Raw genomic sequence first — 130,911 nt, 5'->3', positions numbered from 1 at the left:
TAATCCCATGACTCCACTTTCTCCTGACCAGAGGAAAAGGGGAATAAGCTAATGATGCAGTGGGGATTGAAAGAAGATAAAAAAGAGTCAGAGGGGCAAGACTGAGTACTACTTGTGGGAAAGAGTGTGCTGGGAGTAGAGAGGATGCACTGGTCATGATACTCATTTGCCACCTGAGTCAGCACTTTTCATCAATTTCTTGAATCATTATAGAAAATGAGGAAACTCCTGATGATGACTCACTCTCTGTATGGGAGGGTATTGTGCATTTCCTCCTCCTAAACCATATTCTAACTATTCATCTTATTATTATCTGGAGATAATTTGCCTTTGAAAGAGATAAGATCCATCCTATTTAACACCCTTATTTCTTGTAACATCGAATAAGCCTCATAAGCCCTCAACAAAAACAACAATAATAAAACAGAATGTTCTATACATCAGTGTCTCTTCTGCTGTCTCGTACACCGGGTTATTGTTACCATCTTTCTAAATTCCATATATATGCATTAGTATACTGTATTTATGTTTTTCCTTCTGGCTTACTTCACTCTGTATAATAGGCTCCAGTTTCATCCACCTCATTAGAACTGATTCAAATGTATTCTTTTTAATGGCTGAGTAATACTCCATTGTGTATATGTACCACTGCTTTCTTATCCATTCATCTGCTGATGGACATCTAGGTTGCTTCCATGTCCTGGCTATTATAAACAGTGTTGCGATGAACATTGGGGTACACGTGTCTCTTTCCCTTCTGGTTTCCTCAGTGTGTATGCCCAGCAGTGGGATTGCTGGATCATAAGGCAGTTCTATTTCCAGGTTTTTAAGGACTCTCCACACTGTTCTCCATAGTGGCTGTACTAGTTTGCATTCCCACCAACAGTGTAAGAGGGTTCCCTTTTCTCCACACCCTCTCCAGCATTTATTATTTGTAGACTTTTGGATCGCAGCCATTCTGACTGGTGTGAAATGGTACCTCATAGTGGTTTTGATTTGCATTTCTCTGATAATGAGTGATGTTGAGCATCTTTTCATGTGTTTGTTAGCCATCTGTATGTCTTCTTTGGGGAAATGTCTATTTAGTTCTTTGGCCCATTTTTTGATTGGGTCGTTTATTTTTCTGGAGTTGAGCTGTAGGAGTTGCTTGTATATTTTTGAGATTAGTTGTTTGTCAGTTGCTTCATTTGCTATTATTTTCTCCCATTCTGAAGGCTGTCTTTTCACCTTGCTAATAGTTTCCTTTGATGTGCAGAAGCTTTTAAGGTTAATTAGGTCTTATGGACTCTGTGGGAGAGGGAGAGGGTGGGAAGATTTGGGAGAATGACATTGAAACATGTAAAATATCATGTAAGAAACGAGTTGCCAGTCCAGGTTCGATACACGATACTGGATGCTTGGGGCTAGTGCATTGGGACGACCCAGAGGGATGGTATGGGGAGGGAAGATGGAGGAGGGTTCAGGATGGGGAACACATGTATACCTGTGGCGGATTCATTTTGATATTGGGCAAAACTAATACAATTATGTAAAGTTTAAAAAATAAAATAAAATTGAAAATATATTAAAAAAAAAAAAAAAAAAAAAAAACAGAATGGAACTCTCCTAATGGCCAATTAAAAAATACTTCAAACCTTGATTTTGCTATATTCCAAGATTCATCCTGGACTAGAAATGTAAAAAATACTTCTCCCTACTTTTATTTGCTAAGTTGCTAAGTCACTTTAGTCGTGTCTGACTCTGTGTGACCCATGAGATGGCAGCCCACCAGACTCCCCTGTCCCTGAGATTCTCCAGGCAAGAACACTGGAGTGGGTTGCCATTTCCTTCCCCAATGCATGAAAGTGAAAAGTGAAAGTGAAGTCACTCAGTCGTGTCTGACCCTCAGCGACCCCATGGACTGCAGCCTTCCAGGCTCCTCTGTCCATGGGATTTTCCAGGCAGGAATACTGGAGTGGGGTGCCATTGCCTTCTCTGCCCTACTTTTATACAGAAAGCTAATAAAAGTAGAAAAACCAGAATAATAATTAGTTTGCCCCAGGGGCAGGACCAGAGTAATGACAAATAGGGAAAAGAATTACTGACTTTCCTAATAAGCTCTTCTGTACTATGGAATTTTAAAGCATGTCTATGCTCTGCTTCTGCAAAATAATACACAAAAGCAAAAATTTAAGTCTCCAAGAAACAATTCATAACTTTAGGTTTCAAATGTTTTAAAAGATAGCACTTATTAATATATATCTATTATGTGTGCTTAATTACTCAGTCATGTCTGACTCTTTGTGACCCCATGGACTGTAGCCAGCCAGGCTCCTCCTTCCACAGGGATTCTCCAGGCAAGAATTCTGGAGTGCGATGTCATGCCCTCCTCCAGGGCATCTTCCCAACCCAGGGATCGAACCAAGGTCTCCCTCATTGCAGGCAGATTCTTTACTGTATGAGCCACCGGGGAAGCCTGCATCTATCATAGTATGACTTAAGTTTATTTCTTCTAATTCTCACTTTATTCAAGAGTAAAAATGGCTTTGGTGTGATAGTCACATTGTCTAACCAGAAATAAATGAAAAGGTTTCTTTACATTGGCATACTATATGATGAAATGGTAAAATTAAGTCATATACTCTCAACTGTGTTATTAGTGCTTGAAATATACAATTAGATACAACCTAAGAATATCAATAGAAAGGGAAAGACTAGAGATCTCTTCAAGAAAATCAGAGATACCAAGGGAACATTTCATGCAAAGATGGGCTCAATAAAGGAAAGAAATGGTATGGACCTAACAGAAGCAGAAGATATTTAAAAGAGGTGGTGGTTAAAATAAATAAATTTATATTTAAAAAATAAAAAAATAAAAAGAGGTGGCGGGAATACGCAGAAGAAGTGTACAAAAAAGATGTTCATGACCCAGATAATCACGATGGTGTGACTACTCACCCAGAACCAGACGTCCTGGAATGTGAAGACAAGTGGGCCTTGGGAAGCATCACTATGAACAAAGCTAGTGGAGGTGATGGAATTCCAGTTGAGCGATTTCAAATCCTAAGAGATGATGCTGTGAAAGTGCTGCACTCAATATGCCAGCAAATCTGGAAAACTCAGCAGTGGCCACAGGACTGGAAAAGGTCAGTTTTCATTCCAATCCCAAAGAAAGGCAATGCCAAAGAATGCTCAAACTACCGCATAATTGCACTCATCTCACACACTAGTAAAGTAATGCTCAAAATTCTCCAAGCCAGGCTTCAGCAATACATGAACTGTGAACTTCCTGATGTTCAAGCTGGTTTTAGAAAAGGCAGAGGAACCAGAGATCAAATTGCCAACATCTTCTGGATCATAGAAAAGGTAAGAGAGTTCCAGAAAAACATCGATTTCTGCTTTACTGACTATGCCAAAGCCTTTGACTGTGTGGATCACCATAAAGTGTGGAAAATTCTGAAAGAGATGGGAATACTAGACCACCTAATTTGCCTCTTGAGAAATCTGTATGGAGGTCAGGAAGCAACAGTTAGAATGGGACATGGAACAACAGACAGGTTCCAAACAGGAAAAGGAGTACGTCAAGACTGTATATTGTCACCCTGTTTATTTAACTTATATGCAGTGTACATCATGAAAAACACTGGGCTGGAAGAAGCACAAGCTGAAATCAAGATTGCCAGGAGAAACATCAATAACCTCACATATGCAAATGACACCACCGTTATGGCAGTAAGTGAAGAACTAAAGAGCCTCTTGGTAAAAGTGAAAGAGGAGAGTGAAAAAGTTGGCTTCAAGCTCAGCATTCAAAAAACTAAGATCATGGCATCCAGTCCCATCACTTCCTGGCAAATAGATGGGGAAACAGTGGAAACTGGCTGACTTTATTTTTTGGGCTCCAAAATCACTGCAGATGGTGACTAAAGCCCTGAAATTAAAAGACACTTACTCCTTGGAAGGAAAGTTATGACCAACCTAGACAGCATATTAGAAAACAGAGACATTACTTTGTCAACAAAGGTCCGTCTAGTCAAGGCTATGGTTTTTCCAGTAGTCATGTATGGATGTGAGAGTTGGACTATAAAGAAAGCTGAGAGCCAAAGAACTGATGCTTTTGAACTGTGGTGTTGGAGAAGACTCTTGAGAGTCCCTTGGACAGCAAGATTCAACCAGTCCATTCTAAAGGAAATCAGTCCTGGGTGTTCATTGGAAGGATTGATGTTGAAAATGAAACTCCAATACTTTGGCCACCTGATGCAAAGAGCTGACTCATTGGAAAAGACCCTAATGCTGGGAAATATTGAGGGCAGGAGGAGAAGGGGACAACAGAGGATAAGATGGTTGGATGGCATCACAGACTCAATGCACGTGAGTTTGGGTAAACTGCGGGAGTTTTTGATGGACAGGGAGGCCTGGCGTTCTGCAGTTCATCAGGTCACAAAGAGTCAGACACAACTGTGCGACTGAACTGAACTGAAGAATATCAATGCAGGTTTCAAAAGATACATGTGTAACATTATCACAAAAGTGAGTTTTACAGTATATGATATTTGATACTTAGGGAAATGGTTAAACGGAATGATCATGGGAAGAAAGAGATGTGAATGATTCCTCTATTGAGAAGGATGAACAAAAACACCCAAGAAAAACAAAAATTGCTGAATTTTAAGAGACCAGAACATAACTTATTTTTATTTCGAGAAAAATTGGGAGGCAATTACATGAACCAGGGCTTCAAAGCAGAAGACTCAAATTAAGTTTAACAAAACACAATAAAATTAGGAAATTTAAAAATAATTTTCTTAATCTTTATATTTTAAGTAGAAACATATACATTTTATCAACAACAATATAAGTGGTTTCAAATGTTTTTGTGTAGTATATATTGAAGCTTCCCTGATGGCTCAGATGCATATTCAGATCTGCCTGCAATGCAAGAGACCCAGGTTGTATCCCTGGGTCAGGAAGATCCCCTGCAGAAAGAAATGGCTACCACTCCAGTATTTTTGCATAGGAAATTCCATAGACAGAGCAGCCTGGGTTGGTGGGCTACAGTCATGGGGACACAAGAGTTTGACACAATTAGTGAATATTTATTAAAAGAGATAAAATAGACATGGATACATTTAGTAGTCTAGAGATAGAGAAATGAGCATGATTTATTAAAATAAAGGAGGTTCCATATTTAGTCAGATGAGATTTGGATTTTTTCTAAGAAAATAGCTAAATAAGCTGTTTGTTACAAATATGATAGTTTTGATTTTTTAAAATTTCCTTTTTCCTGCATTCTGGAAGTGATAAAAAAAAGATGGTGCGTGTGTGTGTGTATGTGTGTAACTTTGTTTATAATTTTCATTTTATATTTTATATTCAATTTTGAATTTAATTGAATTCAATTAAATTCAACTAAATTATTGTTATGAAAATCACATGGGCAGCAAAGGCAAAACATTTAAAGTATCTATAAAGTGCAAGGCATGTTTGCTTAGTCCATGTTAAGCATTTGAAGAATGCTATAGTCTATTTTGTATCTTTCATAATATAACAAGCGCAGTTTCCCTAAGTCAACCTTCATACAAAAATGTGCAGAGTTCAACTTGTAGTTCTATTATATTTTGAGAAATAAAACATAAGAGGTTCTTTCCTCATCTTGACTCAGTAATTTTAAAATCAACTTTGTGTTCTTAATCATTACCACTTAATTAAAATATAAAATCACAAAGCAAATAGAGATGTCAAAACAAATTTCTTAAGGTGTATAAAAGTGAAAGTGTTAGTTGCTCAGTCCTGTCTGACTCTTTGTGACCCTCCATGGACTGTAGTCCATCAGGCAAGAGCCTGATGTCCATGGAATTCTCCAAGCAAGAGTACTGCAGCAGGTAGCCATTCCCTTTTCCAAGGGGTCTTCCCAACCCAGGGTTTGAAACTGGGTCAATTATATGCAACAGTTATAAAAAAGGGGGAGACTTGGGTTTTGATATCTCTGAGTTTAGGAAAATCCCATTCAGGTCACAGGCATCAGAACTCATTATGATCTCAATCCTTCTTTGACCTATTCGAAAACCCCTCAATAAAACGAACTGCTCCCTGTACCCCTCAAAAGTGTAATTGTTCAGTATTTATTATATAATTTTTAGGAAAGGATTTTGGAGATTGATGAGAGATTAAAACCTTCAAAGCACATGTAAGAATGGCTTTTTTGGTTTTTTTTTTAACTGATAGATAAGTATGAGGCAAGAAAGATCTATGGAGTAAAATAAAATAAGACTGTATATTTATGCGATCAGGGCTTAGATTACCTTTCCTTTTCCAAAATATGAAAGTAATCTGTGAGACTACATACTTGGGCAAAGACTTGCAATTCTTATGTGGAACTCTGTAGCATCAAGAGAAGACACACAAATGTGAAACCCTCTGAACTCTGTGATGAACATGAAGAAAGTATTATATGGCACCTGCAGGTCTAAATTAGAAGATATAGATGCATAGGTATCCAGAAAGAATTTAAAAATAGCAATAAAGCTATTTTTGCTTCCAGAAAAAAGAGATCAGGATGGGAATTTTCAATCTAGTCCGGTTGAGCTATTTCAAATCCTGAAAGATGATGCTGTGAAAGTGCTGCACTCAATATGCCAGCACATTTGGAAAACTCAGCAGTGGCCACAGGACTGGAAAAGGTCAGTTTTCATTCCAATTCCAAAGAAAGGCAATGCCAAAGAATGCTCAAATTACTGCACAATTGCACTCATCTCACATACAGTAAAGTAATGCTCAAAATTCTCCAAGCCAGGCTTCAGCATACATGAACCGTGAACTTCCACATGTTCAAGCTGGTTTTATTTATTTATTTTTTTTACTTTTTTAAATTTTATTTTATTTTTAAACTTTACAATATTGTATTAGTTTTGCCAAATATCGAAATGAATCCGCCACAGGTATACCCTCGCTGGTTTTAGAAAAGGCAGAGGAACCAGAGAGCAAATGGCCAATATCCGGTGAATCATCGAAAAAGCAAGAGAGTTCCAGAAAAACATCTATTTCTGCTTTATTGACTATGCCAAAGCCTTTGACTGTGTGTATAACCATAAACTGTGGAAAATTCTGAAAGAGATAGGAATACCAGACCAGCTGACCTGCCTCTTGAGAAATCTGTATGCAGGTCAGGAAGCAACAGTTAGAACTGGACATGGAACAACAGACTGGTTCCAAATAGGAAAAGGAGTACCTCAAGGCTGTATATTATCACCCTGCTTATTTAACTTATATGCAGAGTACATCATGAGAAATGCAGGGCTGGAAGAAGCACAAGCTGGAATCAAGATTGCCAGGAGAAATATCAATAACCTCAGATATGCAGATGACACCACCCTTATGGCAGAAAGTGAAGAGGAACTCAAAAGCCTCTTGATGAAAGTGAAAGTGGAGAGTGAAAAAGTTGGCTTAAAGCTCAACATTCAGAAAACGAAGATCATGGCATCTGGAGTGTCAAACTTTATTTTTCTGGGCTCCAAAATCACTGCAGATGGTGACTGCAGCCATGAAATTAAAAGACGCTTACTCCTTGGAAGGAAATTTATGACCAACCTAGATAGCATATTCAAAAGCAGAGACTTTACTTTGCCAACAAAGGTACGTCTAGTCAAGGCTATGGTTTTTCCAGTGGTCATGTATGGATGTGAGAGTTGGACTGTGAAGAAAGCTGAGTGCCGAAGAATTGATGCTTTTTTTTTTTTATTAATTTTATTTTATTTTTAAACTTTACATAATTGTATTAGTTTTGCCAAATATCAAGATGAATCCACCACAGGTATACATGTGTTCCCCATCCTGAACCCTCCTCCCTCCTCCCTCCCCATACCATCGAACTGTGGTGTTGGAGAAGACTCTTGAGACTTGAAGACTCCTTGGACTGCAAGGAGAACCAACCAGTCCATCCTAAAGTAGATCAGTCCTGGGTGTTCATTGGAAGGACTAATGCTAAAGCTAAAACTCCAATACTTTGGCCACCTCATGCGAAGAGTTGACTCATTGGAAAAGACTCTGATGCTGGGAGGGATTGGGGGCAGGAGGAGAAGGGGATGACAGAGAATGAGATGGCTGGATGGCATCACTGGCTCGATGGACATGAGTTTGAGTGAACTCCAGGAGTTGGTGATGGACAGGGAGGCCTGGCATGCTGCAATTCATGGTGTCACAAAGAGTCAAACATGACTAAGTGACAGAGCTGAATTGAACTGATGCCATTCAAAGGACAGATATGATTTTGATATATATTATTTGGTAGGAACTAGGTTTTATTTAAATTTCAGCAGAGAGAATTTCTAAGAATAGATGTATAAATTATGAAATTCACTATTGACTGTATACATTAAATATTCATGAAATTATTTATCTTGACTCTAAAATTTCAGTGTAGGTATACAAGTTTCATCAATTTTAAATATCACAAAATTTAAAAATTATGTAATTTATGTAAAAAAATGTAACTATAACAATGATGAATGTTAATTAGACTTACTGTCTAGTTATTGCTATGTTGTATATCTAAAACCAATATAATTTATGTATCAATTATGTATTGATAAAAAATTTAAGCATGTGCTTTCAAATATATGAAAATTATATGGTTGATAAGACACAATTTGAAATATTTTACAGATCCCAGAAATAGATAGTAATAATACATTGGCATTCTAAGTAAGTCTAAATCTTCATTGCAGAATACTTCTGCCCCAAGAAACATCTAAATAAACTGTTGCTTACAGATGTAAGTATTTGTTCTTTCACAGTCTTCATTCAATGCACCGCTGCTTGGGTTATATATTATGCAGTTCTTTGGATTTACAGTGTGAAATAAAGGAAGTCTGTAATGAAGAAGAAATTATTAGTATATGGGAAAAGGAATGATCAAATCCAAGGATAAACAAAAAGAACAGAAAAAGTTTTGATGCCAGAAACTTACAGATCTTGGGAGAGAGTAGAATTGTCCTCCCACAACCAGGCATGATGTTCTTCACTGTAAGAAAGTCCAATCCAGTAAAAACTGGAACTGAACTTCATAAAATCCTGCTTGGAAACAGAGACCAACATATTAACCTATTTCAAATCTACTCTAGGAAACATGTACTTTTAAGAAGCCCAGTTTCCAGTATCAGATTCAGTTTTTCAATTCTATCAGATTGTTACAAAAAAGTAATTGTGGTTTCAGACCATAAATGTTAAATCGTTATAACTAAGCTCAAACACATCTTTCTTAACCAAAATAGGAACCATAACAATTAACACATTTTTGCCATCGATAATCAACTTTTTATTCCTGTAGTGTAAAAGTCCATACTTAGGGATTTGACAAACTCTTGGAAAGCATTTTCTGCCTCCTGTTGTTTGTGGAAGCATTTTCCCTGCAAAAATTCATGGAGATGCTTGAAGAAGTGGTAGTTGATTGGCAAGAAATCAAGTGAATATGGCAGATGAGGCAAAACTTTGTAGCCCAATTTGTTCAACTTTTGAAGTGTTTGTTTTGCAACCTGCAGCCAGGCATTTTCATGGAAAAGAATTGGGTCCTATCTGTTGATCTATGCCAGCTGCAGGCATTGCAGTTTTTTCTTATTAATTTGCTGAGCAGACTTCTCAGATGTAATGGTTTCACTGGGATTCAGAAAGCTGTAGTGGATCCAACCAGCAGCAAACCACCAAACAGTGACCATGACCTGTTTTTGGTCCAAGTTTGGCTTTGGGAAATGCTTTGGAGCTTCTTCTCAGTCCAGCCACTGAGCTGGTCATCGCCAGTTGTATAAAATCCACTTTTCATCACACATCACAATCCACTTGAGAAATGGTTTGCTGTTGAATAGAATAAGAGAAGAAGACACTTCAAAATAATGATTTTTTTTAATTTGCTGTCAGTTCCTGAGACACCCACTTTTAGAGCTTTTACACATTTCTAATTTGCTTCAAATGCCAAATGATCACAGAATGGTTAATGCTGAGTTCTTGGAAAACTCCTTGTGTAGTTGTAAGAGGATCAGCTTTGATGACCCGCTCAATTGGCCGTTGTCAACTTCTGATGGTCAGCCACGGCACTCTTCATCTTCAAGGTGCTTGTCTCCTTTACAAAACTTCTTGAATCACCACTGCACTGTACTTTTGTTAACAGTTCTGGGGCCAAATGCATTGTTGACATTGCAAGTTGTCTCCCCTGCTTTATAACCCATTTTGAACTTGAATTTAAAAATTGCTTAAATTTGCTTTTTGTCTAACATAGTTTCTGTAGCCTAAAATAAATATAAAATAAACAGCAAGTGATGTCATTAGCAAAAAAACATAAAGTGAGAAATGCATAATAAACGGTATATAACATAATCATATTTATTTAAGAATGTTTTCCAATATCCAACAGCAATTTTCAACCAAGCAAAACCACAATTACTTTTGCACCAAACTAATACAAACTAAAATCATTTTTAACTTCTAATTTAGGAGATGTAGTCAGTCACTTGCCTCTTGTTTCTCATTCATCAAGTCCATTTCTGGAGTAAAAAATACCACAAAGTCTCACTTCTTAAAGGAATGAAAAATGTCATAATGGATGTTAGAGTTTTTATGCAACATTTCCTTCATAGGGGACCATCAGTCAAATCTGATCCCAATAGCACACTGAGGGATAGATCTTAGCACAGGTTCTACAGGGAGCTAGAGAACTTTTACTAAAGAACTAATTGTTTTATAATATTTTACATATACATTTCACATTACACCCAAGAGTGATAACAAAAGCTATATAATTACAAAATAAATTAGAAATTCAATTAAAGAGCTAAAAATAGGTTATTTTTAGCTAAATTAGGTTATTTTTATTTCTACTTTGAATTATCTTTAAAACTTTATCTGTACTTTATCTGTCAACACTCCTATAATGTAAATCTTTGAGAAATTTTGGGTTGATTTTGTAATGGTTTCAAAGTATAGGATATTAGTTCAAATATAATCATCTACTTGTTATCTGATTAAAGACTTGAATCAAAGTATTCAGCTTACTTAGATAATATATTTCCTAAGCCAAAGAAAATGTAGAAAATCAAAATTAAATACTTGCCGGTTCATTTCTGTTTTGTATCTGAAGTAGACTGGAATTATGAGAAACACAAAAATCCCTACTGTCTTTCCATGTTTTTACTTCATTAGAGATGAAATAACAGTTGCATTGGTAGCCAATCCATTTTTCTTGGCAAGAATAGCAGCCAGATTCTAGAAGAAATGATAAAACACTACTGGATGACATTGGAGGTTCAATTTTTTTTTCAGTGTTATTTACTTTTTCCAAAATCATTTGTTATTCATGTATATTACCATATGTAAAATAGATCACCAGTCCAGGTTCAATGCATGAGACAAGGCCCTCAGGGCCAGTGCACTGGGAGGACCCTGAAGGATGGGATGGGGAGGGAGGTAGGAGGGGGGTTCAGGGTGGGGAACACATGTACACTCATGACTGATTTATGTGCATGTATGGCAAAAAAAACACTACAATATTGTAAAGTAATTAGCCTCCAGTTAAAATAAATAAATTTAAAAAAAAAATGATTCCTACATGTCTCTTATGGTGTGGCCAAAAAATATAAATAAATAAAAATTTTAAAATAAATCAGCAACCAAAAAAAATCATTTGTTACTTATTAATCTTTTCCACAAATATTCTTTGAGAATTTACTGCATACACCACAGTTCAAGGAATATTAATTTGAACAACTCAGACATGACCCTTTTTCCTCATAGAAATTATATTCTAGAGATAGGGGTAGAATTATATAAATTGCCTTCATTTATGAACTATATTTAGTGATAATTTGGGTAAGTATACAAAGAAAGTCAGTATGTTCAAATACAGTGTAGCAGGTGGTAGGATGGGGGGCAGTGATAAGAACCTTTTTTGAGAAAGCGACCCAAAGTTGATCTCTGCTGTGTAATTAAAAGTAGACTATGCTGGCATTCTGTTTTGTCATTTTCTTTGTCCATTTGTCTTTTGCATCTATGCTAAATTGTGACTGCTCTTATGCCTCAGGGTGAGTATTGCTTTTGATCAAAGGCAACATTTACATAAATCACAGCAAAATGAAAGCAAATTTTTGGTATAAAAAAAAAAGAGAGAGAGAAAGTAAATTAGATGAAAAAGATACGTAAAGAAGGAAACAATTTTAGCACATTTCCTGAGTCACAAAAGAATTCTGAGGACTTCTGTGGTGGTATAGTGTTTAAGACTTTGTGCTTTAAATGCAAAGTTTCTGATCACTGGATAGGAAACTACGATGCCATATGCCGCATGATGCAGTCAGAAGATTTTTAAAAAAATAATTCTGGATACTTTATTTTCAAAATGAAAATAAAAGAATAATTAGCTTGATATTGGACCATTCAGTTTACTAGTGATAATGTCTTCAACAACACTCAAATCCTTGTCAAATCAATGGTGCTGAAATTTTAGAGTAGAATGGTGATTACCAGGGGATGGGATGTGGGATAAATGGATTTGTTGAAAGGTTCATGGGAATTCCTTGGTGATCCAGTGGTTAAGATTCCAAACTTTCTCTGTCTGGACTCTGGTTCAATTCCTGGTCAAGAAACTATGATCCCACAAGCCACCTTTTGTGGCCAATACAAAAAAAAAAAAAAGGTGTATACTTCTCCAGTTAGAAAATGAATAAGTTCTGGGAATCTACTATGTACCATTGTAACTAAGGTTAACAATACCATATTACTTACTTGTGAGTTGCCACAGGAGTAGTTCTTGAATGTTCTCACCATGAATAGCAATGATAGTTGTGTGACATAATGGTGCTGTTAGTGAATGCTTTGGGATAATAATATTGTAATAATAAGCATACCAAATCAGCACATTGTACACAAAACTTGTTGCTAAGTTGTGTCTGACTCTTTTGTGACCCCATGGAGTGTAGTGGCCAGGTTCCTCTGACCACTGGATTTCCCAGGCAAGAATACTGGAGTGGGTTGCCATTTCCTTCTCCAGGACATCTTCCCCACCCAGGAATTGAACCCATGTCTCCAACATTGTAGGGGGAATTCTTTACTGCTGAGCCATCGGGGAATCCCCACACATTAAATTTATGCAGCATCCTTTATCAATTGTATCTCAATAAAGTTGGAAAAATGCTCAGGGGAAAAAAAATGATACAAGTGAAGAGATATATGAACACTGAAGACAACTTGGAGAGTATTTGAGTATAAAATTACATTTAGAAACTAGGACTTTTGTTGGGTGATAGAGTGAGAAACAAGAGTACAATGGGTTGAAGAGTAAATAAAAGATCTTCTAGTTCCAAAAACAAAAAAAAACTAGGACTTTGAGCTGACTTTCACTGATTAAGTAGGGTTTAGAATTGCATTAATCTCCATGTTACTTTCTAAATTATGGAAGAAGCAGAGGTAAAGGTAAAGAGATACAGAAGTATAGGTTATCAACAAACACAAGCAGGTAATTAGAATTAGCTAGAATATTTACTGCAACTTATTTTTTGCCATTTTTTATTTGCAATTTATTTTTGTTATAGTATTTACTGTAATTTTTGTGTTTATTTTTACATGATCACTCACATTGAAAAATATGTCATTTCAATATAATAATTTTCTTATATAATTATTTAATTACATAAATATGTAATTATTTAATTACATAAATAGTATATAATGTATTTAATACATTCTTATTAAATACATTTAATACATGTATTTAATACATTCTTAAATGAACAATGAAATGGGACTATCCTACAATTACTATATCAATCAATATGACTGTGTAATATTCCATCAAGCTTATGTGTGAGAAAACCAAGAAACCATTTATTTCCTTCTCTGCTGCCAAGTCACTTCAGTCGTGTCCGACTCTGTGCAATCCCGTAGATGGCAGCCCACCAGGCTCCCCCGTCCCTGGGATTCTCCAGGCAAGAACACTGGAGTGGGTTGCCATTTCCTTCTCCAATGCATGAAAGTGAAAAGTGAAAGTGAAGCCGCTCAGTCATGTCCGACTCTTAGCGACCCCATGGACTGCAGCCTACCAGGCTCCTCCGTCCATGGGATTTTCCAGGCAAGAGTACTGGAGTGGGGTGCCATTGCCTTCTCCATTTCCTTCTCTACCAACACAAAAATTTTCCAAAGTGTGAAACCAACCTTCACTGAGGTCTGTGGAGGGTCCAAGCTGAACACTTTGTATAGTAAGTGCTGTAAGAAATGATAAGAAATTTACTTTGTCAGATAAACATTTATGAAATAACAAAATATTTTTGTTCAGTACCAAATCAGCACACTGTCCCTGTCTGACTCTTTGCGACCCCATGGACTACAGCACACCAGGCTCCTTTGTCCTCCACTCTCTCTGGGACTCTGCTCAAATTCATGTCCACTGATTCAGTGATGCTCTCTAACCGTCTCATCCTCTGCCACCCCCTTCTCCTTTTGCCTTCAGTCTTTTCCAGCATCAGAATCGTTTACATGTTATCAAAATGAAACTTTTCTTATAAGATAGCTTCATCACAATTTTGATTTTTTTTATATAGCCTTGACTATAAAAACTTACAATTTTTCAACAAAACTCCCAAAGTTACCATCAACAAAAGGCATATTACTCCTAAAACCCCAGAAATCAACCTCCATGGAGTGGTCTGAAAACCTGTAAAGAAAGAAAGATAGGGTAATGATTTAAAGAACAAACACGGGAATTCTTAAAAGCAGAAAACAGTGAGAGGATCCAAAAAGTGCTTTGGCTTGATAATCCAATCATTTTGCCAGAAAAAACTGCTGGAAAATGAAGATATTCCATTCAGAACTCCACTTGTTACCAACATTTTTATATAATGTACTTTATTCTTCAGTGAGATTATCCATACATTTCCTCTTTATCCTATTTCAGTATTTACCTTTAATTTTTTAATTTGGCAAAGAAGCTTAAAGATCTGTAGTAACAAGAGATCAACAGGCACCAAGTTCTGGTTAATGGGCTGATATAACGAATTTATTTTCACAGAAACAACAGCAACAAAATCACAAGATAGAATGTATGACTCCCATTAAGTAGAGCAGAAAACTTACTGTCCATTAATAAGGTTATTTTTCTCAAGGTTCAAAGCTATTAAGTACCCAAGTCAGAATTCAGATGAAAGCTTTTCTCGACCCAGAGTCTTTCATTTAATATATTCTATCATTGTCACGAAACTATTACAATACTTGGGAGTGTTCAGTTCAGTTCAGTTCAGTCGCTTGGTTGTGTCTGAGTCTTTGAGACCCCATGGATTGCAGCATGCCAGGCTTCCCTTGGGAGCATGCCCTTCTGCTAATCTCAACATATTCACTGCTCTAAGAAATGTCAAGCTGCTGATAGCTTTGTAGAGGCTGTACTAGGAAGAGAAGACATGGGAGTACTCTGGACCTTGTGTGGTGAGAGGCTCCACAATCAATGTACAGGTAATACCTTGAGCGCTTGACTTTATTTCCACAATATGTTAATTTATGACACATAGCATTCATTTTTACGGGAACCATTTTTCACATATACTACATTTTCTCATGCCAAAAGTTGCTTGCTTACAAGACCTTCCCCCTAAAATAATCTAGCATCAGGATTCTGCATTAACATGAGTGCACCCCAAAGTACAGTGTCTTGAATAACAGTGCAATGTGTCAAAATGTTAATCTGGATGATTCTGGGGTGCCATAACACAAATGGTAAATTTTAAAAAGCACTTTCAAGCATTGAGTTGTTAACATTTAGCATTTTCTATTTAAGTCCAAGCTAGAATTATACGGTTTACATTTTTTCCTTGTAAATTCGGATCGCAATCAGAATTTAGAGCTATCCTTCTCAGAATCGACTCTTTAAATCTGTTGACAAAACTTCACAAAGTCATTGCTAAGTTACAGAATGAAGAATCAGAAAAGTGAAATTGAAGTAAAAAGTGCTGAAACATGGGAAGCCGAAAACTGCATCCTTTTTATTAAAGCCTTCCCTGAAATCAGCCATGCTCATGAGATATCTTTCCTGGCTGTTTTCATTTTTTTCATGTTATGACTTGGGATGCACATACCTGCCATGTGAGATGCTGTCCAATGTCAATGAAGGTAAGACACGATGGATGCTGATTCCGAGAAATGAGATTAGATCTAGAAGCTAAGCTGGAGGCTAAGGAACCCGAAAGTTATGAAGAAATCCTTTAAAATAAAAAAAAAAAACAACAACTGTGTATCAAAGTGTGTTCACATCTTCTGCCGATGAGACATGGATGTGTAATATGAAAAGAGGCAGTAAAATCATTGTCTTCTAAAATGCTTCAGGAACCACAATACAGGAAATTCTCACTGAAGTTGCATAATGCAGACCCTTTGACTATCACAAAATAAAGTGAGAGGAAAAAAATTTGTCTAATGTTTGAACATCAAAGTGATCTAAAAAATTACTTGGAAGATGGAATATATGGGCAAACCAAAGGTAAATTTACTTAGTGTAAAAAAACTGACACTGAATTTTCCTTTTTTAATAAGGAGAAATATTTATTATTTGCTTTGTGTCAAATATAGATTAAATCAAGAGGGATATATTAGCTTATTTTTATCCCTGGATATGACTTAATAATAAAGATAAATAAATATGCTTGTTTTACCAATGAGAAAAGTAAGGTACAGTAAAGCTAAAGTACTAAACCAAGTTTGCTTATGTTTGAAACCCTGGTAGTCTTTCTCTATAGCACACATGACCCGTATTTTAAATCAAGCCTATCTCTCTGGGTCTATAAGTTGTGTTGATTTTTATTTATTATTTTTAATACAGAGTGATTAGAACTTTTCATCTCTCACTTTGTGCTTTTGATCTCTGCCACTTTAACCTAAGTATGGAAGGCAAAGATATAAAAGGTAGAATCAGAAGACTTCCCTTGATACTAGCATTGAAAATTTCTTTTAATAATGGACTCTTTATTTTTACTAATATGTTAATTATTATAATCATTTATTGTGTATCTAATTCAGATAAGAGACTGATAATTCAAGTCCCATATTTTTGTACTCAGAAGCATAACCTTAATAGTCAGAATTTCAGATGGGGGCAGATAGGAAGATTAAGAGCCAATAACAGAGACCTTGATCTATGGTTAAGTGTCTGGAAATATAATCAACCATTCATCCACATAGAAAATAAATTTTCAAATTTTTTTGTTATTTATGTAGTTTATTTTTAAGCATTATAATGTTAGTATATTACATAAAATGAATCCCAGTCCCTGCAGCCCCATGACACAAAAATTCATATATTTATTTTTGTTTATGCAACTTTGGGCACCTTGCATTTTGAATACATGATGTCAGAGTCAGCATTCAACCTCAGGCTCCAAAACAATTTTATTTTATGGTAAGAGAATAATCACATGACTCCTCTGTTTTTTTGCCTATTCATTTATAGAGTTTGAATTACCATCAAACTGCATTCATCATAGAGCTTGAGCTGTCAGAACATAAATGCTTAAGGCAACGCTTCCTTCTCAAATTACTAGCAGTATCATCTCAAGATGTCTGAATTCAATGAAACTTTGTGGATAAAGCACTGAGTCCAATAGTGTAGAGTCAGTACAGGTTTTGAATGTACCCATAGAAAGATCTTTACTCTTAAAATTATTGACTCTAAGATAATTCTATATGTTATTTCAGAGATGTGAAAATAACTATATCATTTTTAAATGGACAATAGAAAAGAGTTAAAATTATTACAATTCAGCTTAAGTTGTTAAATCAGCAATGGACAAGATTGAAATTTTACCCTATATTAAAGCTAGATATGGGCTTCCCTTGTGGCTCAACTGATAAAGAATCTGCCTGCAATGTAGGAGACCTGAGTTCAATCCCGGGGTTGGGAAGATCCCCTGGGGAAGAGAAAGGATACCCACTCCAGTATTCTGGCCTAGAGAATTCCATGGACTGTATAGACATTAGAATTATGATTGCCTTTTTTTATCTGTATGATTGCCTCTTTTATCTTTAATCACCTAAAGTGCAAAACATGAACCCAATCTGTTTTTGACATATCACCAGGTAAAAATATTAAATACATGCATTTTAGTCATGATTATGATCATTTCATTTTCACAGATATATGGGTGTCTTTATTTTAATGTTTCATAGTGAGATAGTTTTATTCATTGTAAATTTTCCTAAGAGCTTTTTTCTTTAATTTTTGTTTGCAGAATAATTGTTTTACAATGTTGTCCTAAGAGTTTTATACACTTTTTCTGAAAACTTAGCTTTTATGTTATTTGTATAGTTTTTTAAGTCACCTTATTTCAGTTTTATGATGAGCATTTTAGTTATTTAAATATTTATCTATTAATTTGGCTGCAACTGATCTTAGTTGTAGTTTGTGAGATTGTAGTATGTGGGGTCTTCCATCTTCATTGGTGCATATGTGATCTAGTTCCCTGATTAAGTACTGAACCTGGGCACTCTGCATTGGAACTTGGAGTCTTTACTCACTGGACCACCAGGGAAATTCCTATAATGAATATTTGAGAGTATAAGCAATAACCAGATAATTCGCTTAAAATTCCATTCAATGTCTAACAATCAGATTAAGTGTTCAACTTAATTGTGTAGAATATCTCAATGTCTATCAAAGAAAGTGATGTGATACCTGCCTTGAGAAAATATTGATTCATATCTACTTTCTAACTGAAATACATGGGAATTCTGACGATCTGCAGATAAGATAACACCTGAATCTTCCCAACCCACTCTGGAACAGAACTATTTCACAGAGGAGGAATTGACAACGTCAGAAGGAAATGAAGAAAGAAATCATAATAAGATTAAAATTTGAGTAGTCTTGTAGGATAAATAGAATAGACTTGGAAATGTGGAAGTGTGGTTACTATAAAGTGAGAAATAGTTAATAGAACTGCTTCATATCAATAAGACAGAAAAGATTTCAACATATTTTCTCATCTTTTTAAAATAAAAGATAATATTCATACTGAAAAGTAATAAAATCATGTTTATTACATATTAGAGGTAATACCCTTGTAACTACCACATCAGTCAAGAAATAGAACATTTCCAGGATGTTTTGCTCATTTAGCTTTCTAATTCCTACCCCCTTTCTCCTTCCAAATATCTCTACCACCTTGACCTCTAACACTGTAATTTAGTTTTTCTTGTTTTTAAAATGTGTATAACCAGAATAATATAAAAATTTTGGTGTCTAGTTTATTTTGGTCACATTCTTGTGAGAGTGATCCAAGAATTCCTCTCCGTCTTATTGGCCCTAACTAAACTAGATGCTTGGGCTTCTTTGGATTGGAGGAAGAAATGGCAACCCACTCCAGTATTCTTGCCTGGAGAATCCCAAGGATGGGGGAGCCTGGTAGGCTGCCGTCTACGGGGTCGCACAGAGTCGGACACGACTGAAGCGACTTAGCAGCAGCAGCAGGAGGGCTTCTCTGGTAGCTATGCTGGTAAAGAATCTGCCTGCAATGCAGGAGACCCCAATTTTATTCCTGGGTTGGGAAGATCCTCTGGAGAAGGGATAGGCTACTCACTTCAGTATTCTCGGACTTCCCTGGTGGCTCAGAGGGTAAAGAATCTGCTTGCATGCAGGAGACCTGGTTTTGATTCCTGGGTTAGGAAGATCCCCTGGAGGAGGGCATGGCAACCCACTCCAGCATGCTTGCCTAGAGAATCCCCATGGACAGAGGAGCCTGGTGGGCTACAGCCCTTGGGGTCACAAAGAGTTAGACATGACTGAGTGATTAAACATAGCACAGCACAAGCTAGATGTTTCAGTTCAGTTCAGTTCAGCCACTCAGTTGTGTCCGACTCTTTGCAATCCCATGGACTGTAGCATGCCAGGCCTTCCTGTCCACCACCAACTCCCAGAGTTTACTCAAACTCATGTCCATTGAGTCAGTGATGCCATCCAACTATCTCATCCTCTGTCATCCCCTTCTCCTCCCACCTTGAATGTCAGTGAGGGCTTCCCAAGTGGTGCTTATGGTAAAGAACCTGTGTGCCAATGCAGGAGACTTAAGAGACACAGATTTGCTCCCTGGGTAGGGAAGATCCCCTGGAAAAGGGAATGGTAACACACTCCAGTATTCTTGCCTGGAGAATCCCATGGACAGAGGAGCCTGGCCGGCTACAGTCCATAGGGTCGCTAAGAGTCATCTGAAGTTCAGTTAACAGCTGAAGTTACTAAGCATTCATGCTTACAAGCTAGATGCAAATTACTACTGTGGCCCACAGATAAGACACATGGATTGACTGAAATCCATGGGGGCCCAGTTGTGATACTGTATCCACTTGGATGCTGAGGTGGAATCAACTCTACCCAAAACAAAATGGCTAGCAATGAGGATCTATAGGAAATTTTAAAATGCTGAACTTCTAGAATGACCTTTAGGAAAGTAGTGATGCCTATCAATAATGTTTCATGTTTGGCTTTGCTTTGTTTTGCTATTTTCTCAAGTTTACTCTTTCTGAATTAATCTTCCACTGATCTACATGTACAAATTTACTTTGAAGCACAATGAAAAGATGAGAATAATCTTTTTGTGTACCTATTATAATCAACTAAAGTACATATTTAGGGGGGTTGTGTTTAGAAATCTTCAAGTCTAAATTCAGCAAGAAAGAATGTTTATAATAGAGGCACAATGAGTTCCCTGAGCTTTGATCTGTAAACATTGAGCACATCCACCATCTCTGAATTTACTGTTTCTGATGTGGAATGAACCTCTTGTTAAGAATATAGCAGAATTTGCTTTAGTGAAAGAGTTATTAATAGTAGTGTAGCTGAGATATAAGGAGGACAGGAAAGTGAGAATAGTTAGTGTTAACACAAAGAGAATAAGCATACTGACTTCTGTTAACTCTCTTTTTTTTTCACTTTTTATTTTGAAATTAACATAAATTGACAGGAAAAATACACAGTACCAGGATCTCCCTTGTAATAACTTACATAACTAAAGCACAACATCAAAACCAAGATACTAACATTAGTTCAATCAATAGCTCTTATTTAGGTTTCACATGCATATGTGTGTGTGTGTGTATATATATATATATATATGTCCATATATATACAAATATATGTGTGTGCTCAGTCACTAAGTCATGTCCAACTCTTTGTAACCCTATGGATTGTAGCCCACCAGGATCCTCTGTCCATGGGATTTTTCTGGCAAGAATACTGGAGTGGGTTGCCATTTCCTTCTCCAGGGGATCTTCCCATCCAGGGATCAAACACACGTCTCCTGCATCTCCAGTAGGCAGATTCTTTACCACTGAGCCACCTGGGAAGCCCCATATGTGTATATAGTTTTATATGATTTTATCACATATGTAAATTCATGTAAGCACCATCACATAATCTGTTTTTGTATTCTATAAAATAATTATCACCAATTATTTTATTACTCTGAAGTGATATTATTAAAGGCAAGGTAAATAACTGAAACCTTGTTTATCAATTTTCATTTTAATGAACTGGTTTAGTAGGGGAGAATGTTAACACTTACTGAGCACACATAACATACTTATTGTAGTGTTGAGTATGTATGTTTTATATAGCTTAAGTAGACAGATTATATTTAATCCTAGGGAAGTATTTTGGTATTTCACAAGTTTACTGATGCAGAAATTTATCAATACACTAGAAAGTCTCTATGAAATACCTTCATTAGGGTGAAGATCACACAAATATACCTAGCAATAGGAAATCATTTAAACTTCTCCCACCTCTGAATCGGAAAAGGCAATGGCACCCCACTCCAGTACTCTTGCCTGGAAAATCCCATGGGCGTTGGAGCCTGGTGGGTTGCAGTCCATGGGGTCGCTAGGAGTAGGACACGACTGAGCGACTTCAGTTTCACTTTTCACTTTCATGCATTGGAGAAGGAAATGGCAACCCATTCCAGTGTTCTTTCCTGGAGAATCCCAGGGACTGGGGAGCCTGGTGGGCTGCCGTCTCTGGGGTCGCACAGAGTCGACACGACTGAAGCGACTTAGCAGCAGCACCTCTGAATAGGGCTTCCATGGTGGCTCAGAGGGTAAAGCATCTGCCTGCAATGCAGGAGACCCGGGTTCAATCCCTGGGTCAGGAAGATCCCCTGGAGAAGGAAATGGCAACCCACTCCAGTACTCTTGCCTGGAGAATCCCATGGATGGAGGAGGCTGATAGGATAGAGTCCAGGGGGTCGCAAAGAGTCAGACACGACCGAGCGACTTCATTACAGTTAAAGATCCTGACATCATTTAAAGTTGAGTAGCTGGCCTCTTACTGGTCATTCAGTTCCACTGAAGAAAGTTTTGTAAGAATTAATTGGGGTTGTTCTTTAACAGGTCTTACTCTGGCTTTCTCTAAGAAGTAGAGATGATCACCTCGGGGCTTCAATCAAGTGAGAAATATTTGATATTGGTGAGAACATGATTTTCAGATTTTATTCAACATATTATTTTAATTTGATCTCTGACATGTTACCCACTATCTTTATATTATTGGTTTTGGATACCGCATAGTTATTTTTACAAGTATGGTATCATTTTACATTTGCAATTTTACCTGACAGTTACAAATACAATCATAAATATTGACCAGACATATTACACAAGCAAATGTCCCTTTTTGCATGAAGTTAAAAGTAGCAGGGGTGCTGGTGGTGCTCAGCCCTGTTCAGTTCTTTGAGATTCCATAGACTGTGTCCCGCCACACTCCTCTGTCCATGGAATTTTCCATGAAGAATACTGCAGTGAGCTGCCGTTTCCTCCTCCAGGTGACCTTTGCAACCCAGGGATTGAACTCACATCCCTTGCATCTTCTGCATTGACAGGTGGCTTCTTTACCACTGTACCCACCAGGGAAGCCCTAGCAAGAGTACTGCTTCCCATCAAAAGACATAAAAAAGACAAACGAACAAGAAAACCACAGCAGCAACCAATTCTGCATCTGGTTCAGGTATAACTTAGACTCAAAAAAGAAATAAAACAATGTGAAAATTTTGGACATATCTAGATCTTTCTCAGCACTTGACTCTGCCTGATAGCCATTTTATAAAGTGAGATGTCAACAGAGAAAAAAAGCATTCAAATAATAATGATCTAACAGCTAACATATATTTTGGATAAAACATTGGCACTCTCTGATTGTGTGGAGTTAAGAGAGGTTTATAAAACCAGAATGATGAGAACATACAATTTGTTTCAAAATTTCTTAACATCAGCCCTTAAAGCAGGGATCCCCAGCCTCTGGGATCTAATGCCTGGTACAGCTGATTTAATAATAATAGATAAAGTGCACAATGAATGCAATGAGCTGGAATCATCCCCAAACCATCTCCCCCAACTCAGTCTGTGGAAAAGCTGTCTTCCATGAAACCAGTAACTGGTGCCAACAAGATTGGGGACCTCTGTCTTGATGTTCGTCTCTTCTAATTGATAAATTCCATCACCTGAGACTTAAGCAAAGTGTAAAAGCTTCACAAAAGAGCTGCAGAGAGCTTGCTTTTTGGCTGCAGCTGTGGCTTGTTGCCCCCCACGCAGCTGAAAACAGTGCCTCTGTGGTGAGATGTTGGAGAGCCTTTGGGTTCTCACTAAACAAACTGGTCACTTTTTGAGATGGAAAGCTCAAGTATTTTTTACTAAGTATCATGAAAATTGCACTGAACCTCTTTCTTGGCCTTTAGACCAAGCTTTTCTACACTGAAAAGCTCTACGGTCAGAATCTGTTGATGAAATGGGCATAAAGAAAAAGAAAGGGGAAATAAAAGGATTCTCTAAGAATAATAAGATGTATCAGTACCCAAACATGAGATGATTCATCAATAAAAATCTGTCAGTTTCAAGAATTCAACTTTTAACTTTTATGCAAAGCACTCAACCAGCAGTGATTATCAATTTATACATTACCAAGCTCCACTAGCCTGAAATGAATCTTGGGAAAAAAGGATTCACATAAAAGATTATTGTTAAAATTTTATAATTTATTCCTTAATTCTTTAGTTGACAGGTGGTCTATAATTTATTATAGTTAACATGCTTAATAATTATCTGTAAGATAGTAAGCTATTTTGGTGTTTATGCCAGCTTCATGCGAGATATTTTGCATAGTTTACCTTTATAATCTTCATTTACCCTGTTATTATTAGCATTATTTCTTAAATTTCATAGCTGAAGACATAGTATTATCAAAGAAATAAGCTCCAAGTCAACTAACTAACAATGGCTGAGCCGAGTCTCAGTAAGTTCTGTCGATCTGTAATAGATAAAACGTGGAGAGTCACTTTGCATACTAATAGGAGAATATATGCTATTTTGCTTCAGTTACCCTGGTAATTTTGAGCCTTTATTTGACTTTAGATAAATAAATAACCACAGATGTTTTGGATACTACTACATATGCAAGTATGTAAATACTTACATAGTAATTAATATTACATAGTAATTACATTGTAATTCTATATTTGCATACTTATACAGTATATACACTACATGCATCCTTGACTATGAAATATCTGATTGTTCTCATGGAGGTAAAACCCAGATTTGGACAAATAATTAAACCAGGCTATTATGATAATTTTTGTACAACCTAAGAGTAGTTTTTAAAGTCTCAGGAAGCTTTTAGTTATATGCTTTGTCTCCTGGTTTCTCTATTTTCATGCCTTCTGCCTAGGAAACACAATTCAATTTTTAGAAATATCTGTCTATATATGTGAATTTCATGATAATTTCATACATAAAATAAATTCACTTGAAGAGGATATTGGCACCAAGATGGATGTCCTTTTTAGAATTTATCTGTATTTCTTTGAAGTTAGATTTCATGGGGAGAAAAGAGATTTTATGTTGTTCCCTCCTTCTACTATTTGTGTGTTTGTGTGTTTATATGTGAGCATGGGTGTGGGTGTATATGTTGTAAGAGAGGTGAAAATCTTTGACCAAAATGGTGTAAATGCAAAGATAGAAGTAAGCTTTATAATTTGACTGTAGCAGTTACAGAATATTTCCTGTTCACTACATGTGGATGTCATGTTTACAGCATTTCAACAGGCACTAGGGGTAGAATGATGTGAATATATATTTTAAGATCTTTGTTTACTAGAAAGGTTAGAGAATTATAGCACATTTTATCAACAACATCAGAAAGGTAAATATAAGAATTAGGTACTATAAGTCTGCTTCACAACATAAAGTAGAAAATATGACTTATGACTTCGTTGAGAAAAACTTTATTATATTAAGGAATTTGTATCCTGTTCCCTTAGGATAGTCAAAAAATTTATATCATATATATAAATTTCTATAATGTACTTATTTAATATTATTTTTTCTTGGTTATAGACTCCTTCAGAGAATTTAAAACTAAAAAAAAAAGGAACAGAAATGGCCTGTATTCTATTTACACATATACCTCCTATAGTTTCATTTTGCTTCATTGCACTTCACAGATATTGTGAGATTTTTGGGTTTTTTGCTTTGTTTTGTTTTGTTACAGACCAACCACAATATTCCCTTAAGTCAAAGCCTAGTCCAGAGTAAGGCTCTAAATCTTTCAATTCCAAGAACACTGAAAAGGATGAGGAAGTTGCAGAAAAAAATTTTTAACTAGTAGAGATTAATTTAGGTTGAGGTTTGAGCAGTAGTCTCAAAAGTGGGCTTAAAATAAACCATGTTGTAAACAGATATGCTGTCATCCAGGCTTTGTTGTCCCACTTATAGAGGATTAATTGAGGTTTAAGGAAAGAAGCTCTCTCTATAACACATGAGTGCCAAGTGAAGGAGGGCTTCCCTAGTGGCTCAGACAGTAAAAAATCCATCTGCAATGAGGGAGACCTGGTTCAATCCCTAGGTTGGGAAGATCCCCTGGAGAAGAGAATGGCAACCCACTCCAGGATTCTTGCCTGGAGATTTCCATGGACAGAAGAGTCTGGCAGGCTACAGACCATGGGATTGCAAAGACCGAGCAACTTTCACTTTCCCTTTCTTCACAGCCAAGTGAAGCAACAAGTGCTGATGTAGAAACGAGGCAAGTTTTTCAGAAGATCTAGCTAAGATGATTAATAAGGTGACTACATTAAAAAACATATTTTCAAAGTAGATGAAGCAAACTTATATTGGAAAAGGTGCCATTTATAGCTGGAGAGAAGTCAATGCCTGGTTTCAAAGTTTCAAAGGATAGGCTCACTCTCTTGTTAGGGGCTAATGCAGCTGATGACTTGAAGTAGAAGCCAGTGCTAATCTATCATTCTGAAAATTCTAGGGCCCTTTAGAATTATGCTGATTCTACTCTGCCTGTGCTTTATAAGTGGGACAGCAAAGCCTGGATGACAGCATATCTGTTTACAACATGGTTTATTTTAAGCCCACTTTTGAGACTACTGCTCAAAAAACAAGAACCCTTTCACAATACTACTGCTCATTGTCAAGTCACCTGAGTCATGCAAGAGTCTGATGAAGATGTACAATGAGATTAATGTTTTCATGCCTGAAAACATACACAACATCCATTCTGCAGCCCAGAGTTCAAGAAATAATTTTGACTTTCAAGTAGGTATTTAAGAAATATATTTCATAAGGCTATGGCTGCCATAAATAGTGACTCCTCTTGATAGAGCTGAGCAAGGTAAATTAAAAACCTTCTGGAAAGGATTCACTATTTTAGATGCCATTAAGAACATTCATGATTAGCCAAAAGAGATAAAAATATCAACATTAATAGGAACTTAAAAGAAACTGGTTCCAATATTCATGGATGACTTTGGTTCAAGACTTCAGTGGAGGAAGTAATGGCAGATGTGGTGAAAATATCAAGAGACCTAGAATTAGAAGTAGAACATGGGGATGTAACTGAATGGCTGCAATCTCAGAATAAAACTTGAGTGGATGATTAGTTGCTTCTTATGGATGAGCAAAGAAAATATTTTCTTGAGATGACAGCTACTCCTGGTTAAGGTGCAGTGAAGATTGTTGAGATGACAACAAAGGATTTAGAACGCTATATAAGCTTCGTTTATAAAGCAGCTGAAGGTTTAGGGGAGATTGACTCCAATTTTGAAAGGAGTCCCACTATGAGTAAGAGGCTATCAAATACCATTGCATGCTACAGAGAAATTGTTTGTGAAAGGAAGAGTCAATTGATGTGGCAAATTTCACTGCTGTCTTATTTTAAGGAATAGCCACAGTCACTCCAACCTTCAGCAACCAAGACTGTTCTAACACTCAAAATTTATGACTTTCAATATTTACAATTTAGCAGATATATTTGAACTATCTTCTTATTCCAAGATTTTGCTTTTTTTCCTGAATCAAACCAATCTAGTGGGAAAAAAAGTCATTTTCAGTTTAATTAAATCTTACAGAGAATCAGAATTCATAACATTATGGACATCACGGTTGGGCTATGTTTTATTAGCTCTGCACCTCCCTCATTGAAGAGCAACAGCAGATGTTCATCTTCAGTTTTTACATTTATATGTTGTCTAAATATATACATAGAATCAGGCAATAATTAGATTTATAAAAAATTGAATGTCTCTTAACTAACAGGTCAGAATCGACACACCTGTCTTAGTAGCATGGAAACTGGATCAGTGAGAATATCTAATGAGAACAAGACATACAGAATATAGAAAAATAGCAGCACAGAGTTAAATTAGAGGATAATACAAATGTGGATTGTTTTGCCTTCAAAACTAATTTCTAACTGATACTCATCAGATGATTCTTCTCTGCCCTTCTTCAAGGTGCTAAATATGAGGTGTCAAAAGTCAGTAGCTTTGGAATTCTCTGGTGGGCCAATGGTGAAGATTCCACCTGCCAGTGAAGGCAACAAGGGTTTGATCCCTGGGTTGGGAAGAGTCCACATGCCTCAGGACAACTAACCCTTGAGCCACGACTACTAAGCCTGCCCATCCCAGAGCCCATACCCTGAAACATCAGAAGCCACCACAGTGAAAAGTCTATGAACTGCAACTGGAGAGAAGCCCACACTTGCTGCAACTTGAGAAAAGCCTGCACACAGCAATGAAAACCCAGGACGGCCATAAATAAACCAATGAATCAAAATAATCTCATTAAAATGTGAATTTTTTTAGAAGAATTTTTTTTTAAGTCAGTAGCCTCAAGTGTCTGATTCTGTTTCTTGTTAGATTTGTAAACTTGAGTAGGTTACAAAACCCCTTTAATATTCATTTCCATCATCTGAAAAGGTGAAACATAATTATAAGCAGTTTTTTAGAAATGCTGTCTGGATTCTGACATGACCCTGCCCTCTTGGTCAGACCTCAGTCATCAGCTCAGTGTGCTCCATGTGTATACAGGTGTCCTGGACAGTACAGAATATTTCCAAGCTCAGACTTGCTGATGCTCGACATTGCAATTAACACCTACAGTAGGCATGATATGATCATACAGTCCTGGTGATGAGACGAGTGGATGTGGAGCTTATCTGTTAAGAAAAAAATAAGAAGCTACTATTAAAAATAGTGGGAATTGAAGCAGTTCATCTGGTCAAGGAACAGACTATAAGGCATAAGGAGGAGAAGAGAACAAAAGTGAGGTTTACAAGCCTAGATGTGGTGATCGTTATCACTTGAACTGCGTCACTATCATTCAGACAAATATGACCACAGGAAATAGCACTGAGTTCAGAAGCATAACAGCATTTACCAAGAGAGGAGGAGGTAAGAGCCAAACACACACACACACACACACACACACACACAAACATGAGGACCATAAAGCATCAATTGATTAGAGTGTAAATACTAGACTTGTATTTTACATAAAAATTTTTAACCTGAATTTTCTTCTGATAGAGTGAATAAAAGTATTTTGTAGATGGAAATAATGAACAAGTGAAGACACAAAAGAGTAACTCTGAAGCTGCTTATGGGCAAAGGTGTTAATACCGTACAGACATAATTGGGGGTCCTGTTAATACACAACTTTGTAAAAGGAATTGTTTCTCCCTAACTTCCTCCAAGTGATGAAGAACTAAAGAGCCTTATGATGAATGTGAAAGAGGAGAGTGAAAAAGTTGGCTTAAAGCTCAACATTCAGAAAACTAAGATCATGGCATCCAGTCCCGTCACTTCATGGCAAATAGATGGGAAAACAGTGGAAACAGTGTCAGACTTTATTTTTAGGGGCTCCAAAATCACTGCAGATGGTGATCGCAGCCATGAAATTAAAAGACACTTACTCCTTGGAAGGAAAGTTATGACCAACCTAGACAGCATATTAAAAAGCAGAGACATTACTTTGTCAACAAAGGTCCGTCTAGTCAAGGCTATAGTTTTTCCAGTAGTCATGTATGGATGTGAGTTGGACTATAAAGAAAGCTGAGTGCTGAAGAATTGATGCTTTTGAACTGTGGTGTTGGAGAAGACTCCTGAGAGTCCCTTGGACTGCAAGGAGATCCAACCACTCAATCCTAAAGGAAATCAGTCCTGAATATTCATTGGAAGGACTGGATGCTGAAGCTGAAACTCCAATATTTTGGCCACCTGATGCGAAGAACTGACTCATTGGAAAAGACCCTGATTCTGGGAAAGATTGAAGGCAGGAGGAGAAGGGGTGACAGAGGATGAGATGGTTGGATGCCATCACCAACTCGATGGCCATGAGTTTGAGTAAGCTCCAGGAGTTGGTGATGGACAAAGAGGCCTGGCATGCTGCAGTCCACGGGGTCACAAAGAGTCAGACCCGACTAAGTGACCAAACTAAACTGAACTTCCTCCTGAACTAGTATTCTGACAGAACAGTGAGGAGAACAGAAAGTCTTCAAGACAGCCAATTCACATGAGAGGGAAAAAAAAGCAGGAATGTGGCAAAAATAATTCCAGAAGAAAATGTGAATCAAACAGTCATGATTTAAAAGCCACCTATTCTTAGCAAGACTATACTGTACTTAAATGTCAGTTTTAGCAGGAACACAATCTGAAGTGAAAACTTATTTTACAAATAACAGTAAGGTGCTTTTAAAAATAAAGAAATGTTATTCTAATCCAGGTTAACATTAAATATCACCAGTATGGTTAAGCAGGTGACACCAATAGAAACCAAAGAGAGAAAAAGATAGACAGAGACAGGAAAATCAAGCAGAACACATGAGAGATTGTTCTTTTATATGGTGTTTTCTTGCCATTTCTTTAAAGAGTTAAAATGGAAAATTAAATGCTGTTTAAGATATAAATATAGTCTCTAATTTTGTATCCAAAATCCTTGGGGAGAAGTATAATTTAAGATTCACAGTTTTGCACTTTAAAATATAGTATGTACATATACATATACAAATTAACAGTGCCAATGGAATTTGGTGGTTCACCTTATAACCAAGCACATCAATATTTCCTCAGAAAAATGCATCAAACAAAAAACATATTTAGTTCATATTTTGGCACCAAACTTATAAAAATATTTTGCTTTATAAATATGTTGGTTTTAAGCATTGCAGAGGGCTTCCCTGGTGGCTCAGTGGTAAAGAATCTGCCTGCAAAGCAGGAGACACAGGTTTGATCCCTGAGTCAGGAAGATCCTCTGGAGGAGGGCATGGCAGCCCACTCCAGTATTCTTGCCTGGAGAATCCCATGGACAGAGGAGCCTGGTGGGTTACAGTCCATAGGGTCACACAGAGTCAGACATGACTGAAGCAACTTAACATGCACACATTGTAGATAAGTGATTAGAGACTTGTATCTCTCATGTCAGTATACTGAATAAATTATTCCCAATTCTTTCTTTACAAGACATGTTTGCAAACCCACCTCCTAATTATTGAACCCTTCTACACATGGTTCCGTATTGATAATTAATCCGAGTGACCTTACCCACATTTACAGTAAAGAAGCTGACATATAGATTAGACAAGACAGGTTCAGTGAATCTCTGTTAAGTCATACTTCCATTTGGGTATAAGAAGCATCTCTTGCAAAACACTCTGGTCCTATGTCCTTGGAAGACCTGGTTTCTTTTATCCTGCATCAGTCACTATCCCTTTGATCCTCCTTAGCCTTCCCCATGCTTTGCTCCTAACTCAGGTGCTGATTCCTGCAACATACATTTCACGGTTTCCATGTGAACCAGCTTCCAGTTCAATCAATGGGAGGAATTGGCTTGATATTTGGAAGGTGAGAAGTGGGGGAGAAGCCTGGTGTTTTTGCTTTTCTCTCTTTGCTTCAGGCTACATCTCCTGCAGTGGCTACACCTGTCATGTGGCTTTAACTCCTGCAAACAGCAACAGCTTCCCACCAGATAGTGTCCACTGTGGTCCCAGGTCTCATCAAGTGGCTCTGGGGGCCCACCTGCTCCCTTGGCTCCTTCAGCCCTGGGAATGGTCCCATCTTTCTGTTTTACTCATCTCTGGACTGTCTTTCTCCTGTTTGTCTTTCAACCCTGCAACTGCTTTGTAACTATTTCTCTGCATTAAGTTCACTCTATTGAATGATCTGGCCTGGGCTTTGTTTATCTGCCTAGACCCTGACCAGTATTGCAAGGCACACAAAATCTTCCCCATGAAACTTCTAGTATTCTGCCACCAGAAGCTACGGTTCTAACATCTTTTTTCAGAACACCCCTTCCACATCCATTTCCAAGCATCTTTGCTGTACTCTGTGCCCCTGGAAGCTAAAGTCTAAAAATTACATCATTCAGGCTTTCTTGCCTTCTGGTTTCTGGCTGGTTTAAGCTCTTGGAAGATATTACCAAGAAATCAGAAGGTGAGAGGGAAAAAAACAGACAAATTATTTAATATTTTCCTTCTTGATGGATAAGTCCCAGCAATGCGTACAATCTGTCCCTTTAAATGCTTGGTATTTTCTGACCGTTAACAGTGGAACACAATGTGGATCATATCCTGCTACTCTACACAGTGTTACCTAGGATATAGATAGCTTAAAAAATTTATTCATTAAGACATAAAGGGACTTCCCTGGTGGCTCAGTAGGAAAGAATCTGCCGGCCAACGCAGGAGACACAAGTAAAACCCTAATCCAGGAAGATCCTACATGCCTAGAAACGACAAAGGCCATGCGCCAGAACTGCTGAGCCTGTGCTCTAGAACCCAGAGCCACAACTTCTGAAGCCCGCCTGCCCTAGAGCCTGTGCTCCGCAACAAGAGAAGCCACCGCGATGAGAAGCCTGAACGCTGCAACGAAGAGTAGTCCCCGCTCGCCGCCATTAGAGAAAAGCCCGCAGAGCAACAAACGCTCAGCGCCGCCAAAAATAAACAAATAAACATTTTAAATATAAATTTTTAAGACATAAAAACTGAGTTCTGATAAAGTGCTCTCTGGAAGTCTTTTTTTCTATTGACTGCTAAAAAAATTTGCTATGTAATTATTAAATAAATAAACCATCTGCATTCTGATATGACCCATGTATTTTTTTTTTTTTTTTCTGAAAGATTACTGGATTTTTTTCTGTGGTTATTTTTAATTTAAGTGTCACACATCTGGTCAACACACTCTAAATATATAAAGGTGTCGCTAACATGTTCACTCACTGTACACTCCTCTAAACAGAATTTTCCAACCACAGCGTGACCAGCACTTGCCAGGGCTTTTAACACCTCAACCACTCTTGATGTTACTGTATTGCTTCTTGGGTAGTCTAAAAGGGCTTTAGGGAAAGGAGAAAGAAATTTCTGGAAAAAAGTAAGATTCTACTGCAGAAGATATTGAAAGGAAAAGCTGTAAGGATCTATGAAATTGGCCAAGAAGCAGTGTATTTAGCTTAAAGGTAGAGAAGCAAATCAGAATGGAAATTTACAAACTTGGACATGGGGATAACTGTCACTTTAACTGTCACATTAGTACTGTTATTCATTGGACATGCATCATCACAGTTAGCAACAATGGCTTTAGAATTAAGACTACATTTTCTTTGGAAGAGGAAGCAGGGAGAAATGAAGTAACACAAATGCAAGTATGACTATGTAAATGTTACAGTCATGTTCTAAATGTGTACTTCTTGGAGATTTCTTCTCAATTAGGTATATTAAGGTAACATAGTTTGTAAAGAGAAATATTGGGCAACTAAATGCATATATAAAAACCTGTCATACTGTTTATGCAAAACAAAATATTTTGCAATTTTGAACTTCTGAAAAAAATAAAATGGGATGAGGTGAAAGAACATTTTAAGAAAACAAATTCAGGCATTCATATTATAGAAACAGAGAGCTAAACCATGATAAAATAATTCCTGAAATTATAAGTAAATTAAACAGCCATGATTTACAGAATGTATTGGAAAAAGTAATTTACTTTTGGCAATCAGTGGCAGAAACTGTACCCTTAAGTGGCAGTTTCAGGAAGAATATAGTTTAAAGCTAAGGAATTATTTTGTAAATATTACTAGGTGGGGTTTAAATTCATGGAATAGCCTATATGGGATACACAAGAGAGTAACTACAAGAAAATAAAAAGGAATCAAGACAGCACCAGTTCAGGAATTATTCTTAAGTACATGTTGAATGGAACAAGAGGAAGTGAGAAAGGTAGGGTCAAACATTTCTTTTGTGTATTTTTGAGGCAGTCATACCAAAGGCCAACAATACCAGGCACCTAGGTGTGGTTGGACGCGTGGAGATCCATCATATACTTTAAATATTAGCCACTTTGAATGGTTTTTCTTTCAATATAATGTGCACCAGCATCAGATTGCAAATGTTCTGGAAAGCTAAAAATTTGACAGGTTATTCTTGTGGAGACAAATTGGTATACTTAGAGATACTTGCTGTTGTATCTACCAAACTAAAGCCAATGATTTTAAAGGGACTACAAATATTTGAATATTAAGATTTTTAATACATGCAGGAATCCACAGCAAGTAGGTATTTGCTACAGTATTTGCTATACATAGACATGTGAGTTTTGTAATATTTCATTTACTTATTTTTTTCTAATTTTTATTTTTATTTGATTTTGGTTTTAGCATGAATACAAATTTACTTAATTAGTATTATAAATTGGGCAGAAAATGTTTAGATTTGCATTAATTATATAAAAAAAGAAGTTATGTAAGAGTAGGCCTGCCCTTCCCAGGTGTCTCAGTAATAAAGAATCTGCCTGCCAATGTAGGAGATGCCGGTTTGATCCCTGGGTCAGGAAGATCTCCTGAAAAAGTATGGCAACCCACTCCACTATGCTTGCTTGGAGAATCCCACAGACAGAGGAGCCAGGCAGGCTATGGTACATGGTGTTGCAAAAGAGTAGGCACAACTTAGAGGCTAAACAACAACAACAAACAACAATAGGCACAGAAATGGGAGCCTAAAGGCATAGAACTGAATAGTTTTGTAAAGCATATTTTGATAGTCGAATTACATTTCTATTAAAGCTAAAAGACTGTATGGTGGCTAAGAAGTGCTTGGTATGATTTCTTGTGATCTGGATTCAAATTACCATTGACAGAGCAAAGGAGGTGGTTAGAGAAATATGTTCTTGAGTACAAAAATATCCAATTAGTGTGAACTATGTAATTAGACTAGGATTATACAACATTTTCTCAATATATGTAAACCAAAGAACTGTGTATCACAGAGTCACCAACAAAGCAAGTTAACAATTTGTATTAAACTTTGGATGACCACTTTATCTTCATTCCAGTCTTTTTTAAAGAGTAATCAGTAAAACGCCCACCTCAATATCACCTACTATACTTGCTTCTACTCCAGATTCCTCAGTTTCAGCCCAGGTGTTGATTCACAGTTTCTCTAGTAGAACATGAGAATCTGAATTTTGGAAATTCTTAAGAATAATTAATACTGAAAAGCACTCTCTGCCTCCATAAACTTCTACCTGAGCTCCTTTAATTTAAATTTAAATTTTCTAACATAAGCCCGTTCAGGTTTACCAGAGAAGTACAAAGTCAGTTGCAAAAGAATCAACAAAATAGCCATGTCAACATCTTGCCTTTGCCACTCTGCTTGTATCTCTAGTTCTCTTTCTGTGGAATCCCTTATTGACTGAGGACCATTCACATAGTCCTTCACATATTCAGTTTATTGCTTTAATTCTCTTACTTTCCTCCACCTTTCTGCTCTATTTCCAGAGTCTCACTGTCAAATTCTGCTGATAAGATCTGGTTTTCTATGACTGTTTAACTTGTAAAGAGATCCAGAATGTTAAGATTTCCTCCTGTACCAAACCAGGGCAAATGCCACTGCAGTGGAAAAATCAATTGAAATCCATAAAGATGGCAGAGATGAAGTCATCACAGCTAGAAATATGGCCCTGGAAACAGAGCTGCCAGAGGAGGTCCTAAGTAACCAGAAACAAAACACTGACCAAAATCAATACCTTTTACAAGAATGACAGTGAGGTTCTGGACAAAATTTTTCATCACTGCCTTAAAAAGATTCCCAAGCGACTGAGCCAGCAGGGGAGCCCAATTCTAGAAACAGAAATGCTTTTTTAAAATCATTTTAGTAACATTACATTTAAAAAGGCAAGTTATGATTACATTATGAATTAGAAATTAAAACATTTATTTATATTTTCCCTTAAATCACAGATTTCTGTAGGGATAATTTATTTTAGTCTCTTAAAAACTGTGGAATTATATAGGCATCTTTAATAGAAATCTACTTCTATGTTGTTAATTTATAGTTAGGTTAGTTACACTAAAGTATCTATTAAATTAGAACATAAGATACTTCATGGAAAGACCATGTCTTATTCATATTTATATCTTCTATAACATAAATTTTTGGCCTTTTCATACTGTCCATGGAGTTTTCAGGCAAGAATACTGGAGTGGGTTGCCATTTACTTCTCCCGTGGACCATGTTTGGTCAAAACTCTTCACTATAACCCGTCTATCTAGGATGGCCCTGAATGACATGGATCAGAGTTTCATTGAGTGATGCAAGCCCCTTCACCACAATAAGTCTGTGATCCATGAAGGGGAAATGAAGATTGTATAGGGTAGTTGCTGTTTTTGTTGTTGTTTAGTCACTAAGACTTGTCCACCTCTTTTGAGACCTCATAGACAGTAGCTCTCCGGCTCCTCTGTCCATATAATTTCCTCGGCAAGAATACTGGAATAGGTTGCCATTTCCTTCTCCAGGGGATCTTCCTGACCCAGGGATCAAACTCATGTCTCCTGCATCTCCTGCATTGGCAGGCAGATTCTTTACCACTGAGCAACCTAATGGCAGAAAGTAAAGAGGACCTAAAGAGCCACTTGATGAGAGTGAAAAAGCTAGCTTAAAACTTAACACTAAAAAAACTAAGATCATGGAATCCAGTTCCATCATTTCATGGCAAATAGAGGGCAAAAAGTGAGAGCAGTAACAGATTTTATTTTCTTGGGCTCCAAACTTGCTCCTTAGAAGGAAAGCCATGACAAAGCTAGACATCATATTAAAAAGCAGATACATCACTTTGCTGACAAAGGTCTATATAGTCAAAGCTATGGCTTTTCTAGTAATCATGTACAGATGTGAGAGCTGGACCACAAAGAAGGCCAAGTGCTGAAGAATAGATACTTTTAAATTATGGCGCTGGAGAAGACTCTTGAGAGTTCCTTGGACTGCATGGAGATCAAACCAATCGATCCTAAAGGAAGTTAGTCCTTAATATTCATTGGAAGCTCTATTGAAGAAGCTGAAGTTCTAATATTTTGGCCACTGACTCATTAAAAAGACCATGATTCTGGGAAAGATTGAAGGCAGGAAGAAAAGGGGACGACAGAGGATGAGATGGTTGGATGGCATCACTGATTCAATGGACATGAATTTGAGCAAACTCAGAAGATAGTGGAAGACAGAGAAGCCTGATATCTACAGTCCATAGAGTCACAGATTTGGACTCAACAACATATGCTAGAGTACCTTTCCCATGGAAGACTTTATATTTGTAGAGTTGATATAAATAATGAAGGTCTTTGTATTTTAGGTATCAAGGTATAAAACCATTGCTTGCTTTTTGCAAAATTGTGAGAGAAGTTTATTTAGACTATGCTACAAAAATAGATATCATAATTAGATCATGTGAAAGTGTTAGTCGCTCAATCGTGTCTGACTCTGTGTGACCCCATGGAGCCATCACGCTCCTCTGTCCATGGGATTCTCCAGGCAAGAACTCTGGAGTAGTTTTCCATTCCCTTCTCCAGGGGATTTTCCCCACCCAGGGTGCATGCTTGCCTGCTAAGTTGCTTCAGTCTCATTCAACTCTATGTGACCCTATGGACTGTAGCTCCCCAAGCTCCTCTGTCCATGGGATTCTCCAGGCAAGAATACTGGAGTGGGTTCCCATACCCTCCTCCAGGGGATCTTCCCGACCCATGGATCAAGCCCAGGTCTGTTATGTCTCCTGCATTGGCAGGTGGGTTCTTTACTACTAGTGTCACCTGGGAAGCCCTGACTCAGGGTGAAAGTGAAGTCGCTCAGTCATGTCTGACTCTCTGCAACCCCATGGACTATAGCCTACCAGGTTCCTCCATCCATGGGATTTTCCAGGCAAGAATACCGGAGTGGGTTGCCATTTCCTTCTCCTGGAGATCTTCCCAACCCAGGGATTGAACCTGGGTCTCCCGCATTGTAGGTAGATGCTTTACCATCTGAGCCACCAGGGAAGTCTATTGACCTGACTCAGGGTACTTTAAGCTAAATAGCAGAATAAAATACTATGTTGTATGGGAGTAAATAATCAAAAAAGTAAAGAAGAGAAATTAAAAAAAATTTTTTTAATTGGAGTATAATTTCTTTATAATGTTGCTAGTTTCTGCTGTACAACGTGAATCAGCTATATGTATAAGCACATCCCCTCCTTCTTGAGCCCCTGTCCCACCCCTCCCCATACCACTCCTCTTGGTCATCACAGAGCACTGACATAGAGCTCCCTCCTTCCCCCCACCTCCATGTCCACAAGTTTATTCTCTACTTCTTTGCCTCTATTCCTGCCCTGTCAATAGATTCATCAGCACCATTTTTCTAGATTCTATGCATGCACACTTAGTCACTCACTCCTGTCCAACTCTTTGAGACCCCATGGACTTTAACCCACTAGACTCATCTGTCCATGAGTTTCTCAGTCAAGATTACTGGAGAGGGCTGCCATTTCCTTTTCCAAGGAATCTTCCCCACCCAGGGATGGATCTTGCATTGACTGTGTCTCCTGCATTGCAGGCAAATTCTTTCCATATATATGCATTAAAATACAATGTTTGCTTTTCTCTTTTTGACTTACTTCACTCTGTATGACAGATTCTAGGTTCATCCACATCACTATAAATGATCCAGTTTCTTTCCTTTTTTGGCTGAATAATATTTCATTGTATATATGTACTACATCTTCTTTATCCAAAAGACAACATTTTTGATAAGGTATCTAGTTACCACATTCTGTTAATTAAATAATGGTCTGAAGGGGAAGATAATTCATGTTACTCCAAATGGCTATGGACATCAGAAAAAGGCACCGGATGCTCAGTACCCCAGAAATAAGTCTCCACAGAAGAGGTGAGAACTCTCCTGAGAGGGAACCAAAAGCATAGGTAGAATCATAAGAGAGGCACCCCTACAAACAGAGACAGCTGTTCTTTGACCAAACAACAAAGGCCATTCAAAGGGGAAAGAGGCTTTTCAACAAATGGATCTGAAACAACTGGACATCCAAATGAAAAAACATAAATCTAAACACAGCCTTCAAACCTTTCCAAAAAATTGCCTCAAAATGAATCCTAGCCCTAAATGTATAACAGATTTGGCAATAATTTTTAGGTACACCACCAAAAGCACAATACACACACACACACACAAATCAATGAGCTGCACTTTATTAAAAACTAGACTGTGAAAGACGTAAGAGAATGAAAAAGATAAAGTACAGAATGGAAGAAAAATTTTTCAAAGTACATATTTAGTAAAGGAGCTGTGTTCAAAATATACAAAGAACTCTTAAAACCCAAGATAAGAAAATACATAATCCAATTTTTAAATGAGCAAAATATCTGAACTGACCTCTCGAGTAAAGATATACAACATGGCAAATATATATATAAAAAGTGTTCAACATCAGATGTCTTTGTTGTTGTTTAGTCCCTCAGTCGTGTCCAACTCTTTTGACCCCATGGACTACAGCACGCCAGACTTCCCTGTCCTTCACTATCTCCTGGAGCTTGCTCAAATTCATCTCCACTGAGTCTGTGATGCCATCCAACCATCTCATCCTCTGTCATCCCCTTATCCTCCCGCCCTTAATCTTTTCCAGCATCAGAGTCTTTTCCAATGGGTCCCCTCTTCACATCAGGTGGCCAAAGTACCGCAGATTCAGCCTTAGCCTCAGTTCTTCCAATGAATATTCTGGGTTGGAAATTCCAAATAACAGCAACAATGAACAGTCATTACACGATTATTAGAATGACTCAAATCCAAATTACTGACAGCATCCAGTGCTGATGAGGGTGTGGAAATACAGGCACTCTGGTTCATAGATGGTAGGAATGCAAAAAGGTACTTTAGAAGACAGTTAAACAGCTTTTTAAAATTTAAGCAACCTCAGCATATAATACAATGATTACACCCCTTGATTCACTCATCTAAATGACTTGATAACTTATGTCCATAAAAAACCCACTAATAAACGTTTATAGCAGCTTTATTCATAATTCCTGAAACTCAGAAGTCTAGATGAGATATATGGGAACTATCTGCACTTTCTGTTCAATTTTTCTATCACTTAAAGCTACTCTAAAAAGACAAAGTATATGAATTAAAAAAAAAGCAGAAGAAATAGAGCAAGATCATAGGACAAGTAATTAATACAACATTTATAGAACATTCTACAGTTAAATTATATTCAAATAATTTTAAAATATTTATTTGGCTGTGTTGGGTCTTAGTTTTGGCACAAGAGATCTTCTGTTGCAGCCCACAGGCTCAGTAGTTGTGGCAAAGAGGCTTAGTTGCTCTGTGGCATGTGGGATCTTAGTTCCCTGACCAGAATCAAACCCATGTCCCCTGCACTGCAAGGTGGATTCTTAATCACTGGACTACCAGGAAAGTCCCTCAAATACTTTTTAATTCTCACAGACAGCCCATAAAATATTTTAATCTAATTTTAGACAATAATTAAATGTGAAAAAAATATTATTTCTATATAGATTGTTGGTGAATATCAAATAATAAATTAATGGCAAATTGTGTTCATAATTTATGAATTAAAATTCAGCTTCCAATTCTTCCTGTCTTTCAGTCTTTTCTTACTGTCTTTTCATTTCATAAAGTTGAAAGATAATAATGAGATGAGTTAAAAATTAATTTTTAAACTGCACTAAGTCAAAATAGCAATTGATATAATGAACTCTTCCCTGCAATAAAAATAACAGTGAATATATTAATTAGGATATATAAAGACTTCTGCTTATTTTTCTCTCCTTCTTCCCTCCCTTCCCTAACCTAACTCAATGAACATATTTTAGAGTTCTCAATGTGCCATACAAGGATGAGAATTAAGAGTAAAAGTACAGAAAAATGTATCTCAGCCTCAGTTCAGTTCAGTTCAGTCACTCAGTCATGTCTGACTCTTTGCATCCCCATGTACTGCAGCACACCAGGTCTTCCTGTCCATCACCAACTCCTGGAGCTTAGTCAAACTCATGTTCATTGAGTCAGTGATACCATCCAACCTTCTCATCCTCTGTCATCCCCTTCTCCTCCCACCTTCAATCTTTCTCAACATCAGGGTCTTTACAAACGAATCAGTTCTCACATCAGGTGGCCAAAGTATTGGAGTTTCAGCTTCAGCATCAGTCCTTCCAATGAATATTCAGGACTGATTTCCTTTAGGATGGACTGGTTGGATCTCCGTGAAGTCCAAGGGACTCTCAAGAGCCTTCTCCAACACCACAGTTCAAAAGCATCAATTCTTCAGCCCTCAGCTTTCTTTATAGTCCAACTCTGGCATCCATACATGACTATTGGAAAAACCATAGCTTTGACTAGACGGGCCTTTTTTGGCAAAGTAATGTTTCTGCTTTTTAACACTCTGTCTAGGTTGGTCATAACTTTTTTTCCAAGGAGCAAGCAAGCGTCTTTTAATTTTATGACTGCAGTCAACATCTGCAGTGATTTTGGAGCCCAAGAAAATAAAGTCTGTCATTGTTTCCGTCATTTCCCCATCTATTTCCCATGAAGTGAAGGGACCAGATGCCATGATCTTAGTTTTCTGCATGTTGAGCTTTAAGCCAATCTTTTCACTCTTCTCTTTCACTTTCATCAAGAGGCTGTTTAGTTCTTCACTTTCTGCCATAAGGGGGGTGTTATCTGCCTATCTGAGGTTATTGATATTTCTCCCAGCAATCTTGATTCCAGCTTGTGCTTCATCCAGTCCAGCACTTTCATGATCTCAGTCTCAAGGGGTCTATAAATTTGAGACAGAAAATCAGAAGCAACTCCATTTTTGGAACGTTAAATATCAAAAAAATCTGTGAGGATAACATTATCTGTTCTATTAACTTTATTCATCCCACTGAATTTCTTCTGGAATATCATTAAGGCACTTATCTCTGGACCTTTACTTTTTTCCTTAGTCATCACTTCTGCCATGATTTAATCACACCTTATGGTGAATGATTTCATTGCCACTAACTTCTTATTTTTCCAGAGCATATACCTAATTAACTGTTCCATTCAACTGATTAAATTTCATCTTCTTTCTTTCTGCATTGAGTTGCATATATCTCATGTAGGGAGTCAAACTATCTGATGCTAATTTGCATCAGGATCTCTAATCTCACTTCAATTCTTAGTGTCTTTTAATAAATTTATATTACTTATTCTTTGTATTTTTAAATTATACTTGATTTACAATGTAATATTAATTTCAGGTGTACAATATAGTGATTCAGTATTTTTGCAGATTATATTCCATTGAGAGTTATTAAAGATAATGGCTACAATTCACTGTTTTATACAATATATCCTTACTCCTTATCTATTTTATAGAATAGCTTGTAACTCTTAATCCCATACACTGAATTTGACCCTCCCCCTTCCCTCTCCCCTTTGGTAACCACAGTTTGTTTTTTATATCTATGAGTGTTTCTGTATTGCATATACTTTCAGTTGTATTAATTTTAGATTCTACATATAATTAATATAATACATTATAGTGCTCTGATTTACTTTAGTAAGCATAATATTCTCTACATCCATCCATGTTGCTGCAAATGGCAGAATTTCATTATTTTATACAACTCAATATCCTCAAAAATCCAATCAATAAATAAGCAGAAGACCTGAATGGAAACTTTTCCAAAGAAGACATACAGATGTCTAACAGGTACATGAAAAGGTGCTCAATATCAGTAATTATTAGAGAAATGCAAATTAAAACAACAAAGATATCACCTCACACCTGGTCAGAATGGCCATCAAGAGCAAGTCTACAAGTCACAAATATTGGAGAGGATGTGGAGAAAAGGGAACACTTGTACATTGGTGCTGGGAAAATAAATTGATGCAACCACTGTGGAAAACAGTATGGAGATTCCTCAAAATAAAAATAGGACTATTATATGCTATTGATTTTTATATGCTAATTTTGTATTCTGCAGCTTTACTAAATTCATTAATTAGGCCTAGTAGGTTTTTGGTTGAGTCTTAAGGATTTTCTTTTTGTAAAATTATGTCATTTTACTTTCGCTTTCCAATTCTGACATCTTTTTAAAAATAAATTAATTTGTTTTAATTGGAGGCTACTATACAATATTGTGGTGGGTTTTGCCATACATCAACATGAAGCAGCCATGGGTGTACATGTGTCCCACCATCCTGAACCTCCTCCCACCTCCTTCCCCACCCCATCCCTCTGGGTTGTCCCAGAGCACCAGCTTTGAGTGCTGTGCTTCATGCATTGAACTTGCACTAGTCATCTATTTTACATATGGTAATCGTCCTGGGTGTTCTTTGGAAGGGCTGATGCTAAAGCTGAATCTCCACTTGGCCACCTCATATGAAGAGTTGACTCATTGGAAAAGACCCTGGTGCTGGGAGAGATTGGGGGCAGGAGGAGAAGGGGATGACAGAGGATGAGATGGCTGGATGGCATCACCAACTGGATGGACGTGAGTTTGAGTAAACTCAGGGGGTTGGTGATGGACAGGGAGGCCTGGCGTGCTACGATTCATGGGGTTGCAAAGAGTTGGACACAACTGAGTGACTGAACTGAACTGAACTGAATATACATGTTTCAATGCCATTCTCTCATATCGTCCCACCCTCGCCTTCTCCCCCATAGTCCAAAAGTCTGTTCTTTAAATCTGTGTCTCTTTGGCTGTCTTGCATATAGGGTCATTGTTACCATCTTTCTAAATTCCATATATATGCATTCATATACTGTATTGGTGTTTCTCTTTCTGGCTTACTTCACTCTGTATAATAGGCTCTAGTTTCATCCATCTCACTAGAACTGATTCAAAGGTGTTCTTTTTTGTAGCTGAGTATATATGTACCATTCCATTGTGTATACGTACCACTATTTCTTTATCCATTCACCTGCCGATGGACGTCTTGGTTGCTTCTATGTCCTAGCTATTGTAAATAGTGCTGCAATTAAGATTGGGGTACATGTGTCTCTTTCAATTCTGGTTTCCTCACTGTATATGCCCAACAGTGGGATTGCTGGGTCATATGACAGTTCTATTTCCAGTTTAAAGAATTTCCATATTGTTCTCCACAGTGGCTGTACTAGTTTGCATTCCCACCAACAGCGTAAGAGGGTTCCCTTTTCTCCACACCCTGTCCAATATTTATTGTTTGTAGACTTTTTGATAGCAGCCATTCTGACTGGCGTGAGATGGTACTTCATTGTGATTTTGATTTGCATTTCTCTGATAATGAGAGATGTTGAGCATTTTGTCATGTGTTTATTAGCCATCTGTATGTCTTCTTTGGAGAAATGTCTGTTTAGTTCTTTGGCCCATTTTTTATTGTGTCATTTATTTTTCTAGTATTGAGCTGCATGAGCTGCTCAATGCCTTTTATATCCTTTTCTGGCCTTATCACCCTAACTAGGACTTTCAGTACTATGTTGAATATAAGTAGTAAGAGTGAGCATCGTTGTTTTGTTACTCGGGTTAGAAGAACATTTTTCAGCCTTTCACCATTGAGTATGATGTGAGCTTGTCATATAAAGCCTTTATATACTGAGGTAGGGCTTCCCTGGTGGCTCACATGGAAGCGCCTGCAATTCACGAGACCCATGTTTGATCCCTGGGTCTGGAAGATACCCTGCAGAAGGAAATGGCTACCTGCCCCAGTATTCTAGCCTGGAAAATCCCATGAACAGAGGAGCCTGATGGGCTACAGTCCGTGGGGTCCCCAAAAGTCAGACACAACTAAGTGACTAAGCACACATACACATGTTCTTTCTATACATAAATTGTTTAGAGTTTTATCATAAATTGATAAAGAATTTTGTCAGATCTTTTCTTGTGTTTTTTGAGATTATCATAATATTTTTGTCATTGTATTAATGGGGTTTATCACATCTACTGTGGTCAGAATGTAGCCATTCCTTTTACCCTTCAAACATAGTCCTTCTTGGTCTCTGTAGTCCAAGGGAGAATTTCACCCTCACCCGCATATTCTAGGATTTTCACAACATGTCTTATCTGTGGATAGTTGCTAGTTGTCTTCTTTGAGGGTGACTGGAATCAGAAAAGATCTATGTTTCCCTTTTGGTGGTATCACTCCTCCAAGATTTTTCTTTTAAAGGTGTTCAAAATTAATGATGTTTCTCTTAATATGTCACCTAGCAAAAGAAAATGCAAAGATTCTCTAGCACAACTCTTTCATATCAAGTTTAATAAGCTCTCATAAATAAATTAGTGAAAAAAATGAAAATCTCAGAGTCAAAAGCAAACAAACTAAAAACTATGCACACAAGTAAGCAAGGGACCTTAGACGGAAGCAGCAGGAATAAAAATAATAGCAGAAAATATTTACAGAATTATTACTGTAATAATCAGGGACATATAAATTAATTGTATTTACTGTGTTCAAAGAAATATAAGACAAAATGGGCAATGTGTTTAGAGAACAAGAAACTTAAAATGATCAAGAAGATTTGAAAAAACACTAAATAGAATTACTAATAAAACAGAATATTGGATAAGTTTACCTCTAATTTGACACAGATGAGGAGAAAATTAGTAAACTGAAAAATGTTTCTGAAGCCACTGTTTAAAATGCTGGAGAGGGTGTGGAGAAAAGGCAACCCTCTTACACGGTTGGTGGGAACACAAACTAGTACAGCCACTATGGAGAACAGTGTGGAGAGTCCTTAAAAAACTAGAAATAGAACTGCCATACGACCCAGCAATCCCACTGCTGGGCATACACACTGAGGAAACCAGAATTGAAAGAGACACGTGTACCTCAATGTTCATCACAGCACTATTTATAATAGCCAGGACATGGAAGCAACCTAGATGTCCATCAGCAGATGAATGGATAAGAAAGCCGTGGTACATATACACAATGGAGTATTACTCAGCCATTAAAAAGAATACATTTGAATCAGTTCTACTGAGGTGAATGAAACTGGAACCTATTATACAGAGTTAAGTAAGCCAGAAAGAAAAACACCAATACAGTATACTAACACATATATATGGAATTTAGAAAGATGGCAACAATAACCCTGTATACGAGACAGCAAAAGAGACACTGATGTATAGAACAGTCTTTTGGACTCTGTGGGAGAGGGAGAGGGTGGAATGATTTGGGAGAATGGCATTGAAACATGTGTAACATAATATATGAAACGAATCGCCAGTCCAGGTTCGATGCATGCTACTGGATGCTTGGGGCTGGTGCACTGGGATGACCCAGAGGGATGGTACAGGGAGGGAGGAGGGAGGAGGGTTCACGATGGGGAACACGTGTATACCTGTGGCAGATTCATGTTGATATATGGCAAAACCAATACAATATTGTAAAGATTAAAAATAAAATAAAAAAATACAGTACATAAGACAAAAAGATAGAAATTATGAAAAAATAAATTAAAGATGTAGCAAGCAGCATTTTAGAAAGAGTGAAGAAAGAGGCAGATGTGCCTTCTGTAAAATTAATAGCAAAGACTTTTTCAACCCAGTAATAATGAGAGACCAACCCATAGATTTATGAAGCCTACTTAACTTTAATCAAACAAAAGAGAGAAATAGTTCTCTCTTTTGTTTGATTAGTTCATAAAAACTATTTTGTTAAATAGTTCATAAAAATCACATTATAATAAAAACTGAAGAAGATCAAGAACAATGATACATTTCCAAAAGCAGCACTAGGAAGTCATCTTGAATGCGTTGTTTATTCCCCTTCTGAATATGCATGTCATTTATCCTGGCTACATTTTGAAGTTATATTTAAAAATTATATTAAAATTATATTACTATTGAATTGAAACTTTTAATTGTTATTAAAAACCCACCTTAAATACTATATTTTGCATTAGAGTGTATTTTGTCAGGTATCAAGAGCTTTTATTTGATCAGTGTTTGCATTATTTATTTTTATTTTCAACCATCGTGCATCCTTATCTACTAGGTATGATTTCTGTAAATAACACATAACACTTAAATTTTTTTTAATTTACACAATAGTTTTTATCTTTTAATCAGGACATTTAGAGCATCCACATTTACTTTAGAAGCATTTTATCTTTTTAATCAATATCATAATTTTGTGCTTTCTATTTGTCCTGTCTATTGTTTTATTTTTCTGGGCTCCAAAATCACTGCAGATGGTGACTACAGCCATGAAATTAAAAGACGCTTACTCCTTGGAAGGAAAGTTATGACTAACCTAGACAGCATATTCAAAAGCAGAGACATTACTTTACCAACAAAGGTGCGTCTAGTCAAGGCTATGGTTTTTCCTGTGGTCATGTATGGATGTGAGAGTTGGACTGTGAAGAAGGCTGAGCACAGAAGAATTGATGCTTTTGAACTGTGGTGTTGGAGAAGACTCTTGAGAGTCCCTTGGACTGCAAGGAGATCCAACCAGTGCATTCTAAAGGAGATCAACCCTGGGATTTCTTTGGAAGGAATGAGGCTAAAGCTGAAACTCCAGTACTTTGGCCACCTCATGCGAAGAGTTGACTCATTGGAAAAGACTCTGATGCTGGGAGGGATTGGGGGCAAGAGGAGAAGGGAACGACAGAGGATGAGATGGCTGGATGGCATCACTGACTTGATGGACATGAGTCTGAGTGAACTCCGGGAGTTGGTGATGGACAGGGAAGCCTGGTGTGCTGCGATTAATGGGGTCGCAAAGAGTCGGACGTGACTAAGCAACTGATCTGATCTGATCTGATCTGATTGTTTTATTTTCCCCCTATCTTTTCTTGTGCATTTATTTTTCTCAATTTATGTTTCCCTCTATAATTTTTGAAATTATTATTTCTTTTCTTCTTTTTAGCCTTTACTCAAATTTAAAGTACGTGTACTTAAATCATTAATGTCTATAAATGATCATTATCTTTACTCACTTCCAAAACAAAACAAGACCCAAGAACATTCATAGTCTCCCTGTCAAATTACATTCTTGTGCTATGAAGTTCATTTCTATTGATCAAAGGTGAGGACAGGGGCCTCTGTGGTCACTGTGGTGTGTATATCTCAGAGCACACATTAGGCTGAGAATGAAATTTCACATGTACATACTTTAATTTTTTCAATGATAAAAAATATGTTCATTAAAAGTAGCAACACAAAAATGGAAAACTACATATGTAAAATTAAGACTTACCAAGTTAGTCACTTAAATATTATTATATCAATCTTAAAGTACCAGGTTAGACACATATTATTAAACTGTGAGCACATGGATAACAACAGATATTTTTTCTACCAAATATAATAGAGCTTGCAATAATTTGAACCTTTTTTCTATTTATCACAGAACATTCATACCAATATTTGTAGAACTGTCTCATTTATACTTAATGACTGTGAAAGTTTTATGGTAGGAATACATTATAATTTATCTCATTATTTAACTTATTGATAGTTACATTGTTCTTTTTACTTCTTTAAACAAAACATCAATTTGTCACTTGAAAAACAAAGAAAAGTTATGAATAATTATTTCAACAGAAGTTGTGTTGCGGGAACAGAGTTTTATGTCATTTTCATTTCCTCTAAGGCACCTTTTAACAATGATTATGAATATTTATAACCACAAAAAAGATATTTTTAAAAATGAGTATTTGTTACATTTTATTTGAATACAATATATCACTTATTTACATAACAATGTTTTCACATTCTTTGTTCATTTATTATTTTTGAAAAATAACGGCAGAGAAAAGATCATTATAGTTAATATAATTTTAAAGTTTATCTTTGGAAATAAAGAAGAGCTTCATTACACATGGAAGAATAACAAAGTTAATCTATTGGAGCTGAATTACATTGCCTTTTATTTTCTTAAGTGTAAAAAGTACTTTACATATTAAATTTAGAGTAAACATCCTGTCTGATGTTGCGTATGAACAGATCTGTTTCCTTGATCCTGTTTCATTCTGACCCTCTGCTAAGCATCTGATCCATGCAATCTGCATTCAACTATGGAACCAAAGACAGCAGCACTGTCCAGCCCCTGTCCTTGTCATCAACGTTTGCCAGAGGAATTGAATGAACTAAATACAGGTAATGCTGCTATTGCTAAGTAATTCCTCTATTTACTGAGAAAATAATATTATAAATAACTAAGTCCATAGCTAGCTACTTTTAGAAGAAGGGTTTAAAACCTTTTGTTCTTGCAAATGAATTTTAGATTTTCCAATGGAAGGGAATTTAAAATACAGTCACTGTCTGAGAAGTAAATATTTATAATGGATTAAGATTTAATATTATTTGGAAAAATATTATTGACTTGGTGGCTGTGAATTCTGCTTTTCTTGCACTGAAAGAGTACATATTGCTAGGAAAATTTATCTACCTAGCAAGAATTAGATGATTTTGTTTCTCACACTCTTTTCATTAACATTAAATTCAACTGTAAGAAGGAGCATTTGTAGACATTTAAATTATAGGTACTTAAACTAATTCTTAAATTTCTATTCTTTCTGCAACTGGTATTACTTCAGATGCTATTGTCCATTATATTCTTATAATTACTATTCTAACTACTACTATGACTATTTTTATAATAATAAAACTTATTGAATGTTTATTGCTTCAAGCACCATGCTATTGACTTTATATACATTAGCTTAATCTCCACAATATATATATGGATAAATATTACTGTTATTCTTATTTTATATAAGAAACTAAGGATAAAAAAAAGCTTGCCACAATTCACAAAGCAACTGCCTAACTGAGCCAATTTTTAAAACTTTGTTATAAGTCTAAAATAGGGACAATTTATGTTTCTAACATGCTTTTAATTCTGTGTCATTATAAATATATGTATATATACATGTGTATATATAAAATTATAATTGTTTATTGCATGCATTTTTCTAACATACTTTCTAGAGTTTTGTGATGAAAGTGTAACATACTCCGAACTCAAACTTCGTGATTCTTCAAATATTCAGAAGAGAAAACTAACTAGGATTTGGAAAGCAAAAGGTAAAAAATGTAAAACTCTAGACTCCTTTTTTTGCCTTCATATTTTAATGAGAAGTCATGAAAATAAAAGGACTAATCTTTCAAATGGAAATCATCCCTCATACACTTTTAAGCAGGTCATAAGGACCCAAAGTCTAGTGTTTAGAGCAAATGGAAATGAACAATGAACAACTGATCATTTTGCTCTGAATAATCAACCATGGCTTAAAATGATGTACCATGCCATAGAATGAAGAATGTTTCTAGATATTTTGGGGGTTGATATTTTAGCTTTGCAAAAGGTAAGTGCTCCTTTTATGCTACAATATTTCTAAAAATGAAATGGACTGTGGGAGGTATATCATAGTAGCCAGATTTTATCAAAACTATCACAGAGTATCTGTCAAGGTCAACAGCTAATGCAGAAGTTTTATTCTTAGTTCTGCTACAAAGATGGGGGAAAAAATTGTTTAATTAAAGGAAGGTGATAAATTAAATCCCTTGTAGGATTTCTGAATTTCTCTTTTTGATCGTAAAATGTCTTTACTAGAGCAACTTGTTACTTCAACATTCCTACATAAAAATATTCATATTTCCTTAGCTATATCCAAATCTTCAAAATAGTTTTTAAAGTTTTCCTTGCAGAGTGGGAATACCAATGATGCAGCACTCCTCTGGATTTAGATTTCATTCAAATTCTAATAGGGTGAATATTCCTAGCCAAAATTCCTTCTAATCCCAACTCCTAATCTTGTTTCCATTGATCATCATGGTGAACTACTTCTTTTTCTCTTTGGGCAGAGTCTCCATGGTGCATTGCTACAGTGATATTTGCCTTGCTTTATTTAATTGCTCTTGCACTAGCTGCATTTATGATAGCTAAGGGTAAGTATTTTTCAGGTTTTCATTAACTTGTTAAAAGTTACTAGAATAGAATTTTGAAGCATTTGAAATTAATTCTAAGGCTTTACTAAAGTTATTTTCCTCATTTGTTATTTTAGTTGCATAAAAGTAATTTTACCAATTCAGTTTTTGAATTATCAACAATAGCTTTGTCCCAGGTGAGCTTATCAAAGATGTTGGTGGATAGCTGTGTATTTTGAAAAAAAATGAAAAATAATAGCAATGTTCTTTATGTTATTGTATTTTTACTGACATTAGACTTAGCAACTGTGAGATGTAAGAAAACTTGGAGATATTTATAGAATTTATTATTTGGGCAGTTAAAAACTAACTGTAAGGACATCAAGTCAGGAATTTGAAAGAAATAATCTAATAGAAGAAATAAAATGATAATGGGCAGAGATTCATCAAAAAATGAAAAAAAAATATTATCAGGATTTTGGACCAAGTCTATATATTGCTTGAACTCAGTGTCTTAATATTAGAAAATATATTAGCTTTTAAAATTATAAACTCATAAATGGTACTATCTGCAAACCAGAAACATGAAAATTCTTTCAAAAATAGAAAGTAAGGTAATTTATGCTTACAAAGCAGAGAAAACAACAGCACAAAACATATGAAGGATAAATTTATTCAAAAGTTATAAGTAGATCTAAATCAGTAGAATATAGTATAATATATAATTTTCAGAAATAGAACTGCCATACAACCCAGCAATCCCACTGCTGGGCATACACACCGAGGAAACCAGAATTGAAAGAGACACGTGTACCTCAATGTTCATCACAGCACTGTTTATAATAGCCAGGACATGGAAGCAACCTAGATGTCCATCAGCAGATGAATGGATAAGAAAGCTGTGGTACATATACACAATGGAGTATTACTCAGCCATTAAAAAGAATACATTTGAATCAGTTCTAATGAGGTGGGTGAAACTGGAGCCTATTATACAGAGTGAAGTAAGCCAGAAAGAAAAACACCAATACAGTATACTAACACATATATATGGAATTTAGAAAGATGGCAACAATAACCCTGTATACGAGACAGCAAAAGAGACACTGATGTATAGAACAGTCTTTTGGACTCTGTGGGAGAGGGAGAGGGTGGAATGATTTGGGAGAATGGCATTGAAACATGTATAATATCATATAAGAAACGAATTGCCAGTCCAGGTTCGATGCATGCTACTGGATGCTTGGGGCTGGTGCACTGGGATGACCCAGAGGGATGGTATGGGGAGGGAGGTGGGAGGGGGGTTCAGGATGGGGAACACGTGTACACCCGTGGCGGATGCATGTTGATATGTGGCGAAACTAATACAATATTGTAAAGTAAAAAAATAATAATAATAAAAAAATTTAAAAAAAGAAATAAACATAAAAACTTTGTGTACAATTCCAAACAAAGACATATATGATAATAAGTGACAATGTAGAGAAATTGAATAAATATAGCTATATTCTATAAATAAATAAATATCTATTTGGATGTACAAAAATGGTAATTTTTAAGAATGAACTTGAAAAGATCTTAATAACAAAACATGCTGCTGCTGCTGATAAGTCGCTTCAGTCGTATCTGACTCTGTGCGACCCCATAGATGGCAGCCCACCAGGCTCCCCCGTCCCTGGGATTCTCCAGGCAAGAACACTGGAGTGGGTTGCCATTGCCTTCTCCAATGCATGAAAATGAAAAGTGAAAGTGAAGTCACTCAGTCATGTCCGACTCTTAGTGATCCCATGGACTGCAGCCCACCAGGCTCCTCTGTCCCTGGGATTCTCCAGGCAAGAGTACTGGAGTGGGGTGCCATTGCCTTCTCCGAACAAAACATGACTCCTAGACAAACTGTTTAGTAGCTAGCAAAAGATCAAAGAGTCCCATTCAAATTCATAAGGCAAGCGTGTGCTGTGCTATGCTTAGTCGCCCAGTCATGTCTGACTCTTTGGGACCCCATGGACTTCAAGCACACCAGGCTTCCCTGTCCTTCACTATCTTCCAGAGTCTGCTCAAATTCATGTCCATCGAGTTGGTGATGCCATCAAACCATCTTGTCCTCTGTCATCCCCTTCTCCTCCTGCCTTCAATCTTTCCCAGCATCAATGTCTTTTCCACTGAGTCAGTTCTTCGCATCAGGCAGCCAAAGTATTGGAGTTTCAGCTTCAGCATCTGTCCTTGCATTGAATATTCGGGGTTGATTTCCTTTAGGATGGACTGGTTGGATCTCCTTCCAGTCCAAGGGACTCTCGAGTGTCTTCTCCAGCACCACAGTTCGAAAGCATCAATTCTTTGGCACTTAGCCTTCTTTATGGCCCCACTCTCACATCCATACACGACTACTGGAAAAACCATAGCTTTGACTAGACAGACCTTTGTAGGCAAAGCAATGCCTCTGCTTTTTAATATGCTTCCAAGGAGCAAGCGTCTTTTAATTTTATGGCTGTAGTCATCTTCCACAGTGATCTTGGAGCCCAAGAAAGTAAAATCTGTCACTGTTTCCATCGTTTCCCCGTCTATATGCCATGAAGTGATGAGACCAGAAGCCATGATCTTAGTTTTTTTAATGTTGCTTTAAGCCAGATTTTTCACTTTCCTCTTTCACCTTCATCAAGTCTCTTTGCTTTTTGCCATAAGGATGGTGTTATCTGCATATCTGAGGCTGCTATTTCTCTCAGCAATCTTGATTCCAGCTTGTAATCCTTCCAGCCTTGCATTTCACAAGATGTACTCTGCATAGAAGTTAAATAAGCAGGATGACACTATACAACCTTGATATACTCCTTTCCCAATTTTGAACCAGTCTATTGTTCCATGTTCAGTTCTAACTGTTGCTTCTTGACATGCACACAGGTTTATAATTGCTATTATTCTTTTGGATTTGATGGGCAAAGAAATCGATGTGGGAAAACCTTTTTAGATACAAATATTTGAAATTAAATACTGAAATTATCAGAGAAGGAAATGGCAACCCACTCCAGTATACTTGCCTGGAAAATTCCACGGACAGAGGAGACTGGTGGGCTACAGTCCAAGGGGTTGCAGAGTTGGACACGTCTGAACAGATACAAACACACACACTGAAAGTATATGTGGATGATGTGCTTTCTAACGTAGATATACCAAGAAAATCTACTGAAAAAAAATTCATAATAAAGACACTTCAATAACAATGCTTGAAACAAAGTTAACAGAGTTTCATTATATACCATCTAGAGCTAACATCCAATATTCAGGTCCACATATTAAGCCTCTCACTTTGCATTTCTTCTTTGATATCTTGAAAAACACTTAGCCTACAATATTTTTAAATAGACTTGCTGCCCAGCCATGATCTTACTGGCATCAGTGGGAAAGAAGTACTTTAATACTGTTGTCTCTCTTGGCACCTGTCTAGTGAGACAAGCCTAGGAATCATCTGCGTTGTTTAACTGCCACTGATTATTCCAATTTAGTGAATAAATACACTTCTCTACAGTTGCATTATTACCCATCTAATCTAAGCAATTCTTTCTCTCTCTTTCTCTCTCTTCCTTAGTCTAGGCTATAAACCTCCTAAAGGTCTAACTGCAATTCACCCTTGACCTCCTCCATTAAATTTCCAGAGTAACCTCTTCAAAATATAATTTTTTTCTTTTTTTTAATTTTATTTTATTTTTTAACTTTACAATATTGTATTGGTTTTGCCATATATCAAAATAAATCTGCCACAGGTATACACGTGTTCCCCATCCTGAACCCTCCTCCTTCTTCCCTCCCCATACCATCCCTCTGGGTTGTCCCAGTGCACCAGCCCCAAGCATCCAGTAGCATGCATCGAACCTGGACTGGCGATTCATTTCATATATGACATTATACATGTTTCAATGCCATTCTCCAAAATCACCCCACCCTCTCCCTCTCCCACAGAGTCCATAAGACTGTTCTATACATCAGTGTCTCTTTTGCTGTCTCGTATACAGGGTTATTGTTACCATCATTCTAAATTCCATATATATGCGTTAGTATACTGTATTGGTGTTTTTCTTTCTGGCTTACTTCACTCTGTATAATAGGCTCCAGTTTCACCCACCTCATTAGAACTGATTCAAATGTATTCTTTTTAATGGCTGAGTAATACTCCATTGTGTATATGTACCACAGCTTTCTTATCCATTCATCTGCTGATGGACATCTAGGTTGCTTCCATGTCCTGGCTATTATAAACAGTGCTGCGATGAACATTGAGGTACACGTGTCTCTTTCAATTCTGGTTTCCTCGGTGTGTATGCCCAACAGTGGGATTGCTGGGACATAAGGCAGTTTGATTTCCAGGTTTTTAAGGAATCTCCACACTGTTCTCCATAATGGCTGTACTAGTTTGCATTCCCACCAACAGTGTAAGAGGGTTCCCCAATCAAAAAATGGGCCAAAGAACTAAATAGACATTTCTCCAAAGAAGACATACAGATGGCTAACAAACACATGAAATGATGCTCAACATCACTCATTATCAGAGAAATGCAAATCAAAATATAAATTTTATAAACCCACCAGACTTAGCCTATTAATACTCTAAATTCAATATAAATTTTAAAATCTTTAACATGGTGTATGAAGTCCTTCCTTACTTGGTCCATGGTTTCTATCCCAGCTAGTATTACACACTTTCTCACTCTATGGGTTCCAGTCACAGGTATATTTTAGTTCCCTGAATGACTCATAGTTAGTATTACCATGTAGCATTAAAAAAACAAGGATCATTTTAATAATGAAAATAGATGATGCTAATAATTACACTAGGACAACAAGCATAAATCAGGACTTCTCTGGGTAGACTGATATTAACCATAACTATCTGTAATCCTTCTTGCTACAAAGCATATGCATAGATTGCTTTGTTTTTTTGCCTGAAACAGCCTTTCTTCTACATTTCTTCTAAATAGCTAATCCTTAGTAGAGTAATCAATTAACACTATCCATTTATAATTAAGCCAGATTTCTCTGTTACAATATCTTAATAGTGATTCATTTGTAGTACCTTTCACAATTTCACCTGTGTAATTATTTGTGTGATTATTTACTTAAGATCTGTCTCTCCCACTAGCTCGTTAGCTTCTTTAGAAAGAACCCACGTATATATTTGCTCTACATTTTAACCTTTGCTTTTGAAAACTATGTTGTCACATTAGAGGTACTTGGTGAATTTTTTATTAAATAAATTAATACACCTAATAAATGCATATGGCTTATGTAAAAGAGATTGTAATCCTTTTAATATTAAAAGACATAAAGAAATACATCTAATGAACTCAGTATATATTAAGTGTACCTTGGTGGGAAGACTAATACTGTGTAGATAATTAAACAATTCTAGATTTATTTAAGATTTTTTTTTTTTCCTTCCAATTTTATTTTATTTTTAAACTTTACATAATTGTATTAGTTTTGCCAAATATCAAAATGAATCCGCCACAGGTATACATGCGCTCCCCATCCCGAACCCTCCTCCCTCCTCCCTCCCCATACCATCCCTCTGGGCCGTCCCAGTGCACCAGCCCCAAGCATCCAGCATCATGCATCGAACCTGGACTGGCAACTCGTTTCCTACATGATATTTATATGATCCCAATACATGTGTATCTTCATTACAAGTATGTTAATTATAAATTATGTTGTTGTTGTTCAGTCACTATGTCATGTCCAACTCTTTGTGACCTGCAGCACACAAGGCTTCTTTGTCCTTCACTGTCTCCCGAAATTTGCTCAAATTCATGTCCATTGAGTTGGTGATGCTATCTAACATCTCATCCTCTGCAGCCCTCTTCTCCTTTGCCTTCAATCTTTCCCAGCATCAGGGTATTTTCCAATGAGTCAGCTCTTCACATCAGATGGCCAAAGTATTGGAGCTTCAGCTTTAGCATCCAGTCCTTCCAATGAATATTCAGGGTTGATTTCCTTTAGGATTGACTCGTTTAAGTCCCATGGAAGTAAAAAAAAGGATTAGCAAAATACATACTGAAATATATTAACAAGAGCGATAGCAATCTAGTCTTTTCAGGTACCAAAACAGTCTATAAAGCTAAAGATAATTTAACATTATAGTATTGGTATTAAATAAATATATTCAAAATAGTAAAAATGAAACAGCTTAATCATAAAATCATATGAATATGTATACCTATGGTATAGATATATTTAGCATTTTAGTTTGCTTGTTTTTTAATTGACATCCTGGCTTAAGTGATACTCAATCCTTACTATACATTTGCCTTTTCTGTTGGGATTTTCTCTTCTCTGTAGACTTTTTTTTTTTTTTCTTTTCCATTTAGAGAAAACCCTTTAACATTCTTTTAGGGTAAGTTTAGTGCTGCTGAATTCTTTTAGTTTTTGTTTGTCTAAGATGTCTTTATCTCTCCTGCTTCACTCAATGATAATCTTGCTGAATATAGTATCCTAGGTTGCAGGGTTTTCCCATTCAGACCTTTGACTATATCACCCCATTCCCTTCCAGCCTCTAACTATGCAGAGAAATCAGCTCATAGCCTCATGGGTGTCCCCTTGTGACTGACTTTTTGTTTCTTTCTGCCTTTAGAATCCTCTATCTTTAAATTTCACCATTTTAATTGTGACATGTCTTAGTATAGGTCTGTTTGGTTTCATCTTATTTGAAACCCTGTGTGCTTTGTGTACCTGGATATCTGTTTCCTTCTTTAAGTTTAGGAAATGTTCAGCCATATTTTCTCCAAATACATTCAAAAAAAATTTTATTGGAGCATAATTTTACATTGTAATGTCAGTTTCTGCTCTACAGTAAAGTAAATCAGTTATATGTACACATATATCTACTCATTTTTAGATTTCTTTCCCATTTAGGTCACCACAGAACATTGTGTTAAATAGTAGGGTCTCATTAGTTATCTATGTTATAGATGGCATGCAGTGAGTGAGGAATCTAGGAGCACAGTGAGGCAGCAGCTGCTACATCAGACCTCTTTCTGCTTTCTTTGAAGGCACTTGGCAGGCAAGCCAGCATCTGCCTTACGAGTGGAGTTTAAGCTTCTTCAGCCCCTCTCTCCATCCCAAATCTTCTCCAATAAGCCTAGGGGGCTTGCATCCTCCATGTAGGACCCCTGGACTGGGACACCTGGGCTGTGGCACAACCATCTCATGTCCCAGGGCGAGTGTTCACCTGTACAGTCTCCCTTTTGCTCTTAGTCTCCTCCAGGGATACAGGTTCTGCTTTTTTTTCCAGTCTTACCCAATTACATGTGTGTCATTCTTGTAGTCTTGGTTGCATAGGAGTACTTTTGCCAGTTTCCAGTTCATTTTCCATGACAGTTATTCCACAGGTAGTTGCATTTTTGATGTGTGTAGGGGGTGGTGAATTCAATGTCTTCTTACTCTGCCTTTTTGATCCTTTTCTAGTACATCTATTCTTATGAGTCCAGCAATGCATCTGAGACTCAAACTGCGCTACTATGGTCAAGAGAATTTAAAGTCTCCCTCATATGAGCCTGCACTTGGCTGATTGAAACTTTATGTCCAACAAGTTACATGATCTTGTAGTTGGACTAGGATCAGATCTTTAAAAAGTAGGCATGCAGAAAGATTTTCTTTACAATTTATGTGAAGTCTCCAAATTATCTAAGAAGCAACCATAGGCCATTCAGACTAAATAAAATAAATTCAAGCTAGGAGCGTTCCAGTCACTCTATTTTTTTCAAATCAAGTTTAGCCAATGAGAGGGCCAGATTCTCCAAAACAAAACAAAATACATCATGTGAAATGATGAGGGTTAAAGGTTTCATATTTGAAAATAGAAATATGGATGTTAAGAAAAAATGACATAATTTTAGAAATTGTTTATTTTAATGAGCTTGAAATTTAAAATATAAATAATTGATAGCTTGAAGATCTTTGAAAGGGTAGCATTAGTAAAGCTGTGTAATGGGGGTGTCAATTTTAGAGGCATCTTGAGAAAAACAGTGGATAGTGATAGAGAGTTTGTAGAATATTATAAAAGTTCCACATAAAAATAATGAAAATCTGAATGGGGAAAAGGTTATGGTGCTGTGAAAAAGTAAATAGATATGTGAAGCACTGTAGTAATAGAATAAACAGTACTTTGTGACTAACTGAATGTGTGCTATGTCAAAGGCATTTGCTTCAGAGGCAACTTTGGTCATTATGTCCTAATTGGGTTTACTAATTGCTTAGAATAGCATCAGTCAGATGTGGAAATCTGCAATGATTAAAGCATGGGCCATTACCTCATAAACGCCTGTCATAAGAAAAATGTTTTATATTTAATGTCAGTTATTTGCAAGTGATAATTCCAATTTACTCCACAGCTAATCATTTAAAAAATAAATGGATAAGTTATATTTAAACTTTTCTGAATTTCTATTTTATTTGCATTCTTAAACGTTTAAAAGTGATAAATCTTAAAATGTATTTTCATTTGTAAATTTTACAAATTCCAGTTAATTGTCTAGAAGAAATTCTGAATACACATCAAAACAATAAGTCAAATGTGCCTGGACGCTGCAACACAATATAGCAAAACAGAGGTAAGTATTGAATTGCAATGAGAATCTTGCTATCAATGTAAGTTGTTTAAATTTAGATGCATATATACAATTAATAAATACAAAATCAAAGTTAGTAACTATGGCTCACTTTTCAGAAAAATTCTTAAATATCATGGGCTTCCCTTGAAGTTAGGGAGGATAATTAAAAACAATAATAAAAAATTATGATATACAGAGTTAGCATGGGTGACAAAGTTATCCTCATGGATGCATTTTTTGTTGTCAAGGTAATTGGTCCTTCTCTGAAGAAAACTGATATCTTATTTCTGCTGAAAATAAGATCTTGGCAGCAAGGAAACTGTCCTGAAGCCCTGAGCTCCAGTCTTATCAAGAAATATAACAAAGAAGAATTGGAAATGTATGGCACAATAACCCTTCCTACATTTTCTTATACGGAAGATAATTATAGAGACATTTTAACATTTTGTGTTCATTCAAGCATGCTAAACTCAACAGATTGTAATAATTGATTGGAGATCTCTTAATCAAACCCAAACATCAAAATATGGGCTTAAATGGTTATGTGATTTTTAAATTTTAAATGTATTTGTACATAGAAGTAAATGCTAATATATTAAAATCTCAGACCCTGGTAAATAAATGAGAGGAAACCACATAGCACGTATACACTAAGGAGCGTTTAGTCACAATCAGCACTTAAAAAATACCTAACATTTATTGATTGCTTCTAATGTTCCCAATACTACTTCAATGTATCACATATTAGATCATGTACTGCCCCAATAATTCCTACTGTACTGTACTATTTTTATGGCTGTCATATTAATAAAGAAACTGAGACCCAGAAAGAATGAGGAATTTTCCAAAGTTATATAGCTAGTAAAAAATAGAAACATAATTTAAGCCAAGATAGGTTTAGTCTAGAGATTACACATGGAACCATTATGCTATGCTGACCTCAGAACAATAAGTCATGTCAGATCAAGATGTAAAAATATTGCTTCTTCAGAAATAGTGAGGGCTGCAGATTTACATTTTCCCTACCTGGCTGTATCTTTCAGAGAGAAACAAATGAGAAAAATAACTTTCAAGAATGAAATATTATACTAGCTCTTTATAAAGAGTATTTTATGAATATTTTATACTAATCATTCTCTGGAATATGGAAGAAAGAGACTAATAGAAGTGATATTTTTCACCTTAGTAGACTCCAGCAAGCTTAAAGAATATAGGTCTCCTTTATTTTTAGTTCTCATCTACTATGCGACTGTATATTATTTCTTTTTTTATTGCATTCAAGTTCTGTTATTGCCTTTAATAAAGACTTCAGTCTATAGCATGATGATAAGTTGTGGCATATATGCTGACAATTTCCATATGATGCCTTTGGGAGACACACCTCATAATTTCAGCATTCCTCCCTGCCAAGGCTGGTCTCTGCTCTAAATAATTCCTGACAATCTTTCCCAGTTGCACTGCTACCATCTCAATCACACAAAATACTCTAAATTGAACTTGTATATACAGATCATTGGGCTTCCCGGGGCTCAATGATAAAGAATCTACCTGCCAATGTAGGAGACGCAGGTGACATGATCCCTGGGTTGGGAAGATGCTTTGGGGGAGAAAAGACAACCCACTCCAGTATGCTTGCCTGAAAAATCCTATGGACAGAGGAGTCTAATGGGCTATAGTCTATAGAGTTGCAAAGAGTCAGACACCACTGAATGACTGAGCATGCATACATATCAATAGTGAACTCTTTCCTCTTTCAGGAAAAACAATTTTTAAAATGTATATACAAAGTAACACATTTGTTAAGGCAGTGTCTCCTAATGATCTCTTACCTCAAAATGTGATTTTGTAAATACAGGTTACCCATAACTTACAGTGGAATAGCTAATATCTGTGAATATTCCAAAACTAATAGAAGACATCAAACTACATAATGCCAGAGCATTCTGAATTCCTATTGGGTGAACAAAATAAAGACAGTGTTACATATATCATGTTTAATTGCTGAAAACCAAAGATAAATGGAAGCTGAAAGGCAGGCAGTAAAATACAGAATATTTGTATTTGTATATTTGTATATAAATATACAAAATATATATTTGTATATTTATTTTTTAATGCTTTTTTTTGTCTTTATTGAGTTTGTCACAACATTGCTTCTGTTTTCTGTTTTGTTTTTTTTTTGCCCGTGAGGCACACGGGATCTTAGCTCCCTGACCAGGGATTAAACCCACATCCTCTGCATTGTAAAGTCAAGTCTTAACCACTGGACAACCGGGGAAGTTCAGAATTTACTTTTAAAGAAGTAATCAGTAGCTAATATTGGAGAAGGCAATGGCACCCCACTCCAGTACTCTTGTCTGGAAAATCCCATGGACGGAGAGGCCTGGAGGGCTGCAGTCCACGGGGTCGCTTGGAGTCAGACACGACTGAGTGACTTCACTTTATTTTTTCATTTTCATGCATTGGAGAAGGACATGGCAACCCACTCCAGTGTTCTTGCCTGGAGAATCCCAGGGACGGGGGAGCCTGGTGGGCTGCCGTCTATGGGGTCGCACAGAGTCGGACACGACTGAAGCGACTTAGCAGCAGCAGTAGCAGCAGCAGTAGCTAATATATAAAAAGAAAAAAGAAAGCATGGAAGTATTGAAAGACAATTGTTATACAAAACTCTATCCCCAGAGAAAAGATAATTATATGAGAATCATATGAAGATATAATTATATTCCATAAGTGAAATAAAGATAATTTAAGATAGGTAGAGAAAAATTGTCATTACCTTAGGTCTATGCTAAGGATGTACTATAATGTCCATTAGAAAATAATCCCAAATGGAACCTCTAAGATTCAGGATAAAGGGCAATGAAATAGGGAAATGCAGGTGTAAATCTAAATGAATAGTGATTATATAAAACCATATTAGTGTCTCTAGTTTAAAATTGCACAAGCTTGAACTACACTGCAAAGGACCTAAGGCTATGGCCCAGAGAGTAAAGAATCTGCCTGTAATGTAGGACATGCAGGTTAAATCTCTGGGTCAGGAAGATCCCCTGGAAATATTGCTTGGGAAATCCTATGGACAGAGGAGACTGGGGAACTACAGTACACGTGATCACAAAAGAGTTGGATGTGACAGCAAAAACAACAAGAAGCCTATTAAAATGTCTAAGAAGAGGTAAAATAATTATTTATCTTAGTCATTACTAGGTCAAGAATGCATGTTGAAATTTTTAGTTATTTAGAATAACTGCTAAAATAATAAAATATTATGTAGTTATGAAGCTAATGTGGAGAAAGCAATGGCACCCCACTCTAGTACTCTTGCCTGGAAAATCCCATGGACGGAGGAGCCTGGTGGGCTGCATGCAGTCCATGGGGTCGCAAAGAATCAGATACGACTGAGCGACTTCCCTTTCACTTTTCACTTTCATGCATTGGAGAAGGAAATGGCAACCCACTCCAGTGCTCTTGCCTGGAGAATCCCAGGGACAGAGGAGCCTAGTGGGCTGCCGTCTATGGGGTCGCACAGAGTCAGACACGACTGAAGCGACTTAGCAGTAGCAGAAGCTAACGAAGGAATTAATTAATGGAATGATAATAATTTAGTGGATAATTCTTTTTCCTTAATTTATTTATTTGTTTATTCATGTTTGGCTGTGCTAGGTCTTCCTTGCTGAGTGCAGGCTCTAGAGCTGAGGCTCATTAGTTGTGGCACACAGGCCTAGCTGTCCTGCATGTGGAATCTTCCCAGACCAGAGACTAAACCAGTGTCCTCCACATTGGCAGGCAGATTCTTAACTACTGGACCACCAGGGAAGTCCAAACAGCTAATTCTTAATTAACAGATAATACTCCACAAAATCAATGAAGTAGAAGATTTCATATCAGAATCATTCTTAGACAAAGACAATCAATCTGAGGGTTGCAGGAGTTAAAGCAAGAATTTCAGCCTTATCCTTTCTGGGTATTCAGGGACCCATAAAGTATTGAGGGTGGATATTGGAGTATGAGAATGAATAATTCTAATCTCAAAAATGGAAGTAAGCTCAAATGCCTCCAAGTCAGAGTTTTCTTGTATTCTCCTTTTCCTATCAACTACTTTCACTTGCAGACTAATTTTATTTACTTCTGTCAATTGGTCATTTATTTAAAAACTACTTCAGCTCGCTTGACTTCTTCACAGTTCTTAACAGATTCATTTATCTCAGATGAATATATATAGTTTAGTAGCCCATAATGTAATTTTCTCAGCCTCTTTTTCTAGAAAAAGAACCATGTGGTTTTGTGTGAGGAAGCCACACTAAGGAACTTCATCTTTGTGTAATCTAACTCCCCATTTATTTCAGCTTCAAGTAATGGCCTAATATAAATTTTCAAGGTCCTTTTTGCTCTATTTCTCTCCCTTAACATGTGTTTCTGTAAGAACTAGTTTATTATCTTCATGAAGAACTGATGGTAACTGATTCTTCAAATCATTTTAATAGCTGAGGCTCCAAATATACTTACTATCTTAATTTCTACTTTCAGTGAATTTTCTGCACTAGGATTTTACAGTCTCCAGATATAATTCCTGTGATTGTCTTATTACTGACTACTCTATTTAGGTTGAATGCCTCATCATTGTTCTCTCAAGAGAAAATGTGTGTATCTCACCCTAAGTTTGTTGTAAAGAATATGCTCCACTTCTAAAAGGCCATTATCTTGGGAAAGAGTAGTTTATAATGTTGATAATAGTAATAAACATGGCAGACACTGCAGGTAAAAGCTGAAGGACTCTACAGACCTATACATACTGGAGCAAGAGGTTAGAGGAAGAGACATACAACAGATCATCTAAAGGCTCTGAGAACAAGCTGAGAAGTTAGGACATTTAAAAGCAGCCATATATGTGAGGGCAGAGAAGCCAATGGCACCCCACTCCAGTACTCTTGCTTGGAAAATCCCATGGACGGAGAAGCATGTTAGGCCGCAATCCATGGGGTCGCTAAGAGTCAGACACGACTGAGTGACTTCACTTTCACTTTTCACTTTCATGCATTGGATAAGGAAATGGCAACCCACTCCAGTGTTCTTGCCTGGAGAATCCCAGGGACGGGGGAGCCTGGTGGGCTGCCGTCTATGGGGTCGCACAGAGTCGGACACGACTGAAGTGACTTAGCATAGCATATATGTGAGGGAATAAAAATCTACACAGAGACTCAGGCAAGATGCAAGTTCAAAAAGGCCTGAGAACCCTGTTTGAGAAAAGCACGTTAGGAACTTGTTTAGAAACCAGTGATCTTTAACAAACAGCCGCTCTTATCTACTGATCTTGGACTTAAGCTGCAACATACAGCTCTTTAAGGATACCTGGCAACCCCTTAGAAATTTATTTTTCATAGCATTGGTGAAAGGTATATCTTCTGGATCACCTCCCACATGTGTATGAGAGGGCCTTGAATGACAAATCCACTTTAATGTTCTTATCTCCTTAAGCCATTGATATTCCTTCCTCTACATTAAACCAAGGCAGGCCCAGCATTCAAGCTCACTCAGCATGGACTGTTTGTCGAATCTTTGTGTTGTACACCCCAAACTAATATATTGTATGTCAGTTATATCTCAGTGTAAACAAGATCTGTTGAAACTAATAAACTAAATCAGCAAAGTTACAGGATACAAATCAACACACAAAAATCAACTGCGTTTATATACACTAAAAATGAGCTAGTGAATTATGAAAAAATTAAACAATCCCATTTATAATAGCATCAAAAACTAATAAAACACTTAATGATAAACTTAACCAAGGAGGTGAAAAACGTGTACACTGACAACAAATCATTAATGGAAGAAATTAAGAAAGACACAAATGAATGAAAAGACAATCTATGTTTATGGATTGGAAGATTTAATATTGTGGAAATGTCCAAATATTGGGCTTCCCAGGTGGCGCTAATGGTAAAGAACCCACCTGCTGATGCAAGGGACATAAGAGACATGGGTTCAATCTCTGGGTCGGGAAGATACCCTGGGGAGAAGGGAATGGCAACCCACTCCGGCATTCTTACCTGAAAAATCTCCATGGACAGAGGAGCCTGGCGGGCTTTAAGCCATATAGGGTCACAGAGTTGAACACTACTGAAGCAACTTAACATGCACACACAGATGTCCATATTATTCAAACTAATCTGCAGATACAATGCAATTTCTATCAAAACCCGAATGGCCTTTCTTTTTAACAAAAAAATAAATAAACTGAATACTAAAATATGCATAGAACTGCAAGATATCCTGAATAATCTAAGCAATTTTGAGCAAGAAGAACCAGCCTGAAGGTATCACACTCTTTGATTTCAAAACATATTACAAGGCTACAATAGTCAAAATAATATGATACTGGCATATGCAACAACACAGATAAGCCTGGAAGACACAATAAGAGAAAGAAGCCAGACAGAAGGACAAATACACATGATTCCACTTACATGAGGTAATGAAAAGAGTCAAATTCATAGAAACAGAGAACAGAATAGTGGTTACCAGAGACTGAGAATGGAGGAAATGGTGAGCTGCTGCTCAATCAGTATAAAATTTTAGTTTTGCAATACAAATAAGTTCTAGAAATCTGTTGTAGAGCATTGTCACTATACTTTAAAATTTTTTAAGAGTGTGGATATCATGTTGTGTTCTTATCACAATAAAAATAAACAAAAATGTTCAGAGTGGTTAAAAAAAAAAAGACAAGTTACTACACCCTGTACTGTGATTAACTGAATTTCTATTACTATAGTTCTGTACGGTTAGAATGTATGGAGAAGAGAGGAAAAACCACATGCATACTACCAAAATTCTGACTCCAAAATAGTGTCCACTTTGTCACTATCTATTTCTGTCAACCCTTTAGAAAAAATGACTTCAGAAAACAGATTTTATCAGTTCTTTTTACTTCTGTTAAGTGACACTCCCATAACCATGTCTAAACCATTGCAGATTTTTTTTTGTATTATCTCTTCAATGAATGAATGCATGCATGAATGTACAAATGGAGCCTGGAGAGGAATAGCATTCTAAAATTGAGTAACTTTTAAGAACCAACCAAGATCTTGGGGAGTGGGAAGAAGAGAGGAGTAAGATAGAGGGGATTAAGTGATACAAATTACTATGTATAAAATAAATAGACTACAAGGATATATAGTAGAGCACAGGGAGTATAGCTGATATTTTATAATAACTATAAATGAAATCTAACCCTTAAAAATTGTGAATCACTATGCTATATACCTGAAGCCTATATAATATTGTAAATCAACTATACCTCAATGAAAAAATAAATGCAAAGAATGTATTTTTATAAAAGAGGAAGAAAAGAATCAACTATGAATGGGTTCAACACCAATGTGAGAGTTGTTGTTACTGTTAAAGCACTAAGTCGTGTCCGACTCTTTACAAACTCATGAAATGCAGCACGCCAGGCTTCCTTGCCCTTCACCATCTCCCAGAATTTGTTCACACTCATGTCCATTGAGTTGATGATGCCATCCAATCATTTCATTCTCTGTCGCCCTGTTCTCCTCTTGTCTTCAATCTTTCCCAGTATCTTTTCTAATGAGTTGGCTCTTCGCATCATGTGGCCAAAATGTTGGAGCTTCAGCTTCAGCATCAGTCCTTCCAATGAATAATCAGGATTGATTTCTCATAGGATCGACTACTATGTAGGAAAGGAAAACTGAATTGAATAGATTTATTTAAAAATGATTATAATCTTTCCAATTTATCGACTGAGTGGGGTAATCTAATGAGAAAAAGTACAGAGTATCTAGAAAAGTAGCAGCACAAAGCTAAATGATATGACAACAGAATATTGTCATGACAACAGAATGATATGACAAGCTGTTTAGCATTCAAATCTAATTTTTTTAAACTTTTTACTTGGTATAACCAATTAACAATGTTGTGATAGTTGCAGGTAAACAGCCAAGGGACTCAGTCATACACATACATGTATCCATTCTCCCCCAAACTCCCTCCCATCCAGGCTGCCACATAACATTGGGCAGAGTTCCCTGTGCTATAGAGTAAGTCCTTGTTGGCTATCCGATGGAGTTTGAGATGGACAAATCTAATTTTAATTGATCCAAATTGGGTGGACATTCTCTTCCTTTCCTTCTTCAACCTGCTGAACAAGAGATGTCAAACGTCAGTTGTTTCGAGTGCCTGATTCTGTTAAGTGTTAGATCTATAAACTTGAATAATATTCACAATCTCTAGAAGATTAATTCTCATCATCTGAAAAAATGTAAAACTAAACTGAATAGAAATATGTCCTGAGAACAGTTCAATGTATAAACATATAAAAGTATTAACATATACCTAGCAACTACTACTAATAATAATAATTAGAATAAAAAACATGTATGTTGGGGCTCACAGGACAGAGGGTGATATTTAGAGTAAGCTTGGAAATTAAATTTTAACTAAAGAACCTGCACCCTGATATGGCACAATGCCGAAATTTTCAGAAATGCTACATAGTCATTATCAATGAACCTGTCTTCTTTGTTCACACCTTTATGCATCAGTTGAATACGCTCTTATCAGTTCAATAGTTTATACGTGTGTGGCTGAAACATCACACTGTACAGTACAGAATATTTCCAACCACAGACTTGTTGCTGCTCAAAACAACAGTTAACACTTACACTAGTCTTGATGTGACTATACAGTTCCGGGGAAGAGTTGGAAGGGTCATGGAAAACATGAAAACAGCATGGTTGATTAAAAGAACAAGCAGCAGCTGCAAAATATATTAGGAGTCAAAGCAGTGTACCTGGCCAAGGAGTAGAAGATGAAGTTTAAAGAGGAGAGAAAGAGACCAAAAGTGAGGTGCACAACCCTGGATGTGCGTGATCACTGTTACTTTAACGTCATTGTTTGTGTTGTTATCATTCAGGCAGGCAAGTGTGATCACAGGAAATCACACTAGATTCAAAATCATGACAGTCTTTACCCACTAAAAGAGTAGGGTGAAAGAATAAATACCCAAACAAAAGAAAAATAAATAAATAAGTAAAGATGATAATCATAAAGCATTGACTGGCCTGTGGATACTCTAACCACATTTTATATGAGATCTATTTTAACCTAAAAATTCATTTTAATATAATAGAATGCATGCTGCTGCTGCTGCTGCTGCTGCTAAGTCACTTCAGTCGTGTCCGACTCTGTGCGACCCCATAGACGGTAGCCCACCAGGCTTCCCTGTCCCTGGGATTCTCCAAGCAAGAACACTGGAGTGGGTTGCCATTTCCTTCTCCAATGCATGAAAGTGAAAAGTGAAAGGGAAGTCACTCAGTCGTGTCCGACTCTTAGCGACCCCATGGACTGCAGCCTACCAGGCTCCTCTGTTGGTGGGATTTTCTAGGCAAAAGTACTGGAGTGGGGTGCCATTGCCTTCTCCAAATAGAATGCATAGAGGTAGCATATTCTATAGATGGAAATACTGGAAAATAAAGACACATCAGGAACACCTAAATTGCCATGGGGAAGGGTCTCAATAATACCAAATAAAAGTTATTCTCGTTGCTATTAAATACAATTTTTAAAAAATATTTACCTTAGTAAAAATCTTTATTGTCTGTGTCAATTTCCTCAGCACCACTGAAAAGTGATTGCACTCAATGGAAAGTTTTCAGAACAGGCAACTCACACTAGAAGAAAAGAAAGCTATCATATGACAAAAATTATTCCTGAGATAAAAAGTGAATCACACAACCATGGTTTTGCAGAATATATTAAGAGAATCAACCTATTCTTAGAAATCAGTTGCAAGACTGTGTAGTTAAATGTCAGTTTTAGCAAGAACACAATCTAAAATTTAAAGCTTATTTTACAAATAGAAGTCAAATTTCTAAATTAAAAACATGTTATTCTAATCCAGAGTGACATGAGACATAGCCAACATGAATCACACATAACATCCAACAGAGTCAGAAAATAAAGACAAATCAAACGACAAACAGTGATTGTTCTCTTACAGACAGTGCTTTCTCATCATTTCTTTAAAGGAAGTATAATGTGTAAAGTCCATGATATCATATGTAAAGCCTGTGAAGAGAAAAGAATTTTAAGATTAATACTTTTTATTAATAAGCATTACATATGAATACATAAATGAATTAGTTCCCAGTGAGGTCATTTGAAAATCAAGTATAATAATATTTGTTCAGCAAAATGTAAAATGGGAAATCTATAATTAGCTTAGTTCAGGCCCTGGAGCCAAACAGATAAAAATGTTTTACTTTACAAAGATATGGATTTTGGCATTGTGGATAAGGGATAAGACACTTGTATCTCTCATGTCAGTATATCAAATAAAGTATTCTCAATTCTTTTTTTGCCAAACATGTTTTCAATACAACACCCCTTCCCACCATTCCTGAACCCTTCTACACATGGTTCCATATTGATAATTTATCTTAGTGATCTTACCCACGTGTCACAATAAAGAAGCTGACATGCAGATTAGACAAGATAGGTTTAATGAATCTCTTCACAAAATAACTGTGTTAACAAGTCACACTTGTGATTGGGTACAAGAAATCTCTCCCCCAAAACACTGTGGTCCTTTGTCCTTGGGAGACCTGCTTTCTTCCACCCTGTGTCAGTCACTACCCTTTTTGTCCCCCTCCACTTCCCCTGCTCTGCTCCTAACTCAGGTGCTGTTTCCCACAAAATATATGTCAATTTTCACGCCAACCAAATCCGGTCCAATTCAGTCAGTGGGAGCAAGTGGCTCGACATTTGAAAGGTGGGAAGTGGTGAGAAGCCTGGTGTTCTTGCATCTCTCTCTCTGCTTCAGGCTACATCTCCCACCATGGCTACATCTCCCACCATGGTTACACCAAATGGATTTAACTCCTGCCAAACAGCAACTGCCTCTGCTTCCCAGCCTCCACCAGACACCATCCCACCAACTGGAACTGTGGTCCTGGTTCCCACTAAATGGCTTTGGAGACCCACCTGCTCCCTCATCTCCTCCAGCCCTGGGAATGGTCCCCACTTTCTGTTTTGCTCATCTCTGGGCTGTCTTCTTTCTCCCTGTCTTTTCAGATCTATAACTGCTTTGGAAATATTTTCCTGTATTAAATTCCCTCCATTTAATGATCTGGCCTGGGCTTAGTGTACCTTACTGGACCCTTACCAGTGCTGCTCCCTTCTTCAAATAAGATCCAAACTAATCGACACATCCTTGCTTGCCTGACTAGTCCTCCAGTCTCATTTCCTATCCCTCTTCTCTTCATTCACTCAGCTCTGGTCACAATGCCTTCTTGCTGTTCCTCAAACAAACCATGCCATCTTGCATCTGAAAGCCTTTGCATTGTTTTCATGGCTCCTCCCCAAAATGTTTTGGAGGCTTGCTCCTTCATTTCGTTTATATTTTGTGCAGGTTTTATTCCTGGAAAATCCTCATGGAGCCCTGTACCTATAGTTGTCCTCACTGGGGCAGTGAACTTGCACCGATTTATTTTCCAATCATGACCATCCCCTCAAATCAGACATCCTGTGTCCCACACCTTCTGTTTGAGCTCTATATTTAAAAAATATATATTTATGTATTTATTTGGCTGTATCAGGTCTTTTTTGCAGCACAAGTCATCTTTGTTGTATCATTCAGGGTCTTTGATCGTGGTGCACCAGCTCTCTAGTCATGACACACATGCTCCAGAGTGTGCAGACCGAGGAACGCCATGGCATGTAGGACCTTTGCTCCCTGACCAGAGACTGAACCCAGCCCCCTGCAAGACCCTCAGGGAAGTCTGGTTGAGCTTTATATTTGACTAGACAATATTCTTATATAGTTGGAGAAGGGAATGCAACCCACTCCAGTATTCTTGCCTTGAAAATCCCATGGACAGAGGAGCCTGACAAGCTACAGTCCATGGGGTCACAAAGAGTCCGACATGACTGAGTGACTGCGCACATTCTTATATAGTATCTATATTTGTTTGCTATTGCTACAGCAACGAATCACTACAATCTTAGTAAGTAAATGAAAACAACAAAAATTTATTCATAGTTTTGGAGGCTAGAAATCTAAATGAGGGCCAGTGTTAAGATTTCATCAGGACTGGTTTCATCTGCAAGCTTAAAGTCTCATCCTTGTCTCACCCAGCTTTTGTGGCTGCCAGCATTTCTTGAATCGTGGCCACATCACTCCAGTCTCTGTTTCTGCAGCCACATCACTTTCCCCCCTCTCAATGATCACCTGTCAAGGCGCACTCTACTTCCATCCTGAAAGGACACTTGTGATTACATTTAGGACACATCTGGATAATCGAGAATAATCTTCCTATCTCAGGATTCTTAATTTGCAAGCTTAGAGGTGTGGGAACATGGACATTAGCATTATCAGTTGGGCATACATTATCACAAGTAATAGAATTAGCTTCAAAATCATGATTGCTTTTATTTGGAAGAGGAAGGAAGGAGGAAGAAGAGACAGAAAAAAAATGTGAAATAATATGAGGCTGGAAAAGTCTTTAATGAAAGTTAGAATTATATTAGGATGGAGAAATCATTAATGCAAGTCATATATATGATGATATAAATGTTACAATCATATTCTAAATGATATATTTATTCCCCAGAGATTTCTTTTCAAGTGAGTGCATTGAGCAACATATTTTTTAGAAGAAAATACTGGGAAAGAAAATGCATTAACAGGAAAAGCTCCCAAATACTTGGCATACTTTCCACTTCTATTAAAAAAAATAAAATTTTTTGAAAACTTGAATTATTCCCCCTTAGGGAACTAAATTGTAATTGGACAAGAAAGTTATAAGAACAGATATATAGATATTCATGCTAAGCAAAACAGAAAACTAGACTAAGCAACCATGGTAAAAATAATTCCTAAAATAATAAGTGAATGAGACAGGCATGAGTTACAGAATATGTGGAAGGAAACAATCCATTCCTAGCAACCAGCTCTAAAACCTCTGTATTTAAATGGAAGTTTTTGGAAGATTATAGAAAGCTAAGAATTTAAAGCAATAAGATTTTAAAATCCATGTTTGTTATGGGATAAAACCTTAAGAGATGAATAAGAAAACTAACAGACAATAAAAAGGGTTAAAGACAGCACCAGTTCAGGGATTGTGTTAAGTACAAGATACGGTCACACTACTTCTTTTCTCTCTCTCTCTCTGTAGATTTATTTAGAGAGAAACACATTCCACAGACAGAGAGTAGCCATCTCAGAAGGCAAGAGGCCCCAAAATATGGGGTGATTAATTTTTATGGACCAGGTAATTTCAGTGCTTCCCTGATGGCTCAGCAGATAAAGAATCTGCCTGCAAAGCAAGAGACCTGAGTTTGATCCCTAGGTCAGGAAGACCCCCTGAAGGAGGAAATAGCAATGCATTCCAGTTTTTTTGCCTGAAAAAAACCCATGGACAGGGGAATCTGGTGGGCTACCGTCCAAATAGTCATAAAGAGTCAGACACAACTGAATGACCAAGCACACACAATGAATAGGAGAATTTTTCCAACATTTTGGGGAAGGAGCAGGGATTTCCAGGACTTGGTCCAGTGCTCACTTTGTTTCCTTTTATGGTCAGCTTCAGAACTGTCATGGTGCCTGTGGGTATGCCCTTTAGCTTATGCTAATGAATTATAATGAGCATATAAAGAGGCTCAAGGTCTACTGAAAGTTAAATCTTCCACCATCTTGGACCTAGTTGGTTCTAACTACATTTTCTTTTTCCAGTAATAGAACTACATATAGATGCCAAATCCCTTATATGTTTTATTTTTGGTTGAAAATACACACACACACACACGCATGTATCTTTCTGGGGAAAGCCTCATTCAGTGATCAAATTGCTTTACTAAGAAGAAGGACCAGAAACTATAAAACTCCTAGAGGAGAACATAGGCAAAACACTCTCTGACATACATCACAGCAGGATCCTCTATGACCCACCTCCCAGAATATTGGAAATAAAAGCAAAAAGAAACAAATGGGACCTAATTAACCTTAAAAGCTTCTGCACATCAAAGGAAACTATTAGCAAGGTGAAAAGACAGCCTTCAGAATGGGAGAAAATAATAGCAAATGAAGCAACTGACAAACAACTAATCTCAAAAATATACAAGCAACTCCTACAGCTCAACTCCAGAAAAATAAATGACCCAATCAAAAAATGGGCCAAAGAACTAAATAGACATTTCTCCAAAGAAGACATACAGATGGCTAACAAACACACGAAAAGATGCTCAACATCAGTCATTATCAGAGAAATGCAAATCAAAACCACTATGAGGTACCATTTCACACCAGTCAGAATGGCTGCGATCCAAAAGTCTACAAATAATAAATGCTGGAGAGGGTGTGGAGGAAAGGGAACCCTCTTACACTGTTGGTGGAAATGCAAACTAGTACAGCCACTATGGAGAACAGTGTGAGATTCCTTAAAAAACTGGAAATAGAACTGCCTTATGATCCAGCAATCCCACTGCTGGGCATACACACTGAGGAAACCAGAAGGGAAAGAGACACGTGTACCCCAATGTTCATCGCAGCACTGTTTATAATAGCCAGGACATGGAAGCAACCTAGATGTCCATCAGCAGATGAATGGATAAGAAAGCAGTGGTACATATACACAATGGAGTATTACTCAGCCATTAAAAAGAATACATTTGAATCAGTTCTAATGAGGTGGATGAAACTGGAGCCTATTATACAGAGTGAAGTAAGCCAGAAGGAAAAACACCAATACAGTATACTAACGCATATATATGGAATTTAGAAAGATGGTAACAATAACCCGGTGTACGAGACAGCAGAAGAGACACTGATGTATAGAACAGTCTTAAGGACTCTGTGGGAGAGGGAGAGGGTGGGAAGATTTGGGAGAATGGCATTGAAACATGTAAAATATCATGTAAGAAACGAATTGCCAGTCCAGGTTCAATGCACGATACTGGATGCTTGGGGCTAGTGCACTGGGACGACCCAGAGGGATGGTACGGGGAGGGAGGAGGGAGGAGGGTTCATGATGGGGAACACATGTATACCTGTGGCGGATTCATTTTGATATTTGGCAAAACTAATACAATTATGTAAAGTTTAAAAATAAAATAAAATTAAAAAAAAAAAAAGAAAAGCATTCACATTAAAAAAAAGAAGAAGAAGAAGGAAAGTAGAGTCTTTCTTTCATTTCTTTCATAAATTTTTGAAGAAGCCATACTAAAAATTAAAAACAACTAGATGCCCAAGAATGATATGGGTCATGGTGATCCATTAAATCACAATGGTCAGAATATAAATAATCTCAAAAACTGAGGGCCTGGTACAGAGTAAAGTCGTGTTGCTGGAATTGGTTGAGTAAGGTGAAATAGAAACACTATTGCTTAGAAAAGTGCTGACAACAGTGAGGCATCATGGGTACCTCCAAGAAGGGGTCAAGCATCTGATGTAATTAATCTACCAGGAGTAGGAAAGGAGAAATGCCCAGTGCTCTGTGGTCTCCTCCACCAGGAAACAATAGAGTCAACTTTAAGAATCAAAAGTCTGGTACGTAGTAGAAGCCTATGCAATCAGAAGCAGTCCTATACTTTGTGCTAATCTGTGATAACACTGCACCAAAACCCGACTGAATTCCATGAAGATGGTGAAAATGAAGTCATCATTTCTGGAAGTATGACTATAAAAGTAAGGCTGCCAAAGGAGCTCTAAGGTGCAAATATAAAACCTTGCCCATCTTAGGAAAAAAAAATCAGTGGAAATTAATATCAATTTTTGTGTGAAATCTGAACATCACATATAATAACATAGATGAATCACACAAATATTACACGGAAAGAAAAAATGTTTTATACAAAACATAACAAAACAGAATTTGAAATAATTCTTGAAAAAGAATATACAAAATATACTAGAGAAATATCAGAATAGTGGTTGACTTTAAAGAGTGGGTAGGGATCTATTGGAATGAACTTGAGGGAATCTTCTGGGAAAGAGTAATAATCTTCACCTTTTTAGAAAATAATTTAATTTATTCATTTGTTTATTTTTGGCTGCACTGAGTCTTTGTTGCTACGAGCAGACTTTCTCTAGTTGCAGCGAGCAGGGGCTACTTTCTGGTTGCGGTGCAAGGCTTCTCATTGTGGTGGCTTCTCTTGTCGTGGAGCTCAGGCTCTAGGGCAAGCAGGCTCAGCTGTTGTGAGCCTCATGGACTTAGTTGCCCTATGGCATGTGGAATCTTCCCAGACCAGCAATCGAACCTGTGTCCCCTACACTGGTAGGATTCTTAACCCCTGGACCACCAGTGAAGACCAATACTCTGCATCTTGATCAGAATTTGCAGCAGACTGTATGATAAACTTATTGAATAGTTACACTAAAATCTGTGCACTTATTGTATGCAAATTATAATTCAAAAGAACAAGAGAATTGTAAACAAATATTGAATTCTAGTGAGTGATATACATGCTATAGTACTCAGGAGGGAAGTGTGCTGATATCTGGAAATTATTTTGAAATGTATAAAAAATAAGGTGTATCAAGGTAGATAAAAGCATAGGAGATAGGTAATGGAGAAAATATACTCAAATATTAATGGTACAATCTGGGTGATGAATATATCTATGCTTGCTATAAAATTCTATCACCAGTTCTGTTAGTAAATTTTCACAATGTAACAATGATATGAATGGCAGTGCTTAATTTATTCTGTGGTTCAACAGCTTTTCAGGTTCTTCTTCAAAGGATAACGTTAATATATAGTTCAGGGATATTTGGGGGAAATGTCTATAAATTATGTATGATATTTGCCTGTTTATACTAATAATTCAGTTATATTATTCACTGACTTCTAAACAAGATGAGCTGTAACACGGCATGTCAATGCTTCAGATATTGCCCTTCAACAGTAGGTAATAAAACCATGTATTGTATCACATGGGCTACGTTGTTGTAAGTAATTATATAACTTTAAGGGAATCAAGTTGAAGGCATAGGCAGAGCACTCTCTGACATAAATCACAGAAAGATATTTTTGATCCACCTCCTAGAATAATAAAAATAAAAATAAACAAATCAGACCTAATTAAACTTAAAAGCTTTTACAAAGCAAAGGAAGCCATAAAGAAGATGAAAGACAACCCACGGAATGGGCGAAAATATTTGCAATGAAGTGACGCACAAGGGATTTATCTCCAAAATATACAAACAGCTCATGCAGCTCAATATCAAAAGAACAAACAACCCAATCAAAAAAATGGGTGGAAGATTTAAACAGATCTGCCAAAAAAAACACATGAAAAGATGCTCAACATGATGAATTATCACTGTTATTCAATTCAATTGTGTCCAACTCTTTTCAAACCCATGGACTGTAGTGCGCCAGGCTTCTCTGTCCTTCACTATCTCTTGAAGTTTGCTCAAACTTATGTCCATTGAGTGGATGATGCCATCCAACCATGTCATCCTCTGTAGCCCCCACTCCTCCTGCCCTCATTCTTTCCCAGCACTAATTATTAGAGAAATGCAAATCAAAACACCAATGAGATATTACTTCACACCAATCAGAACAGCCATCACTAAAAATTTTACAAACAGTAAGTGCTGGAGAGGGTGTGGAGAAAAGCAAACCCTCCTATACTGCTGCTGGGAAGGTAAATTGGTGCAGCCACTACGGAGGGTAGTCTGGAGGTTCCTTAAAAAACTAAATATAGAACTACCATCTGCTCCTACAATGTCACACCTTGCCATATATCAGAGAAAACCATAACTCAAAAAGGAAACTTTAAAATAAATCCTCATGAAACTACATACCAGAGTACAAAGCTAATAAACTCTGAAAAGTTGCTCTGATCTGCTTTTTTGCTTAGAATGACCATCTAGGAAAGAAATTTTTTGCTTAAAATTACCATCTAGGAAGGGAAATTTTTTTGCTTAGAATGACCATCTAGAAAGGGAAATATTTAAAGAATAAAAGCATAGTCAAGTAAGTATGGAGGAGTGGAAGAAACCGACAAAAGGAGTTTTGACTTATTGAGGGATGCGGAAGTCATTCTGGCTTATGCATAAGTTAACTTGAATTTTATATTAAAGTGAAAGTGTTAGTTGTTCAGACATGTCTGACTCTTTGTGACCCTATGAATTGCAGCCTTCCAGGCTCCTCTGTCCATGGAATTATCCAAGCAAGAATACTGCAATGGGTTGCCATTCCCTGTCCAGGAGATCTTCCAGACAGATCAGGGATTGAACCCAGGTCTCCCACATTGCAGGCAGATTATTTGCCATCTGAGCCTCCAGGGAAACTAACACCCTATTGCTGGCCTATCAAACATACACTGTACATCTGCTTTAATTATTAAAGAAAAGGACACATTGATCAAAAGTAAAGAATGTCCATGTTAAAAACAAAGATTAAATGCTCCCTTCTGGGGATGCCAATGCTGATCCTCCTTTGATAATAAGACTCTCTTCCTAGGTGCCACAGCCACACTGACCCTCTGCATACATGCTACTCTTTTTTCTTTTTTTGTGAATCCTTGAAGGAACGCTGGGCTTCCCTGGTGGCTCAGAGGGTAAAGCGTCTGCCTGCAATGCGGGAGACCCGGGTTTGATCCCTGGGTTGGGAAGATCCCCTGGAGAAGGAAATGGCAACCCACTCTGGCACTCTTGCCTGGAAAATCCCATGGATGGAAAAGCCTGGTAGGCTACAGTCCATGGGGTCGCAAAGAGCCGGACACAACTGAGCAACTTCACTTTCACTTTGAAGGAATGTATCCCTGACTTGCTTGTTGTTCTTTGTTCTAACAAGATATGAAACGATGCTGAAAATCCTGCTTCTCCAGAGAAGTTATTGGAGAGTCTGCCATCCAGATTATAGTCCTCAGTTTGCCTCAAATAAAGCTCTTTTCTGCTCCTATTAGAGATTATTTATTGGTTATTTTCATCAATGGAAATGCTTGGATTAAGAACAAATACAGCACAGTTGGACCTCTGCACCATGGGTTTTGTATCTTCCAATTCAACTAATCATGAATTTTTAAAAAGCTAGAAATTTCTGAAAAGAAAATCTTGAATTTGCCACACCCAGGCGACTATCTACATAGTACTTACATTGTATTAACAACAACGTATATAGTATTTACATTGTATTAGGTATAAATAACCTAGATAGGACTTATATGTACATTTGTTATATGTAAATAATACACCAAGGTTATTTTTTGTACATAAGCCATACATTTATATGGAGAAAGCAATGGCACCCCAGTCCAGTACTCTTGCTTGGAAAATCCCATGGGTGGAGGAGCCTGGTAGGCTGCAGTCCATGGGGTCGCTTGGAGTCGGACACGACTGAGTGACTTCACTTTCACTTTTCACTTGCATGGAGAAGGAAATGGCAACCCACTCCAGTGTTCTTGCCTGGAGAATCCCAGGGACCGGGGAGCCTGGTGGGCTACCGTCTATGGGGTCGCACAGAGTCGGACACGACTGAAGCAACTTAGCAGCTATACAAATATTGTAAAATATATGCTAATATTTTATATGAGGACCTTGACACATCTACACAGTTTGGCACCCACCAAGGGTCCTGGGAGCAATCTCCTGTAGATATCAAGGGACGATTATATATCTAATTCTGTCATTATCACGTTGCTTCTGCTCTAGTGAAATAAGAACTTTGGTAAAGCATAACTTTTGCTCTTTGCATATAATTTTAGACCAAATCTTATTAAATAAACATAAAAGGGAGCTTATTGTGTCTGTATGTGTAAAAGGTATAGAGGGTTTTAAGACTAAGAGAAGATGAACCACAGCTTGTCATCACTGTTGTTTTAATAATTCTAAAGGCTTTGATACAATTAAAATGAAATAAATACTAATCATTTATTTTTTTAAAATACTATGCAACAGAATACCTTAAAGGAATGAACATTTCACAATTGAGACTTTAAAGCAAAATCCTTTTAAACCACATTGTCACCTGTGGGTCTAATTAGCTATCTCAGAGTCACCATGTTACCAAATAAATTGGACTTTTGGGTAGTAATCAAGCTGAAAACTAATTTTGAAAAAATTATGGAACAATTCTATTTCTTGTGCAGTTATACTAATCTCTACATCTGGTCGTGTTCTATCGCTTAACAATATATTTTGACAATTTTATAGACAAAAAAAAGCAATACATATATCAGTGACAATAGTGTAAGTTTACATAAGACAACTGTTTAATGTCCAACACAGTCTAACCTTGTCTCATTAACTTTATCTCATAGCGTAATTCAGAAAATATTTAAGGCAATGTCTCCTAAAGTGCATTGGCATATATATTCTAAGTATTACCACAGTGTTATTTCATGAAAAGTCATATAAATGAAAGTATATCCACTCAACAAAATTATAGTACATTTATAAAATAGCATTGCAGTATATTTTAAGAACATTCCATTTTTACTAAAGGTGTTCATTTACATATTTTCTCTATAGACCAAGATAGTGACCATTGGCGATTCTATCAAGGTGTAGAATTAGATAAGTGTAATGCTCATCTTTTCTGTGAATTTACAGAATAAATAAGGTGATTCTATTTTTTATTTCTTATTGGAGTATAATTGCTTTACAACAATAGGTCACCATAGAGCATTGAGTAGAGTTCCCTGTGCTGGATAGTAGGTTCTCATTAGTTATCTATTTTATATATGGCAGTGTATATAGGTCAATCCCAATCTCCCAATCCACCCCACTCCCCCTTTCCACCCATCTTGGGGTCCACAGATTTGTTCTCTACCTCTGTGTCTCTAGCTTTGATAATAGGTTTTGCAAGTAGGTTCATCTGGACCATTTTTCTAGATTCCACCCACATATATGTATCAAAAAATAAGGTGATTCTTACAAATGTAAGTCTGTTTAATTTCACAGCTTTCACTTAGATAAACTTCTCTTGATTTGTAAGATAGACAGTTATGTCTTAATACAGGTGTAGGAAGAGAAAACCTAAAACAGAAGAAATGGCATAGTCTTCGTGAAATTGTATAACAAGTAAATACCAGAGAAAAGAAATATAAAACTTTCATTTCATATATAAACACTTAAAACACAATGTACATATAATATAATTGAATCAAATTGAATTTCTATCAGTAGCACAGATAACTAAGATTTTTACAAATTTAAAAGTTATTGATAGATTACTACTACTGCTAAGCCACTTGAGTCCTGTCAGACTCTGTGCAACCCCATAGATGGCAGCCCACCAGGCTCCCCCGTCCCTGGGATCCTCCAGGCAAGAACACTGGAGTGGGTTGCCATTTCCTTCTCCAATGCATGAAAGTGAAAAGTGAAAGGGAAGTCACTCAGTCGTGTCCGACTCTTAGCGACCCCATGGACTGCAGCCTTCCAGGCTCCTCCATCCATGGGATTTTCCAGGCAAGAGTACTGGAGCGGGGTGCCATTGCCTTCTCTGTATTGATAGATTACAGAACCTTAAATATTTCATAAAAACTCAAGTAAGGATGTAAGCGTCTGAGAGGATGGAGAGCAGGCTGATTATCATTGCTTATAGAAGTAGACAGACAACTTAAAAGAGTGAAAAGCCTATGAATAACAGGTATCATCACATTTTTCTGTGAGGAAAATAAACATTTTTAGTGTCCATAGTGTTTAGGCAGATGGTGGGTAGAATGTAAAAATGCAGGGAGATTTTAAAGCTATATTAATGACGTGGAAGTTGGGTCTTATCGAGCACTATGGTTAGTGAAGAAGTAAGATTTTAATCCATGATCTGTGTTATGAGCTGAATTGTGTCCCATTAAAAATGCATACATTGGGATCCTACCCTCCATTACCCTAGAATATGAGTGTAGATAAGGTATTTCAAGAATTATTTCAGTTAAAAGAGGTCATTAGGGTGGGCCCTAATCCAATATTGCTGCTGTCCTTACAAGGGGAAATTTGCACATAAACAGGTATAGGGGGAAGACCACCTGTAGACCCACAGAGTAGACAGTCAAGGAGAGAGGCCTCAGAAGAAACCAAAGTGCCAACACCTTGGCCTTGGACTTCTATCCTCTGCATTCAAGAAAATAAATTTCTGCTGTTTAAGCTACTCCATCTGCAGTGCTTTGTTATGAGAGCCCTAGCAAACAGATGATGTGTAAGAAAAATTCTCAGGAGAGGACTTATTAAGGATCTGAGTTATGTTATCTGCTTCTGGAGGCTACAATTCTGAACATGGGATTGGATTTAAGTTACTGTCTCTTTTCCCAATTACCTAAATGTCCTTGAAATTGTGTCTCGGGCACCCTTTATTTCTATTATTATGGGCAATTGCAGCAATTAAACCAAGGGCAAAGAAGATTGCATTATGTCAGATAGATACTTACATATCATAAGGCAGAAGTGAATCATTTTCCCACAGCCAGTGCCTGCCAGTTTCATTATAGTAGACTCCAATCCAAAAGAAAGACTTTAAGGAGAAGAAATGCTAGTGATAAACAAATACATGCAAATACAAAGTTCTCGTCATTATCTTTTCATCAACTGCATGAGAGTCCTCTTTAAAAAGTTCAACATCGTGTTTATCTTTATTCAATTCATCCTGTCCACAAACTCATTATCATATGCTATATTCCAAAATCATTTTGAGATTTAGCTAATGATACAGCAAGAAACAAAACAAAATTTCCAGTTCTCATGGGAGACACAGAAAATAAATAAATATGAGTAAAAAGATAGTGTGGGTTTGGTGAATAAGGGAGTAAGGTTTTTAAAGGAATGGCAGCAAGGTCTATAAGCAAGACCTTTATAGATGTCTTGAAGATTAATTTTACCCCCAATGTCCAACTCCTGTCTCTTCAGGTGCAGAATGGAGAAAACATCCTCTGTCAGAAGAATTCTTATAGTGGATGCTTTAACCCGATGCTGATGTCCATTGGCAGAGTGAGGGAAAGCTCCTCCATCTCCTCGCATCCTGTTCTAGATTGTGAGGCACTGCTCACACATTGCCATTAACTTTCGGGCCACAAAGGCTATATTATCTGGTTGTTGGGCTATATACCAGGTTCTTTTTCCTCTGATTGGGATAGTTCTGGTAATAACTGTCTCCTTCAAAATTCATTCAACATGCATATTTTCTAAATGTCTTTTTTTGAGGGGGGTAGAATTCACCTGGGCTAGGAAGCTCCCCTGGAGAAGGGCATGGCAACCCCCTCCAGTATTCTTGCCTAGAGAATCCCATGGACAGAGAAGCCTGGTGGGTTACAGTCCATGGAGTCACAAAGAGTCAGACACAACTGAGCGATTAACATGTTCACATAACATAAAATATATGATTTGAACTATATTTAACTGTACAGTTAATGATGGCACTAAGTACATTCACATTGTTATGAAACTCTCAACCTTCATCTGTCTCCAGAGTTTTGCACCTTCCTAAACCAAAGCAATCAATACAAAGAAATACAGGAAAACAAAGAATGGGAAAGACTAGAGATCTCTTCAAGAAAATTAGAGATACCAAGGGAACATTTCATGCAAGATGGGCTCGATAAAGGACAGAAATGGTATGGACCTAACAGAAGCAGAAGATATTAAGAAGAGATGGCAAGAATACACAGAAGAACTGTACAAAAAAGATCTTCACGACCCAGATAATCACGATGGTGTGAACACTCACCTAGAGCCAGACACGCTGGAATGTGAAGTTAAGTGGGCCTTAGAAAGCATCACTATGAACAAAGCTAGTGGAAGTGATGGAATTCCAGTTGAGCTATTTCAAATCCTGAAAGATGATGCTGTGAAAGTGCTGCACTCAATATGCCAGCAAATTTGGAAAACTCTTCAGTGGCCACAGGACTGGAAAAGTTCAGTTTTCATTCCAATCCCAAAGAAAGGCAATGCCAAAGAATGCTCAAACTACCGCACAATTGCACTCATCTCACACGCTAGTAAAGTAATGCTCAAAATTCTCCAAGCCAGGCTTCAGCAATACATGAACTGTGAACTTCCAGATGTTCAAGTTGGTTTTAGAAAAGGCAGAGGAACCAGAGATCATATTGCCAACATCTGCTGGATCATGGAAAAAGCAAGAGAGTTCCAGAAAAACATCTATTTCTGCTTTATTGCCTATGCCAAAGCCTTAGACTGTGTGGATCACAATAAACTGTGGAAAATTCTGAAAGAGATGGGAATACCAGACCACCTGACCTGCCTCTAGAGAAACCTGTATGGCAGGTCAGGAAGCAACAGTTAGAACTGGACATGGAACAACAGACTGGTCCAAATAGGGAAAGGAGTACGTCAAGGATGTATATTGTCACCCTGATTATTTAACATATATGCAGAGTACATCATGAGAAACACTGGGCTGGAAGAAGCACAAGCTGGAATCAAGATTGCTGGGAGAAATATCAATAACCTCAGATATGCAAATGACACCACTTTTATGGCAGAAAGTGAAGAGGAACTAAAAAGCCTCTTGATGAAAGTGAAGGAGGAGAATGAAAAAGTTGGCTTAAAGCTCAACATTCAGAAAACTAAGATCATGGCATCTGGTCCCATCACTTCATGGGAAATAGATGGGGAAATAGTGGAAACAGTGTCAGACTTTATTTTGGGAGGCTCCAAAATCACTGCAGATGGTGATTGCAGCCATGAAATTAAAAGACGCTTACTCTTTGGAAGGAAAGTTATGACTAACCTAGACAGCATATTCAAAATCAGAGTCATTACTTTGCCAACAAAGGTCTGTCTAGTCAAGGCTATGGTTTTTCCTGTGGTCATGTATGGATGTGAGAGCTGGACTGTGAAGAAGGCTGAGTGCCAGAGAACTGATGCTTTAGAACTGTGGTGTTGGAGAAGACTCTTAAGAGTCCCTTGGACTGCAAGGAGATCCAACCAGTCCATTCTAAAGGAAATCAGTCCTGGGTGTTCTTTGGAAGGAATGATGCTAAAGCTGAAAGTCTGGTACTTTGGCCACCTCATGCGAAGAGTTGACTCATTGGAAAATACTCTGATGCTGGGAGGGATTGGGGGCAGGAGGAGAAGGGGACGACAGAGGATGAGATGGCTGGATGGCATCACCAGCTCGATGGATGTGAGTTTAAGTGAACTCCGGGAGTTGGTGATGGACAGGGAGGCCTGGCATGCTGCAATTCATGGGGTTGCAAAGAGTCAGACAAGACTGAGCGACTGAACTGAACTGAAACCAAAACTCTGTCCCCACTACACAATAACTCCCCTTCACCCCTCCCCCGAAATGTACTCCCCTGCCGCTAGCATCTACCAATGTACTTTCTGACTCTGAGTTTGACTATTCTAGGTGCCTTGTGTAAGGCGATTCTAACAGTATCTGTCTGTACATGAAGGTCTTTCTACTTATTATTTCAAAACATCTCTCCCCTTTACATAAGAGCCTGGTCCAGTGGCACATTTTGCATATGAAAATGTAAACAAAAGATAAACTAGTCATATCCTTCAGCCATTTGTCTAGTGCTGAGGTCAGGTAAGTGCAAATAATTCTCAGCTTAATCCACTCAATCGACTTCACATATTTCGCATACCATTATGATGCTCTGTTTCACAACTTACCATCTCCTCCTTGTTTATCTTGATGAGACTGGAATTTAGAGATGAACAGGCACTTTGACTCTCTATCCAAGTTAACATTTCCTTGGAAAAGTAGTAACAGCTGCATCTGAACCAAACCCAATTCTCTGGACAAGAATGACACTGAGGTCCAAGACACAGGTTCTCTATGATTGCATTGGGGGAAAAAAAAAAAATCACAAAGCTTGACTTTATTATTTCTTAGATACGCCTTGTGAACAGAAGTACACCTTTGTCATGAGAGTAACATTTCATAAACACAAAAATTACTCAAAATAAAATTATGAATTGGAATGAAAATTTTTCTTTTTCTCTCACTTCTGAGACGTGTTGTACCCTTCATATAGTATATGATACTGGTGACCTAGAATCTATTCATGTTCTTATCTCCATACTTTGATATTACAGCATTTCAGGGCTAGAATGTCTTCACATTACATCTCCATTAGATTAATGTTTGTTAATATTTTGCCCCTGTAATATAAACTCTACTTCTCCAAAATTTGTTCTCATTACAAGTATTTCTATTCCCCTACAAACATATGAAGTCTTACAACAATTTCTTAAAACATCCCAGCAAACCTTACCCCTGTCTTCCTGTATTTCAGTTAATTATACACAAACCTCAGTTTCACAAGACTGTAAGTTATTTGATGGCCGGAATTATGTCTTATATTTTCTATTACACATCCTAGAGTAACTTGCCCAGAGAAATCTGTGTGTGTGTGGATAGACAGTGATAGTGTTAGTCGCTTAGTCATGTCCGACTCTTTGCGACCCCGTGAGCTGTATCGCCCGCCAGACTTCTCTGTCCATGGAATTCTTCAAGGCAAGAATACTGGAGTGGGTACCCATTCACTTCTCCAGGGACCCAGGGATAGAACCTGGGTCTCTGACCAGCACAATAATACTTTTAAATCAGTTTAAGAAATCAGTCTGTAAAACCTACCTTTCTGCTGGATTTTGAGAGGTGATTTTTTGGAAGATGCTGCAAAAACAGTCAAATATCATGAGCAGTTCTTATTTTAAATTGAAACCTCAAAAATGAGATACTCAAGGACTATATTTCATAAAAATAAATCAGCAATTTTCAAGAAAATAAAAAAGGAAGAATTTTGGTAAGCTAAAATTATTCTCAGCCTGTTTTGGCTTATCATATTCTATGAAATGAAACAGCGCTCCTGAGGGGAACACAATTTGGAAGTTTCTGTATTTACTTACAGTTTGCAGTAACAACAGCTACCACCATGGCCATGGCCATTAGGAGAAGGCACAAGACACCCAGGATTTTAGAAATGAGCCTCCATGGAAGAGGCAAGACATCTCCTGAGAGGACTGAAAACACAAGCAGAATCAAAATTAGATGAAGCAAGATGACTGGATGAATAAACACAATGCTGAAAGAGTAATTTACAGTTAAGAACACATCAAATACATGTCAATTCTTGATTCTCACAACAGGCCTGCAAAATATTTTCAAACAGTTTTAGATAATACTGAAATAGAAGTTTTAAAAAATCTCATTTTTTTCCATAGGCTTTTTGTCTAATATAACACAATCAATTCACAGCAAAACAGAGTCCCTAATTCACTAATGCTGCCTCCAAAGCTTACCATCACTTTTCTCCCCACCCCAAAAAAAATAAAAGAAAGATAAGCTGAGCAAGAAAACTGCAGAATGCCAATTGATTCATTTAGGCACTGAGCAGTTTTCCAACATGAAAAGTTAAAAGAGGCTACAATTTAGATTAGGAAGTCAACAAATACTGTTTGTTTATTCTTCTGTCATATATTAAGGTTCATAGTGTTTCATGCAAGTATAGAACCAGTGATGGTGTTATGGTAAGAATAAGAAGCTAGGGACTTCTCTGATGGCCCAGCGGTTAAGACTTTGCCTCCTAATACAGGGGCTGTGGGTTTGAGACCTGGTTGGGGAGTTAAGATCCCACATACCTCACGTCTAAAAAGCCAAAACATAAAACAGAAATAATATTGTAACAAATCCCATAAAGACTTTAAAAATGGTCCACATCAGGAAAAAAAAAAAAATCTTTAAGAAAAAAAAAAAGCTGCCAGCATCCTTGATGGACCTATATTTCACCAGTTGGAAGATCAAAAGCTATACAAGGCAGGCTTATTTTTGTCATTCAACTCTGGGACATTTAATATGTAAAAAAAAAATAATTTTTGAGTATCACCTTTATCTTTCATATCAACTTCCTTCCTCCCACTGAATTTCTTCCCCAATATGATTGTCAAGCATCTCTTACAGTCTCTTCATTAGTTATCACCACCATGCCTTAATCACCCAACTTAGACCTAGCGATGGGTCACCTGAGTGATTGCACTGATGCCAACTGCTCATTTTCCATGTTATACACCTTGTGCACTGTTACAGATATCTGATGAAGGAAGTCAAACAGCTTGCTGCTAATTCACATCAGGATCCCAAACTTCACCTGGATTCTCAGTGGCACTTGACAATGATTTACCCAATCTATTTTGTGCTCCAAATTTAAAAGAAATACATTTATGTTCTGCTTATGTAAATAGTTACATCAAAGATTATGGCACAAAGTATACAACACTCTAGCCCAGAGATCAATCAGTCGAAAATATTTATTTCTCACACTATACAACTTCTGGCTTCCAATCAAGGTATCTAACTCAATCCTCTCAAACAGCCACAGCTAGTCATTGTCCTTCATTTACCATTGTTGTCTCAAGGGAATTACTTTCCAACGCTTTTCTATTCAAATCATATTCTTCCTCTAAAGTCTAAATAAACTCCCACTTTAGCAGTGAAATTTCTAAACTATCCAAGGTATCTTTTAAATTATTTACAGCATTTAACATTTGGCCTTTAGCGTTATCTGCACTAAATTAACATTTACATTTTTGCTTGTACATTTTCATTTTCTAACTAAATTTAGAAACTGTTGTATTTTTGTATCCCCCAGTGCATAGCATGTCAGTATACAATTTTAGGCATTCTCTACATGTTTACTGAATACTCTGTTTTAATGTAGCTTACCTTCATCATTGACATCTTCTGCTACATTTTTGTGCTGTCTTTTACAAGGTTTCTGGTGTTTCAGCTTCTTCTTGGTTAATGGCAATTCATTAGGATCCAATTTATGCTTAATATTTTTTGGTGTATGCCTCTGCTGAAAATCCTGGTTTAGAGTAGTAATACTATAAATTATGGGTTCTTCATCCATCTTTATGTAGGAAAAAAACTGTAAGGGATAAAGTGCTCAAATATCAGTATATCCTTCTATAATTTGGGAAGGCATATTATAATATAGAAAAATGAAACAATAATATAAAATCTGAGTTGTGGGAAATTCCCCAACAGTCCAGTGGTTAGGACTCTTAACTTGCACTCTGAAGTCACAGGTTCAATCCCTGGTCAGGGAACTAAGATCCTGCAAGCCACGTGACATGGCCAAAATAAAATAAAATGAAATAAAATCTGAGTTTATAAATAGATACATCTATTACACTTCCCGGAAGCATGTTCTCAACAGTTTGAAGCCCTGAGTACAGGAAAAAAAATGTCACCGAGAACATAAAAGTAAAGGAAATAGAACCCTACAAAAGTTAAGCTGTCTTAATTCTTAACCAGTTCTTATATAAAAAGTAATCATTGCTTTTAGTACAGAATTTAAAATTTAAAAATTCTAGGTCTGCAATGAAGTCACCCAAAAACCCAAGCCTGTTTCTAACATAGTTCCAGTTTGCCTCATGGAACTGAATAGTAAAAGACAGAGCTGGTGTTCTGCTATTATTAGGATTTGAAATATGTTTATTAGCTGTGATTCTCGGAGGCATTGCACAATTTACGGTTAGAACACAAAGTTAACCATTTCACTTTTCCTAAGTGACTCTATGATTAACAACACGACTTATGAACAATATCTTTTGTATTATTTTGTAACTGAAATAAGACACCCCATAAGTGGACCTAATAGCTTGTTTCTACATTTTATATAAATTCTCTTTATTGTTAAAAAAATAAACAAAATAGGTTAAGTATCCAAATAGCTAAACTTCAAAAGTGTGAAGAATTTTGTTGTGAACACGGGCTATCAGATTCATCGCTGGCAAAACACTAAACGGGATGAAGTCCCTTACTTGTCAGGGTTCTAAATACCTTCAGTTTAAACTTCTCAGAGAAACTTTATTTAAAAAAGATTACTGGACATACATCAAAGAGTTGAACATAGTCAAATAAAGCAAAATACAATATGTTGAAGCAGAAAAAAAATATTATACTTTATGTTTAAATTTATTTAAAATGTTTAAAACCAGAAACTGCACAAAGAAGAACTGTCTAGTGGTCACATCTTTCAGGAATTAGAGGAGGAGGGATTAGAAAAGAGCCAGAAACAGGAAAACATACCTGAAATGAGGAGGGAATTCCTTGTGCTACAAATTAGTTTGTGTAAGTCTGAGGAAGCAGGACCTGGTAAGTTGGCACAGAATCAGAAACTGGGCCTCAGTAGAAAAACTACTTATTGTGCAAGGTTTTATAATTAACCAACAGGAAGCTTTATTCTTTTTTTTTTTTTTTCTGCGTTTGTCCTTAGCACCCACAATATTGCTGATATAATCTTATTTCTTGTAACTTAGGCCAAAGTTATAAAAAAATATTACCTGCATTTTATTCTCAGCCATACTAAATAATAATGTTTGTGAACTGAAAAGAAAACATCACTCCTCTATATTATTTACTATACTGCATTATAATTTTGTGTTTGTGTATCAGTCATTCCACTGGACTAAAGTCCTGAGAGAGACCATATATTTTGATAATTTTACCTCTAGGTAATTTTATGTTTATGAGAACATAGTAGACATAGAATTCATCTATAGTGGATAAAGAAATTCCTTGCAATTTCTTCATTCAGGCTACATAGACGACTTTGCACTGACATCTTTCCCATCATTTCTCTTCACACATTCATACACAGAGAGAAATTTAAAAAGGTAGGAACAATTTGCAAGTTAGAGGGGAAGATTACCTTTAAATAAATCTCAAGGAAATCACAGTATTGGCTCTCTCAATGACAATATGATAATAAAATGAAGTTTATTATATCAAAAAGTATCACAAAATCCTAAAATAAACAAAGGGAGAGTGAGCTATTTTTTATGTCAATATATGCTCTAGGATTCTTGCCTGAAGAGTCCCATGGACAGAGGAGCCTGGCAGGCTACAGTCCATGGGCTCACATAGAGTCGGACACGGCCTAGGGACTAAACCACCACCACTGTGCTCCTTAATGGACAGAACACGGGGAAAGAAAAACACTAGGAAATAAGGCACTTCATGGAAGCATGCCAAAATTCCTCAAACTACTGTGCTTATGACAAAATTGACAATATACCCCAAAATTTATGTTTTGGCTCAATGAAGATGGGTAGATAGTATGCAGTCAAGTGCTATATACAGCAATTAATGATTAAATAATCAAGGCACATGTAACACGTGCATGCCTGTTGACAAAGCTAAATTTAAGCTACAAAATAACTAGGGTAAATTACATAAAAAAATACTTTCTGTATGCTTATCTCTCTGAAGTGAGACAAGCCTTTTTTAGGCTATTAGTTCTTTTTTTAATTTTATTTACTTATTTATTTTTGGCTGCAGTGGATCTTTGTTGCTGCACACAGGCTTTCTCTAGTTGTGGTGAGCAGAGGCTACTCTTGCTGTGGTGCTCAGGACTCTTATTGCAGTGGCTTCTCGTTGCTGAGCACAGACTCTAGGGTAACCGGGCTTCACTAGCTGTGGCTCGTGGGCTCTAGAGCGCAGGCTCAGTAGTTGTGGCCCATTGGCTTAGATGCTCCCATGCATGTGGGATCATGCCAGACCAGGGATCGAACTCGTGTCCCCTGAATTGGCACCCAGATTCTTAACCAATAGACCACCAGGGAAGCCCTGTTACCAGTCTTTTCCCCGTGCTCAGCCATTGGCCCAGGATTCAGTATCTAATCTCCCTATACTGAAGAAATATCTTTAGGTCTTTGGAGTCTTTCTTATTAAACTGTTAATAAATCAGTTGAGTAACTAGCCACAACAAAAACCAGCATAAGGTAACAGGAAAAACTTTGGTAAACGTCAGGCTTCCCAGTCAAGACTTGCAGAATTTCTGAGCTTCTAGAACAATTTAGTAATAATTAAGTGGCTGCCCAAGAAAAGTGGGGGGTGGCAGTGCAGTGGGAGGGAAATCCAAGAGGGAGGGCATATGTGTGTGTATATAGTCGAAGAATTGATCCTTTTGAACTGCGGTGTTGGAGAGGACACTTGAGAATCCCTTGGACTCCAAGGAGATCCAACCAGTCAATCCTAAAGGAAATCAGTCTTGAATATTCATTGGAAGGACTGGATGCTAAAGCTGAAACTCCAATATTTTGGCCACCTGATGAGAAGAACTGACTCATTGGAAAAGTCCCTGATGCTGGGAAAGATTGAAGGCAGGAGAAGAAGGGGACAACAGAAGATGAGATGGTTGGATGGCATCACTGACTCAATGGACATGAGTTTGAGAAAGCTCTGGGAGTTGGTGATGGACAGGGAAGCCTGGAGTGCTGCAGTCCATGGGGTTGCAAAGAGTCGGACACGACTGAGCAACTGAACTGAAATGAACTGATAGCTGATTCACTTTATTGTACAGCAGAAACTAACACAACATTGTGAAGCAATTATCCTCTAACAAAAAAATTAAAATAATTGCAATTTTTTTAAAAAAAAGCTTTGAAAGTCTGACTGAGTAGATGGATGAACTGGAAAAATCACAGGTCAGAGACCACAAACACCACCTTAAACTCACATTGTTATCCTTCTTCAGATCAGAGTTACACAATCCTAATGAAAGGAAGGTCACAGTAACCACAGGTTAAAGTTGAAACATCATGCTAATTTAGACCCTAAATGGGCTGGCTTTGTCTCATGTCACCAAATTTCAATTCATCACTTTGTTCAACTAATATTGTATGTTCAATTATTTAGGTTACATAGTTCTGGTTCTGGGATATGTGTTCCACATATATAAATTTTTAGGTTAGTGATGCACTTTTCTCTTATATATCTTAATAGGTGTATATATCACATTACTTCCTTACTGATATGGAAATAGGATCATGTGCTTATTTCAATTTCTGAACTTCTGAAAAGTTCAAGAGTTTGGACTTTTACTACTTGCTTCTCTTTATTTGTATATAGAAAATTTAAAGGAGAGAGGGTTCCCTCTAAAGAGAAACTGTTATTCATTTAACAGTTATTGAGTGCCTAATGCTATACTACCTGATAAAGAGTAGACACACAGTGGGCTTCCCTGGTGGCTCAATCTGCCTGCAATGCAGGAGACCTAGGTTCCATCCTTGGGTTGGGAAGATCCCTGGAGGAGGGCATGGCAACCCACTCCAGTACTCTTGCCTGGATAATTCTATGGACAGGGGAGCCTGGCAGGTTACAGTCCATGGGATCACCAAGAGTCAGACATGACTGAGAGACTTACACATACACACACACACATTAAATATTTAAGTGACAAAATTATGGAATAATTAAAAAACAGACATGGTCTCTGTTGGTCTCAGGATCTCCATGGTCTCTGGACTCATGGAGATTATACTCTTCCTAATAAGAGAAATTTTAAAATCTAAGTAAAAAGGCAAATTTAAAAAATGCAAGTTCCAGACTTCCCTGGTGGTGTAGCAGATAAAAATCTGCTTGCCAGTGCAGGGGACATGGGTTCAATCCCTGGTCCAGGAAGATCCCGCACGCCACAGCACAACCAAACCAGTGCATCACAACTACTCAGCCCAGGCTCCTAGAGTCTGTGCTCTGCAACAAGAGAAGCCCAAGAACCACAACAAAGAGTAGGCGCGGATCGCTGCAATTAGGGGAAGCCTGCACAAAGCTATGAAGCCAAAGATACAATAAAAAACACAAGTTCCAATTCCTGTTACAAATGAAACAAAAAAGGGTTTGAGATTCAGAGCAATAGTGAAGGGGGCCTATAATCTCTAACATGGAGATCAGAGATTATAAAATTTAAGCGAAAACAAAGTATAGGAATGAGCTGGACATTCAGAGTGAAGGAAGGAGCAATTCAACAGAACATGCGAGCATGAACACAGCCCTCAAATAGGAAACTGCTTAGTGTAGTTCCCCAAAGAAATAAAGGACTGGTGCAGTTCAAGATTAATTAGTGAGAGGGCAATTGACAAGTAGCGGTTGAGCCTGCAGAGATAAGCCAAGGACTACTGTATATGTGTGTGTGTGTGTGTGTGTGTGTGTGTGTGTATACATAAAATCTCTTTAGATCTGAACATTATAAACAAACTGAGGACTGTATTTTCCTAGCTTCAGAGGTTCTTTTTTTTTTTTTTTTCTTTTTTCTGCTTGCCTTTTTTCTAAGGAAGTACCAAAATGTAGTTCTAGTCTTTTATTCTTGAAAGCTTGCATGCATGCATGCTAAGTCACCTCGGTCATGTCCAAGTCTTTGCGACCCCATGGACTGTAGCCCACCAGGCTCCTCTGTCCATGTGATTCTCCAGGCAAGAATACTAGAGTGGGTTGCCCTGTGCTCCTCCAGGAGAGCTTCCTGACACAGGGATCAAAGCTGAGTCTCTTATGCTTCCAGCACTGGCAGGAGGGTTCTTTACCACTAGCGCCACCTGGCAAGCCCCCAGTGAAAGGTTAGTCTCCTAAACATGAGGAGTAGAGCACATTTGGAAAAAGATGCCCAAAAGTGTTCAGTTCCTGCCTCATCTTCCTCTATCACCTACCACAGGAGGAAGTTCTTCATTAATTGGTAACACTGAAGCAATGAGACCAAAGTCAGTTTTGAGAGACATTTAAAGGAATTTATCATTGATACCTACTTTTTGGATTGTATTGATGGTCTGTTAACAAAACTTCACCTTTTCCAGAGGCAAATACTCTCAGAGGTAGAAAAACAGAGACAAAGCATACAGCATTTTGCTTCCCTGCGCTGCCCCCCACCCCCATAAAATCTTTACTTGGGCTTCGCTCTTTTTTTCAACTTTTTAGGTAACTCAGACAAAACAAACAGGGGACCAGGTCTCTAGCTGTATTACAGATGTGGCATTCTTCACAAATTGAAGATCCGTGGCCAACCTTCGCCAAGTCTGTCGGCATCACTTTTTCCAAGACCATCTGCTCACTTCATATCTGTGTCACATGTGGTAATTCTCACAGTATTCAAACTTGCTTATTATTATTCTGTTTATCATAGTGACCTGCGATTGGTGATCTTGCAAAGATTATAGCTCACTGAAGGCTCAGGTGATGGCTAGCATTTTTTACTAATATAATATTTTTAATTAAAGTGTACAGATTTGAACAAAATGTCATTCTACTCAGTAGGCTACAGTATAATACAAACATAGCTTTTATATGCCCTCAGAAACCAAAAGAAACTTGTGACTCACTTTATTGCAACATTCATTTTATTGCTGTCGTCTAGAACCAAACCCACAATATGCCACAATAAAATTACAGGTATGCCTGTAATTGCATTCCTAGATTCCCATCACTGTTAGCTCTTTGAACAGAGACATTTCCATGTATCTGAAATAAGAGTGTTAGTGTTTTTCTTAGATTCTGGAAGGGACACTGGAAGATCAGAATAACAATTTAAAATGTGTAAGCAACCTCCCTACTTTGGAAGATATTAAAAGACAATCAATGATCAGGATCATCTCATATTTCTGTCTAGTTCTAAGATTCTGTACTCTTCATTTGTAGAAGGGTGATAACATTCTTATTAATAACAAATGGGAAAATCATTGCTGCTGGTGGCAACTGAAGCTAATGAAATTGTCTGGCCCGCCACCTTGTGGCCATTAAGTGAAATAACATAATTTTTTTTTTTTTTTTCCCCCAAAACCTAGTTGTGACTGAGTACGAGTCAGGTCTTGAGGGGGTGTCTTGCTCATCAAAGTCTTTCAATCCGATCCAAACAGCAACAGGGTTACTGCGGAAAGACAGGTGGCTTGTTTTCTTAAAGATGTGCGAGAAGCCTTGTAACGCCTACTCATATGTAGCAGAAATCTAGTTCATGGTATTGTCTTAGATTCTGCAGCCCTGCAAGGATTAATGGAGAAGGAAATACAGATCTGGCAAGAATTATTCTAGGACTAGGAAAATGATGCTTGAACTTTGGTGTTGGAGAAGACTCTTGAGAGTCGCTTGGACTGCAAGGAAATCAAAGCAGCCAATCTTAAGGGAAATCAGTCTTGAATATTCATTGGAAGGACTGATGCTGAAGCTGAAGCTCCAATACTTTGGCCATCTGATGAAAAGAACTGATTCATTGGAAAAAACCTTGATGCTGGAAAAGATTGAAGGCAGGAGGAGAAGGGGATAGCAGAGGATGAGATGGTTGGATGGCATCACAGACTCAATGGATACGAGTCTGAGCAACCTCTGGGAGTTGGTGATGGACAGGGAAGCCTGGCGTGCTGCAGTCCATGGGGTTGTAAAGAGTCGGACACAACTGTGCGACTAAACTGAGCTGAAGGAAAATGAAGTAAAGTCAGAAGAAAAGCCATTTTCAGAACTGGTACCAATGAGTTTGTTAGACAAAAAGCATCCAGTTAAGTTGTTCAGAACCCTGGCTGCAGAGATTCCTTGAGAGGTTTGTGTAAACGTAAAGATGCCACGACCCCGCTATGTCCTGATGCTAAAGTGGGGCCCTGGTTGGTATCAGTGGTTTTTTAAAATGTACCACTGATGCCACGCAGCTGAACCTGGAAATACATACCTTAAACCCATTCAGTGGGATGTTGGTAGTTGTTTTGTTTTGTTTTGTTTTTTTTCATTTTATTTATATCTATTTTTGGCTGCATCAGGTCCTCATCGCTGTCCCTGGGCTTCTCTAGCTGTGGTGCACTGGCTTCTAACTGTGGTGGCTTCTCTCGTTACAGAGCACGGACTCTAGGGCATGAAGGCTTCAGCAGCTGCGGCTCCTGGGCTCTAGAGCACAGGCTCAATAGTTGGGGCATAAGGGCTTAGTTGCTCTGAGGCATGTGAAATCTTCCTGGACCAGGGATCAAACCCATGACCCCTGCATTGGCAAATGGACTCTTAACCATTAGACCACCAGGGAAGTCTCAGATGGTTGGAAATTTTAATTGAGTGTGGTTATAAAATACAGGTTATTCTGTTCAAGAACAAAACTCCCTACCTTACAGCAAGTCACATGCAGATGATAACACAGCAATATTATCCAAATCTTTAGAATGATTATATGAAAAGAAACCCCAAATCTTTCTAGAATGGGCTCAATAAAATTCATATATCCCAAACGGTAGTCTGGTTTTCATTCCTTTTTTCCATTCCTTTTTAAGTCTAGGTGCATTTTAGTGTGGCCATTCCTATGTTGTGAGTTTCTGTCATTGTTTGGCAAGTATTAATATTCTCCCTAGTAAGTCTCAAGATTCCATCTGTTTAGGTAAAGCCTTGCTTAAAATTCAGTTTCTTTTATTTACCCCTCAGAAGTTCACATGACTAACTTTGAAGGGGTGAGTAGAAATCTCCTACATTTAGCCACCAATTCAGGCAAGTCAGATGCTAGTGATTTTCCTTTATGTTCTTTTTCCATAGCAATACATTTAAATCCGATTTTTTTTTAATCATTGTAATCAGATAACTGCTTTACAATGTTGTGTTTCTGCAGTACATGAATCAAAGGTAAGCATACATACATCCGCTCACTCTTGAGCCTCCCTCTCCCCACCCCACCTCCAGCCCACCCCTCTAGGTCATCACAGAGCACCAGGCTGAGCTTCCTATGCTACACAGCGACTTCCCACTAGCTATCTATTTTACACATGGTAGTGTATATGATTAATTGTACTGTATGTTCTCATCAGTAATAAAGTTTTGAACCAGGATAATGGCCGCCTAGGATAGAGACTAAATTTTACCAATTCTATTTACAAGTAGGAGTGGCTGTGTTACTCAGTTCCAGCCAGTAGAGGTCAGTGGTGCTGTCCTTAGTACCTGTAGGGAGCTTTCCTTCAGAGAGCTGGCCAGTATGCTGTCCTCTTCTGGGTCTCTTCCTCCATCTGATTACAAGAAGTAGATCTTGTGTCTGACTTTCAGGATGAGGATTACACCCAACTGATGTGGAAGAGAGGGCAGAAGTAGCCTGGGCCTCAAGAGGTAGTTTGTTGTGACCCACACAGTCAAAGGCTTTAGCATAGTCAATGAAACAGAAGTCAATGCTTTTTTGGAATTCCTTTGCTTTTTCTATGATCCAATGGCCGTTGGCAATTTGATTTCTGGTTCCTCTGCCTTTTCTAAATCCATCTTTAACATCTGGAAGTTCTCGGTTCACATACTGTTGAACCCTAGCTTGAAGGATTTTGAGCATTACCTTGCCAGCATGTGAAATGAGCCCAATTGTGAGGTAGTCTGAACATTCTTTAGAATTGCCTTTCTTTGGGATTGGAATGAAAACTGACCTTTTCCAGTCCTGTGGCCACTGCTGAGTTTTCCAAATTTGCCGTCATATTGAATGAAACACTTTAAAAGCATCATCTTTTAGGATTTAAACAGCTTAGGCAGAATTCCATCACCCCCACTAGCTTTGTTAGAAGTAATGCTTCTAAGGCCTACTTGATTTCAAAATCCAGGATGTCTGGCTCAAGGTGAGTGACCACACCATCATGGTTATCCTGGTCATTAAGACCTTTTTTGTGTAGTTCTTCTGTGTGCATTCTGTGTATTCTTTCGTGATGTGAAAAGCCGACTCATTGGCAAAAGACCCTGATGCGGGGAAAGATTGACAGCAAGAGAAGAAGGGGGCGATGGAAGATGAGATGGTTGGAGCGCACCATGGACTCAGGCAGATAGTGAAGGCCAGGGAAGCCTGGCATGCTGCAGTCCATGGGGTCACAAAGTGTCGAACACAACTTGGTGACTGAACAACAGGAGGCAGAGTCATTATGCCAAACCTGGACATTTTTACACAAGAATGGAGTCGATGTCTTGTGCATGTATTTTAAATATACAAATACTTGTGTATTTAAATTTTAATATACAAATATTTGTGTATTTTAAACATATGTGCTTTAAATATTTTTTAAATACTTATATATTTCAAATATTTTCACATATTCATGCTGGTTCTAGCCTGACAAAGCTCTGAAATGTTCTAGCTACTCTGTCCCACATCTAGGTTTTACCTGCACCCGAGGAAAAGGAGACCGGGCAAGATCATCTTCAAAGATGATGATCAGCTATTTCGATCAAGAAAATCAATCCTCAAGGAGAGTTTACTAATCAAAAGAAGGAGAGCCTTCTCAGCTGTATTTCCCATCAAGTCTGAAAACTGTTTTTAGAGACACCCAGCTCAACATATGCTACACTTCCCCTGACTCATGCCATATCCTGTATTTTCCAAATAGATGCAGGATTTATTATAATAAATGTCCTGCAATATTCAGTCAGTTCAGTCACTCAGTTGTGCCCGACTCTTTGTGACCCCATGGACTACAGCACTCCAGGCTTCCCTGTCCATCACCAACTGCCAGAGCTTACTCAAATTCATGTCCATCGAGTCAGTGATGCCATCCAACTATCTCATCCTCTGTTGTCCCCTTCTCCTCCTGCCTTCGATCTTTCCCAGCATCAGCGTCTTTTCCAATTAGTCAGTTCTTTGCATCAGGTGGCCAAAGTATTAGAGTTTCAGTTTTGCATCAGTCCTTCCAATGATTATCACCAGTGAAAAAAAAATAAAAACCTATTCTGGCTAGTTAGCCTAAGTCACTGCCATTTTAGTCTTAAATAAAACTTACTCCTAATATGCAACGTCATTTAATTTGCAAAGGATTTCATAGTCACAACCTCTGATGTAACTATATCTAACAGGAAGGAAATTCACCACTTCCTTTCTACAAAAAATAAATTGGCCCACCCATGTCACAGAGCTAGTTTAGTGGCAAACCTGGGATTTGAGCCCTATGCCCAGCCTCCAAATCTTTCTAGTAAGCTCCAAGGTGTTCCCAACGGTCCTTGAATGGCCCATTTGAAACTTGTACTTTTATGGATAATTTGGTTCTTCATGACCTAATCCCTGAACTGAAACCTTCAAGCCTATCAGAAGCTATCATTCTTTCACTTTTTTTTGAGCATCAGCTCTAGGCCAGGCACTGTTCTGACCAGAGTGTATGAACCATTGAACAAAATAAAACTTCTGCCTTTTGGAGCTTACAATCTAGTAAGAGTGGACCATGAACTTCAGAAAATGTTAGGATCTGTGTTCAGCAAACAGGACTAAAGTAGATCAACGTGGGAATTAGTGAGAGCTGCGAGTGGGTGAAGGTTGCTGAAATATTTAAAAAGGTGCTCTGGGTAGCCTGAAGTGATAGCTGAGCCAAGACTTGAAGGAGGTAGGGAATCAGAGCACCTAAAACACAGTTTTTTTCTTTGAATGGCAAGCAATGCAAAACCAAGCTTTGATTGAGTGATATAAGGCAACACAGGCCCCAGGAGATGAGTACAAACCGTTGTGTTCCATACCTCCAACCCAGGAGCTCAGGATCACTTTTTGCAAGCTTCAGGCGCTAAACACATCTAAATGGAAGTCTTGAGGATCTTAAATACACTGCTGTGTTGAAAACAGAACTGTCAAAACTGATGGTCCACACTGCAAAATATACACGCAGAGTGACGAGGGTTGTCTCTTAGTCACTGTTGAAATATGCACAGGCCTGCATGGTGGCACATGGAAATGTCATTTGACTCCTTCTGGAGTAATCGCTTCCTGTTACTTCAAAATGAAAATAATCTGTTTGCCTGTATTTACAAACTATTAAAGTGTCCTTAACCGCAAGAATAAAAGTAAAAAGAAAATATATGGTAAAGTAAACAGACTGAGATCACAGGCTAAGAACATCTTACAGCTTTGGGAACAAGGACTGTTTTTTGTTTGGGGGATGGGGAAGGTTAAAACACAAGAAAAACAAGCTCTGTGGCCCTGATTACCCACCGGAGAGCATGCCACAGGCTGGAGCTGACCAGATTGCAGGCCTAGCTCTGTAAACAAAGGGGCGAGTGAGGAGCTGGACAGGAGGCAGGGCCAGGAAGTTAACAGTTACTTGGGGCTGCAGTAGAGTGACCAGCTGGACTCAGCCACTTAAGGACAAAGTAGACCAGTTTCTCAAAATAATTGGTTTCATGCAGTAAAAACAAAATGAGGATGAATGCTTGGAGCTTATTCAAATAAGAGTAAAAATAGATCCAAAAGAAAACACAGCTAGAAATAGTTGAATACAAGTTTTGTATTGAGTTAAAAACTGGACACAATCAGTTTATCAACTAGTTTATTTTTCTGGAAATGACTGGTGTGTTATTACAGCTGACGTGGGGCTGTATTCATGGGCAAGAGCACCCCCAACTCACACACAAGACCTCAAATCACACCATACCTATTATATTGGGTGGTTACCGACACAGTCACCATAAAGAATTATGTGGTTAATATGTGGAACATTTTCACAGCAACTTGGGATAACTGACAATATTATGTCCAAAGGGTGAATGCAACAAGGCAGAGACCTGGGCCCTACCCAGCTCTGGAGAATGCCATACATACCAGCAGGGTAGAGCGCCCCCCGGAGTTTGAGCATGGCGGTGCATTTGTCTGCCTAGTCACCGCTATTCACGTTTGTTGTTCTTTCGCACTTTTAACCTGATTTCACAATACAGTCCTACGAACCTTCTTAGGTTCATAGAAAGCACCAGGCTTTCCAGGGAAAAAAAAATTTTATGTTGGGGAAAAAGTGGAATAAAGCAGAACCACCTGATTTCTTTCAGAAAGGAATTTCCACTCATCTGTTTTTTGCTGTCTCTTAACTTGTATCCCAACTGCCCACCTACATATGGGTTCCTGACTGAAGGTTCTAACCTAAGGTTGGAAGGGGCACCAAGCTTGTGCCAAGCCCAAAAGCCATCGAGGTGCCTTTTGCTGCTCTGGGAGACGGTGGCCTCTTACAGACCAGGACGTGACAGCAAGAACAGGCTGGCTTAGGACTTACAGGGAAGCCAGGTTAACAGAGCAGTGCCTCTGCAGTTTCGGTCTGCAGCAGAGTCACAAGGAGCCAGTTAACAATACAGCTGCCTACGCTGAGCTTCTGAGTCAGCTAAACCCGGGACAAGGCCTAGACATCCGCATTTTAACAAGCACCCCCCAATCTCCACTCCGCTATCTTCTGATGTAGGCGTCTTCCACCTTCAGCTCTGAGGAGCATGTAAAGCAGTGACAAGGCATTTATCTATGGAGGAAAAAACCACGCACATTCCGCCAACAGACACCCTGTGCACCCCGCCCCCAGCTCCCTTCGCCTTTGGCCTTTGGACAGTGACTCCTGGGTGGTGAGGGGTGGAGTACACGTCTGACCACATCTGGGCGACGCCTCACAAGGCCACATCCTCCCAAAGTTTACTGCTCGGAGTCCACACACTGTCTACTCTAATACCTACTAAATAAAGGCAACATTTCTAACTCATTTTAAGGTATGCAATTCTTTTATTTCCTTGGTCTGACAGCAGAAACTTCATTATACAAGAGCCTGCATCTTGACAGAGCTGACCCTCAGACTTCCCCCACGGGAAGGACCCTTTTCATTCACGGAGATGAACTGAAGTGTCTTGAGATGAATTGAAATGTCCCATCTGGGTGCAAATTCCTGCTTCCCACCCAGATCATAACCCTAACGTGAAAATAATCAGAATCAAATGGAATCCCCAAGAACTATGAAAAGTCACCCTTCTCAAATTTTTCTAACTAGCAGCCGCGGGAAATTAAGACCCAAGGAGGGGGTGCCACTGGCCCTCACCATGCATCTCTGTGCATTGAGAAAGTGGAGGACAGCAGGCCGGGAGCAAGAGTTCTGGATAAGCGGGAGGTGCAGACAAGCCATCTTACCCCATACCTGCCCCTTCTGTACGTTTAACTCCGTTAACTCATGGAGTGAAGTCTGGGAAATGTCAAGACGAGTGGTTTTAGCCTGTTACTGAAATGGGTGATGCTCATTCAAGTCCAAGGTAGGTGTGGGGAAAACGGGCACCAAAGAGCAAAGCAGGTTAGACAGAGATGCTCAGTACTCATTCAGTTCCAGTTCTATGCTATGGAGACTATCTTTGCAATCCTGATGTCCCTCACGCCTGGCCTCTACTCTCCAGCAGAAGGGGAGCTCCATCTAAGTGTCTACAGCCACCACAGGGGTGGTGGGCTGGGTACTGTGATGCTTGTGAGATGACCACTGGGATGTGGGAGGGATGTGGGAGACAGGAGAGGTCAGGGGCTATAATACTTCAATTCCAGTGGGTCTCTTTTGGTCCCTGGGAATGGTCCACTACCAGCCAGTAATCCTGCAACATTCTCAACCCCTTTCCCCACCTGTCTTGTGCAAATGTCAAAAATAGAATCTCTGCCCAAAGCAAAGGAGAGCAGGAAGTTATTGTCGGTTCACGGTCTCTGGCCCCAGCTTGCCCACTCCGGTTCTTCCATGGAAATCAGATTTTGCAGCAGTGTTTGTTGTGAGACTAAAGTATCCCTATTTTTTTTTTCTATCAAAGCCAACCCAACAGCTCTGTCCTGACATGCTTTCTCCCAGGGCCGAGAAAGCAGCAAAAAATGTCAATCGAGCGTGTGAAAATATGGTGATGGTGTGTGTGGTGTCGTGTTTCCAGGTGTTCCTCCTCTGTCTCCTTCACGGGGGGAGCCCTCCCTCTGTCTCTCTCTCCCCAAGCCCCACACTTGCCCCTCCCCCTGCCCCGAGTCCAGTCGCTCCCACTGGCCGGTTTCCGCCACTCACTTCCCGTAGACACTCTCGTCACTGTAGGCCACATACAGAAAGTAGTCTTCCTCATGGTTGTCCTGGGCGAAGAGGGGAGAGAATGGTTTAGAAACATAATCAAGTTCGTCATCCCTAGGGGCTGGAGTCTCACACAACCTTGTAGGGTAGGCATAGGAGGTACCCTGCATCCCCCTTCAAAAGGGGATAGCGTGACTCCCCTGGTGGTCCAGTGCTTAGGACTCTGAGCTTTCAGTGCAGGGGTCACCAGTTTGATCCCTGGTCAGGGAACTTGGATCCTGCATGCCACTGGGCAGGGCCAAAAAAACAGGGATCAAAGAAGCAGCAGAAGTGGCTGGGATTCAACTTTGAACTCTTAAGTTCACAAAAACCTTCATGGAGAACATCATACACATCAGAGATATGAAGCTCATTCCGGCAAGAACGACGACACAACATGACTATATATTGTTGTTGACTGCTGTTCAGTCACTAAGTCGTGTCCAACTCTTCTGTGACCCCATGGACTGTAGCCCACTACGCTCCCTTGTCCATGGGATTTCCCGACAAGAATACTGGAGTGGGTTGCCATTTATTCCTCCAGGAGATCTTCCTGACCCAAGGATTGAACACGTGTCTCCTGCATTGGCAGGCAGGTTCTTTACTGCTGAGCCACCAGGGAAACCCATTAACTATATATATTTGAAACTGAAAGTCGCTCAGCATGTCAGACTCTTTATGACCCCATGGACTATACAGTCCATGGAATTCTCTAGGCCAGAATAATGGAGTGGGTAGCCTATCCCTTCTCCAGCGGATCTTTCTGACCCTGGAATCGAAGGGATAATTATATATATTGGGATATAAAAATATATATATTGGGATATAAAAATATATATATTGGGATATAAAATTATATATATTGGGATATATATATATGGATATAAACCAGGGAATGTATGCTGTGGAATAAAAACTAGAAATTATTAGAAAAGTTCACTAATAGGATAGAATTATAAGACAGTATTGTGTGAAACCCTTTGAGGAATAATGATGCAGTTACAATCTAAGGTGATAAATCATGATCAAGTTCTCTACTATAGTTTATCATCATATTTTTACAGTTTGCCAAAAATTAAACCAAATAAAATCATTCAAGTTACTCCCTCCAACTGAGTTGATTTGTGAAGACAAATGAATCCACTGAAACACTGCCTGGTCTTTAAATTTGATTTGATTTGGTATATCTGTGGTCAGAAAGCACTTCCTGCTGTTTCAATAAGGACACTCCAATGTTAAAACACTACGGCAGGGCAAGACTGAGAAAATAATTCAAAGGGACTGAATCCCGTGTGCCGCTCAATTGCTGAGGGACAAGAGACACCTGATTTCCCAGAGCCTGACACGGCCATGTGAGAGCATCCTGATAAATGACACCTCTACCACCTGCCCCACTTCCCGGGTGTGTGGAAGATAACACCTGGGACGGAGGCTAGAGAAAGCCAGGCGGTACAGCCTTATCGCCAGGACCATTACCTCATACAGCTGGCCCATGGTCGCACTAGTGGGAGGTATGGTGTTGTTGACAAAGAAGAATAAGGCGTCCTCAGGTCTCAGGTGGATTCTCTTCCGGATTAAGAAGTAGAACTGGCCAACTGGATGGGGGGTGCGGGGGTGGCATTTAGAAAACAAAGACGAAGCAGAAGAAGACAAGAGGTTAGCAGGAGGGTAGTAAGATCCGGAAAACAATTCTACTGCACCTGTTTCCCAAAGCACCAGACAGGCATTATCATCTGAGCAGAGCCTAACACTGTCCTGCAGCTTCAGAAACAAAAAATGACATGGCAAGAAGCCTGTGTGTTCCCTGACGTGCCATGGAGTTTAATTCCTCAATCCGTCTCCACTTTACTCAATTTCAGACCTAATGCTAACATTCCCATGGTCTAAATCTGATTTGAAACACACTTTTCAGAATTCTTTGGGGTCCAGCGGTTAGGACTCTGGTGCTTTCAATGCCAGGGCCCAGGTTCTATCCCTGGTAGGGGGAACTAAGATCCCAAAGCCACATAATATGGGGAGAAAAACACACACACACACCAGACACTTTCATGTCCATTTCCGCCTAAGACAAACTTGTGATGGAAGATATCTATTGGACTCCAGTAATCTTAGTACAATCCCTCATCCCAATGTCGGGGCAATGAGTGGCGTTCAGTGCTTTATTTTTCACTGAGTACACTGAAAGGTTTCTGCTGCTGCTGCTGAGTCGCTTCAGTCATGTCCGACTCTGCGACCCCATAGACGGCAGCCCACCGGGCTCCCCCGTCCCTGGGATTCTCCAGGCAAGAACACTGGAGTGGGTTGCCATTTCCTTCTCCAATGCATGAAAGTGAAAGGGAAGTCACTCAGTCATGTCCGACTCTTAGCAACCTCATGGACTGCAGCCTACCAGGCTCTTCTGCCCATGGTTTCTAGAAGGCTGATATTCAAACCTAATCACTCTGGAGCAAACACAGCAACCAATATCTTTCCAAGTGTCTCCTGGATGCAGTGGTTATTCCATTAAACATCAACATGAAGAATTAATGTATCTTTTGGAAATCCAAACAGTATCTACAAGATGTATGAACAAGAAAACCATAACTTGAAGAGGTCAAGGTATTCAGCTGAGAATCTCTATAATGTTATCTTCCCAACAAATTAGTCTGGTTTTCCTTATGGTGTAAATTGGTATCACAATAACAAACCTGAATTTTAAGCGGCTTATATAATACGCATCTGGTCTTTTCTTTCAAGCTCTCACACTCTGCTGCCTCTAAATCAAACAAGGCCCTACAACAATGGGAAAAGCTTAAGGAAATCAGTGATGGGAAAGAACAATTACATCACCATCGCTGAATCACCCAATTCTCTGGGGCATCCCACTCACTTTCCTCTGTTCTACCTCCCCTCAAGCCCACGATCACATGCACACAGGAAGGACTGGGAAGGAGGGAGGAAGGGTCTGCTACTGTAGGAGGAAGGGTCTGCTGTGGGAGAAGGGTCAGGGGAGGGACAGAGCATTACCAGTGAGGTCAGAGGGCACGAGGTACTTCCTCTTGTCCAGGTCAGGCACCCTGGCCTTGGGAGCCTTCTCCACGATCACCTGGGAGGAGAGACAAAGGGTGGGAATGAAAACTGCAGAATCCAACCTAGTATGTTGCCTTCTACACCCTACAATTGCCCTTATCTGAAGTGAGTTTCTCTAGGCTCAATACAACTTTTCCATCTCTTATTCTCTCTTACCCTTTACAAAATGTATGGGGAAACAAACTTTCTTAATAAGGTTATAATTTTATTACTGAAACAACAAGAGGATAAGGAAGGGATATTATGAAAAGTAAAGAGGATCTTGATTTTAATTACAAGTTACCTATAAGACGTGTGTACGTGCATGCTAAGTCGCTTCAGTCATTTCCATCTCTTTGCAACCCTATGGACTATAGCCCACCAGGCTCCTCTCTCCTTAGGTCTCTAGGCAAGAATACTGGAGTGGGTTGTCATGCCCTCCTCCAGGGGATCTTCCTGACCCAGGGATGAAACTAGAGTCTCTTATGGCTCGTGCATTGGTAGGCAGGTACTTTGTTATAGGATATATACTTTCTGGCATTTAGTTGAAGCACCAAGAAAATTGTCTGGATTTTCTCAAGTGGTCCTGAGTACCTACTAGGTTTATTCTTTCTCATAAATGATATTTATCTGTAAAGGTACAGATAATGTGGTTTAAATTTTGTACTTCATCAAAATTTTTGAGAATGATTGCAAAAAAAATGCATTCAAGGCACTATTAAGTAAAAAAAGTGTAAAAGTAGTGCTTATATTAATAGAATGTCAGTACAATAACCCATAATAACCCGTATTGATTATCTGTTAGGATTTTAAGGGATTTTCAGTGTCTACATTAAATATTTCTACAATACTTTCAAGTTTAGAAGGGTCATTTATTTCTGTAATGAAAAGGAAAAAAGATCAAAAGTGAGGAGATATACGTATACCTATGTTGAGGTTTGACAGAAAACAAAATTCTGTAAAGCAATTATCCTTCAATAAAAAAATAATTTAAAAAAAGGAAAAAAGATACATAAAAGTTATACATGTAGATGTATAAAACAGGAAATATTTTATAAATAAAATTTCAAGCAATAATTTAAATAATGTACTTAAATTTAAATATTACAAAAACACATTCAGTATTTATATACTATATAAGTGATGTAATATGTAATTTGATTTAAATTATAAATACTTTGAATTGATTATAAAACCATCAGTTTTAGATTTTTAGTCTAGAAAATATAATCATTTTAGGTAGAAGATAAGGGAAGTACAGAAAAGTTAAAGCATAAATAAACACTGGGTACAGGTCACATAAATTCTCTTAACTTCAGCATTCCAAGGAGTAAAATATGTATGTATGTTTAGTCACTCAGTTGTGTCCGAGCCTTTGTGACCCCATGGACTATAGACCACCAGGCTCCTCTGTCCACGGGATTCTCCAGGCAAGAACACTGGAGTGGGTTGCCATGCCCTCCTCCAGGGGATCTTCCCGACCCAGGGATCAAACCTGGGTCTCCCACATTTCAAGCAGATCCTTTACCATTTGAGCCGCCAGGGAAACCTGATAAAAAGGAACACGGTAACCTTCAAACACATCTTTTACAGACACATGGAATGGACACAACAAACTCACTGCTACTGCTAAGTCACTTCAGTCGTGTTGGACTCTGTGCGACCCCATAGACGGCAGCCCGCCAGGCTCTCCCATCCCTGGGATTCTCCAGGCAAGAACACTGGAGTGGGGTGCCATTGCCTTCTCCAAATAATCCATAAATCCGTAAAACTTTTATGTGAAAAGGCTTTGTAAACTGTAAAGATCTAAACATAACGATTTGGAGAAATCTGAAGCTTTTAAATTTAAGGGGATAGGTTAACATAGTGGAAAAACCTGCTTATTTTTGCAGAGAAAGAGAATTCTGCACCAGGAAGACCAGAAGAACATTATCACAAATAAGTCACAGGCACAAAATGTAAACTGTGAGGAACAGAGTAGTAACTAACAAAGTGATGTTATCATAACTAGACTTATCATGGTGTCTTGAAATGTGCATAAAAAACACTATGTTGTGTAACAGGAATTAACAGTGTTGTAGGTTAATTATACTTTGAGAGTAAATCCTAAGAGTTCTTATCACACATTTTTTTTTTCTATTTCTTTAATTTTGTATCTGTATGAGACTGTATGGACAGTCACTAAATTTATTGTGACCATCATTCCATAAGGTATGTAAGTCAAATCATGATGCTGTACACTTTATAGGTATTCAGTGCCATATGTCAATTATATTTCTATAAAACCAAAAGAAAAAATTAAAAAAAAAATAAAAATTAAACCTGGAGTACTGATATATGAATCAGAAATGAAAACAAAGTCAGAAGAGCATAGGAATAGACCAGTGAAGACCCAACAATGAGGCAGCAGGTAAATAAAATTAAAAGGGAAGGAGGGAGCATAGCATTGTGTTATGCAGGAACTCTGAGACCTGGCAGCTCCAGCCCCAATTAATAAGAGATGGAAACCACAAGAAAGGAGCAGGAAAAGAGAGCAACAAAGACAAGTGCAATTGAAGCAGGGTACGTGACTGCTTTAATAACAGAACAGTCCAGTGAGAAAGGGCTTTGGAAATCATTTAACCCTCTTTTCTGTCAACACAACACTTCAGCACAGTAAGATGCAGAGTTCTGCTCAGAACTAACACCAAATCTCAGGATTCAGAGGGCAAAGCTCCTTCTTTTTTTTTTTTTTTTTTTTGTCATCAGAAAGAAAGCCACACACTGAGCAGCTGGAAGGAGTTTGGCCACTGGTTAAAATCCAACTAGAGAAATCATGAGATCTGAGTGAGTCATAAGAGCTTACAAATTATCAAATAAGTAAAATATTTAACAGCAAACAATGAGAAAAAAATAGAGGGATTAGCTGAAATTCTGGGTGAATGCATGGAAACAACTGAAATGGGAAGGGCTGTTTTGAGGAAATATAGGAGAATTTTAACTAGATTTTGGAACAGGTACAATTCTGAGCTTGTAGCTTATACAGAACTATTATTGGAACAGAGCTTTAATCTTGGAGTTCTGAAAAAAACGGTCATCATTTTGCTTACTGGAATGTTTTTCTGGCATCATACTGCCATCTGAACTGGTGAGGGCAGCAACAGTTGACTTCTCTATTTCCAATACCTGACAGCACAATGCACGCTTAAATCATTCTTAAATCACGAACTGCCTCGGACCTTGAGAAACACTATGGCCTGGAGGATCCAACAGCCAGGATCAGAATCCCAGCTCAGGCACACATCAGCCACTTGCAGGAAGTTACTCCATTTCTTCAGATCCTTCTTCTGTAGAAAGGGATTATAATGGTGTGAGGACTAAGTGAATGACTACAGACAGGGCACTGAAGATATTCCCAGGGATGTGGTAAGCTATCAATCAAAGTTAGTTGTCACTTGAAAATATTATAAGAGGATAGGATGGGCGTCACCAAGACTTGGTGGGAAACTTTTAAAGCAGTCATCCAAGGTCCAGAGACCAGGAAAGAAATTTGCGAAGCATCCTTTAGTGGGTAATAGGGCTAGTTCTCCTTTTTAGCTGAAAACACCTTTGTATGTAATTCCCCTAATGCAACAGCCCTCATGTCTCCCTTAGATTATAGAAAAAGTACTCCAAGAGGTTTATACGGCCCAGGTCGCTTCTGGCAGCTGTAAGAACATGAAAAGTTAGATGGAAGACTGGAAAGGAATTCACCATCAGATAACTGCAATTCCTTTACACGTAAATTACCTGTAATATTTATCCTAAAGTCCCTGCCCTAAGATAAACAACACAGTCTTAGGGTCTTTAATCCTCCCATCTCCAAAACTCAAGGATTGCTGTTCCCTCTATCACACTTTAAAAGCCTTCTGCCCTCAAATCCAGCTACGCAGCCCACAATAGCGAAAACCAGGCAAGAGGCGGGGGAAGGGTAACAGGAAAAACGCCCGGATGCAGAAAGACACCTTGGTATTTCTTCCCTGTTCCTTCTCTCCGCCTGCGCTAAGTTAAAGAACATAAACCTGAGTCCAAAAACCCGAGAAGAAGGTCTCAGTCCTTGCTGATTGTGTTCAGGTACAATGTGTTCAGAATAAACACCGGCCCACACGCCCTGGAGCCAAGAATGATGAGGCAACCGGGTTGCTGCGCAGAGAACGTGACCTTGTTTTCTGGGCCAGGACTCTTGTGGCATCCCCTTCCCTTCCTAATTCTCACAGAATAAAACAAAAGATCCAATGGCTTCCGAATATTTCCCTCCCAAACCCAGGGCTACAAAGGGCCAAAGTCCTCCCGGTTAACGGAGAACCACCTAAGGGTGGAAATTGATGGGAGCAAATCCCCGTTCATTCCTGAACAGTTCCATGCTATCTTAAGGCAGCATATGGGTGGTCCCGACCTCATCATTCTCTCCCCAAAAAGCTACATTTTGAGTACATCCCAGCCAACACATCCGCTGAACGCTGCTGAGTCACTCAATCGTAGGATCCGTTCTAAAACTGCGGTCAGCTCTAAAAGATGGGGACAGGCTCTAGGGATACGAGTTTTTAAAGGTCCGCAGTCCGAACGTCCATTCCACTGGCTCTCCCCGCGGTGAAGGGCGTGCAGGTTGAGTAATGTTAGGGGCCACCCTTCTGTGCCTTTTGGCAGCCATCGCGACTCCCCCGCCCCCATCCCCATCCCCCCCCCCCCCTGCCCCCCTAGGACACTCACAGGGACCCGGTCCGGGTATTTCTTTCGGATCTTTTCTCCTTCCTTTTTCCGATACTCAAAGGGATGGTCCTCCTTATACTGGAACTTCATGATGAACCGCAGGATTTCTAAAATCCCCGGACGGGGCCTGCCTCTCTCGCGGACGAAGGCGTCTCTCCCGTCTTTTGATGATGATCCCTTTGGGCAATTCGCAATGAGTCTCAGATTCGCTTCCAAGAGGCCAGCCCACGTCGCAGCGCCGCTCGGCAGAGCTTTCAGAAAGGAGGGACTCGGGGCCTGGGTTCCAAGACAGGGTAGGGCCAGGTAAAGAATTCCCGGTGGCTTTTACCGAGAGCTGCGAGCACAAAAACAACCCGACGGCCCGCTGATCCTGTGACGTCAGGAAGCCCCGCCCCCGCGAACCTTGGACCGCGGGATGGGGGTGGGCAGGCGCCGTCCATTTCAGTGGTTTCTCTTTCTAGTTTCAGTTTCCCCGAATATAGTCCATTTAGAACACGAGGAACTTTCACATTTTATTTTATTGTGAAAGTGACATTAGAGGTGTTTTTAAAACAACAGCAAAAAATAATGTTCTAAAGAGGTATTCTACCCTCTCCGCCATTTCTTGGTTGGGCCCCAAAACAAATACAGATGGTAAAAATCCAGCTTTTTTTCAGCCTGTTGGGATCTGGTGTCTGGAAAGAGGTGGGATGGGAGTCCTGGAACTTCTTTGGCCCATTCAGGGGTGCCCCGGGCTTGTATTTCGCCCTTTGCTCGTTCATTGATTACACTGGTGCCTCGGATGCTGGGCTGGCTGCCTCGGATGCTGGGCTGGCTGCCTCCGCCCCGTGACCTCTCGTTCACCACGTTGGCGTCATGTTTGGGTTTTTGCAGCAAATCTGCCCCTAGAATATAAACAGAGCATGACTCAGGGAACTGAAGAGATGTAGCCGGTGAAGGGCAGGAGGTGTGATCAAGGTCCAGGGAAGTGACGTCAGTCGTTACTACTAAGGACTTTGCATAGGTTACAGCTATGGAAATGAATGACAGATCTCAGAAGTTAGGTCTGTCTTCGGAAAAGAAAATATCGTGCGATTCAGGCGATTAACTCGGTAGTCCTCAATTTTTCCCCTGATGCAAAAATTCACGGGAGGAGGGTACTCCTTTCCAGCCATGAATACAAAGCGCCACCTGAAGGGCTGGTGGAAGACTGGAGGTAACAGTGTCGCCTCCCTCTTGCCCTCCACTTTCCCTGCTAAGACAGAGGAATAAGGCCTTTCCAACCACTGCTAACAAGTGATTATAGGGACCTGTAAGGGAAGAGCAGCAGAAACTGTAATATTAAAAAAGAATGAAGATACAGGATGAGGGGCTGCTGTGCCCTAAAGAAGTCCAGGAAGTTCTGAAAAATGACAACAGTGGGTCACTTGTCATCTTTCATCAAGGTCTCAGGGTCTCTGATTGAAAAAAAAAAAAAAAAAACATGAAAAGAAACAAGGAAAATGAATTGCATAGCCCTACATTTTTTAATTTTTAGGATTTTTTTTTCTATGTGGGCCATTTTAAAAGTCTTCATTGAATGTGTCACAATATTGCTTCTCTTTTATGTTTTCGTTTTTTGTTCACAAGGCATGTGGGATCTAAGCTCCCCAACCAGGGACTGAACTGGCACCCCTGCATTGCAAGGTGGTCTTCACCACTGGACCGCCAGGGAAGTCCCTAACCTTTGTTTTTAATGCTAATCATTTTTCTCCATGGCATTTTTCAAGCCTTATTATGTATGGAAATCCAGGAATTCTTGTATCGCATTATATTTTTGTAATGTTTAGTCCTTGTTTTCAAAGTGGTTATTTTAGCTGATTTGAGCTTTGACCCAAATATAGCTAAATCTCTCAAAGGAATACTTTAAAATCAATGGAGAAGAGTGTTATTTTCCCATCAAATCTACTGGAAACAATCATAGCTAGTTTAAAAATGATTTTAACTTTTATTTTGAAAATACCTATTCATGGTAGCAGATTACATAACACAGATACTCAGGAGATGAAATTTCATTAACCTTTATGCCTTAAGGCCTTTCTAAATGCAAATACTTTTTCACAGACTAGCCACTCTGTCAACCCTTTACAGCTTGCTACATATACTTGTAGCAGAACATTTAGAATATTATACAGAAGGTAATTTTGTAAGGAGATCAGTCCTGGGTGTTCTTTGGAAGGCATGATGCTGAAGCTGAAACTCCAGTACTTTGGCCACCTCATGCGAAGGGTTGATTCATTGGAAAAGACTCTGATGCTGGGAGGGATTGGGGGCAGGAGGAAAAGGGGACGACAGAGGATGAGATGGCTGGATGGCATCACTGACTCGATGGACGTGAGTTTGAGTGAACTCTGGGAGTTGGTGATGGACAGGGAGTCCTGGTGTGCTGCGATTCGTGGGGTTGCAAAGAGTCGGACACGACTGAGCGACTGAACTGAACTGAACTGAATTTTGTAAGGGCTTCCCTGGTAGCTCAACAGTGAACAATCTGCCTGCAATGCAGAAGACATGGGTTCCATCCCTGGGTTGGGAAGATCTCCTGGAGAAGAAAATGGCAACCCACTCCAGTATTGCCTGGAACATGCCAGGGATAGAGGAGTCTTGCAGGCTGCAATCCATGGGGTCACAAAGAGTCAGGCACGACTGAGCAACTAAACAACAACAACTTTCAAAGTCAATTGGTGGTTTTGTGGAGAACTAGACATACTCTAACAATACAATACAGCAAAATTTAGTTCACATGTGTCGTGACAGGGCTTCCCAGATGGCTCTAGCGGTAAAGAACCCACCTGCCAATGCAGAAGATGTAAGTGACATGGGTTCAACCCCTGGGTCAGGAAGAGCCCCTGGAGGAGAGCATGGCAACCCCCTTCAGTATTCTTGCTTGGAGAATCCCATGGACAGAGGAGCCTGGTGGGTTATAGTCCATGGGATCACAAGGAGTCAGACATGACTGCAGCAACTTGACATGGGTGCACACACATGTCATGACAAGTAATATTTTTCTATTTATTCCAATATATTACTTCTTAGTTACTCTATTATTGTTGTTGAGTCTCTGTCAGGTCAGACTCTTTTATGACGCTATGGACAGTAACCTGCCAAGCTCCTCTGTCCATAGAATTCTTTAGGCAAGAATACTGAAATGGGTAGCCATTCGCTTCTCCAGGTTGTATCTTCCTTTCTCCAGGATATCTTCCCCACCCAGGGATCAAACCCAGGTCTCCTGCACTACAGGCAGATTCTTTATAGTTAGAGTCGTCAGGGCAGCCCAGAGGGCAGAACATTTGTTAATCAGATGAGAAGCAGTCACAAAACCACCTGAGACAAGATTAAAGGGACCAGAGAGGCTCATTAAGATTAAGAGACTGGGCTACCTAAGACCCTGCACACACCCTAATCTTGTCAGCAATCCCATCCTTTTGAAACTTTGCAGAAGAAAGAAGAATGCAAGACTTACTTGCATTGATCCTTATTACATACCCCTGCTTGACTTGGCCAAAAGCAAAGAGGAAGCCTCAAGGAGCCTCTTGATGAGGGTGAAAGAGGAGAGTGGAAAAGCTAGCTTAAAACTCAACATTTAAAAAACAAAGATCATGGCATCCGGTCCCATCACTTCATGGCAAATAGAAGGGGAAAAACTAGAAACAGTGACAGGTTTTATTTTCTTGGTCTCCAAAATCACTGCAGACAGTGACTGCAGCCACAAAATTAAAAGACATTTGCTCCTTGGAAGAAAAGCTATGACAAACCTAGACAGCTACCCATTCCAGTACTCTTGCCTGGAGAATTCCATGGACACAGGAGCCTGGTAGGCTACAGTCCATGGGGTCTCAAAGAGTCAGACACAACTGAGCAACTAACTTCATACTTCATTTTTGCTGTTCATCCCAGGCTTCCCTGTTCTTCACTATCTCGCAGTTTGCTCAAACTCATGTCCATTGAGTCGATGCTGCCATCCAACCATCTTATCCTCTGTCACTCCCATCTCCTCCTGCCCTCAATCTTTCCCAGCATCAGGGTCTTTTCCATTGAGTCGGCTCTTCGCATCAGGTGGCCAAAGTACTGGGGCTTAAGCTTAATCAGTCTTTGCAATGAATATTCAGAATTGATTTCCTTTAGGATTGACTGGTTTGATCTCCTTGCTGTCCAAGGGACTCTCAAAAGTCTTCTCCAACACCATAGTTCGAAAGCATTAATTCTTCAGCCCGAAGCCATCTTTTATGGTCCGACTCCCCAATCTGTACATGACTACTGGAAAGACCATTGCTTTGACTACATGGACCTTTACTGTACACCTGAAACTAACACAACATTGTATATCGACTATACTTCAAAAAAAAAAAAAAAAGGAATATAAATTTATGCATAGTATTTGAAGTAAAGTAGATTTTAAAAGTCAGCTAAAATGTAGGGATTTTACATGTGTGTGGTGGAAAGGTGCTTCTCTTCACAAGCCTTGTAGAGCTATTTGACTTTGCAATCTGTCTGAAAGTATATATTTGAGTAAAAGGAATAAAAATTAATCTAAAGAACTAACAGCAAAAGGTTTTTTGGTTTGGTGTTTAAAGTCTGAGGAAATTGAGTGCAAAGCCAGCTCAGGAACTCAGTTTTCTGCCAGTCATATCACTTCTCTGTAACAGCTTTAGCCTCAAAAGCTGACCAAACGGAGCACATTGTTTGGAAAATTAAAAGGGCCCTTGTAGGCATTCAGAAGGTTATGGTTACCTACTAATTGTTTGACCCCTCATGAACTTTTGTCCACTTTGAATTGGATTTGCATTTATCTACTTTGGTGTTCACTGAGTTTGAATTTACACCCCTTTTGGAGAGAGAGAGAAGAGAGGACCTAACTCCACCCGCCATAGTAATCAGATTAACGTTGGAAGGAAAATCAAGTCCTAAGTCTAGTGCAGGAGGGGTGTACCACACAAATCCTGTATAGGCAAGTTTGCTATATAAACTGGGACCAAGAAAGGTCCAGGCACTCAGAACACTGATATCATTTGCGGAACAGCACAGTAAGAACCAAAGGGTAGCATAAACACTTAGTCTGTGTTCTACCTGGAAACTGAAACACAATGAAGAGGCATTAAATTTAGTCTGCCTTGTTTCATAACTTTGCCTATAACCAAGCTCTTACAAAAGGTATTAGAGTGTTGTCTTTGGCGTGGCTGAATAGCCATAGTGGTCTCCCTGAATTCTACATCTCACTTCTCCCATTCATCCTCTAGTGACAGTAATCTTACAGGTTACATGATCTTTTTCCCCCTCTTCAAAAACTTTCAATAGCTTTTCATACAATGCAGGATAAAAACCAAACTCCTTAAACTCATATGGTAAGTATCTCCTTTGCCTCTCCTTTCTGTTTGTCCATCCCTGTTTCCTTTAGACCTTGATCATAAAGATGAGACCATTAGACAACATTAATAACTTAGCTCATTAATAACTTAGCTCCTGATTTCTGCTTTCCTAAATATATGTAACACCTTACTGAATCTATTGATTGCTTTCTTGGAGTAGAAGTAAGAACGAAGAATTAAGTTGTTAAATAACTGACCCTCTCTCCCTAGCTTCCTCTTTAGTAAATTTGCAGGTGGATCTTTCAAGCACAAGTGGATGACACAGGCAAGAGAACGTCCAAGCACAGGTGGACCATGGGAGCAAGACAGTGTCCCGAGGAAGAGACATCAGCAGGTTTGCATGCAGTGGAAAGATGATGAAGAATCTGACCTCCTGCCTTAATGACTAACTAAGATTGTTTCTCCTTGTTCCATTTAAAAATTGGCATGACGAAGCAGGATCATCAGAGTTGGTGTCTGGACATAAGTCCACCATCTCCTCAGATTGCTGACTTTTCTTCTTTATCAAAGCTTGCCCTTCAATTTATTGGCTATTGAGCAGCAAGCAGCCAAGCCTGCACACAGTTAAAATATGTAATTTGGTGTTTGTTTAGTTGTTCAGTTGTGTCTGACTCTTTGCGACCCCCTGGACTATAGCCCACTAGGTTCCTCTGTTCGTGGAGTTTCCCAGGCAAGTGTACTGCAGTGGATTGCCATTTCTTCCTCCAAGGGATCTTCCCAACCCAGGGATTGAACCTGCATCTTACCGCTGAACCATTGGGAAAGCCTCATACTATGTAATACTTACTTGTCATCAAAAGATCCCAGCCTATCTTTTCAGAATCTTTCTTTTTCTATTACTCTTGGGATTTTTAACACTCTCCATGATTCGCATTCCCATCTTTCCCATCTTTGCTCATAGACAGAAAATGGACTTATCATGCATATTTGATGTTTACATTCTATAATCTTTCAGGTTTCAACTCAGACATGACTGCTTCATGACACCCTTTCCAAGTTCTAAAGTTCTGAGCAATTCTCAGGTGGAAAATAGTGCAATTCTGGCTTAACAGAGGCGAAGGTTCCAACAGATGGGTATTGGCCAACATTATTCAGACACAGCTTGTAAATTATCTTCTACAAATGTATCTTGGACAATCCATAAATCACTGAAATTGTTTTCCCTGTCAGTCTGTTCAAGGGCGGACTTCCCATCCTGTCTTCTTTATTACCTTCCAGCCAATCTGCTCAGCCGATGAAAAGAAAACAAAACTCTGCTGTTCCCAGACTTTGCAGTTTTTCTCCCCTGCCTCTTAAATTTGTTACATAAATTTCATTTTTGCTTTAGTTCCATGCTCTCATATACATGTAAACTCCTAATGTTTAACTAATCAGACCCTTTGATAGTCTTCTCAGCCAGACCCTATAAATCCCGACTTAGACTTGGACCAGAAACAAACCACTACAAGGTTTCTTGTGCTGTTCTATTTGCCTCTAAACCACAGAGGAAACCAGTCATCACAACCCAGTCAATCTTCTCTCAGACTCATCTTCCCGCAGAAAGGAGCTCCTGTATTATTCTTGTGTAAACTAGTCCACATCTGGTCCATTTCTCTCAGACTGGGAGCTTCATGCTCTCAGTGTCTTCTCCTTCTGCTATGTAGATTTTTTTTTTTTTATAATGAACCTTGTTTTTTAATTGTTGACTCATTTTTTTTTAATTTACTTATTTTTAACTGAAGGACAATTGCTTTACTGCATTGGTTTATGCCATACATCAACATGAATTAGCCATGGGTATACGTATGTCTCCTCCCTCTTGAATCTTACTCCCACCTCCCATCCCTTCCTACTCCTCTAGGTTGTGATAGAACCCCAGTTTGGATTTCCTGAGGCATACAGCAAATGTCCATGGGCTATCTGTTTTATATATGGTAGTGTATATGCTTCCATGCTACTCTCTCCATTCATATAGATACTGACACTTCCTTTCAGATATCCATGCCCCACTGGACATGTTTCAGTTTTGGCAAATAAAAAATGATTTTTTTAAAGTGTGGGTTTTTTTTTCCCCCACTTAGTGTAATCACCCTCAGTTCAGTTCAGTCACTCAGTCGTGTCTGAATCTTTGCAACCCCATGGACTGCAGCACGCCAGGCTTCCCTGTAAATCACCAACTCCCGGAGCTTACTCAAACTCATGTCCATCGAGTCAGTGATGCCATCCAACCATATCATCCTCTGTCATCCCCTTCTCCTCCTGCCCTCAATCTTTCCCAGCATCAGGGTCTTTTCAAGTGAGTCAGTCCTTTGTATCAGGTGGGCACAGTATTGGAGTTTCAGCTTCAGTATCACTCCTTCCAATGAATATTCAAGACTGATTTCCTTTAGGATTGACTGGTTTGGGAAACACCTTAGAAAACCCAAATTAAGCTCTCTCTATATATACAGATTAAGCTATAGAGTTTGGATAATGAAGCTTCATAGGCAGGCTGCAGGATGTTACCAGGGTCTCCTGCACTGCAGGCAGATTCTTTACCATCTATGCCAGCAGAGAAACCCATGAGGATGGTTAAAAGGAGTGAAACAAAATTAAACCAGTGGTGAAAGTGATTGAGCTGATGAGCAGATGTCTTAGACTGAGTAAAGAAGTGAAGCCAAATAGCTGCTAATGGCTTGTGACAAAATGGGAGTGGGGACAGGGGCGGGAGACTCCATGTGGCTAAGGACAGGGCAAGGGGGGAGGCAAAGTGAGGCAGATAGATCTCTTTAGAACAAGATCCTTACAGGCAGGGTTTCTTTCCAGATCTCCTTGTACCTGAGGACATTTTAACTTCTTTAAGGCTGTAGCATCCTGAAGGTTGAAAGGATCTAGAGTACTTTATGGAATATGTGACACTGAAGAGATTCATTTGGCAGTGCAAAACAAGGCCCCCTTGGGTGTTATTAACAATTCATGCATTTAACAATTTCCAGAGGCAGTGTCTTAAATGACTCAGAATAAAGTAGATCACCAGCAGATTATACTCACTTAGAACATTTTCCCTCCTGGCTCAGTGAGCGTTCCAAGAAAGGGTTTAATGAGGTGGTGCATTAATCAGCCACCCCTGGGTCTGTATTGCTCCCTGAAATGGAGCTAATTGACTAATAAACAAATTTTCTAAAATATTCCGTACCTCTACACAGGATATATTAAGACGGATCACATGTCTCCAGCTGTTTACCTCAACCAACAAATATTTATTGATGAAATAAAGCTACGTGAGGGGTGACTTAGCAATAATACAGCAAGCTGACTGGCAAAAGGACAAATCAGAATATAATTCTCAGCAACATCATAGGAGGCAAGTGAAAATAAACTGTCAAAAGTAATAGTAACAAATGCATGTGTATAATAATTTACAAATCTTGTCATTTCTAGACAGTTTATTTGATTTTCACAACTATCATCAGTGGTGTTATTATCCTTTCTTTTACAAATGAGAGACTGTTCTTGAAAGAGTTTGGTAACTTTCCTAAGGTCACTGGCAAGTAGTTTTTCCCCAAATGTACTTCATTTCCTAAATTTTCCAATAACAGGAAATTTTGGAGGTAGTGTGTTATGTGGACAGGTTAGCAATGCAACAGCAGGATGGTGCCCTGGGAAGGACTCCAAGCAGTTAGTGCTCCAAAGATTGGAGAAGTACGCATTTGCCAGGCTAGAACACTGGAGTGGGTTGCCATTTCCTCCTGCAGGGGATCTTCCTGACCCAGGGATCGAACCCACGTCTCTTGCATTGGCAGGTGGATTCTTTACCACTGAGCCACCAGGGAAGCTTTAGGTGCCAATAGGAGAATGCATTTCTACCATCGCTCCACCAGGTGGCAGTGAAGGTCACCACTAGAAACAAGTGTTGTCACTATAGAGACAGGACTTGAAAGCAGTCAAAGCAGGAAGGAGGAAAGAGGCAAAACAATGCTATTCTTTTAGAGTTACAAAAGCATACGTGTGCATATGTGTGCATGCCTCCATGTGCGTGCATGTGTTTGCAGGGCAGAGGAACTAAAAAATGAATGGAACTGTTACTGCATTCTATTCAGTTTCCCGTTCTGTTAGTGGGTAGAAGAATGAAAGAAAGACCTCAATATTTGCACTTCAGTACTTTACTGTGCCCTCTTAGCCCATGCCCGCAATCCCACCCCTGGATTTTGGATGTCCAGTGAGGTACTACATGATGTCCCAAATTATCACTGTCATTTAGCATAAAAGTGAATGTTCTCATGAGAGGAAGGCTGTGTGAATTCAGTGCATTAACAGCTCTGGCTGTGCCTATACGAGTGTCTTTCTCCACAAGTGTACACAACCTGTTTGCTGCTAGGGAAACTTGCAGCGTCCTCTAGGGAAAAGAACTTGATAGGTGAAGGAATCCAAGCTGCCTCTGGTGCTTTCCAGTTTAGTAGTAATCAGCATCACTACAGGTTAATTGCAAATTTTTTACCCCTGGATAAAGAAGAGTTCTCAACAAGAGCATCCCATAGCAGAAAATAGATGCACCTGGAAATGAAGAGTTAGAATCTATCTTTCCCACAGAATGATGTTTAGATGCCATCCTAACCCTTCTGAAAGTTAGGAAAAATTTTTCCATTTGTCTGGGCATATTTACCAACCCTGAGGACACCTCCACTCCATTAATAAAACCAGATTTTGAGGGGTGGGAGGGATGTTCAAGAAGTAGGGGATATATATATATATATGTGTGTGTGTGTATATATATATGGCTGATTCATGTAGTTTTACAGCAGAAGCCAACACATTATAAAGCAATTATCCTCCAATTAAAAATAAATTAAAAAGGAACTTCTAAGGTACTATGACTACTATACTTCAGCAGATGAGACATTAAATTACAGAGAATTTAAATCACTTATAAATGTAATATTTTCCCTATAAATCACTTATAAATGTAATGTGAATTACTTATAAATGCAAATTAGTGTGCTAATTTTAAGTTGTGTTGCAAGCAGGAACCAAAGAAGGAATGTCTGACATATTACAAGAGAAAATATGTGTAATATAGTAACTGTTACTACTAGCAACTAGTGGCCATGTCTGTTTATAATTACATTTCTCTTGCTGGGTCTATAGGCTTATCTCAAATTTAACATAAACAAAAGTTTTAGCAATTTGATTTGTTACAGCTAAATAAAATACAACGGTTAAAAAAAAAAAAAAGGTCCCCATCAATCAGAAGAGTGTTGTACTCCGGGAGACTCTTTCTCCATCGGGGGCAGCTGCTTTTCTTCTGGCACTGATGGTAGATCAGGTGCTTTCTGCCCGCACCTTGAAACAGTGAAGCGAGTCATGCGAAGTGCTTCCTCATACCCTGGGAGGGTGTCCAGAGAGGAGGGCAGCTGGCCCAGGGAGCTGGGGGAGTGAGCCACAGCCAGGATCCTTCGAGCCGCAGGGCCGAACACTGACTGCAGGGCTAGGCAGGAAAGAACCGGAGTTCAAGTACATGTGGCATCTTCAGAAACCAGAGACTTACAGCACATGCAGTTCCCCTTGATTTATATTATTTTATGAAAAGGGTGTCTAGCCTCTGTCCCTTTTCTTTATTTACTCATTGGCTGCACTGGGTCTTCGCTGTTGCCCACAGGTTTTCTCCAGTTGTGGTGAAGAGGGGCTACTCTCTAGTTGGTGTGTGGGTTTCTCATTGCGGTGGATTCCCTTATTTCAGAGCACAGGCTCAGTAGCTGAGGAAGATAGGATTAGTTGTCTCACAGCATGTAGGATCCTCCTGGACCAGGAACTGAACCCGTGCCTCCTGCATTGGCAGGCAGATTCTTTACCACTGAGTCCCCAGGGAAGCCAAATCCCCCTTCATTTTCAACAAGTGTCAAAACTCATTGTCACTCTTGGCAACAGATGTTATAAAAGTCCTGTGAAGCTTGTGTAGAAACCAACTTCCCTCTTTGCTTTCTCAAATAATCTAAAATGTGTCCCCACATGTCATAACCCCTTTCTTTCCCCTTTACTAATTTAAAACCCTTTATGCCAACCCACTGAAGTTGCAGATCCCTTAGAAGTAATTGTTTCTGCCTATTTATGTTTCCCCGTAGACTGACAGTGAGAAAAGAAGCAGGAAAAGGTGAACAATGTGCTATAGCTCTCTCTTTTTTCAAAATAAATATTACAGCATATTTCCACCTGCTGTTCTGCCCAGTAGGTCACTCTCCAATTTTAGGAAAGAATATAATCCAAAGAAGAGAACAGAGGGAGATAAAGGAAAGTGTCTTATAACTATCAGGTGTTGGGCCTAATATTTAACAGAGTAAGACCTGGTGAATAAAGAATTTAAAGTATCCCATGACTAATTTTTCTAAAGATAAAAAATATAGTAAAGAGAAATATAAGTTTGGCTTTCACAAAATCTAAGATGTTTTCAAAAAAGGGATATGTGCAGTGCTTAAAACAGTTTTATCAAAGTAATTGTTTATCAACTTGTAAATTTTTCCTATAAGACATTTCCAATATCGTCTCTAACATTTCATTTCTTCCTTCATTCCATCATCAGACCATAAGTACAGCATCCGTGAGGGGCAAGGTCACCACACCATCAGGCATCTGGAAATTAAAGCTGCCCCAAGATTTAGAATCTTTAACACTATTCCCTCTTGGTACAGTGGGCTTCCCTGGTAGCTCAGCTGGTAAAGAATCCACCTGCAATGCGGAAGACCTGGGTTTGATCCCTGGGTTGGGAAGATTCCCTGGAGAAGGGAAAGGCTACCCCCGCCAGTATTCTTGCCTGGAGAATTCCATGGACTGTATAGTCCATGGGATCGCAGAGTCAGATACAACTGAATGACTTTTTATTTCTTGGTACAATGGATAAGAATCAACCTGACAATGCAGGGAACAAGGGTTCCATTCCTGGTCCCCGAAGATTTCACATGTCACGGAGCAACTAAACCCCTGTATCACAACTGCCGAACCCTGCTTGCTCTAGAGCCCATGCTCCCCAACCAGAGAAGCCATCACCATGTGAAGCCCTCATACCGAAACCAGAAAGTAGCCCCTTCCCCGGGGCAACTAGAGAAAGCCCGAATGCAGCAACGAAGACCCAGTGCAAGCAAAAATAATACGTGAATAAATAAATAAATCTAATACTGTTTGATCAATGTTTTTAAACCTTCGCACCAGGTGTTCTTTTAAACCCGGCTTCACTTCCCGTGTTACATGTCCATATACTCACAAGTGACCGTACTCTGGAGAGTGCTGTCATGGTCAAAAGCGATGACCGTCACTTCATAGGGTGGCTGGCCCTCCTCTCCCCCATTTTGCTGGCGATCCAGACAGCAGCGGAAGCACACAGAAGTCAGGCCGCACAGGAGAAGCAGTGCCCCGATGACCACCAGCAGCCTGCAAGGACCCCACGGAGTACTGAGAGCTCTGTGCTCCTTGTTTTGTTTTTTAAACCAATTTGCATAATCAGCCTTCAATGTCTGCATTTTAATTCTTGCTTGAATATTTTTTAGAATGCTTTTAAGATTTCAGTTCCAGGCTTTCCTGTCATATATATACTTCCTTATTTTGTCAGCAAGACTAAGTCAGTTCACTTGAACAATTCATGAGAGATTTAAATGCATTTTGGAGGGGCAAATTTTTACTGAAGTAGTCTCCTTTCTGTGGCTATTTCTAGAGTTGACCCTGAGAAAATACACAACAATCTGTTGATGTTAGCCCAGGAGATGGTATTGAAATAGGAAATCCTGCTATATTGTCACATAGGTTAGTGATGAGGAAAAGAGGCTTTACTCCGTGAGATGTTAGGTAAGTAGGCTCAATATCTCAGATTTTTTCCCCTCTGTTGTCAATATATTTAAAAATGAAAAAAAAAAAAAAAAAACCACTTAAAAACTAATACCCCTGAGAAACGCTTCCTTTTAAATGTCTTTTTGGGTAACATAGCTGAAACTTACCATATATACCAGAGATGTACCCAGTCTGTGGTCAGGCAGCTATGGAGAAAGAATAATAATTTTATTTTGCAATAAAAATATAATCAATGCCTGTTATACTTTCAGAATCAGAAATATGAGTTACAAAAATGTATGATACCTTTATAATAAAAGCGTTACAGGTTATGTTAACTTCAATGTAACCAGCTAAATCTATCATGAAATGGGATGCCTTTAGTAGTGGTTTATTCATCGTGCATGCTGTTGCTTCAGTTGTGTCCGACTTTTTTGCAACCCTATGGACTGTAACCCGCCAGGCTCCCCTGTCCATGGGATTCTCCAAGCAAGAACACTGAAGTGGGTTGCCATGCCCTCCCCCAGGGGATCTTCCTGACCCAGGGATCGAACCTGAGTCTCTTACATCTCCTGCATTAGCAGGCAGGTTCTTTACCACTAGTGCCACCTGGGAAGCCCAGAAGCGGTTTATACCATCAGGTAAATCACTATAAGACAGACTAAACTAGTTATCATTAAAGTAATGTTAATAGAACATGTAACCACAATCATTGTAAACAGTTTTGATGACGATTATCAAGAAAGAACTTGCAGAATAAGCTTACAAAGAGTAAAAATGAATGTGACAGTTAAGGTTTGTATATATTTGAAGTCAATAGCTTAAATATAAAGAATATTTCAATTATAAGCATGAACATTTATAATTTGTTTTACAAGCTGTTGCAAAAAGGGCGACTATATAGGTAAACAATAGAGCCCTACTATATAGCACATGGAACTATATTCAGTGACCTGTAATAATCTATAATGGAAAAGAATATGAAAAAGAATATGTATATATATAACTTAATCCTTTTGCTGTACCCTAGAAACTAACACAATATTATAAATCAACTATATTTTGATAAAAAATAAAAAGCAGAAACAAAGGGGAAAAAAAGAAAAAGAGGGGGGGGTCACAATAAAACCATAAAAACACCCACTATAAAAAGGGCTTTAAATTTTCACATCCAGGATCAAAACTGATAAGCATATCCCCTGAGGCCAAACAAGAAGGTGGGGGGGGGTGGGGGGGTGGGGGGGGTGGGGGGGGTGGGGGGGGTGGGGGGGGTGGGGGGGGTGGAATGTAAAAACCAACTCCATCATGATGAAAGCTAATTCAATACTCTGAATGAACTAGGGCAATTATCAATTTTCTCTACAGAATGAAGAAAATATGGATTGCATGGGACAAGAAGTGGAATAAGTTTGTAAGTAGGAAGAGAAGGGGAAGGAAAACATTTGTTACTGAAGATAATTATTAATGCATTTAATAATCCTTTCTGATATAGTGATCTGTTGAAATCTATTGAAATCTACTTCTCTATCCTCTCTGCACAGTTGTAGACCATACAGTTTGTTTCATCAATAAACAGTGTCTCTAAGTGTCCTCATATTTCTCATTCGTTCAAAGCCTCTTCCAGTTCTACAGCGTTATGATTCTGATTCTATTAAAAGTAACACTCCTACAGTGGTAGGCGTGTAAAACCTCAAAGAGCATGTGACAAGTAATGAAGGCCATTGCCATTCCCCCTGGGTTTAACAGACTTGGCTGTTGGGAAACTCTTTCCGTGGCTAAATATGTATTTTTCTTCAAGCTAAGTAAGTCTTTTACTCAAACTGTCCCTGCTTCCTTAAAACAGTTTACCTCCAAGAGGAGTGAATCTCTTCCCTTTTTCATCTTGGTGTCCTGTGTCTACACGAGACCTAATTGTGACAGATTTAGATGGAGGGATAATCACCTCAAAGTGAGAGCTAAGTGACACCTGCAATAAATACTGTTGTTACTGTGATTGTTGTGTAGTCTCTAAGTTTTGTCTGACTCAGTTGACACTGCATGGACTGTAGCCCACCAGGCTCCTCTGTCCATGGGATTTCCCAGGCAAGAATACTGGAGTGGGTTGCCATTTCTTTCTCCAGGGAATTTTCCTGGCTCAGGGATCAAACTTGCACATCTCTTGCATCTTCTGTGTTGGCAGGCGGATTCCTTACTACTGAGCCACCAGGAAAGTCCAATAAATATTAACGTGCCCTAAAAAATAGGAAATGCTCTGCATATCTGAAATGGTGGTTCTACTCTAGCAATCACCCAGGTTTATCTGTCTGAGTCTAGTGAATTCTGTCTGCCCCAGTGAGTCACTGAGAAGCATGGGAAAGAAAATCTTTCCCAAATCTCTGTGACTGTATAAACTGAGATTACTTCCTATCAAAAAAGTTTTGATAGGAAGATTGGCTTTGGAAAAAAGTGCTGTCAGCAGTATTATTTTGAGTGTTTAGGATGACTGGAATGCTTACTTGTTTTTGGAGAACCCGTCTGTGAGATCAGTGGGTGGAGGCCCATTTAAGTAGAAATAGGGAAATCACAGCTATCTGATGACATTTGACCCTGTTTGGGGTGTTGATGTTTTTGTCTGTCTCGCCTTCCTTCCACTGAGCATTCTCAGATACTTACTGTTCAGGACTGACACAGTTCTCCTCACATCTTGCCCGAGGAAGCTGTAGGAAGGGAAATAATCTCAGACAGGGAAATGGTCTCATTTGCTCTGCTCAGCAGCCTATGTGTCACCCTCATGACTGTGCCGTCAGGTTAGCGGGTGAGAGCGTAGTAAATACAAGGACAAGGTCATAGGGTCAATCATGGTTAGGACTGTTTTCATCTCTCCTGTGCCTGATCTTTATTAAATTCAAAGTGGGAAAGCCTGCAAGAGCAAATGTCTACTCTGATTTGGTTCTTCTTTTTTTCCGTGGTGGGGAGGGAGCATCTTTTATGAATGAGATGCAGTGTTTATACCAATTTGTTCATCTTAGAAACTTTCTCATCTGTCCCCCAGACAGATCCTTCAAATTCTCTCTCATTTACAAGTTGAATTCAACCCCAGTGTTCTTTTTTTATTTCCTCTGTACATCAATAACTCACTGGCAATACTTCAATCTAAAATTAAGAGTTAAAAAAAAAGCAACTCAGTGCCTTAGTGGTGGTAATTCTGTATTTAATTCTGTGTAGTACTATTTACTATCTGAGTAAAACATTTTGAAAACATGACTTAAGATTAAGCTAGATATGTCATTCAGCTTGTTCAGAGGGCAAATATTAAAACAAAAGCAAAAACTCACCATACAAGAGAAGAAGGGGGGAAGGGAGTGGAAGAACTATTTATTGAATAGCTACTCTCTGCCAGCCAGATTGCTAAGAATTTTTAAGATTTCATAACATTTCAGCACAGTAACCATGCCAGTGGGTACTTTACTTTGAAATGTTAAGGGTCTAAGGCATAGACATTTAAGTAACATGACAACTGCACATACCTATAGATTTGGCCAGAATTCCAAACCAAATTCTATCATGTGTTCATGTTGAATGAATTACTGGAACCAGAGACAGACTGCTCTAACTCCTTGACATTGCTGTCAGATCCCTTCTACTCCCAGGAAAGAAATCTTCCACCGCCTCTTCTAGGTATGTTTCAGTTGACTTTCTCCTTCTAAGACTCTCTAGGTAAATTTTTGTTCTAAAAACTGTTTCACTCTTCCAGTAACTTGGATGATTTGATATTATAGGAAATCAACAATAAATGCCCCAAAATTTCTCTAAGGAGATGGAAATTTGTACTTATTGAGAATTGGGAGCAGGGGGACACTCAGACTCATGACTTTGGGTGAAAAGGACTTATAAAAGAACTAACAGCTGACTTCTGCAAAAAACACTTGAGAAACTCCTGGTTTCACTAAAGATGACAAAGTATGGGTTTCCTCCATCCATCCACAGGACTTCGTTTTGCTTTCTTTACTAAAGGAAAATAAAAAAGCCTAAGGTGGTTAGTAGATAAAACATCCCTTTTCAAGCCTGTTACAAAAAGAGAAGAAATGAGAAAAGAAATTTGGAAGGGAAGAACAGGAAGAGAAGAGGAAGCAAAAAGAAAATACAAGGAAAAGATATGGGTTCAGGCCCTCAATTAACTGGTGTATAGGAAGCAAACAGACAGCAACCTTCCTGTTAGGAGCTGTACAGAAATTGGAAGCCAACCCATTTCATCATTTGCTTTTCTTCTTAGTAGATTTCATAACTGAATAAACTTCTCTCTGACAATGGTCTGGAATCCCTCAGTCCAATGACCCTTTCTCAATTGAGTTACTTAGAATCTCCTGCTTCTCAATGGAGAGAAATAAAAGGCCCAAATTACCTTTAAAGAGTTTTCTGTCTCTTAACTTATCTCTGACCGGGAGGCACCTAAACTGCTAGAGTGGTATTAAGGCTGATGTGGGACATACCGTTTAGGAGAATTATGTTCTTGGTTTTAATAATTTACTTGAGAACCTTTTTCTTTTTTTGGCCACATGAGTGGCTTACTTTTTGGACCTTAATTCCCCCACTAGGGATTGAACCTGTGCCCCCTGCAGTGGAAGCATGGTGTCCTAACCACCAGACCACCAGGGAAGTCTCAATAATTTACTTGAGATTTTGAGGGCTAGGTGATAAGACACTAAAAGAGAGAAATATACATAACAGACACTTCTAAATTGCCTTCGCTATCCTACTTGTATATATGTCCTTCTTTTCATTGATGTCATTCGTCACAGGTCACTATGTAACCCTATAATACTAAGGGAACATTCTAGTTAATTCTTTTCCCCTCCCACCCCTTTGGTTCGAAAGTATATGTCTTTCCCCCTCATTCAGTTTTCGCCCAGGTTCTTTTGACAGTTGGCTTATCTGAGAAACAAACAAAAGTCTCCTTCCTGCATTTTCACGACTCACCTGGGTGAAATACACCAGGGCGGAGGCCATCAGAGCTGGGGACTGCAGTCCCATCTGGCTGGACTCTTACTTCTCCAGATCAGGCACTGGGCATCCGTCGTCTCCCTTCTGTGCTCTGGGCCATGTCTGACTTCTTGACCTAGAGGACTTAAGGACAGAAACTTCTCTCAGCAATACTCTGGTTTTTCCTCCTCTGTCTCTTTCTCTCCTCTCACTCTCTGTAGTTGTTGTTTTCTGTAATTTTTCTCTCCCCTTTCATCCTAGCTTCTTTCTCTACTTCTGCCCCTGGGCTCAAGGTCTCTACATTTGCTTCCCTGCCCCTCCTTTTCTTCCATTCTACTTTTAGTCCTTTCTAGATGCCTTGTCCACACTGCCTCCAAAAGGACAACTCTCAGGAAGGACACGTAAGTCCTGTGAATTAGGTATTTTTCTAGGCAGTGGTAAGAAACTGGACTTGAAGGGGGATCAAAGGGAGACCAAATAAAGTCTCTTTTCCATCAGAAAAGGAGTAATATTCTTGGCCCTTCACCCAAGCACTCCAGGATGACTGTTGCTGGTTGAAAGTCACCCTGCCAACCTCCATTCACACTGGCTCTCCATGTGATTAGCCCTCCTCTCTTGCTCTTGGAAACCACCCCCCTTTACTATGTTGATAATCAACTCTCCTGGTTCTGGGTCATTTATTTCTAGACACTGGAGTAGGGCTGAGAGGTTGCCAAATGAACTGGAAAGCTATAGCATCTTTGGAAAAGCAAGTTTGGAAATTAGAATTTCTGGATGCTGTCCTTGAAGTTGCCCTCCACACTGACTTCAATTCTTATTGAAATAGTGAAAAATCAAACAGACATTTCTAAAACAAGACTCAAGATCTATATGTCTCTCTGTCTCTCTCATTTAATCTAAAGTCAGAGCCAAAATAAGTACCCATGGAAAGGACATAGAATATTTATAGAGATACACCTCTCTAGGGACAAATGAATGCTGCATAAATGATGTGTGGTTAAGCCAATAATCTTTTAATACAAAATATTAAGAATTTTTTTAAAAGAAATTATTTCATAGGAAAATTGGGCATTTGTTTACAGGGATCTATCTCATAAAAATTGAGAGAAAAAAAAAAAAAGCAACTTTTGTATCCTTCCTAACTCTGAAAATCTGATTTTACTGAGTTATTGAAGGAAGACCATTGGGGGCAGTTGGTTCTAAAAACCCTCACACAGCATAACAATGTGATACAAGAATGGAGAATATAAACTCAATTTTTTTTTTCTTAGCCAAGGAATTCAAACAGTGAGAGAAAAAGTTGGTACAATACTGATGATCCAAAATCATTCATTTTCAGAAATAAATGAGCACTACGTCATTTTTTGTTTGTTTTGGGTTTTTTTTCTTTTTTTTTAATTTTATTTTTAAACTTTACATAATTGTATTAGTTTTGCCAAATATCAAAATGAATCCATCACAGGTATAAATATAACAGTATGTTCCAAATTTCAGCAGAAGAGGGGCCAGGTAGGAGGCATTTTACAGGACAAAGGTGGCAGAATCTTGGCCCTTCACTAAATTATCATATAATTTCTCAGTCCTCAATTTTCCGATTCATGAACTAGGAATGGAATGCCCGTGAGACCTGCCCTAGATGTTGTTCCATAGAAAAAATACAATCAGAGACATGAAGGCATTTTGATTAGAGTATTTCTATTCAGAGTGTGATGTAGCATCATTAAACTTGCTCTTCTCTTACTCATGTCAGAGACAGTGGGCCATCATGGCTAAGACTCCAGCTACATTGTCTGTGGAGTGAAATACTTACTTGGTCACTTATTAGCTGTGGGATCTTGAGCAAGATATTACATCTCTCTGTTGGCTCAGTTTCATCCTATATAAAATGGATAATAGTAATAATAATAATTGCTGTTATTGTTCATTGTTTAGTTACTGAGTTGTGTCTAACTCTTTGTGACCCCATGAACTGCAGCACACCAGGCTTCCCTACCCTTCACTGTCTCTCGGAGTTTGCTCCAACTCATGTCCATTGAGTTGGTGATGCCATCCAACCATCTCATCCTCTGCTGCCCTCTTCTCCTCTGCCCTCAATCTTTCTCAGCATCAGGATTTTTGCCAATGAGTCAGCTCTTTGCATCAGGTAGCCAAAGTATTGGAGCTTCAGCTCCAGCATCAGTCCTTCCAGTGAATATGCAGGGTTGATTTCCTTTTGTATTGACTGGTTTGATCTCCTTGAAGTCCAAGGGACTCTCAAGAGTCTTCTCCAGAACCGTAATTCAAAAGCATCAAGTTACTTCATACACTTATGGCGGCTCAGATGCTAAAGAATCTGCCTGCAATGCAGGAGACATGGATTCAATCTCTGGGTTGGGAAGATCCCCTGGGGAAGGGAATGGCTACCCACTCCAGTATTCTTGCATGAGAAATCCCATGGACAGAGGAACCTGGTGGGCTACCGTCC

At 38.5% G+C, this 130,911-nt stretch overlaps 4 protein-coding genes and 1 long non-coding RNA gene across 10 annotated transcripts; 1 reads left to right on the top strand and 4 right to left on the bottom strand.

The window, feature by feature from the left end:
• Positions 1 to 8,146: 8,146 nt before the first annotated feature.
• LOC113892460 (natural killer cells antigen CD94-like) lies at positions 8,147 to 16,258 on the bottom strand. The gene is made up of 6 exons (XM_027541313.1): positions 16,074 to 16,258; positions 14,570 to 14,662; positions 14,164 to 14,214; positions 11,075 to 11,226; positions 8,942 to 9,045; positions 8,147 to 8,843 (listed from the first exon to the last, which is right to left on the bottom strand). Exons 1-6 carry the CDS (start codon positions 16,078 to 16,080, stop codon positions 8,723 to 8,725), a joined length of 528 nt encoding a protein of 175 aa, XP_027397114.1. The 5' UTR covers positions 16,081 to 16,258; the 3' UTR covers positions 8,147 to 8,722.
• Positions 16,259 to 48,597: 32,339 nt separating this feature from the next.
• Positions 48,598 to 50,476, top strand: LOC113893630. The gene is made up of 3 exons (XR_003511319.1): positions 48,598 to 48,684; positions 49,519 to 49,614; positions 50,395 to 50,476. It is a non-coding gene; the product is annotated as an uncharacterized LOC113893630 (long non-coding RNA).
• Positions 50,477 to 67,051: 16,575 nt separating this feature from the next.
• On the bottom strand, positions 67,052 to 89,173 carry LOC113892459 (killer cell lectin-like receptor subfamily E member 1). 4 transcript variants are annotated; one of them, XM_027541311.1, is made up of 10 exons: positions 89,066 to 89,173; positions 87,695 to 87,899; positions 85,882 to 85,995; positions 85,610 to 85,648; positions 84,643 to 84,806; positions 81,438 to 81,520; positions 79,949 to 80,049; positions 69,065 to 69,134; positions 68,644 to 68,737; positions 67,052 to 67,206 (listed from the first exon to the last, which is right to left on the bottom strand). In XM_027541311.1, the coding sequence occupies exons 2-9, from the start codon at positions 87,879 to 87,881 to the stop codon at positions 68,719 to 68,721; spliced, it is 777 nt and encodes a 258-aa protein (XP_027397112.1). In that variant the 5' UTR covers positions 87,882 to 87,899; positions 89,066 to 89,173; the 3' UTR covers positions 67,052 to 67,206; positions 68,644 to 68,718. The 4 variants fall into 4 exon arrangements, with proteins under 4 accessions (XP_027397112.1, XP_027397111.1, XP_027397109.1 ...); XM_027541310.1 differs by having other exon boundaries at positions 81,438 to 81,538; positions 85,882 to 85,986; XM_027541308.1 differs by having other exon boundaries at positions 81,438 to 81,538; positions 89,066 to 89,171.
• Positions 89,174 to 100,009: 10,836 nt separating this feature from the next.
• On the bottom strand, positions 100,010 to 110,726 carry GABARAPL1 (GABA type A receptor associated protein like 1). Its single transcript, XM_027541307.1, has 4 exons — positions 110,338 to 110,726; positions 105,568 to 105,646; positions 104,038 to 104,156; positions 100,010 to 102,584 (listed from the first exon to the last, which is right to left on the bottom strand). Exons 1-4 carry the CDS (start codon positions 110,425 to 110,427, stop codon positions 102,519 to 102,521), a joined length of 354 nt encoding a protein of 117 aa, XP_027397108.1. The 5' UTR covers positions 110,428 to 110,726; the 3' UTR covers positions 100,010 to 102,518.
• An 8,185-nt stretch (positions 110,727 to 118,911) lies between these two features.
• On the bottom strand, positions 118,912 to 129,064 carry TMEM52B (transmembrane protein 52B). Of its 3 annotated transcripts, XM_027541305.1 has the most exons (6): positions 128,974 to 129,064; positions 128,445 to 128,591; positions 126,141 to 126,184; positions 123,656 to 123,694; positions 122,929 to 123,095; positions 120,591 to 121,161 (listed from the first exon to the last, which is right to left on the bottom strand). In XM_027541305.1, the coding sequence occupies exons 2-6, from the start codon at positions 128,496 to 128,498 to the stop codon at positions 120,917 to 120,919; spliced, it is 549 nt and encodes a 182-aa protein (XP_027397106.1). In that variant the 5' UTR covers positions 128,499 to 128,591; positions 128,974 to 129,064; the 3' UTR covers positions 120,591 to 120,916. The 3 variants fall into 3 exon arrangements, 2 of the variants coding, with proteins under 2 accessions (XP_027397106.1, XP_027397107.1); XM_027541306.1 differs by having other exon boundaries at positions 122,941 to 123,095; positions 128,445 to 129,033; XR_003511061.1 differs by lacking the exon at positions 126,141 to 126,184 and having other exon boundaries at positions 118,912 to 121,161; positions 128,445 to 129,032.
• Between the last annotated feature and the right edge of the window lie 1,847 nt (positions 129,065 to 130,911).

The sequence above is a fragment of the Bos indicus x Bos taurus genome, chromosome 5 (genome assembly GCF_003369695.1).
Source record: "Bos indicus x Bos taurus breed Angus x Brahman F1 hybrid chromosome 5, Bos_hybrid_MaternalHap_v2.0, whole genome shotgun sequence".
Classification (NCBI taxonomy): Eukaryota; Metazoa; Chordata; class Mammalia; order Artiodactyla; family Bovidae; genus Bos; species Bos indicus x Bos taurus.
The sequence above is the reverse complement of the archived record's forward strand: the minus strand, read 5'-3'. Positions and strand labels throughout refer to the sequence as shown.

Bases quoted from the DNA above. Each gene is read 5' to 3' on its own strand.
- LOC113892460 (XM_027541313.1), bottom strand. The intron at 14,215-14,569 runs GTAAGTTTTTAT...CATTTCTTACAG, and splicing joins GGGAGTTTTGTTGAAAAATT to CACTTACTATACAAAGTGTT. The intron at 11,227-14,163 runs GTTGGTTTCACA...CATTTCTTCTAG, and splicing joins CTCCACAGACCTCAGTGAAG to AATCTGGCTGCTATTCTTGC.
- GABARAPL1 (XM_027541307.1), bottom strand. From the start codon at position 110,427: ATGAAGTTCCAGTATAAGGAGGACCATCCCTTTGAGTATCGGAAAAAG. The intron at 105,647-110,337 runs GTGAGTGTCCTA...CTCTCCTCCCAG, and splicing joins AATACCCGGACCGGGTCCCT to GTGATCGTGGAGAAGGCTCC. The intron at 102,585-104,037 runs GTAATGGTCCTG...CTCTTCGCCCAG, and splicing joins CCATGGGCCAGCTGTATGAG to GACAACCATGAGGAAGACTA.
- LOC113892459 (XM_027541308.1), bottom strand. From the start codon at position 87,881: ATGGATGAAGAACCCATAATTTATAGTATTACTACTCTAAACCAGGAT. The intron at 85,649-85,881 runs GTAAGTAAATAC...CTGTTTTTGCAG, and splicing joins AGCTGTTGTTACTGCAAACT to CATCTTCCAAAAAATCACCT. The intron at 81,539-84,642 runs GTAAGTTGTGAA...GTTTATCACTAG, and splicing joins AGATAAACAAGGAGGAGATG to CATTTCTTCTCCTTAAAGTC.
- TMEM52B (XM_027541305.1), bottom strand. From the start codon at position 128,498: ATGGGACTGCAGTCCCCAGCTCTGATGGCCTCCGCCCTGGTGTATTTC. The intron at 126,185-128,444 runs GTGAGTCGTGAA...CCCTTCCTACAG, and splicing joins CCCTGGTGTATTTCACCCAG to CTTCCTCGGGCAAGATGTGA. The intron at 123,695-126,140 runs GTAAGTATCTGA...CTTTCTCCATAG, and splicing joins AACTGTGTCAGTCCTGAACA to CTGCCTGACCACAGACTGGG.